Raw genomic sequence first — 140346 nt, forward strand, 5'->3', positions numbered from 1 at the left:
TAATCTGGTCATAGGAGGGGGTGATTGTTGGGGGGTAGGTGCTGGTGGTGTCACTGACCCTCTCACTACTCCTCCTTCCTCCATCCTGGAAGGTGGAGTTGTATGGGCCTGTCAATAATCTGCTCTCTAGGCACTGTTGAAGCTGCCTCTTGAGAGCCAGAATCACCACAGCCTTGAAACTCATTTAAGTCCCCATGCCCTCAGGCAATATGGTCATTAGACTGTTCTTTGTCTTCCTCTTTTTCCTCACACTTCCTCATCTGGCCATTCTTAAAACTTTTTCATTTTCTATAACTTGCAAGATTCTTTAAGGCCAATTGTATTATGTTGTATATATAGAATGCTTCTGTGGAAATTGAAAGAGGACCTCTATCGTTATAGTATTCACAGAGTTGTTCTCCCACAAGTTTCCAACTATCTGGACTTATTTCTTCTTCCTCTAAGAACCAAGGGGACGTGCGTCCTAATGTACCCAAGAATCTAGCAATCTGTTCCCAGGTTATAATTAAACCTTGCCCCTCAATTAACTTAAGCCTGCTTTCTATAGTGCCCCTTCGGGGTGGGGATGGGGGAGAATCTTTTCCTAACGTCTGCCCCATTTCAGCTACAAAAGGTTATTAGTTTAGCCCTTAACAAAGTAAGTTCCCTGTTTGTCTATTAAAATACTCACCTAATTTCCTGGTCACCGAGTGACTTCTTCAGTGAAAGTAGGGTACTTGGCCCACACCTTGGGTGCCAAAATGTAATGACCATGTTAGTACCCTGGATACCTTAGAATCAGTCGGAGTCAGGATCAGCAAAAGTCTTTATTCTTGGTCTTTTGGGGTCTCAGGGGATTAGATCTAGGAATCTACACACCTCCTTCCTCTCTCTCCACAGCCAAAGAATGATCCCACCTGTCCTACTCCATCCTTGGAGGTCTCCCTTCCTTCACTGTTTGCACCCACAGATGGGATGGTGGGCCGGGTCATTCTCCAAGCATATGCTTTAGCGTATTGTCCAATTAGCCTCAAGTGCTTGGACTCAGGGCCTTTACAACTTGGGTCTGAAATAGGACTAAGGTGAATTTCTCCTTACTTTCCCTCATATTAAAACTGATTCCCCTGAGAGATTTCAGACCTGCTGCTCTGGAATTCTCCTTCCACACCTTTCTCTTTTCAATTTAGATCATACAAAGCCCTTTAATCTATAAGTGAACTGAACAATCCTTTGAAGTTCTTGCTGCAGTGGGGAAGAGATTAAGGGCCTATGGCCATGGGGGGGGCACCCCTAGAATGATGGTGAAAGATGGCCGCTGGAAAGATGCAGGGTCAGGCAGGGCTCTTTCATCCATGGACATGCCCGGTGCCTAAAAAGAATCCAGACTAGTGGAGCAGGGGACAGCTGGGCCTGAAGCTTGCTCAGTTCCGGTGGGCGGATTTCCACTGATAATTGCAGCCCACTCATGCACAATTACTCTGGCTCTTAGTTCAGGGCTTCAGGTGCCACCTGGTGGCTGATTCAGACATAAGGCCTGCCTTGGTGCAAGTGTAGAACAGCTAGTTGTTCCACTATACATGGCCTTTACCTATCAAAAGAACCTGTACATGGGATGGCTCTCTGGGAAGAACGAAGGGGATATACACCTGGGGAATTTTGGGTGGTATAAGAAAAAATGTCCCAAAAAGAGGGAAAGGCAGCGGGGGAAGCTTTACACAGACAGGGGGGAGAAAGGAAGGTGGAAATGCACCTCCAGGGGACAGCGAATGGGCTAGAAATAGAATGAAAAAGAGCATGGGAATTAAATGTGAAAAGGAAGATTGGAGACAGTTGGCAAATAGCAGGCAAATAGATATTTGGATGGATGGATAGATGTTTATTTTTTTAAAGCTTTTTTATTTTTAAAACATCTGCACTGACCTTTGCATAAGCCTTGTGTTCCAAATTTTCTTTTCCTTTCCCCCACTCCCTCCCTTAGATGGCAAACAATCCAATATATGTTATTCATGTTAAAGTATATGTGAAATCCAATATGTGTAAACATACTTATATAATTCTATTGTACAAGAAAAATCAGATCAAAAAGGAAAGAAAATGAGTAAGAAAACAAAATGCAAGGGAACAACAACAAAAAGAGTGAAAAAACTATGTTGTGATCTACACTAAGTTCCCATAGTCCCCTCTTTGGGTGCAGATGGCTCTCTGTATTACAAGTCCATTGGAACTGGCCTGAATCATCTTATTGTTAGAAAGAGCCACGTCCATCAGAATTGCTCATCGTATAATCTTGTTGTTGAAGTGTATAATGATCCCCTGGTTCTGCTCATTTCACTCAGCATCAGTTCATGCCAGTCTCTCCAAGCCTTTCTGAAATCTTCCTGCTGGTCATTTCTTACAGAACAATAATATTCCACAACATTCATATACCACAATTTACCCAGCCCTTCCCCAACTGATGGGCATCCACTCAGTCTCCAGTTTCTTGTCACCACAAAAGGGGCTGCCACACTTTTGCATATGTTGATCCCTTTCCCTCCTTTAAGATCTCTTTGGGATATAGGCCCAATAGAAACACTGCTGGGTCAAAGGGTATGCACAGTTTGATAGCCCTTTAGGCATAGTTCCAAATTGCTCTCCAGAATGATTGTATCTGTTCACAGCTCCACCAACAATGTATCAGTGTCCCAGTTTTCCCACATCTCCTCCAACATTTGTCATTATGTTTTCCCATCTTAGCCAATCTGAAAGCTGTGTAGTGGTACCTCAGAATTGTCTTAATTTGCATCTCTGATCAGTAATGATTTAGAGCACCTTTTCATATGATTAGAAATGGTTTTAATTTCTTCATCAGAAAATTGTTTGTTTATATCCTTTGACCATTTTGGATAAGTTTTTAAATGGATAGTTAAGAGTTGGATGGATGAATAGATGTTTGGATGGGTGGAAAGATGTTAAATAGGTAGATAGATAGATAGATAGATATTTGGATGGTTGAATAAAGAGATGGATAGATAGATGGATGAATGTTTGGATGGATGGATGGATGGATGGATGGATAGATAGATAGATAGATAGATAGATAGATAGATAGATAGATAGATGGATGGATGGATGGATAGATGGACAGATAGATGGATGGATGGATGGATGGATGTTTGGATGGATGAATAAATAAATAGATAGTTTGCAAATAGCAGGCTGGGAGAAGAGGCCCAGGGACTGTCATATAACAGAGGGATTGCTATTCTCTTTGGTATGGAGGGAAAAAAGGGGGGAAATGAGCATTTATAGAGCTCCTACTGTGTGCCAAGCATGGTGCTAAAAACTTTACAAATAATATCTCATTTAATCTTTCCCATACTTTCATGAACCATCTGTCTAGCCAAAAACCATGAGTAGATCAATACTATGCACATGTTTACATTATCATCCCCATTTTACAGTTAAGGAAAATGAGGCAGCTGAAGGTTAATAAACTTGCTCAGAATCATACAGTCAGCTAGTAAGTGAGGGTCAATTTGGATTCAGAGCTTCTTGACTGTAGGCCCAGCACTGTGTCCACTGAGCTGCCTCAGCGAGAGGCCCAGAATTATAGATGAAATTGCAAAAAAGACAAAACGAGTTCAGGCTTGTCTTTGGGACAAACTTCCCAAACAATCAGAAAGATCCAAAAGTGAAATAAGTTGCCTTGAGAGGTGGTGGATTCTGCCTCAGCACTGGACAACTAATGGTCAAGTATAATGACTAATGGAAGTTCATAGCAAAATCAGGTGCCCAGGAAGGTCACGAGAGTGTATGTGGGCTCCGTGCCGGCACACTTGCCTCGGTTCTGCATAATGGACGATGCTCCCGCGCTTTTCCAGTCACCAGTGGGTTGAAACAAGGCCGTGTGCTTGCTCCATGCTTTTTAGCACCCTCGGGATGTCTCTAAAGAACTTTGAGATCAGTTGTGACACCCAGGAGACCCTGGCACAAGAGACCCCGGCATGGGAGACCTGGCACAGGAGCACCCAGCATGGGGTGCCCGACCAGCAGAGCAGCCATGTTCAAAGGGAGAGCCGCTAGGTGGCATCGCGATGCCTAAAGCACTGGGTCTGCAGTCAGGAAGCCTGAAGTACAACTGAGCAAGTCACTTCATCCTGTTCCATTCTTGGGTAAATGGAACTGGAGAAGGAAACGGCCATCTGCTCCAGAAAAACCCAGAGGAGGTCCCGCAGGGATGGCCAGACGTGTCATGGATTTACCTTTCTGTTAGGGGCTGGATCCAAGGTTTCTGATGTCCCTTCCAGCTCTAATTCCTCCAATTCTGAATTTGCTTTTTAACCAAGAGATAGGAATATTCTAATAAGTGTTTAACAACCAGCTCTCTAGGAAAATATATAGCAGAATATACCTCTGAGTTTAATCTGAATTATCGCCATCTTCCTCCATCACCGGCCTACATCTAAACAATCACCGGAACAATAAATCCGCAAAGCCCAGGTTTAAGCCACTTGTGGATGTTGATCCCTTTCCCTCCTTTAAGATCTCTTTGGGATATAGGCCCAATAGAAACACTGCTGGGTCAAAGGGTATGCACAGTTTGATAGCCCTTCAGGCATAGTTCCAAATTGCTCTCCAGAATGATTGTATCTGTTCACAGCTCCACCAACAATGTATCAGTGTCCCAGTTTTCCCACATCTCCTCCAACATTTGTCATTTTGTTTTCCCATCTTAGCCAATCTGAAAGCTGTGTAGTGGTGAATGTTCACCCTGAAAATTTAACACTCAGCTCCTGAGAGTCTGTTCCAGTAGGCTTCTGCAGAGGGACCATAAGGAAGGCCTGAAAGTTCTTAAGGAGTGAAAGAAGAATGAGAAGGGGTAAGATAACCTTGGCGGCCGTACTGACGGATCGGGGAGACTGGTCCATGCAGTGAGAACAGCCTGGTGCAGTAGTCAAAGCAGAGGAGGAGACAAAAAATGGAACACATCAAGGATGACATTGCAAGATTGGGGAGCATTTGGTGGAGGATGAGACGGGATGTCGAGAAGAGGCAGACTTGAGATGGCCACCTGGAGAAAAGGCAAAGGGCAATGTTCCCCGCAATGTAGAGAGGTTCAGATCAGGGCTTCAAGGGAGGGCGATGAGGGAGTCATCGGGAGGGGTGACCATTAAACTCATGGGGGCTGACTAGGTCTCTGAGAGGGAGCACCCCTTTGCTTGAGGGTGATGAGCCTTGTTTGTTTGTATCCTCAGATTCCCATAGTGCTCAGAACACTGAAAAATGGCCCACCTTGTAGAAGGAGAACCAGGGTCACAGAAACCTGGCAAGGAGAGAGTATCTGAGCGTGGAAGGTAATTCACCGAGTCTGAAGCTGCAAAGAGGTCGGAAGGATGAAGGCTGAGAAAAGACCGTCAGACCTGAGGCTCATGGGTAACTTTGGAAAGAGCAGTTTTAGCTGAGTGATGAAGTCGGGAGCCAGATGGAAGAGTTGTGGGGAGGAGGGACTGGAAGCCACAGGAATAGAATGCTTTTTCCAGGAGTTTGACTGCAGAAGGATGATAGCTTGAGAGAACGGTCGGATTTGGTGAAGGTTTCTAAGGCTGGTTGAGACTTTGACATTTGAAAGCAGCAGGGAATGAACCGATGGACGGAGGAGATCCAAGGGGCTGGGAGCCAGTCATATGGAAAAGAATTCCTCATTTTTGCTCTACGTTCTGCCTGGCAGACCCATTTCTGGAATGAGCATGTTGAGGCTGTGCCAGCGTCTCTAGAAAGGCCAGTTCCTTGACCCAGAGATTTGCTCTTTTGAACCTCCAAAGGAAGAACAGAGAGGGCAGAGTCTGCCCAGCCTGAGCTAGTCCAAAGAAAGGGCATCTCCTAAGTCTTGGACATGGGTTTTCCTAAAGATGTAGAGGCTTTTCCCCACTTCCTTTCTCAGCCCTCAGGCCTTCCCATAAACTCCTCTCCGCTCAGTCCTCTGAGACAGATGGGTGCCCCTCAAACTGATGGCTCAAAATCCCAAAGGGAGGTTTCAGGGGCAGGTTTAGAGGCTAGAAAGAGACCTGCCTCCCCCATCAACCACAGAGAGGGCCATAGAACTCAGTCTGAAGGGAACTCAGGGGAAATCAAACCAGAGAATGCACATGTGGAGAGAGTGAGATCTGGGGCAAAGGCCACCTCCTCCATCCAGGCTTCCTGGATTTCACCCCTTCTTCAAATGAACATGGGGACGCCACACCAAGACAGGATGGAGTTCTCCCATCCTCTACCTCTACTTGGCATGGGGGTCATGTCCCCATTTCTTGGAACAGAGTAAGCAAATGCTTAATCAATACATGTAGAAGTGAATCTTTGAATTAATGAAATTCAGTGCTAGCTTGTGGGGTCCTGACATGGGACTTTAGAGAGCACCCTTAGAGAATCTTGTTTTACAGAAGAAACTGAGCCGGAGCAGGGAAGTTGGCCACAGGTAGATAGGCACGAGAACCCCGGGCAGGGCAGCAGCGATCCCCACCAGATGCCGGCCCACAGCCGGTCCTGGGGCGGGTGGGCAAGCCCGCCAAGCTGAAAGAAAAAGGCCCTTAAGTGCCAGCCAATAGAGCCCCTAGCTCCACTGGGCCACCGCCTCCCTACGGAAGCGTGGTCCTGGGAAGCAGCCCCTGTGGAGGGCCTGCAGCCCCAGCTGCCAAGGCCCCAGAAGGGAGTCCTGGGCCCACATTGGCTGTGTTTGTCCATGGAGGCACCTCCTACCCCACGAGGCTGTAAGCCCCTTGAAGGCAGGCCCCTGTCTGTCTGTCCCCTCAGATTCCCACAGTGCTCTGCCCTCTGGTAAGTCTTTCCCTTTATTCCCAAGGCCGGTATTGGCCAGAGGTCCCTCCTGGACCAGGCTTGTTTTGGCCTAGAGAGCTCCAGGGCCTCCAAGTCTGTCCTCTGTCCCTTAAAATCAGCCCTGCCCCCAGGCAGAGCCAGGCACATCTCCAATCTCTCTCTGGGAACAGACACTTCGTTCCTGGAAGGCGTCCGTGTACCCAAGGCCTGCCCCCAGACTCACACAGTGCAGGAGCCTCTCCCCTTGGAGACAGGCTGCCCCCCCCCAGGAAGAGCACCAGGTTTTCACGGCCTGTCTCCCCCTCCCCCCCAGACGGCGGCGGAGTGTTTGGCAGCCGGTGATAACCAGGCCCTGCAGCCAGCAGATCTGGAAGGGATGCCAGTGGTGAGTGGGTGGGCAGAGGGAGCCAGAGAACCCCCTCCTAGTGCAGAAGAAAAGGGCCCTCCCTCGCCTGGAGGGGGAGAATCTCCTTCTGAGTCTTCTCTCCCCCCATCCATCTTCATCTCTTCCCAGTCTCCAGGAAACCTCCACGCCTGCTTTGTGAATGAGAGGCTGGGCTGAGACTTGGCTGGCGGGCCTTTCGGATGCTGTCTGCACATGCCACGGGGTAGAACTGAGGTTGTGGAGCCAGGGAGCTGACCCCCTGCCATAGAGAGCCAATCCTTGCCACAGAGAGCCAATCCCCAGCCACAGAGAGCCAGTCCTTGCCACAGAGAGCCAATCCCTGCCAGAGAGCTGACCCCCCACCACAGAGAGCTGACCCCCCACCACACAGAGCCCACTCCCCGCCACAGAGAGCTGACCCCCACCACACAGAGCCAATCCTTGCCACAGAGAGCCTATCCCCAACCACAGAGAGCCAATCCCTGCCAGAGAGCTGACCCCCTGCCACACAGAGCCGACCCCTGCCACACAGAGCCGACTCCCCACCACAGAGAGCTGACCCCCACCACACAGAACCAGTCCTTGCCACAGAGAGCCTATCCCCAACCACAGAGAGCCAATCCCTGCCAGAGAGCTGACCCTCACCACACAGAGCCCACTCCCCGCCACAAAGAGCTGACCCCCCGCCACAGAGAGCCAATCAATCCCTGCCAGAGAGCTGACCCCCCGCCACACAGAGCCCACTCCCTGCCACAAAGAGCTGACCCCCACCACACAGAGCCAATCCTTGCCACACAGAGCCAACCCCTGCCACACAGAGCCCACTCCCCGCCACAAAGAGCTGACCCCCACCACACAGAGCCGACTCCCCACCACAGAGAGCTGACCCCCGCCACACAGAGCCGACTCCCCACCACAGAGAGCTGACCCCCGCCACACAGAGCCCACTCCCCGCCACAAAGAGCTGACCCCCACCACACAGAGCCCACTCCCCGCCACAGAGAGCTGACCCCCGCCACACAGAGCCGACTCCCCGCCACAGAGAGCTGACCCCCACCACACAGAGCCCACTCCCCGCCACAGAGAGCTGACCCCCACCACACAGAGCCGACTCCCCACCACAGAGAGCTAATGCCCTACCACACAGAGCCGACTCCTCGCCACACAGAGCTGACCCTTGCCACACAGAGCCGACCCCCGCCACAGAGAGCTGACCCCTGCCACAGAGAGCCGACCCCCGCCACACAGAGCCGACCCCCGCCACAGAGAACTGACCCTTGCCACACAGAGCTGACCCTTGCCACACAGAGCTACCCCTGCCAGAGAGCTGCATCCAGCTCCAGCCTTTGACCCACACTAGCTGTGGGAGCTCTTGAGAACACCATGAGCAGGAAGCTTCCACATTGGGAGTCACAGGTTCCAACTCCCCCAAATGCTTAGCGGCGTGTTTCCTGGACAGAGGGTTGCACCCTCTGCTGATCCCGGGGGCAGCCACCTTGGCTGTAAGCTTTCTGTCCTGGCCACTGACCCACCAGCCAGCCATCCCCCACCTCCTCTGCCCAACCAAGCAGCGTCTCACAGACTGTACCAGTGGGCCAGGGGAGCCGTCTAACCCAAGTGGACGCCGGTCACTGTGGGCACGCCTGATGGTGTCCAGGAGCCATCACCATGGCTTCACACGGACCCCACCATTGGGCGCTTTGTGCTCACGGGTGCCCACCTCCCCCACACTGATGGCCGCCCCCCGGGGACCCCTTCCCCCTGCGGGGACCTTTCAGGGGGCTCCCCCACAGCTGCCTTCTAGAGGGTGCTTGTCTAAAGTCCTTGAGTGGCCGTCCATCTGGGAGCAAAGGGCCTGACCTTGGGGCTCCAAGAGGGGCCTCCCCTGTGGGTGACCTTGGATCCTGCATGGAACACCAGAGTAACCCAGATGACCTTGGGCCACCTGGGAGGTCCTCTTCAGCTCCACATACCCCGCCCTGAATGCGGCCTCCATTTAGACTCAGTTTCCACATTTGCAAATTTATTAGGTTGGCTAAGCCCCCTTGGACCCTTAAATGTTCTGAATATGTTCAGTGGACACGGGGACAGGGGGATTTAGGGGAAGTCCCACATCCTCATGGAACTGAGGTCTTAGGGGGCAAAGGGTGATCTAGGGCAGCAGGGGGAGAGCCCGGCTGACCAAGGTCATCTTGACGGCAGAGCAGGGTCCCCTGCATTAGGCAGCCGCTCCCCCCCCAGCCCCTCAAGGCTGGCCGGGCGGGGCGAGGGAGTGGGAGTCACCAGCCGAGGCTAGAGGCCTTCTGGGGAGGGGGCTCAGGCCGGAGGTCCTGGAGAGGGGAGGATTCTGGGGGTCCGGACTCGTTTAGGAGGAGGGGGCTCGTGCTAAGGCCAGGAGGGGCTCGGGGAAGCAGGAGGGGCTGGGGAAGCAGGAGGGACTGGGGTTCAGGGAAGGCGGGAGGCATTCCTGGAGGAAATGGGGAGGGTCTGCAGGGGCGGCGTGTGCGCACATTGTGTGCGGTGGTGAGGGGCGTACCCTAGCGGCAAGAGCCCACTCTCCCCCGCCGCCTTTGAGGTGGGGATCCGCGCGGCCCCCTCCCCTGCCGTCCCCGCGCAACATCTGCCTCCTCCAGGTCCAGGGGAGGGAGCGGGGAGCGGAGGGAGGAGGGGGAGTGCGGTCCTGGGCGCCTGGGGCTCCGGGCGGGGGCGGCGGGAGCAGCTGCGCAGAGCGAGCGCCCAGAGCCCGAGCGGACTAGCCAGCGCAGCTTCGCAGCAGCAGCAGCCTCGGCCAGTCCTTCCCGCCTCGCGCTCGCTAACCCTGGGCACCCTGAACCCTCAGCCTCAGGCGGCTGGGCTGCCCGGTCCCGGAGAGCCCGGGTGAGTGGGGCAGCCCCGGGAGGGCTCCGGGATAGCCCGCAGGGACCGCTCCGGGGCACTTAGCATCCCCGGCCGGGGAGGGGGAGGGGAAGGGGGCAGCTCCCCAAACCCCTTCTCCGAGGGTCTCGGGGAAGCTTCGCAGGCTTCTGCCCCCTGTCCCAAGAGGACAGCCCCAACCCGGGCTTCCTGGGTTGGGGGGAGGGGATCTAGGGATGAATGGGGGGAGGGTATGCCGTATATGACTAAGGTAGGTAGTGGATGGGTGGGCAGCCTTGGCGTTTTCGGGGGCATCAGCCGGAGGTTGGGGGGCGCTGGGGGTGGGGGCAGGGCGGGGCTCGAGAGCTTTCCTATGCTAGAACCCTGGGATTTAACGTGGGGGGGTGATTAGGGAGCGAGTGGCTTAGAGACGAATCTGGGGGGGGGGTGATGGAGGTCTGGACCCTGAGCTTCTGACCTTGACGCATTTCTGAGCCTCAACTTCCCCGCCTGTAAAATGGGGGAGGGGTAGCGGGAGAGAGGTTTTCTCTAGGGTCCTCTTGCGGGTCTGGGTTCGCAGGATCGGACTGCACGATCTATTTCTAACGGACTCCTTGTTTCCCTCCGTGGGGTTCTAGAAAGGCCATGGACAACCCCCAGGACCTGCATCAGCCCTTGCTTGGGCCACCTCCGGATGGGTCCCCTGTGGTGGAGCCCCCCAGCTCCAAGCCCCCCCCCAGCTCCAAGTCCCCCGGCTCCAAGTCCCCCGGTTCTAAGAGCTCCAAGAGCTCCGGTTCTAAGAGCTCCGGTTCTAAGAGCTCAAAGCAAAAGCGCTCTCGCAAAGAGAAGGTCGCCAAGGAGATGCTGCCCCTGCCTGCCATCAGCCTGGGGCTCCTGGAGCCCAAGAACCCCGATGAGGTAGGAGCTTCTGGGCACCGCATCCCGGCGCCAGCAGAAAGGGGCGGGAGCATCCCGGCAGCCTCCGTGGCCCGGACCCTTTTTTGGGGCTCTCGGGGACTGAGCTCCGAGCGGAGCCGGCCGGCCACTTGTTGGGGACGGGCACAGGGCGCTAGGAGGCAGAGGCCGGCCCGGCGGCCCAGCGCCCTGTGCCCGTCTCCTTCGGCAGTCGGCGACTGCGTCAGACCCGGCCCCCCCCCCCCCACGGCTGGCGGCCCGCTCGGGCCCAGACTGCCGCAGTCTCCTTGCTTTGTCCCCCCGCCCGTCGCTGCGGCGGCCCCCAGCTGTTCCGTGACGCGCGCTGGATCCGCAGCCTGCGCACCGTTCCCCGCCCCTCCCCCTTCGGGCGTCTTCCCTCTCCCCGAGAGCCCCCTCCACCTCAGGCCCCCCCAGATCCTGGCCCCTCCCCGTTTTGTGCAGCAGAACAGAGGCTCCTGCGCAATCCCCCCTCCCAGCACACAGTAGGCATTTTCCCGAGGGCCTCGTTCCCGACTCTCTGCAGTGGCGCATCCTGCGTCAGTGCCCCTGCCCAAGCTTGGGGGACGGCCGCGGGAGGGGGGGTTGGCGCAGTCCCCCCCCAAGCCCTGCTCTCTCCTCCCTCCCCAGGATTGGTCCACAGACAGCGAGGACTACGAGGGGATGGGGGTGGGCCAGTTCACCCCCCTGCTCTCCCGGGACTACGTGGGGCTGGCTGTCTTCTCGATCCTCTGCTGCTTCTGGCCCTTGGGCATCGCAGCCTTCTCTCTGGCCCAGAAGGTGGGCTCGCGCTGGGGCTGGGGGCTGGGGGCTGGGGGGTGGGGGCGGGGCGGGGCCGGGGCTCACAGCCTCTTTCTTTTCCTCTCGCCCCCACAGACCAACAAGGCCTGGGCAGCGGGTGACGTCCGCGCAGCCGGGGCCTCCGCCCGCCGGGCCTTCCTGCTGGCGGTCCTGGCCATCGGTCTGGGGGTCTGCATCTACACGGCGGCCCTGGTCACACTGGCCACCTACCTGACCTCTGGGGACTCCCTCTAGAGGCTCAGGGGGCCAGCGGGGTCTCAAGGGATGACCTCGACCCCTCCTCCCCACCCCACGGCCAGCCCCTCCCCACCCTTTGGCCATCCACTCCCCTTGCCTACCCCGATTCCCAACCCTGATCGTTATCAATCCCATTCCCTACCCCTTACCCCTCTACCCCCTCCCCCCTCCCCCCTCCCTACCTGCCCCTCCCCTCCCCCTCCCCCCCCACCCTCAGCCAGGCAGAAACAACTAATTAAACCTGGGATTCATCTGAAGCCGCATTGCTGTTTCTCTGTTGGGGGTGGGTGGGGCCGGGCCCGGGCCCACAAAGCCCTTATAGGGAGATGGCTGGCTCCTCCCCAGGAAGAGCAGAGGGGGCAGGACCAAGGTTGTGAACGCCCCCCAAAGCCCGGCTCATCACTTCCCCACCTCCCAGCCTTTGCCCGGCTGTTCCTCAGCCTTAACTTTCAAGGCTCAACTCAGACACGGTTTCAATTGATGTCAAGCATTTATTGAGTGCCTACTGTATGCCAGGCACTGGGAACACAAGCGAGCAGTCTCTTGAATCTGATTTCTCCCCCCAGAAGTCAGCTCTCTCCACCTCCTCAGGCGACCCAAGCTTGGTTATCCCTCCAGCAAAGTCGAGGTTCAGGGGGTGGGGAGAGAAGGGGCCACTGGGTCATGGTAGGGCCATGCAGAGAGGCAACTCCAGGCGTGTGTTGACAGTGTGACCATGCCTCAGGTTCACCTCCTTCCAGGGCTGCCACAATCCGAGATTCTCAGCACACAGTAGGCACCCCATAAATGCTTGCTTCTGCTCCATTCTTCAGTACACAACACAAAAGGGCTTTTTTCCAAGGGGATCACAGAGTTTGGGGATCCAATGCCCCACCTGCACTGAGGGGGAAACAGGCTTACAGGTGTGCCCCCAGAGGACTCAAAGGAGGGCCCTCACCCAAGCCCCTCCTGACTCCCCCACATTGAGGAGCTGCATCTCCATCTCCCCAGGGAACATGGGGTGGGAGAACAGCAGTGTCCAGAGCTGCACCCCCTCCCTCTCCAGAGGGGCCAGGTTTCCTGGGGGCCCGGCCAGGCTCCCACCTAGCTCTTGGAGTAGCGTCGCTGCAGAGAGTCTCTGTAGAAGCGAAAGATGTGATGGGAAGCGTGCTGGGCCGCGGCAAGACATTGCTGGAACTGGAAGAGGCGAATGGGGAGGGGGTCAGTGTACCCCCCCAGGACAGGAGTTGGGGGCTGCAGAGATACCAAGGGAAAAGCTGTCCCGAGCAGAGGCTCCCTCCCACCTTCCCTCATTTACAGACAGCTCAAGGTCACAGGCCCAGGAAGTGCGGCAGCACAATTTGCAGCAGATTCCCCCAGGCCCCGGGGCTCCAGACCCTCACCCTCCCACCCCAGCTGGCTGCCCCTCTGTGGTCTGCAGGGCCTGTCTCCTGAGGAGCTGGGGCTCGGGCAAAGCCCGAGGCAGGGAAAAGAGACCCCAACCCTAACCTCACTGAGGACCCACACCCAGGTTGAGGACAAGCGAGGGCTCACCTCAGCCACAGAGTACAGGCCTTTGGTGGTGGACATCAGCAGCTTCTGCTCGGTGCTGTCCAGGGCGAAGGTGAGGATGGCCCGGGCCTCCTGGGAGATGGAGGGATGAGGGTCCTGCCCCCCACCCCCCACTGCGCCTCCCTCCACTGGCTGCGTGCGCCTTCACATTTGCACACTTATACGCTCTTACACTCATCTGTACACACACTCTTACATTTACATTCATATACATACACATGCTGTTTTACACTCATTTAACACACTCACTTTGACACACATTTATACTCTTACACATTCAGTCATCCTTATACAAAAGCAATCACTGTCACACATACTCTGTTATACTGTCACCTCATTTTTAGTCACACATACATCTACACATCCATTCACACACATCCATACACACACACATAGAATCTTAGTCACTTTGACACACACACTGACATATCCACTCACATTCATATACATACACACACATACTTTTTTTTACACACAATACACTTTTACATAATTCATAGTAATCCTTATACATAAACACACTCAGTCATTCACACATACACTATCTTACACACTCACATGCTTAGTCATCTCATTTTGTCCCACACATTCTCACAATCACATTCATACACATACAAATATACTTAGTCTTACACTTACACATACTTCATTCTTATGCAAAAGCACACTCAGCCATTCTCACATACACTATCTTACACACTCACAATCACATTCATATATACAATTACTCACATATACATTCACATACGCACATACTTTTATACACACATTCCTACATACTCATACATATATTGTCATTCTTATGCAAACAGTTACACACATACACTTACACACTCCCATTTACAATTACCTCATTTTTACTCACATTCATACTCAAATAAATTCTTACACACTCGATTTTATACACACTTACACACACATCCACATTCATATACATATTTACACACGTTCATACATACTCTTACACATACATTCATATACACTCAGTCATCCTTATACATAAGCACACTTTCATGCACATATGCTATCTTATACACTCACAGTCACCTCATTTTCCTACTCACAATCATTCATATACAAATGTAATCTTACTCTCACTTTCATAATACATTCACACATATACATACACATGCTTTTTTAGTCATATACACACAGTCATTCTTATACATAAGCACACTCAGTCTCACACATACTCTATCTTACACACTCACTCTTGACAGTCACCTCATTTTTACACTCCCATCCCTGTACATACAACACTCACACATACAAGTAAACTTACTCACACTCACTTTTCCACACACATTAATACTTACATTCTCATCTTACTTTTACACTTTCACACTCATACACACAATTACACACATCTACATATTTACACACACATTCTTATATATAAGCACACAGTCCCAGACACACTATCTTACACACTCACTCTTGACAGTCACCTCATTTTTACACTCCCATCCCTATACATGTATCACTCACACATACAAGTAAACTTACACTTTTCCACATACATTAATACTTATATTCTCATCTTTTACACTTTCGCACTCAGACACACAATTACACACACGTACACACCTCTACATATTTACACTCACTTTTCCACACACATTAATACTTACATTCTCATCTTACTTTTACACTCACACAATTACACACACGTACACACATCTACATATTTACACACTCACTTTTCCACACACACATTAATACTTATATTCTCATCTTACTTTTACACTTTTGCACTCAGACATACAATTACACACACGTACACATATTTACACTCACTTTTCCACACACACACATTAATACTTATATTCTCATCTTACTTTTACACACTTTTGCACTCAGACATACAATTACACACACATATTTACACACTCACTTTTCCACACACACATTAATACTTATATTCTCATCTTACTTTTACACACTTTTGCACTCAGACATACAATTACACACACGTACACACATCTACATATTTACACACTCACTTTTCCACACACACATTAATACTTATATTCTCATCTTACTTTTACACACTTTTGCACTCAGACATACAATTACACACACGGACACACATCTACATATTTACACACTCACTTTTCCACACACACATTAATACTTATATTCTCATCTTACTTTTACACACTTTTGCACTCAGACATACAATTACACACACGGACACGCATCTACATATTTACACACTCACTTTTACACACACACACTAATACTTATATTCTCATCTTACTTTTACACTTTTGCACTCAGACATACAATTACACACACATACACACATCTACATATTTACACACTCACTTTTACACACACACACTAATACTTATATTCTCATCTTACTTTTACACTTTTGCACTCAGACATACAATTACACACACGTACACACATCTACATATTTACACACTCACTTTTCCACACACACATTAATACTTATATTCTCATCTTACTTTTACACACTTTTGCACTCAGACATACAATTACACACACGTACACATATTTACACTCACTTTTCCACACACACATTAATACTTATATTCTCATCTTACTTTACACTTTTGCACTCAGACATACAATTACACACACATACACACATCTACATATTTACACACTCACTTTTCCACACACACATTAATACTTATATTCTCATCTTACTTTACACACTTTTGCACTCAGACATACAATTACACACACACATACACACATCTACATATTTACACACTCACTTTTCCACACACACATTAATACTTATATTCTCATCTTACTTTTACACACTTTTGCACTCAGACATACAATTACACACACGGACACATATTTACACTCACTTTTCCACACACACATTAATACTTATATTCTCATCTTACTTTACACTTTTGCACTCAGACATACAATTACACACACATACACACATCTACATATTTACACACTCACTTTTCCACACACACATTAATACTTATATTCTCATCTTACTTTACACACTTTTGCACTCAGACATACAATTACACACACACATACACACATCTACATATTTACACACTCACTTTTCCACACACACATTAATACTTATATTCTCATCTTACTTTTACACACTTTTGCACTCAGACATACAATTACACACACGGACACGCATCTACATATTTACACACTCACTTTTCCACACACACATTAATACTTATATTCTCATATTACTTTTACACTTTTGCACTCAGACATACAATTACACACACACATACACACATCTACATATTTACACTCACTTTTCCACACACACATTAATACTTATATTCTCATCTTACTTTTACACACTTTTGCACTCAGACATACAATTACACACACGTACACATATTTACACTCACTTTTCCACACACACATTAATACTTATATTCTCATCTTACTTTACACACTTTTGCACTCAGACATACAATTACACACATGTACACATATTTACACACTCACTTTTCCACACACATTAATACTTATATTCTCATCTTACTTTTACACACTTTTGCACTCAGACATACAATTACACACATGTACACATATTTACACACTCACTTTTCCACACACATTAATACTTATATTCTCATCTTACTTTTACACACTTTTGCACTCAGACATACAATTACACACATGTACACATATTTACACACTCACTTTTCCACACACATTAATACTTATATTCTCATCTTACTTTTACACTTTCACACTCATACACACAAACATACATCTACATATTTACACACTCGCTTTTCCACACACACATTCTTAAATATAAGCACAGTCCCAGACACTATTTTACACACTCACTCTTGACAGTCACCTCATTTTTACACTCACACATAATATACTTAATCTACACGCATTCATACATTCTCCCCTTACTTTTACACACTTTCACTCACAATCACCCAACTCTCATCCACAGGTCGTGAGAGCAAACCCAAAGCAGGGGCTCTCTTCCCCAGACCAGTGCCCCCCACCCCTTCCCAGTGGTCATGGGTCTTTCAGTCAGGGCGAGGTCACCCTTAGGCAGCCCCTGCAGAGGTTGTCCTTTTGTGTGACCGGATCCGACCGTCACCCCAGAGGCACTGCTCACCTTCTCTTGCTTGGCTGTGGGGTCGAGGATAAGGGCCCCATCTGGGTCGAGGGCACAGGTGACCCCACAGAACAAGGCCCGCATGGGCACACCAGCGTCCACCAGGGCCAGGCAGGCTGCATTCAAACAGCAGGCCAGCAGCTGGGCAAAGTCAGGTCAAGGAGGCAGGGCATGAAGAGCCTGAACCTGAGCTTCGGGGTTGGGAGCAGCCTTAGAGCGACCTAATTCTCTCCAACCCTGGGGGGCCGGGGTCACTCAATGTCAGGCCATGAATCGGGATCATGGGCTTGGAGGTGAAAAGTCAGTTCTGAGTGGGAGGGGGCCCAAGGGGGACACTATACACCACCCAACTGTGGTCCCCCTCCCAACCCTGTGGAGAGGCCCTTCTCAGGCAGCTCCCCCACCGGCCCCGGGCCCATATCCGGGCCCTGGGGCCAAGCTCAGCAGGGCTAACCTGGTCCTTGAGACCCCCGCGACGACGGCTCCCAGCCCCCCCGCCCTTCTCCCAGCTAAGCGTCCCCAGAGTCTGCCTAGCCGCCTTTGCTGCTCCTTCCAGCTTCCCAAACCACGGCACTGAACACAGCCGCTCCAGGCGCACTCTGAGCAGGTCAAAGGGTGGCGGGGCCGCCTCCCCCTTGTTCCTGGAAGCCGTGGTTCCTGGCATGAAATTCAAGACCCTCTCAGCTCTGGAGGCTCCTCCGTCCCACTGCGGACCCCTAAGGGGGGACTCTCACCCCCAAACCACGTGAGAAATCAGCACAATGAAAGCCCAGGTGTCCAGCCCCTGGTCTGGGAGGAGGAGGAGGAGGAAGGCCCGGAGCGGAGGATACAGAGCCGGCGTCGCTGACGATCTGCAGCGCGATGGTGATGGAGGTTCGGGGGTGCAGGGTCCCCAGAACCACAGCCTCGCACGTGTTCCGGATCAGCCGCTCCCTGCTTTTTTCTGCTACTCCTGGAGGGAGTGAGGAAGGACGGGAGCTGGGACCTAGCCTCAGCAAGGCCCCGCCCAGCACCCCGCAGGTGAGACTGGGCCAGTACTCATCAGGCGGCGGCCCCTCCTACTGCCTCAGCAAGTCCCCCAGAAGGCTTGGGGGGGCTGCCCTGGGCAGGGAAGAGCCAGGGCAGCCCGAGGTGGGCGCTGGGAGGGGCCGCGGCCGACCAGACCTCCTGCTGGCTCGGCCCCCGGCTCGGGCTCACAGACCTCCCCCGGGCTGCCGCCCCCTCCTGCCTTTGTCTGTCTCACACACGTGCAGCCCACACGCTCACCCTCATGTGAACACAACATACATACACACACACGGACTCTCTCTGACCCGCCCCTCCCCCTCTGGGAGGTGCTCTCCAAAGACAGCCAGGCCCGGCCCTTCCCGTGGGGTGACCCGGAGCCTCCGTGGGACGGACTCTCCCTCCCGCCCCTCCCCCACCCCCAAATTCCCAGCATCTCGGGGTCAGGCCCAGCTCTTCACGGGCCCTGGACTGTGCTGACGGAGGCTTTTCTCGGCAAATTTTACTGGGTTAACTTGACGTTTTTCTTCAGTGGATAGAGGCAAACAGCGGTTCCGAGGCTCCCCCAGCCAGGAGGTGGCTGAGGCCGGAGCCTCCCGGACTCCAGGCCGGCCCCACACCGCCGCTGTCGGAGAGGGCGCCCCCTGACTGCCTCGGGCCCAGAGCTGGGAAGGGGCACTTCCTGGCTGGGGGAGTCCCCGAAACCTCTCTGCCTCAGTTTCCTCATCTGCAAAATGGGGAGCAGAGCAACCAGCTCCCCGGGTTGTTGAGAGGAACAAATGAGATGAGAACGTGCTGTCGATGCCGTCGCCATCACCACCATTCCTGCAACTTCGCAGAGGGAAACCCCTCCTGAGCCCCAGCCCCCCACGGGCCGACACACACACACCCAGGACGCCTCCACGCATGTGCACAGCGCACGGCTCCCACAGGGGCACTCCCCCCTCCCCCCCTCCTTTCCCGGTGTATCACAGTGGGGAGGCGGTTACAGAGCATGGGGGGGGGGGGGGGGGCTCGGGACCTGTCCTGGCCATGGTTCCCGGCCCAGAATCCTTCCCATTTCCCGGCAGCCCCCGCTCACCAGGCAGGCCTATCTTGGGCTTCAGAATCACCTCCAGGGTGGCCTTGTTGAAGATCTCCTTGCTGACTTTGACCTCGGCTGGCCCGTAGACCCCAACTAGGACAGATGTGTCCCCTGCAGAGGGGCGGGGGAGGAGGAAGCCTGGAGGAAGGGGGCGGCTCCGCCCCATTCTGGCCTAGCTCCTCCCCACCCCTCCTTCTAAATCAGTTCTGTGGGGACAGAGCCCAGCCTAGAGCCTGGAGCTCCCGCCCTCTGACCCTTCCTGGCCATGACTGGCGGAGTCACTGCCCTGTCAGCCTCAGTTTCCCCATCCGCCAAATGAGCTGGAAGAAAATGGCGCCCCTTCAGCGGCGCTGCCCAGAGAGCCGGGAGCGGAGGGAGGCAGGGGATATTCCCGGGCTGCTGGGGGCGCCCTATGGGAAGGCCCTGCTATCCCGCCCCCCCCCCCCACGAAGTCTGGGGCGGGACTAGAACTCAGGCCTCCCAGCTCGCTGGCAGGGGCCCTCGGCCGGGGCGGGGAAAGGCCACAGGGAGCTCGGGACAGAGCAGACATCCCCTCCCCCAACCCCAGCGGGTTTGCCCACCCTAGTGTCACAGAAATTTCTACCCACGTGATTTGTTAGACAAAACTCGGCCCTAAACTGCCCCGCCCTAGAACGCTGGGAGCCGTCTGCTCGGGGTTTAGTTTATAGGGGAGACACTGGCCCGGCCCCGCCCCCGCCGCGAGGAGGGATGCGCTTTTCTAACCCCCCCCCCCCGGCCCATCTGTTAGGGGGCTCGCTCCCCACAAAGGGCAAGGAAGCAGAGAGCTAATGCACTCACCCTGCAGGAAGGAGGCGGAGCCATCGGGCCGGGAGAGCAGATTCTGCTCGCAGGCAAAGTGCCGGAGGCTGCAGCCGGAGCTTCGAGAGCCGGGATCCGCGTCGGGTCCCGCGCTGCCGCCCAGCTCAGTCTCCATCTCCATCCACGTGAAGGCCGGCCAGGACTAAAGCGCTTCCGGAGGTGGCGAGGGCGCATGTCTGAAAGTCTGGAGGAGCATGCGCAAACGTTTTGTTTGTTTGAGCACGTGGTGTCGGCTGACTTCAAAACTTCCCTCCTCTCCTCCCGCGGACAGGAGCCGTCTCGTCCGAGACGCGCGCGCGGGGATCGCGACGCGCTTGCGCGAAGTTTGTTTGTAAAGGCTAGACGCCACGCTTTCACTCAGCCCCGCCCCCGACTTCGTCTGCGTCTGGGTTGCGAGGGGGCCGGTTCAGAATGGCCCCAGGCCCTATCCCAGGCGGAGCGCGGCTAAGGGGCGGGGCGCTCGTGTGGACCCGCGTTCTAGAGGCTGTCTGCGCTTCCGCCTGACGGGGAGGCCTCTTCGGGGCTATCTAGAAGAGTGACGGGGCTGAGGGGGTGTGGCGCACGGAGCCAGTCCCTCGGACGGGTCGCCCTCGGAGGCGTGGGAGGCGGCGCCGGCTCACGTGGGGCCGTGGGCGTGGACAGCTTTTCAGGCGGCCGCCACGCCGGCCCGGAGACAGCCTGGGTGGCAGCCGTGGAGCGGGACGGTTAACGGCTTCTGTCAAAATGGCGGCGGCGGCGGCACGAGCTTGGGCCCTGCGAGGGGGGCTGGCCTTAGCCCGGCGCGGACCTCGCGGATTGGCGGGATCCGTGAGTGCTCCCGCCCCGGACCCTAGGGGAGCGCCGGCTGAGGGAGAGACCCCTCCCCTCAGGAGCCCCCGGGAGGGAGGGGGCGGGGAAGGAACAGAGACCCTAGAGTGATGGCTTCCTCTGCCCCTTTTAGATATTGGGGGAAGGGCTCCCCGGGTGACTTTGGCCAGGCTCCGAGCCCCGGAGTCTTCATCTGGCCTTTGTATGGTCCTAACCAGGGTGTCCTCGCCCTCTCCCTGCCCTAGAGAGGAGCGGGGCGCTGGACCGAGGGGGTCCGGCGGGAGCCGAGGCTCTAAGCGCCGCTTAGGCCAGGAAGCAGAATGGGGGGGGGGGGCGCATAGCAGGGTCCCGAAGCTCCAAGGACAGTCCTGGGAGGGGGCGGACTGCGGGGCTTTTTGGGTGTGGGACCCCTGTGGAGTGGCCCCTCCCCTCCTCCTTTCACGTGGGACCTCCTGGTTGCACTGCTTGTCCTCGGCCAGAAGCTCATTGGTCGAACCGGGGGGCGGGAGGGGGGCGGCCCCGGGCGGAGGGAGGTCACTTGTAGGTGGCTGTGAACCGGACTTTCCAGTTCCCCCGGGGCTGCCCGGCCCCTCCCCCTCTCCAAGGTCATGGGGGGGTCCCCGAGTCCTACACTGTCTGGGATTGTTCCAAGCCCGCAGGGTGGCGGGGTGAGCGCGGCTGTCCGAGGAGGTCCCGGGAGCAGCAGCCGCCCGACGGGGCCCTGTTCATCCCCGGTCCGTCCCAGTCCCCTCCGGCCGCCGAGCACAGCGCACTTTTAACCGTCAGACTGCGCTTTGTAAGCCGGTGACCGGGACAAGGCCCAGGCGGGAGAGGCGGCCGGTGTGGGTGAGGGAGCCCCTCCCTGGCGGTCCCGGTGCTGAGCCGCGGCCCCCGCGGGGACCAGCCTGGCCGGGCAGGGTGCGGGGCTCTGGCCCGGTCCTTTGTCTCTGAACCTCTGCTTCCTCCGCTGTAAAATGGGAATTAAACTCAGCAAATCTCTTCTCCCTTGTAAAGATGAGAGGGGAAATACTGACAGCTTAGAAGGGGGGGCGGGGTCCGGCTGTTTGAGGCGGGTGCCAGGGCCCGGGAGAAGCCCCCTGGTGGCCGGTGGCGAGCCTCGGCTCCCAGGGACTGGAGGGGCTTGCCCTGGACACCCCGAGCACTCGGGCGCCCCACCTTGTGCCCAGCGCCGCGGATACACGCGGACAAAGGAGCTCCGAGTCTGAGGGGAGGGGGGCAGCGCTGTGAGCCAGAAGGAAACTAGCGTTTATTAAGCGCCTACTATATGCTAGCCCTGTGTTCGTCACTCAAAAACATCCCATTTGGCTTGCCTTATATCAGCGCTGGCAGGGAAGCGCCATTATCATCCCCTCTTTACAGTTGAAAAGCAGGGCTAGGGTCCCATAAACTCCCGGGACGGCACCTGTTTTGTTGTATGGACAAGGAAACAGCAAAGGTGGCGCCAGGACTGGTGGCGCAGCGGTTAGTGCCCTGGGCCCGGAGTCGGGAAAGCCTGGGGCAGATTCCCAGCAGAGCCGGGTGTGGTCCTGGGCTGGGCCCTTTGCCCCCGCCTGCCTCAGTCTCCTCACCAGGTCAGTGGGGACATAACAGCCCCTCCCTCCCGGGGGGCGGCTCCTGTCTGCATCTCCTGTGGCCCCCCAGTCCCGGAGGCCTCTAGGACTCGTCTCCACTTGTGCCAGCCTCCCACACGAGCCTCCGAGGCCGGCCTGAGCCCGTGGGCGTTTGGGCAACTGGTTCTGCCAGACACGCAGGGCCCGGCCTGCAGCTCCCGGGGAATGGTGTCCCTGCCACGTCTGGGCAGTAATCCAGTGGGATTCACCCGTCGGGGAGGCAGGCCGTGCAGGGACGAGGGCGCCCGGCCCCCGGGCAGCCTGGGGAGGGACCTCCGAGGGTGGGCAGCGTGCCCTGGCGACCTCCCCTGCCCCCGGGGACGCGCGTGCCCTCCCCTCCCTCTCAGGTGGCCCGGTGGCAGCAGGAAGAGTTCTCGTCCCTGGATGAGAAGCCCCAGTTTCCCGGCGCTTCTGCCGAGTTCGTGGATAAGCTGGACTTCATTAAACCCAATGTCATTTCTGGCATCCCCATCTACCGCGTGATGGACCGCCAGGGCCAGATCATCAACGCCAGCGAGGACCCCCAGGTGAGGCGCCCTTCGCCCCGGCCCCCCAAGCTCCCTGCCCAGCGCGGGGGCTCAGGCCGCCCACTCCGTGCCCTTGCTCTGTCTCCAGCTGCCTCAGGACGTGGTCCTAAAGCTGTACAAAAGCATGACCCTTCTCAACACCATGGATCGAATCCTCTACGAGTCCCAGAGGCAGGTGGGTGGGCCGGGGCCAGTCCTGCGGGCTGGGGGGCCGTGAGGGGCAGGAGAGGAATGTCAGAATAAGGGCTGAGGACATGGGGAGGCTGCAGAGATATCCGGCCCTGCCCTTGGTGGGCAGCCACGGTGGGAGGGTTCCTATGCCCAGCACCCTGGTGAGCTCCCGTGCCCGGGCACAATGCCCGGTGCTGAAAGCATCAGGGAGCGTTGGGTTGGCAGGGCCAGGGGGGAAGGATCCCGAGGATTCTCTGCGGTGTCCGAGTACTTGGGGCCCCCTTTTCTTCCCCGCCTCCACGCAGGGCCGGATCTCCTTCTACATGACCAACTATGGGGAGGAAGGCACCCACGTGGGCAGCGCAGCCGCCCTGGATGACACAGACTTGGTGTTTGGGCAGTACCGGGAGGCAGGTACGTCCTCCACGCCCACGAGCTCCGGCCTCAGGCTCCGGAGCCCCGTACTGGGCCATCCTGGTCCTTCCCTGGCTGAGGGCGCCAGCTGAGCAAGGGCAGCCAGAGGAAGCCCACAGAGGCCCAGCACCAGTCTCAGTCTTAGAGGGAAGCCCAGACTGGGGGGGGTAACGAGGGGCAGCCAGGCAGACCCCCCCCCCGACCACACGGCTCTGCTGCCTCTCTCTGGCCGCCTTCTCCACCTAAGTGTCTGGGGCTTGAGACTCCCTCCCACGGGCTTCTGTTGCTCTGGTTTCCATGGCATGGCGGCTGCCCTGGGGGAGGCGCTTTCCAAACTGCGGCTTGGCTCCTTGGGAAGACAGCTTGAATTGGGGGGGGAGTGGCTTTGACCTCACTGGGCCCCGTCTCTGCCCTGTCACTGGTGGGGGGGGTCCCTGAGACGTCCCCACACATTAAGCACTTCCAGGGAGGCTAAGGACCCCTGAGAGATGGCCCTGATGTCCATGGGGGCCAGAGCTTCTTCCCTCAGTGCGGGCCGGCACCTCGGCCCTCGCCTCCAGCCACAGAACCTTGGGTCGGACCCAGGACTTCCTGCTTCCAAGGCAGCCAGTAATGAGAGGCAAAACGCTGGCGCTGTGGGAGGAGGCATCACTTAAGGGAGCCTCAGAGAGAATTAAGGATTAAGAGTCAAGAGTTCATCTCTGGGGAAGGGAAGGGGCTGCAGAACGCCCGCAGCACCAGTGTGGGAGAGGCGCCATGGACCGGGGAGGACCCGGGAGGGGGCGCCGTTCGTGGGCACAGCCAGCTTGGGGCACAGGACGATGGCAGTGCTCCTGATGTGAGCGGCGGGTATTCTGTGTCTGCCTGTCATGCCCTGCAAGCTGGTCTGCCATGCCAGAGGCTGGGTAGAGCTGGAGGCGATCATGGACCTCTGTCCGAGTGGGCCCTCCTGGAGCATATCGAGCCCCAAGTGTGTGCCCATGGCTGCTGGGGAGAGCCGGCTGGTGCTGCAGACTGGGCAGGGCCGAGGGCAGGACCAGGCGGATCCCTGATGGCGTCCTCGGAGGAAGGGAAGCCAGGAAAGGCCACTTGGGGGCTGCCGGGCCTCACAGCCGGGGCTAGATCACGTCCTCTCTCCCAGGAGTGCTGATGTATCGGGGCTACCCGCTGCAGCTGTTCATGTCCCAGTGCTACGGCAACTCAAACGACCCCAGCAAGGGGCGACAGATGCCCGTCCACTACGGCTGCAAGGACAGGAACTTTGTCACCATCTCCTCCCCCCTGGCCACGCAGATCCCTCAGGGTGAGCAGATCCCTCAGGGAGGAGTGGGCGGGCACAGCCCCCGGTTACACCACATACCAGCTCCTCACTGTCCCCTCCGCTCCCCCGCAGCGGTCGGAGCAGCCTACGCAGCCAAGCGGGCCAACTCCAACCAGGCCGTGATCTGCTACTTTGGGGAAGGGGCAGCCAGCGAGGGCGACGCCCATGCCGGCTTCAACTTTGCTGCCACCTTGGAGTGCCCCATCATCTTCTTCTGCAGGAACAACGGCTATGCCATCTCCACACCCACCTCGGAGCAGTATCGGGGGGATGGCATCGGTAGGCTGGGGCTCTCTCCTTCCTCCCGGCTCCCCCCTGGCCCAAAGCGCCCCTCCCACAGCCGAGGCACCCAAAAGGCCATCCAGCTCGGACTGCAGTCCTTTCCCCTCCCCTGGGGTTCTGAGGGCCTCAGAACCTCTTTCCCTGCTGGGGCCCCCCGCCTCTGTCTGTCCTGCCCCCCCACCCCATTGCACTGACCGGACCCTTGTCCGCAGCGGCCCGAGGTCCCGGCTACGGCATCATGTCCATCCGAGTGGACGGCAATGACGTGTTTGCGGTGTACAACGCCACCAGAGAGGCCCGGCGGCGGGCGGTGGCTGAGAACCAGCCCTTCCTCATCGAGGCCATGACCTACAGGTGCGGCCGGTGCCCCCCCTCCCCCAGCTCGGCCCTTCCTCCCTCCCTGGCCTGACCACCCGGCTCTGCCCCCACAGAATCGGGCATCATAGCACCAGTGATGATAGCTCAGCATACCGCTCGGTGGATGAGGTGAACTACTGGGACAAGCAAGACCACCCCATCTCGCGGCTGCGCCAATACATGCTGAGCCGGGGCTGGTGGGACGAGGAGCAAGAGAAAGCCTGGAGGAAGCAGTCCCGAAAGAAGGTAGGAGCCGGTGGGGCTGGCAGAGCCTTGGGCGGGCCTTCCCAGCTTGGGCCAGCCTGTGCCACGGTCCTCCAGCCCTGCCATGCCCAGGCCGTCCTCCACCATAGTCCTCCAGCCTTCCCAGCCCGGGCTGGCCTCCATCATGCTCCTCCAGCCCTGCCATGCCCAGGCCAACCTCCACCACAGCCCTGTCCAGTTCAAACCTGGCCTTTAGGGCTCCGGGACTAGCCCTAGGGCAGTCATCCTGCCAACCCACACTCCTCGTCCCCTTTGCGCTGTTCTTACCGCCATCACTGGTGTGGGTTCAGCCGGCTTTGCCCAGTCAGACATTAGTTCGGGGTGGAAGGAGGGCTTTCAGAGGTTAGCTATGCCCCTGGGGAACCAAGGCCCAGAGAGGGTGCCGGGCCCAGAGCCTTGGTGCCCAGCTCTGCAGGACAGCGGCTTTGGCTCGAATGTGCAGCAGGGACCGAGGCCCTATCTGGAGAATGACCGGCCCTCCACATGTGCCTATCAAATGAAGGCCTATCTGCCGCCGGCCTCCCCTGGCTCACTCGTCCTCGGCACGTCCCGGGCCCGAGCCTGTGAAGGCCGGGCCGGCTATTTGTAGATCCCGCTTGTGCCGAACCCAGAGGGCGTGTACCTTGGCAGGGGCCAGTCTCTCCCCCCACCACCACGGGGGGACTTGACACATAGCATGCCTTTACCATCTCTCCTCTCTCCTTTTCCCCCAACGCTGAGAAGGTGATGGAGGCCTTTGAGGAGGCTGAACGCAAGCCGAAGCCCTCGCCCTCCCTCATCTTCACGGACGTGTACCATGAGATGCCGACCCGGCTCCAGAAACAGCGGGAAGCCTTGAGCCGCCACCTGCAGACCTATGGCGAGCACTACCCACTGGACCACTTTGAGCAGTGAGGGGAGCGAGCAGGGAGGACCAGGGCTGGGGGCCACATGCAGAGGGTCGGCCCCACTCGGCCCTCTCCTCACCCTTCTGCAGAGAGAACTGACCAGCCCAGAGACTAATGGGGGAGCGGGGCCGGGGGTGGGGGGAGCAGAAGCCATCCCCTGTCCCCCTGAACCCATAGCACAACTCCCCTTCCCCCATGGTCACTGCCCTGGAAGGGGAGGGGAAGGAGGGGGATGGGCCAGTGATCGCCACCAGCACCCCGTCTGTGACTGTGCCTTTTGGGAAAGCTCAGGCTGCTGAACCCCCAGCCACAAGGCCTTCGGGGCTCCTCGGGAGCTGTGATGCGCCTCCAGACCAGAAGCCAGATGCGGTTGCGCTCATGGGCCGGGAGGGATGGGACCTGGTGCTCTTGGGTGGTTGGGACTCAAATAAAGACTTCTTTGCCTTTGGCTCAGGCCAAGCCTGGCTTTTGATCTGGGGGCTGGGGGCAGTGAAAGGGGGGGGGGGAATGAGGGAAGACCCTCTCTCAGGTGAAGAGCTGCCTCCAAACAGGGCCACAGCTCGTGGCCACTCAGGGCCCGGTTCTGGTCTGAGGGGAGTACGCCTAGGCTAATCAACAGCCTGGTAAGGGGCACAGCTGGCACCGGAACCCCCACTTCCTCATGTGTGCTCCAAAGTCCTTTCCAGGAGGCACTGGAGGGTGCAGGCCCATAGTTTTCCTAGGGCCAGGTGCTTTCCCCACAGGGTGCAGTGGGGGATGCTGGTCCTGAGGACAGAGGAGGGTCCGACCCCACGGCCCTGCGCGCCACCCCACCCGGGACAAACAGCAAGGACTCCTGAGCCCAGGTTCAGGGAGGGAGGGTGGTTTAAATAAATAGAAGCCGCTACAGCTTTATGCCCTCAGGTCCCTGCGGGAGGACCTTTCTCCTGGGATGGAGCCAGTCTGGCTCCCGAGCCCTCCCCTAGTCTACCCTTAGTCTGGGCTGTCCACAATCAGGCCCCCCCGGCCTCCCTTGCCTCCCACAGAGGCCGGGAAGAGAAGGCAGGGCCATGCTGCCCAGACCTCAGCAACGGGCCTGGAGGTTTTGCATAAGTTTCCAGAGGCGAATGGTGGTTTGGGGGTCTCGGGGCTGAGCCAGCACCAGGCGCTGGTGGACACAGGGGTCCCCCTGCTTGTCTCTGTCCGGCCAGTTGGTGAGGAAGCCGGGGTGATTCTGGGGGGCCAGGCCCAGCGCCTGGAAGCAGAGGCCGGAGTAGACGTCGTCGATGGGGAAGGGGAGCACCCTCTCGGCAGCCTTGAGCAGCCAGGGCGCCAGCTGCCCCGCGAACACGTAGCCGCCCCCGCTGGCATAGGCCGGGTAGGGGCCGTCGTAGAAGGACTCGGGCACATAGTAGGGCCCCTTGGGGGTCCGCACGGGCACGGCCCGCTCAAAGACGTGGCCCAGGTAGAGACCCCGGGCAGAGGCGGGGGGCAGCCCCCGGAGCAGCCCCAGCAGGGCTCGGACGTTGACGAAGCTGTCGTCCTCCGCCCGGAGGACGAAGGTCACCTGGGGGCAGTGGCGGCCCAGCCAGCGCAGGAACAGCACATCCTTGAGGCTGCTGTTGAAGGGCACATCCAGGAAGTCCCAGAGCAGGAGGTCCCGGTAGCGCCGGCTCTCCCACTCCACTAGGGGCCCCAGGTTGGGGCCCGGCTCCCCCTGGGGGGAGCCCAGGAGGAAGAGCAGGCGGACTCCGCGCTCGGGCCGGCCCCAGGTCTCCCGGATGGCCTGGCGCTCCCCGAATCTGCCCGCAGCCGACTTCACGGCCAGCAGCAGGTAGGGGGCCTCGGAATCCGGGCAGCCCGGGACCCCCGCCCCTGACGCCCACCGGGGGTAATCTCGGCAGGCGGCCGAGAGGAGAAAGCGCCGGTAGGCCTCTGGGTAGGAGGAGAAGTCGGGGATCTCGGCGGCCGCCGCCCTCCCCCAAGCCTGGCAGTCCCCTGCCGCAGAGCCGGCGGGCCCGGGCAGGGCCTGGAAGAGCTGCTGTTGCCTGTTCCAGTAAGCGGAGGCTCCCGGCTGGCCCAGGCGCTCGGAGAGGTTGGCAGGCAGGGAAGGCTCGAGGGCGCCAGGCTTGGCCGGGACCTCCTTGTCGGGCCCCTCCTGGTGCCTCCTGGGCCGGAGGGGGTCCGAGCTCCACTCGATGTAAACCTTGAGGGCCAGCAGCGTGAGGACGGCCAAGAGGCACAGCAGGCACTTGGAGCAGCGCATGGCAGGGGCCCCCGGGGCCAGGGGGGGCCCGGGGGCTGCAAGGGAAAGCAGGAATAGCAGCCGCGCCTCCAGCCCGGAGGGGAGGGGCTGCCCCCAGCCCCAGGAGGCCCCCCCCTCACCCCAGCGCCTCCTCTCCCGGGCCCTCCATCCCTCCCTCTCAAGCCCAGGTGCCCTCTTCTTCCCTCCCCTCCATCGGGGATCGGGGACCCAGGCAGCCCGCTCCCCTGGCACTCACTTCTGGGCCGGGGCCTCGGCCGCCAGCCCCGTCAGGTCAGGCTCCTCGGCAGCGGCTCCCGCCCGGACTGAGCCAGTCTGGAGGGGAGGGGAGCGAGAGCCCCCAGGGGCCAGGGAGCGGCAGGGGCGGGGCCGGGGAGGAGACGGAGAGATACCGGCCGAGAGAGGGAGCCCAGGGCGTGTTCGGGCTGGTGCTGGGGCCGGGCCAGAGAGGGGCCGCCGGAGCCCGACCCCGAGAAATGGGGGGGGGCGGGGGGCCGCCAGAGAGACCGGCCGGCGGCCGGGCAGGAGAGCCCGAGGGAGGCTGGAGGGGAGGGAGCGGCCTACTCAGCACATCCAGAAAGGGGGATCTGCTCAGAGGGGAGAGAGGGGAGGTGATGAAGGGGTACGGGGGGATGGGGGCTTTGGGGAACAGTCCAGAAGGGGGGGTCTGAGCAGTGGTGAGTGATAAAGGCAGGTGAAGGGGTACAGGGAGATGGGGCTCCTCAGGACGTTCAGAAGGAGGGGTCAGTGGGGAGAGATAATAAAGGCAGATGAAAGGGGGGCCAAGGAAGCTGGGAGCCAGGGGCGGAGGAGGGCAGCCCCACCCCCACCCCATCCCCCCAGGGGTGGGAGATAGGCCGCAGGATCTGTTCACAAAGCTCTCGATTGAGAAATGGATGGCGGCTCTGGCTCCCCCACCATCAGGTCCCCCAGCCCCCTCCCCACCAGGTAGCCCCATCAGATACCTGGAGACTCTGCTGGTTGGGGGGGGGTCTCGGGCCCCTCTCCACAGCCCACCCCTCTCTTTCTCCCTCCTGCGGTGACTAAGGAACTTCCGGCCCCCTGAGGAACCTGGGTGTTTGCATCAGTCTGCCCACTGGGGCCTCGGGTACCCCAGTTTATCTCTTAACCGTCAACAAACGCTTCCTCACTGCCCACGGGGATCCGGAAGAGGCAGGCATTTCTCTACAGGGGTGCAGGGGTCGGCCCCCCAATTCCAGCTGCCTCCCGGCCCACCCCACGGGCCTTCATTTGTTCTGTTTTATTTATTTAACAGCCAGCGCCTGCGAGGTGGAGCCCTCCCCCTCCCGGGGAGAAGGCGGCAGTCTGATGTCCCCTGAGGTCCCCAGCCCCGGCCTCTGCCCTCCGAGAGCTGCTCCCCCGAGTCATTCGCTTCTGGGGTTCAGCTCCCCGCCCCAGGAACCGCCTGTCCCCGGCCCTGGCTGGGGAAACATGTGGCCAGGCTCCGCTCCGTGAGGCCGGCCGCCCACCTTCCTCTGCCTCATCCTGGGCCTCCCCTGAGAGCTCCCACCCCTCCCTCAGGGAGCCTCCCGACTCCAGACTGGTTTCCAACAATGTTTATTATCCTGGCGTGAAGGAAGGGGGGCCCAGCCCCCTCCCTCCCTCAGACTAATGAAGCCCTTTGGGAGGGGACGGGAATTAATGGACTCGGCTCAGACACCACATCCCAGCAGAGGCTGAGAGGAAGGGGGGCTGCGGGCCGCGCTCATCCCGTGTTCCTTCCGTCCGTCACTCCCGCTGCCAGCCCCCCCCCGGGGGGAATTCTGGGCACAACCGCATGACCTGGGCTGGGGGGGACCCCACTCACTTATTCAGGGGTGCAGCAGACCTGGAGGAAAGCAGGCCAAAGCTTACTTCTGGGGCACCAATAGGTGGGGGGTGAGGGGGACAAGGAAAGGGGATCTGGGAGACATCCCTGATGGTGCCCCTCTATCCCAGGGGGTTTCTGTCCCACCCATGCCCCAGTAGTACAAGGGAGATGGGGATCCTGGGGCTCGCAGAGCATCTAAGGAGGCACCGGAACAGTGGGGGCTCCAGGGATGCCCGCTGCTGTGCCCGCTGCTGCACCTGCTGCCATGTCCACTGCTGTGCCCGCTGTCACGCCCGCTCCACGCCCACTCTTGTGCTTGCTACTTTACCCGCTATGGTGCCCGCTGTTGTGCCCGCTGCCGCCTCCTCTTCTGCTTCCCTCTCGCCCTCAGAGAGCGGCTCCAGCCCCTCGGCATAGTCCGCCCCAACCACCTCACAATCGGGCAGCATCTCCTCCACCAGGATCTGGGTCAAGCCCTTATTGGACACGGCGGGGAGGTTGGAGATGTCCAGTCGCCGGAGGTTCCTAGAGGAAGCGTGGGGAGGGCAGACATTGCCGTGCTTTGGCCCTGGAGGCCGGGGCCCCGGGGGGAAGCCGGAGGAACGGGCCTGAGTGGGAGCTCTTACCCGAGGTGGTGGAGGCAGGCCAGGCCTCGCTCGGTGACCCTGGGACAGCCAGCCAGCGAGAGCTCCTGCAGGCAGCTGCCCAGGGGATACAGGTGGCTCAGACACCAGTCATCCACATAGGGGCAGCCACACAGCCTCAGAGACCGCAGTCCAGACAGCAGCACTGGCCAGAGAGGAGGGGGCGTGAGGCCGGCCTCCGGCCCAAGCCGGCCTCCACCCCAGCCGACCTCCCGCCCCACCCTGGCCAGCCCCCTCACCCAGGTTCTCCAGCCCATAGTAGTTGATGATGCAGCCGCTGGCGTCCACCTCCTCCAGGGACAGCTTCTCTAAGGGAGGACAGTTCCGAAAGAATCTTTTCATGTTTTGGGGCAGGATCCACTCCTGGTCCTGGAACCTGAGGGGTCACAGCAGGCAAGTGTCCCCCTCACCGATCCCACTCCCAGCCCCATCACCACGACCCAAGGGGCTCCTCGATCCTAAGTCAGTGAAGCCGCCCCCAGATCCCACGTCCTGAACCCTACATTAAGTGAGATGTTCTCTGGGAAGCGCTGGCCACACAGTGGGTGCCATGTAAATGCTCAGACCCCCCCCATCAAACTCAAGTCTCCCTGAACCTCTCCTTGAGTCCCCAAACCCAAATCGCCCCAGTTTCCAGAGGACGCCCAGATCCTTACCTGACAGCTCCTCCTTGGCCCAGGACAAAGTTAGCCACCACCACGTCCGCGCTGTAGTATTTCAAGGCGGAGCTGAACACTCTGGCGGAGAACGGGGTGTGCTTCAGAGTGGGGAGGGGGAAGGAGGGAGGGCAGCTAGCTCTACCACAGGCTCTAACACGTGGCCCAACGAGGCACGGAGATCGCTGAATGGGGGCTCCTCTGCCATCCTCTAGTCCCGAGGTGGGGGGAAAGGCGGACCCCGGGGGGAACGCCCGGGATGGGGCCCTGTTGGAGGCAGGACAGATCCCAATCGGGGAGGGGGTTCAGCCGTCTCCGGCTGATGGCCTGTGGCTTGGGTTCCCCGACGTGATCGGGCTGGGCTCCCTGCCCTCACTGAAGAGGCGCTGGACTGGGGCTCCTAACGGCTTTTCTAGCTCCGACCCCCAGAATCAAGCGACTCACTGGCCCTCAAAAACCTGCACCGAGCGCTCACTTGTTTTTCCTATACAGGTTCCAGCTCCAGAAATGGGCAATCCAGTCGCGTAACTGTTCCACGTCGTAGAATCGAGAAGCCATGGAGGCCATCAGCCCCCGCTGGCGGGCACGGCCGGGACTCTGATTCAGGTCGTAGATGGGGTTGGGGCGGTAACCAAAGTTACTCCGGCTGCTCAGGCTCCTGAGGGTCCCTCCTCCCGACCGTGTGGGACAGCCGGCTCTGAGAAGCTAGAAAGAAGGAAACAACAAAGGAAGAGGGGAACGCTGGCTTTCCGGAGGGTCTCCGCACCGGCCTTGCTCTCGGCCGCACAGTCACCACGAGAAGAGTCAGGGATAAAGGCCCAAGTCTCTACTGTCTCCTTCAGTCTCCCAGCCTGCACATCCAAATGTGTGTCCTGCTTCCTAGAGCCCCCACACGGGGCGGATTAAAACACAGCGTCCAGACTGGCGCTCTGGGGGGTCCCGGGACCGCCCCAGTCCGTGGGCTTCCTGGAGAAGTGATGAAGGCAGCAGAGCCAGGAGGCTGCTCTTCTCCCATGGCCGAGTCTGCCCCCAGCTTAGAAACTGTCACAACGAAACGGACTCATCGCGCTGTGAGCCAGTCATCCTATCACCAGGAACCACTGTCTCGTCAATTCCGCTGAGTTCATATCTTGTGGAAGAGTACATCAATCACACTGAACTAGAGGACTGTTAAGCACTAATCAGTGTCCCATCAATTCCGCTGAGTTAGCACCTTGTAAGAACCCTTGCTTCAGATATATTTCCCCAGAGTTCTGGCCCATTACAGAAGGGAGAGAGGGAAGGAGAAAGGAGAGAGGGAAGGAAGGAAAGGAGAGGAGGGAGGGGAAAGAGGGAGGAAAGGAGAGGAAGGGAAAAGCGTTTAGGAGAAGGAGGGAGAGAAAAAAGGGGGGGAGGGAAAGGGGGAGAGGAGGAGAGAGGGAAGGAGGGAGGTGACCCCCGGGCAGGGGAACCCCCACCTCACTAAGGAACGCCAGATTTCCTGCTTTTTCCAGAATCATTAAAATTCCCCAATTCTTTTCAATTCCCAGATTTTTAAGTTTCAAAACTATTCCCAGACCCCATATTTAGGACACCCCAATTTCCCCCACCCAATCCTGCTAGCTCCCCTCTCCTGGGCAGCCCCTCCCCTTTCTCAATCAAGCTCCGCCCCCGGGCGTGTCCCGGTCTGCAGTCGAGGGGCATCTCCAGTTCCCGCCTACAACAGTCGTCTCCACGCAGGCTCCGCCCCTCGGCTTGCCCACCCTGGTTGCTCCTCCCCCGAAGGTTCTGTCTCAGCCTTTGCCCTCCCCTACCTTTCTCTAAGTCCCACCTCTAAGGCGGAGAAACCATCCCACGTGCTCTGGGGGGGGCGTTATCTCTCCGCCTTCCCCGCGGCCTTGTCAATTCGCCCGCCCCAACATCTCCACACTCCACTCTCCATTGGCTCCTCGGTCCTTCCTCCTTATCCTCCCATTGGTCCTCAGCCGGGCTCTTGCCCGTTCTTATTGGCTATCCCATGCGGAACCTCTGGCGAGAGGCCTGCTACGAAGCCCGATTTTCCCGAGTCCCCCAGTGGGCCTGGAGCGCGAGCCCCGGACACGTTTCCGCCCCTCTCCCCCCAGGACCCCCATTAGCTTTCTGAGATCCCGTGCTCCGCCCTGAGGATCGAAGAGGAGATCTCAGGAAGTCTGGTCCCAGAACTCGTCTCCCTTCTGCAGGAACCCTGGGTCAGCTGGGAACCTACCGCCCTGGGCGCCGCCATCTTGGCTCTTTCCTCTCGTCAGAGTCTGCCGGCCTCGCCCTCGCAACTGTTCAACCATTGGCTCTTCTTTCTTGAGATCCCGCCTTCCGATGACATTTATTGGGTCCTCCCTCCCCAAATTCAGCCCTTACAATCTCACCCAGGTTCCCGCCTCTGGGTTATAGACAAGCCACACCCCCCACTTTAGGCCATTCATTGGTTCCTTCCCTTCTTAGACCCCGCCTATTCTTAAAATAGCCAGAGTCCCTCTCTCCGCATCTTTCCGAGGTCCTGGGCTCTCCTGCCGCCGGCCCCCGGCTAGTCCTTCCTGAAGTCTGCCCTCCATCCCTCCTGCTGCTGGGGGCTGCGGCAGCCAGGGCCCAGCGGGTGCCCCGGCAGCAGGAGGGATTGTGGGAAGGCGGCAGGAACCCGAGCCGGGCGGACTTTGGCCCCGGTGTCTGCGTGGCCCCGACAGCTCACGATGGAGGCCTGGGGGCGGCTGGCCAGGGCCGGGCTGGTCCCGCGGGAGCTGGGACCCCCTCCCCGCGCCCTGCGAGACCCCAGCGGGCCCTGGAGCCGTGAAGGGGCCGTAGCCGGGGCGCAGGACCTTGTGGGCTGCGTGTGGGAGCAGCTGGTGAGACAGAGACAGAGAGATGGGGAGAGACAGGGAGGGAGAGACAGAGAGATGGGGAGAGACAGAGACAGAGATGGGGAGAGACAGGGAGGGAGAGACGAGAGATGGGGAGAGACAGAGACAGAGATGGGGAGAGATGGGGAGGGACAGAGACAGAGAGATGGGGAGAGACAGGGAGAGAGAGACAGAGAGATGGGGAGAGACAGGGAGGGAGAGACAGACATGGTGAGAGACAGAGACAGAGATGGGGAGAGACAGGGAGAGAGAGAGAGAGATGGGGAGAGACAGGGAGGGAGAGACAGAGAGACATGGTGAGAGACAGAGACAGAGATGGGGAGAGATGGGGAGGGACAGAGACGGAGAGAGATGGGGAGAGACAGAGAGAGATGGGGAGAGGCAGAGACAGAGAGCATGGGGAGAGACAGGGAGGGAGAGACAGAGAGATGGGGAGAGACGGAGAGAGATGGGGAGAGGCAGAGACAGAGAGCATGGGGAGAGACAGGGAGGGAGAGACAGCGAGATGGGGAGACACAGGGAGGGAGAGACAGACAGAGAGACTTAGGGAGAGACAGGGAAGGAGAGACAGATGGGGAGAGACAGGGAAGGAGAGACAGATGGGGAGAGACAGAGAGAGATGGGGAGAGGCAGAGACAGAGAGCATGGGGAGAGACAGGGAGGGAGAGAGAGACAGAGATGGGGAGAGACGGAGAGAGATGGGGAGAGACAGGGAGGGAGAGACAGACAGAGAGACTTAGGGAGAGACGGAGAGATGGGGAGAGACAGGGAGGGAGAGACAGAGAGAGATGGGGAGAGACAGAAATGGGGGGGGCAGAGACCGATGGAGAAAGGGGCAGCGGGCGGAAGCTAAGGCGGGAGAGAGCGTCCGAGGGACGACCGCGGGGAGCTGAGCCCAGCCACTGACCACGGGCCGCAGGGACCGGGCTCTGGGGCCCTCGAAGCAGCCACAGCTGGAGGGAGGTGGCGGAACGGAGTGGAGATGGACTCGAACCACTGCCCCGCCCCCCATCCTTCTGTCCTACATTGTCTTTGGGGAGGAAGAAGAGAGTAGAGCAGCCGGTGGGGTGGGAAACCCCCAGAGATAGGGGAGAGGGAGGCAGAGGCCGAGCTGGGGGACCCGGGGCCAGCAGGGGGCGGAGGCTGGGGCGGCGGGGGTGGGGCCCTTACCTGCCGGGCTTGCGGGATGGCCCCCCCCCCCACTCCCGGGAATTGTGGCCGCCCCTCACCAGCGTTCTCCCCACAGCGGAGCCTGCGGAGGATGGACGTGCAGCTGTTCAATCGGCTGTGCGCCCTGGGCCTGGAGATCCGGGCCCTGCAGGAGGAGGCCGAGGCGGACGGGGACGAGGAGGGGGACGAGGAGGAAGACGGGCCGCGCGCCTCCCCGCCCGGCCGGCTCGTCCCAGACTTTGAAATCACCATCTGAGAGCCGGCGCGCTCGGTCCCGCCCCGCAGATCCCGGCCGCGGCGGCACCGTCGGCCTGGGGAGGCTGTGGGACTTTGGCCCCGCGGGGACAGGGGCGCTGGCGCTTTTGCGGCTACGATCAATAATAACGACAGACGGAAGTGGAGATTTGGGAGGAAAAGAGATTTGTGGTTCAGATGTCTGCGGGACTTTATTTTATGCAGATATCAATAAATGAGTCCAGGTTTTTAAAGATTCAGCTCGGAGGAATGGAGCTCAAGGAGGCTCTATCTGTGATTCAGTCCGAACCCCGCTCAGGTGACAGGCGGGATCCCGCGGACGGTTGGGAGCGGGAGGGGATGGGGCGCTCTGCCCACTGAGCTATCCTGCTCTCGGCCTAGAAACCCTCCGGGCATCGGATCAATGTTTGCTGGAGCTCCAGGAGAAGCGTGGAGGCGGCCGCTGGCTGGGCAGATTCGTGGCTGAGATGGGGACGTGGCCGCTTTTGTAAATGCGTGTTTGCAGGGGAGTCCCTGGGGGTGAGAGATGAGGGGGAAGGGAGCCGCCCGAGACCTCCTGGGGTCCCCGGCTGGGGAGAAGCTGGAGCCTCCTCTGTGGCGGGCGGGCCTTCTGCCAGGCTCAGGAGCTCCCCCGGCGGGCCTCCGCCTCCCGGAGCCAGGCCCCGAGCTGCTGGGCGATCTTCTGTCAGGGAGGAGAGAGCGCTGGAACCCAGCCCCGCCGCCACCGTTCCTGCCCTCCGGATTTAGAGACAGGAGGGGCTGAGGGGCCCCCCGCTCACCTGGCGCCCCCGGAGGAGGCTGGGCGGATCCGAGGGCCCGGCCGGGGCCATGTCGGCGCAGTGGGACGTGCCCCTCAGGAGCACGGCCGGCTCGGAGGGCCCCGGGGCCCGGAGCACGCCCAGCACGTGCCAGGGATCAATGTCACCTGGCGGCGGAAGGGAGATGCTGAGGGGGGCACTTGGGATGGTCCGGGAGTGAGGCTCTCTGGGAAGCTCACACAGCCCTTACCATTGACAAAGAACACACGGGTAGCCCCGGGGCTCTGGCCCCCATAGTAGGTGTTGGTCCGGGTCACGGCTTCGGCCACGGAGGCCGGCGAGAGCCCGAACACCTGGGCGCACAGCTGAAGCTGGGCAGGGAGCGCACTGCGCCTGGAGAAGGGGCAGCTGGGGTCCTCACAGGTGATATCTAACAGGGCAAAGGGGGGATCTCAGAGCCCCGCGGCAAACGTTCACGGGCTCGGAGGTGGGGGCCCACGGGGGCCTGCACAGGCTGAGACACGGGCAGAGCGGCCCCACGTGGCCCAAGCAGAAGGGATGTTACAGAGGCAGGTCTGGCCTGGAGGTGGGTGACCAGGGCTGGGGGGGCGGCTCGGGTTCTTGTTTGGGCGGGAGGTTCTGCCGTGGGACCCCTTGGCATGCTCCCCGGGGGTGTCCAGGGGCCCAAGCACAGACCCGGCGGCGGGAGCTTCCTGGGCGGGGAGGGGGCCTGTACGGCAGAATGTGCGGCCGAGCCGGAGGTGGACGAGGAGGGATTGGGTCTGGCCTGGGCACCCTGGGCTTCCCCGCAGCAGGGGACGTCACTCACAGTATCCGAACTCTGTGCACGTCTGATAGAACCACTGCCTGTCGCTGCGGCCTGCCCAGGGCTTGGGGTCCCTCAGGGCGGCCACGGCAGCGGCCCTGGAGCTGGGCAGGCAGGGGAGGCCCAGAGTCCGCAGCACGAGCTACGGCGAAGCAGACCCCAGTCTCAGGGAGGAAGCTGGGGTCCCTCCCTCAGGGCCCCGGGGGCAGGACCGGCCCTCACCTGGATGGCATCCCGGAGCCCCGACAGGGCCCCCCCGCTCTGGTTGGCCAGGATGAGGTGGCAGAGGCCTCGCACGTCCAGGGGGGCTCCGGCCTGCTGGTCATACTGCACGGCTGCCCCCACCAGCTCTTCCAGCTGCTCCAGGAGCTCGGCCTGGTCCTCGGGGGCCTCCAGGGCTCCACAGGCCCTCACCGCCGACTGCAAGGCGGCCCGAGCCTCCTCGCCCTCAGACAGGCCGCGGTCCAGCTCGGAGAAGGCCTCGGCCACGGCCCTCCGGCACTACCAGGAGGGAGCTTGGTCGCGCGCCTTCCTCCCTCCTCCCCCCACACAATGCCAGGCCCTGCCCGCCTTTCCCCTCAGCTGCCCGCAGCTATGGACACCTGGGACAGCGGGAACCAGCCGCCCCGGGCCTAGAGCTGGTCTCTCCCCCCTGTCCCCAATGGCACGGAGGCCGGGAAATGCTTCTGCCAGTCACACAGGTCACAAACCGCGAGTCCAGGAAGCTAACCTCCACCTCTGGAGGAGGCGGCAGAGCCCAGAGAAGGGGAGAGCTCAGGATCATGCAGGAAGAGACCAGAACCGGGCCTTCTGGGTCCTTCCTGAATCCGCGGTCCCCTCTCCGTGCGGGGCCCTCCCTGGTCAGTCGTCGCTCCCCAAAGGGAGCAGAAAGGCCAGGATCAGAAGGGCCTCCCTTCAGGCGAGGACTGACTCCCCTCGGGGACCCTCTAGGGGTCCCCAGCAGGCTTTCAGCCCGTTCCTTCCCCCAGGACCACCCTGCCAAATGCTGCTCCAGGATAACCAGCCCCACCCTGAGGCCCCAGCCTCAAATCCCCGTGGCCCCTAGAGAGTACCTTAGGGGATCCACCCACTGTGGGGTCCTCCAGGCTCCTGGACACGCCCTGGGGGGAAGGCAGGACTCCAGATCTGGCCCTCCCCCCCCCCCCAGTCCCGGCTCCCTGCCCGCTCTGCAGCGAGGTCTCCTTACCACATTGTAGCCGGAGAAGTCCAGCTGGGCCTGCACAGGAGCCGAGGACGCCACGGCTGCCCAGATGAGGTGGGGGAACTAGGAAGGGGGAGAGCGGCTCGTGAGCGCTCGGGATGCCCCAAGATGGGTAGTGCCTGCTGAGGAGGCCGGCCTGGCTGATTTCCCCTAGCCTCAGCCCCCGCCTCTCCCTCCCTTAACCGCCCACCCCCCAACATGGGCTAGAGGGGGAGGATCCCGAACCTTCAGCCGGGCCCAGGCAGCCAAGGACCCGGCGTAGGAACCGCCGAAGCTGACCCATGGACTGGAGGCCGAGACATTGAAGATCCAAGAGAGATGGACGCGGGCGGAGGCCACGTCGGCCAGCCTGGGGTGGGGGGGAGACAGGGGGTAAAGAGGGATGGAGAAGTGCCACAGTGCCACGGACAGCAGTCGGACTGATCTGCAGGCCCGAGAAGGACCAAGGTTCTCCACACCCTGGGGGAGTCCTCCACACCCCAGTTCTGAGGCTGGCTAGCTACCTGACCTTCAGTTTCCTCCTCCTCCTCCTCCATAAAATGAAGAGATTGCACTCAATGGTCCCTGAGTTCTCCTGCTCTAACCTATGACCATAATTATCATCCCTTGTCCCTGGGAGAAAGAGATGCAAAGAAACCCAGAGAGGCTGAGAACAAATGCCCCCCCCGGGGGGCCCCCTCTCCCAGCCATTTGGAAGGCCCAGGTGAATTAGGATCCTTGGTACGGAGGAAGAAGGGGCCCAGGTAGATCCTCAGAGGGAGGGAGACAGAGCCCCGGCTCTCCCTCTGCCCCCTCCGACATACTCACGCATGACGGCTGGACAGGAAGCGCAGCTGCGCCAGGCCCAGTCCTCCTGGGGGGACGCTGCGGCCGTAAAACCGGTGCTCCAGAGATACCACCAGGGCCCCCCACTGGGGGGCCAGGGTCCCGGGGTGGCCTGAGGGAGGGAACAGATGGAAGGGGCCACCCCCGGGCCCGATACCTGTCCACAGGCCTCCGGCCCAGCCAGTGTGGGTGACCCTCCTCGGCCTGAGGGACCCCGGGATGGGGAGCTTCCCACCCCACGGCTCGGGGCACCCCTCACCAAGCCTCGCCCCTTCTCGGGGCCCACGGGCTCCCATCCGTAGCCTTCCATACCTTTAAGCACAGAGCTCGGCCCGAGGGGGCCTTCGCCCCCAATGTGCAGGAACACGGGGCCGTCTGGGACCCTCCAGTGCCCGGCGTTCACCCAGTATCTCTGAGCAGGAAATTGGGACGGGGACGACGATGTCACTGATCAACCCTCGTGCCCCCCCCCATCACTCCTGATTCAACTACAGCCTCCAGCCCTAACCTCCCCCACGGGTCCCGGCCTTTGGTGCTCCTGCTCCCCTAGGTGACGAGGGATTGGGGAGCCAGGGAGTCCCCAGCAGGCCAGCTCGTCACCAGGAGGCGGACAGTCCCAGGCCGGCCTGAGAAGGGAAATCCGTCTGGACGGGGAGCGGGTCAGACAAGCATATCTTATCCGAGAACAACTTGGGGATGTCCCTGAGTGGGCTGGGACAGTCCAAGATTTGTGGGGGAGAAAACTTTGGGTCTTGAAGGTTTCTTTAGGCAGAAAATATGGGGTCCAGCAAGAAAAGTTAGGAGAGATTTCAGGGCCTGGGGACCGGGATATGTGTGGGGGAAGGATTTGCACCCCAGCACGTATCTGGGTCCAGGCCCGGGCTGAGGGGTGGGCCTGGTCTGGGAGGGAAGCTAAATTCTGGGCAAGGGTTGTTCTGAGATGAGGAAAGGTCCCTAGGTGGGTCTGGGGGAGAGGCCCAGGAGCTGACCTGGAGGAAGGAGCGCCGGTCGGAGCTGTTAAAAGGATCCAGGGGCTGCCAGAGCCAGCCTTCCCTCGCCGCACTCGGCTCCCCCAGCTCAGCCCGCACTTCTTGGACATGCTCCCTAACCCGGCTCAAGAGGGACCCTGGGAAAGAGCGAGAGGAAAAGCGGAGCTCAGCCTGGGGATCCAGGGCCCTCCGCCGTCCCCCCGGTCCTCGGTGAAGGGGGGGGACACACCTGCAGTGGAGAGCCCCCAGAGGGACCCCAAGAGGAGCGGACCCAGCAGCAGCGCGGCAGCAGGAGCCATGGCTCAGGAAAGGAGGGGATGGTCTGGAAGTTCCCTTGGGGACCCTTATAATACCACCCCACGCCCCCAGCCTGGACAAGCGTCTTTAGGAACAGCCCAAGCTCACCAGGAATGCCCCAAAGCCCAGCGGGAGCCTGCCCAGACATCTGCAGCCCCCCACCATTCCCTTCTCAGGTTACTCCCCCAAACGCAGGCTCTCCTTCCTCTGGTCCCATGTCTCTCAGTACTACGGATGTAGAATCATAGATTTAGAGCAGGAAAAGATTTTAACAGCTATCCCCTTCCCCATTTTACAAAAGAGGGAAACTGAGTCAGGAAAATAACAGGATTTGTTCAATAAACAGACTGAGGTAGAGTCAAGAATCCAAGCCAGGTCAGGTAGAAGGCGGCGTCTGAATGGTCTCTGGAAGGAACCCAAGGTGAGGAAGGGCCCCCCAGACCAGGATGGCTGCACCCTAAAATGCAGGAGCCAGGGGGGACCCCAGAGCTACGGGCAGGGACTCAATGGCGTGACTCGGGATTGGCCTTTGGCAGCTGAGCCACGGGGGATTGGGCTGGAGATTCCCGGGGCATGGAACAAGTGGGGAGAAAGGAGACGGCCCCAAGCCCCTTCTGTCCCCGCCTCTAGAGCTCCCTCGGTCTCTCCCTTGTCCCCCATTCCGTGCCCCCTGCCTCCCCAGGCTCTGGCCCTGGCCCTGTGTTCCAGGGAAAAGCAAGGCCTCCCAGGTGAAGATTATCGCTCCTGGTTGGGGGCCGCGGGCACCTGCCCCGGCTTGCCACCCTAGAACACAGACTGGGGAGAGGGGGGAGAAAGCTGCCTGCCCTGGGACCCCGCCCACGGCTGCCCCATAACCCAGAAGGCCCCTGGGGAGCCCAGCGTTTCCAGAGGGAGTCTGGCTCAGCAGGGGAGGGGGAGGCCCTCAGCTTGGCCCCGTCCCCCCTGCTCCCCCCACTCCATCTGTCCCAGGGATTAGGTGGATTAAGGCCTCAATTAATCTACCCCCCTCCCTCTCAGAGAGGGGGAGGAGCGTCCTCTGTGACCCAAGCCTGGGACTCAGCCTGTGACCACCGCGGCCTGGCGCAGCGGACTCGGTCCACAGAAGCCTTGGTGCACTCTCTGTTCCTCAGTTTCCCCAAATATAAAGCTTCCAAGGCGCCTTCTAGTTCCGGGTCATGTCCCCTCAGACCCAGAGGGAAACTCCCCAGAGCCGTGACCTCTCACTTCAACGAGGGCCTTGGCCCACCCGGGCTTTGGCCACCTCCCAACCTCCCCCGCTTCATTGGGCGCCATGGGGGTGCAGGCGGGAGGAAGACAAGAAAACCCTTAACAGAGCCCCAGAACAGCAAATGGAGGTGAGGGGAGCAGGCGCAGAAAAGTCCTGGCCCGGGCCAAGTCTGTGACCAGCTTGGGAAGTCCAGGCGGCCCAGAGGGAGCCCCGGGGGTCTCTCCGGACCACCCTTTTGGGGCGGTTTTCCTGCAGTCACTGCAGCAGCTCCACACGTTCTTTCAAGAGGAGCGCTGTCCCCATTTCCCACTGGGCTCAGCCGCCCATCCTCCCCCAAATCCCCTCCAACCTGCTGAGCAGGCCCCAGGGACGGGCCAGGCTAAGAGGATTGGAGCTGGTGCTTGCAAAATTAGATCGGGGAGGGAGGGAGGGAGTCTGGGCTGCTCTGTGGCCCGGGCCAACCTGGCTGCACATGGCAGGGGGCCGGGACCGCGGATGCAGAAATGGGAGGCACAGAAACAGGACTGGGGGCGGGGGAGCATGAGGGTAAATGGGGATGGAAAAGCACAGAAACAGGGCAGGGAGACAGCCATGGCCTCAGGGCTCCGGCCACCGCCCCCACCCAAGGCCCTTTTCCTTCAGTCTTCCAAGAAATCAGATGCTCACAGGTCAGGTGCTGTTTTGCTTGTTTTTATTGAAATGGATAAAATTCAGGGGAAGGGTCTTCTCACTATATACTCAATTATCTAGCTGGTAAGAATGGGGGGGGGTTACTTTGTGAGGAAGAGTGGGATTCTGGGAACGAATAGGTGAGAGCATGCTGCCGGGTCTGGACTCCCCAGATCCCCAAGGAAGGGTCCGTGAGAAGGGCTAACTTGGAAAAAGGTGGGACCTTGCCGACTCCTTTCACAAATGGCTCCTAGGGAACCATTTACACTCTTGGGGACATAAGCTGGAAGGAAACTTTGAGGTCTGCCTCAACCCATTCTACAGCTGAGTAAACCGAGCGTCCCAGCTCCTTCCAGTGCTCCCACACCGGTCTCCTGGATGCTCCTTGCTCCCCCACCCAGGCTTCCTCTGGGGCCTAGCTAAAATCTCGCTTTCTACAGGAACCCCTTTTTCCTAGTGACCTCCTTCTGTTTGTGAATCGTGGTTCGCCGCCGTTTCCCCCATCGAGGGAGGGCAGGGCTAGTTTGGGCTTCTTTGTAAGTGTGCCTCCTCCTGGCACATCATTCGACCTGACTCTTTGTGACCCCATTCAGGGTTTTCTCAGCAAAGAGGCTTTGCCATTTCCCTCTCCAGCTCATTTTACAGATGAGGAAACTGAGGCAAACGGGGCTAAGTGACTCGCCCCAGAGTCAGAGGCTAAATTCGTAGCTCTCTGACCACAGGCCCAGCGCTCTCCACTGAGCCACCCAGCCTAACCTGCTTAATCCGGTCAGGGACCACATCTTGGGCAAACCTCCCATGGCACAGAAGCCGGGTCCTTGTTCCGCACACAGCCAATGGGAGAATGAAGATGAGCAGTAAGGTCCGAGACCCCCCCCCCAGCACTCTGGCTACCACAGGTTCCCTTTCCCCAATCCCAAAATGCACTTGCGGACGCCCTCTGAGCAGAAGAATCATGAACTTAGCAGACAATTCTCCAAGCGGGATGGCTAGAGCCCTGGCCCTGGAGCCAGGAGGGCAAGTCCAAATGAGACTGTGGCGCTGGGCAAGTCACTGAAGCCTCCAAGAAACAGACAAAAACCGGCTTTGGCCAAGGGAGGCGCGCTGGGTCTGTGGACCCATCAGTGTGGGGAATGAGGCCCAGCTGGCCTGAGCCCCCCAGTTCTTGGACCCCTACAGGCCGTCGGAGGCGATTCTTCCTGCTAGGGCTGCCCAGCTTTGGGGAGTTTCTAGGCCTTTTGGCAGGTTGGGAAGATTGCCGTGAGGGAGTCCACCTGCCCAGAGTCCGCCAGGCTTGTTTTCCTTCGGCATCCTCATTTCTCGCCCTTCTGCCACGTCAGAGGACAGTGCCCTCGGCCACGTGCCGTCAGGGGGGCAGCCTGGATCCCAAACACAACATGTCTTCCACTGCCCCGCCGGGAAGAAGTTGCCAACGTCCCAGGAAAACCGAGTCCTTTCCTGCTTGGCCGGGGGGGCTTGGAGCTGGTCAGCTCAGTCCTTGGGGGGCAGACCCCCTTACTTTCGAACTTTCGTTCCAAATGTAGAAGAGACCCGAGGCGAGAGTTAAAACCAAGTTCCTCGTCTCCGGCCCGAACCACTCAGACCTTTTGCTTCCATTATAAGCTAGTAGTGACCTTGGAGGTCATCGTCCCCCGAAAAAATTACAGGGAGAGCTAGAAAGAGAACTGTTTAAGGTTACGAAGGTGACAAATGGGCAGGACCCGGAATCCAAATGTGAGAATGTGAGGTTTTCCTTTTTTATTATTTGCTGGTGCAGAAGAGGGAATCGATGTAGTAGGGAGCAGGGATGGACTTGGCGCTCCCTTCCCCCATCTACAACACCTGGAACTTCCATGAACCCTGATCCTTGTAATCCAAGCAATCCGCTGTCGTGCTGAAGTTGAATTTCCAGGTGTTGCCGGGGTCTTTGTAATCCAGGCAGTCCACAGGGCTGAAGCCCAGGCCCCCAGCCCCAAAACTCTGGCCTGACAGGGAGGCTGGAGACTGGCCCAAGTGGGGCCCCATGCCAGGGGCAGGTAGGGGGCTGAGGGAGGAGCCGGGTCCGCCCAGCTGGGACCCCATGGGTGACAGGTAGGGGCTGCAGTCTAGACCCCCAAAAAAGGAGCTAGAGCTCCCATATGGCGAGGAAGAGGCACTGAAAGCCGCTGGGGCTGGTGTGTAAGTCAGTGCATAGGAAGAGGAGGCGGCCACGGAAGCCCCGGGGCCGCGCTGGGCACAGACGGACGAGCCCCCTGCAGCCCCCATGGCCGCCAGGGGGTCTGGCAGGGGAGACAGGGCCGGGCTCCAGATGGAGACGGAGGCTGGCGGAGGAGTGCCGGAGGGGGCCGGGGCCGGGCTGTAGGGGCCAGGAGGGTCGGGGCCGGGCTCTGCTCCACCTCGGGGCGGGGAGATGCCCTTCTTCTTGGCGGGCCGGGCCTTGGACGCCCCCCCACCCGCCGGCTGCTGCTGCTGCTGCTGCTGCTGGCGACACTTGGCGCGGCGGTTCTTAAACCACACCTGTGCGGGGGAGAGGGAGAGATTTAGAAGAGGAAGACCACCAGGAGTTGGGGGCCACTTAGAAGGGCAATGCCAGGAGCCTAGTACTCCCAGTGAGACCATGGACACATGGGGAGAAGGGGAGGGGCCCAAAGCTAGACCTGGACTCGGGATTCTGGGAGGTTGATCTTGCCCGCCACGTCCTCCCTCATGAAGATGTCGGGGTAGCGAGTCTTGGCAAAAAGGCCCTCCAGGATGTCGAGCTGAGCGCGAGTGAAGGTGGTCCGCTCTCGGCGCTGCTTCCGCGGTGTGCCTGGGGAAGGGAGAATGGTCTCGTCAGGATCTGTGGGGAAACCAGGGTTGGGGAGAGCGGGCGGTGGCCCGAGCTCCCCTGCAACTTTCTGGTTTTTCTGTCACCTCTGTTTGCTCTTCTTCCTCCCCTCTCATCCCTTCTCCCCATGCCTTTGGCTCTGAGACCTCCAGGGAGCAGGAACCCACCTCCCTCATCTGCCAAAGGTGGCCGGTTCCCCCGGCATCCAGGCCAGCCGGGAACCTAAGGAAAAGATGCTCCTTCCGATCCTTAAACACTGGAGATCATGGAGAAGTCTTCTCCACACTCACTATGCCCAGTTCCTAAAGATCATTTAGCCCAAATGAGGAAACCGAGGCACGAGAGTCCAAGGTCACGTGAGTATTGTCAACATTTGAACCCATCCTTTGACTTTCCACACTATGAGCACTTCCCTTCTTCTCCTGTCCCTTTTTACCTATCTTTTTCTCTTCAATCTCCCCTCCACCTTTTTCCCTCCCCATAGAAGCCATGGGATTCGGGGGAAAGAGGTTTGGACCTGAGCATCTGAAGACCTGGTTTCTGGTCCCCTTGGTTTGATGTAATCTTGGGCTTTTTTTCCTGCAATGGGCCTCAGTTCCTGCATCTGTAAAATGGGGATAGCACCAGGTTCTCAAAAAAGGAAACAGCAAAAGGGGATGTGTGAAGGTGCTCTGGAATAAGTCTAGGCTTAAGCAGCCAGAAGACCCTTTTCCATGAGAAAGAAGTTCCTGCAAATCTTTGTAAAATGGGGCCACAGAACCTTGAGAGTTAGAAGGGAGGTAAACAGAGGTGTAAGCAGCTAATCAGTCCAACCCTTAACTCAGAGAATTCTTTAATATTGCCGAACCATCAGTGATAGAGAATCCACTGGGTTCTCCATGAGGAGAATTCTCATCGTCAGGCAAACTGCCCGGATGTTTAAGTCCTACATTACCCAGGACTCTCCCTTTCTGCTTTCTGCAAGGTAGTGTAATCCTTCACCTCAAAAACAGTCCGGGTATCCCATCGTCCAGGCTCAACACCCCAATTTGCTCCTATGGCATAATCTAGATCACAATATTGACCTGGAAGTTCTCCAACTCATCAATGTCCTTCTCAAAATGAGCACAAGCGGATAAAAATATTCCAAAAGTGGCCAAATACCAGGAAGAATGTCTCTAATTCAGCACAGTCAGTCAACAAGCATCTCAGTTGTCCCAGTCATTTCTCTGGGTGCTGGGGATATAAACCCCAAAGCTGCCAGTCTCTGCTCTCCATTAGTCAACATACCCCAAAAAGCAGACAGAACTTCCTCCCTGCTAAGATAGACACAAAATAAATGCGAGTGGTTTAGGATGCGATCGGTAGCAGGTAGAGGGAAATCAGGAAGGATGCTAGGGGTCTCAAGAAGGAAAGGAATAAGCATTCACATCACCCCTAGTATGTACTAGGCATTGTACTTCACATTTACAGACATTATTGAATCTGATCCTCATAATGGCACCTCCCCAAGGTTATTTCAATTTTATACTTGAGGAAACTGAGGCAAAGTTTAAAATGACTCTGCCCAGGGCCACACAGCTAGTGTCTGAGGTCGTATTTGAACTCGAGGTCTTCCTGGCTCAATTCTATAACCAGTCCCACTAAATCTATATTAATGTAGCCTATTTTCAGTAATACTTCAAAAAAAAAAAAAAAAAGGTGAAACCAAGCTAGCTTAGTAGGTATTCTCAACAGTCACCAGGCATTTTAATTGTAATCCTTAAATCTAAGTGGGCCCAGAAGTAGTCACCAGAAGACTAGAGTTCGAATCCAGCCTCAGACCCACATCATCTGTGACCTAGGCAAGTCACGATTCCGTTTGCCTCAGTTTCCTCATCTGTCAAATGAGAAAGCAATGGCAAATCACTCCGGTCTCTTTGTCAAGAAAACGCCAGATGGGGCCACAGACACTAGGACAATTCAACAACAAGCAAAAGTTCCTGCTAACCCTCAAATTTTTCTGGGAAAAGGTTGGATTAGGGAAGGTGATTTTGCAAAGCCCTTTACAACAATTACCGGAAGATTTTCTAGAGTGAGATCTTTGGGATTCCAGATTTGATCACCTTTATCTACTACTCTAAGACAAATTAAGGGTCCGATAAGCAGACCCTGGTCTTCCATAACAATTGCTTTTTTCTTAACTCTTAATGACTCAAGTCAGGCTTCCGGATCTAATCATTCAACAAACAACACTCCCGAGTCACTAACATAGGCCAAATCTGCTGGCCTTTTCTCAGTCCTCAACAATCCAGAGCAATTCTGGGAGGATGGAAAGCCTCCCCTCCTGACACTCCAACCCAGTTCTTCCCACCTTCCCTAGTCCTATCTGAGATACCATCTTCCCACTCACTAGGGCTGGCAACTTCAAAACCAAGGAGAGATCCTTTCTTTACTTCTCACCCTCATCCCCCATATCTAATCCAACGCTAAATTCAGATTGTTTTTTTTTTTTTTTTGTTTTTTTTTTAAATATCTCCAGCGTATCCATCCCCTTCTCCCTTAGACATTCAGCTCAGCTATTGCAAGAGCTAACTAGATTGCCACCCTGTCTCTGGTCTGTTAAAAGGAAAATCATTGGCGTTTTTCAAGCTGTAACAAGGCAAAACTCAGGACAAAGAGTTTATTATGTGTCCAGGGAGCACCACCTTTAAAGGCTGAAAGTGACCTTCATTATCTTCCCTGCCTCCTTTTGCCCTCCAGTATCAAATACAACAAAATCCTTTTTATGTCTGGTGTTCAAGGCTCTTCATACATAGGTCTTCTCTCTACCTTGCTGGTCTTCACCTTACTTCCCCAAGTACTCAGGGACAGTGGACAGTCTCTGCTGCCACTTGAACAAGCCATTCGACATTTTCACTGACTGTCCTTCATATCTGAAATTCTTTTCCTTCAAGTGTCAATGAAAATCCCTCCTAATTGCACATATTTAACCTTTCTCTGACTACTTTCTGACAGAGAAAACCATTTGGAAGACAAGGGTTTGCAAAGGTGAACGATGAAAAATAAAATACTATTAAAAAAATAAAATCCCACTTGGACCAGAAGGTTTTGCAAGGGTCAATGCTGAAAAATTACCCGTGCATATATCTTGCAAATAAAAAGCTACAGTAAAAAAATGAAAATTTAAAAAATAAACTAAAATCCCTTCTTCTCCAAGAAGGTTTTTCTAACTTCCCTTAGTGGTAGTGCTTTTCCTGTGTGGATAATTTCGCCATTTACCCGGCTTTTTTCATCATGCAGAGCTGCTTCTCCCTTTTTTAAAATTTCCAAGCACTAAGAAAAAAAAAAGATCTGTCTTTTGTCTTTCTTTGCCTCTCCAGGCTTGTTTAGCATACAGTAGGTGCTTAAAACATACTTGTTAACTAACACTAGACAAGGTAAAAGTACAGATCACTTTAAAACTCCACTGATGACTTTTTCCATTATGGTATCAACTCATCAGGGCTGACTCTTTGGGGCTGTCTGGCTTTTCATTCAGTTCTACAATATTTCTTCCTCTTTTCCACCAAAAAGAGCACATTAGAATCTGTCAAATGTTTTGTTCAAATAGAGACAGATTCTAGGATGGCCTTTTCCTGAGCTTCCAGGTAAAAAGCTGGGACTATCTCTCTCACCAAGGTATGTATGTAGGGTATGCCCTTTCCCACAATCCTTTCTCCCTCCCTTCCTTCAGAGCTGGTCCCAGTCCAGGCTTTGGGACTCCAACTCAAGGCTCCGCTGTTCCCTCAGCACAATGGGGCAGCAAACTTACAGTAATATGAATTGACAAAAGATTGTACCTCTCTAGATCCTTCCCTCCTATCTCCCCTTCCATTGTCCCTTTGTCCTCGAAGGCCCCTTAACAGTCAAAGGGTCTGTCTCCCTCCCTGGGACCTGCCTCTCTCCCTTTCTCACCACGTCCCCTTGTTCCTTCCCCTTCTCTTCTCCCTCAGCCCTTTCCCACAATCCTTTCTCCTTCCCTTCCTTCAGAGCTGGTCCCAGTCCAGGCTTCAGGCCTCCAACGCAAGGCTCCGCTGTTCCCTCAGCACGATGGGGCAACAAAACTAACCGACCCCACCGGCAGCCGGTTCCTTCCCCTTCCAGGGTCCGCCTGCCCCCCCCACTCACCTGAGTAGCCAGCGGTGGGCGTCCCATGCAGAATCTCCAAGGTGGGCGCCGCCAGGGCCAACGCGTTGACTGGGTAATGGGGCGGGGGTGACTTGAGGTAGGAGGACATCATGCTCCCGGGACCGGGGACCCAGGGGTCCAGGCTGAAAGGGTGGTGGGAGTGGCCAGTCAGGGCTGCAGTAAAGCAGCCACCTCCAAGCAATCAAGGAGAGTGTAGCGACAAGGACCGGCAGAGCCCCTCCCTCAGGAAAAAGGTCTGGGGATGGCCAAGTACTTCAGGGCTCTCCCAGAGACGCAGGGAGGCAGAGGAGGGCCGGGGGCTCAGAAAGCTGCGCGCAAAGGGAGAGATTCTGCCAGAGAACCCGGGAGAGTGAGAGACATGCGGTGGCAAGAGCGTGTGGGGGCCCACCTGGAAGAGAGAAGACAAGGTGGGAACTCAGACTGAGGAGGCTGGCAGGGAGCGCTCTCCAGGACTACAACGGAGACTAGTTTGCAGAGGGAGATTTAAATACAATTACTGAGGGATGGGCAGGGCCACGACCTCCGCTGCCCCACCCAGCTTTGGCCCGAGGGCTAGGAGGGAGCGACCCCCGCGGGCGTCCCTTTACGTCCACCTACAAGAGGGCAACACCAAGTAGTCCCTGCCCTCGAGAAGCTTGCGTCCCTGCCAGGGCGCGGGCCCAGGGGCCTCGCCACCATTTCTGTCTTGGTCTCGGCCCCTCTCCCTGCGATCTGACCCCCCCTTCCTGCAGGCTGGGACCCTTCCCCCCCCCCCCCCGGCTTTTTTCTGGTCTATCTCCGCTTTGTCCATCCCTGTATCCCTCCGCCGGCTTCCCCCTCTGCGTCTCCTCAGCCCGTCTCTCCCCCAGCCCAGCCCGGTTGCCGGGCCGTTTAATCTCCGGACTCCCGGTGTCCCCTCCCGGAGCTGGCTGCTCACCTGTTTAGCGGCCAGACTAGTTCAAGGGCCTCTGAGGCAGGGCAAGGGACCAGCTCCGACGGTCACTTGGGAGCTGGAGGGCGGAAAGCTGTGGCCACTCAGGCCCCGGGGATTTTAAGCCCGGTCTCGGAGTGATGTCACCCCAGCCTGGCCTGGATCCTGGGCCCTAATCCCGGGGAAGGCCGCCTCTCCCTGGCACCAGGAGGTGACATTGGGAAGGGGGGAGGGGGTGGAGAAACCAGCCGGTCCCTAATCCCCTCCCTTCCCCCAACATTGACCTGGCAATCGGGGTGAGGGGAAGGGAGAGCCCTGGGGGAGGGGGCGCGGAATCCAGCCCCCTGGCCTCGAGCTGGCTAAGTCTGCCCCAGCGACCCTCCCCGTCTCCAGTCCCAGTGCTCAGCCACACTTCCAGGCACTCTGCTTGAAAGGAACGGAGCACAATAGGTGCTTAATAAATGCTTGTCACCCGGCTTTTGTGCCTTTTGTCTTCAGACTGGCGTAGGTTTCCACGTACTTAGGTTTCTGGGCCTCCCGGCTCCAGTGGCCCGGGACCAGCTGTCAAATTGTTACACCTAAGTCCCAGGTCCTCCTCCCTCCTTCCGGCCCTTCCCCCGGAGCCCCAGCATAAAATTCAAACTCTGGCTTTTCAGGCCGATTAGCAACAAGAACTTAGCAATTACAGAATTTGTCATGTTTGCAAAGCACTTCACACGTCGGATCCCGGTCCGTGGACTGAGAGACGGACGCCATGATTCTCTGCCTTTTACAGATGAGCAACAGAGCAGGATCCCACGGCCACCAAGTCGGGGGCTGGCGCAGGATTCGAACCCCTGATCCTGGGGGGGAGACACCTAACCGTCCAAAGGACAGATAATTCCCCCTCTCGGTGACCTGGGATGCATCTGTGCATCTTCCTTCCTCCCCAGTTCCTCCCCCCAGCGCCGGCCTTACCTCCACCTGTGAGGATTCCTCTGCAGCTTCAGCTGGGCCACTACCTCTTTAATAGTCCCTCCGAGTCCCCTCCCCCTTTTAATGACGCTGCCTGGGCCTGGGTCTTTATTCTGTCCATGCCCCACTCTGCACCAGTCCCTGGGAATGGGGGTTGTCGCTTTTGTCATTAGCCACATCCATGTCTAACCCAGTCCCTGAGTTGGACAGAATATTTAAGAGTGGTCACTGGTCCAAGGCCCAGCAGGTGAGTGACCGACGTGAGATTTGGAACAGGCCTTCTAAACAGCAATCACTCTTAAAAAAAAAAAAAAATTAAAGTATATATGTATACATAGAAGTATGTATGTATGTGTGTGTGTATCAGTCACTCTCCGTGCCTTTCCTAAAGCCACGCGAGATTTGGGGGTCTGCCCAGCCTCCCTCCTGCCTCACTGGCCCCGACCTGGGCTGTGAGCCTGGGGATTAGGGGCAGCCAGCACAAGCTCTGGGGAAACTGGGACCTCATTAGCCGGGGACCAGGGAGGGGGTGGGAATAGGCCAGGACGGAGCATGCTTGGCCAAAGAGGGACCCGTTGCTTCTTAATTGGAAAATCCTTTCTTGGAATAGAAGGGAGATTAGGGCCCAGGATAGAAATAGGAGGAACAAGGAGGCACACTCCCCCTCCCCCCATGACCGTCCCGGGGCCCTTTGAGGGCGTTCTGGCAGGGCCCAGACCCCCTCTCCTAGACCAGGAGGGCTGTGGGATCACTTGGGGAGTCGCCGGGGATGGGCACTGTCTTACTTTTTTAGCCCAGTGCCTGGCACATAGTAGGCACTTAATAAATGTGTCTCAATTGATGCGTCCCCGAGGGGAAGATGAGGTGGCCAAAGTGTGGGAAGAACAAAATCATATGTCTAGAATTGGGAGAGACCCTGGAGCCTTCACTGTCTGGTGGCAGGGTATGTTAACAGGTTTATTATGTATTACTGTACTCCCATATCCAGAGGGACCTTCCATAAACAATTTAATTCAGAAAAATTTGGAGATAACAAAAAAGGAGGCAAAAAATAGTTCCTGCCTTTAAGGAGCTTACAATCTAATGGAAAACACAACAGGCAAACAAAAATATACAAACAGGCTAAATAAAATCAGGAGGGCTCATCTTCCTAAGTTCAAATCTAGCTTCAGACACTTAGTAGCTATGGGATACAAACAGGCTAAATAAAAGTTATCAGAAAAGGGCCTTGGGAATGAAGAATGGGAAAGGCCTCCTGTAGAAGGAGGAATATTCGTTGGCTGTTGTCCTTTCTCATATTGGAGCAAACTGACATCCCTGTTAGAGTCGAATTAACGTGATTTGGCTCCCGTCTATGAGCGGCGCTCCGCCACAGGTCAGGCCCAAACCGGGGCCCGGAACATTTCCGTGGGTCCTCTAACTTGGCACATTTCTTCCGAGCTGATTCATTCAGCTTTGCTCCTAGAGCCCGGCACCTTCTCTGTTGAGGGCCCGCCATGCTGTGCCAGTGGCCCCTATCGTAAATCAATTCCGAAGTTTGTTTTTATGAAGCTTTTTATTTTTATTCTAAATTTCTGTTCTATTTCAATCCCAAAGTTCCTAGGAGTGTCTTAGTATCGCTTTTTCTGACCACTCTGTGAGCGCTTCCCCTGTGGGAGTTCTCCATAAAATGCCCGCTTGCCAACGAGCGGGCATTTGACATTAGAACGATATGGAGGCCCAATGGAGTTGCCCTCTCTGCGGCAGAGTTTGTATCCTTGGCGGTTTGGTCCAAGAAAGGCCCTCAGGGTCTGTTATCCTGCCAGGAGACCTTCAGACTCTTCCTAGGACAATTCAAATGGAAACGATCCAGTCTCCTGCCATGGCGCGGGCACGGTGCCCACTTTCACGGGCATTAGCTCAGCACAGCGGCTCTTAGACATTCAGTTTGGGGGGCAATCTGACACCTTCCTTCGCCCCCGCTTTGCCTCAGAGGGTCCCAAACACTGAACTAGCTCTACCCATGAGTGTGCCAACCTCATTATCGAGTGGACATCCCAGAAGAGTAGACCGCCGAGGAAATGAACTATAAAAGGAAATTTGCTGTAACCCAACGAGTCCCCTTATGCTCGGCGTACTGCTGGCTGATGGAGGACCTGTGTTTCCTTGGACGGTTAGGCCAAAGTGAGCACAAACAACAGAGACTCATTTAGTTGGTTGAATCTCTTCTTCCCAGGCTCATTGAATGCGCCATCACGTGCAAACAAATCAGGCCGCAGCACTCCCTCCCCTTGAGTTCTCATCAGTAAGTAGACTTTTCAAGTGGAAGAGAACTTTTTTTTTTTTTTCTTTCAACTAGAAAAGGCTGTCAGAAAAAACAAAAGGAGGTATTTTAGTGGGGACTTTTGGGAAGTCAAGGGAGAGCCTTCTGGGCTTTAGCGTCCACTTGGACTCTCTCATACAATGAATGGAAGCCCCCAGAGGGCAACCCCTAGGTGTTCCGACCCCTAGCACCAACCTAGAATTGAAATGACCGCCTAGAAATAAACTCAAGATCATTAACTCCCTCCCAGCCCATACCTCCCCGCTTGCCCATGGGCTTTTCTGGGCAGAGACACTGGGCTGCGTTGCCCCTTAGCTTCTCCAACTCATTTTACACATAAGGATAACCATTGTCCGGGGTCACACAGCTTGGGTCTGAGGCTGGATTGGAACTCCTTTAGGCCTCAGTTCACACCTACCCACTTAACAACTGAAGCACAACCATTAAGCAGAAGTCTTTCCCCTGCACTTCTATGCCTTCAGGGTAGGGGTGGGTTAGTGAAAGGGGGGGATATGATTAAATCAGGTGTTTTGGCTTCCAGATTAGCCCACTTTAGTGCTTTGAGGATAATTCTTCTTTGTGTTTTGAGGTCCCTCAGAGTCTCCCAGGAGGAAATCTCGATGTTTAGTGGCTTTCCTCCTAGATCTGAATGGGCAACCTGGGGCAAGGGGGGAAAAGGGAACTGGAGAGGGAACTGGAAAGTGACCTTAGAGACCAGCATGCGGGCAATCCGCTCTTTGTACAAGGAGGGAAACGGGGTCCAGAAACGTGGGAAACTCAACTGGACACAGAAGAAGAGTTGAAAGAGTAATGAAGGAAATAGCAGGAATAGAGATTTTTTTTTCTTGTTCTTTGGGTAAGGAAGGACTTTAGAGTGTTAACTTTGAGGGGGTCATTGGGTCTAGAGAATATCTTTAAAGATAGGGTTTGAAGTCTGTAGGTATAGAACCTGTAGGGGAGGAGAGATTGAAAAGGGAGTGGGAGAGTTGGAAAAAAACTGAAATGGCAGGAGAGGCTGCGGTGAGGAGCACGTCGAAAAGGGGTTCGCCCTAGCAAAGAAAAGGGCCCCCATAGTGCCAAAGACTACGGGAAAGGAAGAGATGATGGGAAATGAAGTCAAAGTGTTGTGAGGAAGATGGGTAAAGGGACCTCAGTTTCCCACTCAAAAATGGAGATGCTAAGCTGAGAAAATAGAGAAAAGGGAAGGTTTGGAAGAGCTTCTGGAGGGAATAACTTTGGAGAGGAAGTTGGCTTCAGCTGGAGCGCCGGCCAGTCAAAATAATGATGGGAGCTCAGAAGGGGACAGCAAAAAGGGAAGGATACTGAGAGGAAAAAGGAGGATCCAAGAAGGGACAGGGATAAATGTTATCTTCCGGTTTCTTGGTTAAGGAACATGACCTTTGCACTGGAAAGGACTGACCAGAGTTAACAGCCCAGATAAATAAGGTGATAACTGGTCCTGATGGAGTTACTTAGGCCAGATAACTATTTCTTACCTTCTTGGGGAAAATAAACACTATGCAGCTGGGATTGGTTGTTGAGCCACTTTCAGGGATAATTTAAAAATCTTGGAAAATGGGATAGGTCCTACCAGATTGAAGACAGGCAAATGTAGTCCCCATTTTCCAAAAATGGGCAGAAAACAGTCAGCAAAAGTTCAGAGAGCTTGACTGTGAATCATTAGGGAAAAAAAAAAAAAAATCCCAGAATGCATTTTAATGGTTTGCTTAGCAAGTAATCACGGCTAAAGATGGAGGCCATGATTACAGAGAACCAGCACAACTTCCTCCAGAACTGGTCAATTTTGGTTCACTTTTTGACAGAATTACTGAACTGGGAGGGAATGTTATCACAGAGTTTATTCAAATTTTATCAAAATTTTTGATAATGCATTTCATAGTATGATTGGAGAAAGGTTGAGAAGGTGACAATTGGACAAGAGTACTACCATGTGGATGGAGAGCGGATTGGATTGAAGAGATTCCAAGAGTAGTCGTTAATGTTCAATTTCAACATGACAGTTGAGTCTGCACTTTTCCCCATCACTTTCTCAGTCTACACAATCAGAAAAACAAAAACCATCAACACCAGATTGGTGGTATATGCCAGTTTCTGAGATATAAATGCTGCAAATTTAACTATCCGCTCCTGGGAGCCAGTTTGGTCTGGCTGGAGCCACGCGTGCCTTTCCCACAGAAAAGTGTTGTTTCCCATTTTTTTAGTCAACCTTGCCGATCTCAGATATTAATAAATAGTTGCTAATTTGACTTTATTTGCCTCATTTCCGTGAGCCAGTTTTCTCCCTTGTATAATGAAGATTTTGAACCAAATTCCTTCTTAGATCCATTCCAGTTCTAAATTTTTAGTCAAAACCTTCCAGAATTCTGGGGTTTAAACATGATTGAGTCATTGAGGAAGGGGAGACACCTAGTTCCACTCTTCTTACCTGTCCCAGCCCTTTTCACCTTTTTCTAGTCCTTCCAAGGGAGAAGACAGTCCCTTCCCCATTTCCCAGGTCCCTCAGGGACTTGTTTCTAGAGTGCATACCAGTTCCTTCTAGTCTCTCAACGTCAGTCCAAGTTCATGGTCATTGTTTCCACGACACCATCTATCCATCTCATCTTCTGACTTCCCCTTTTCCTTTTGCCTTCAAGCTTCCCCAGCATCAGGGGCTTTTCCAAAGGATCTTATCATTATGTGGCCAAAGCATTTCAGCTGCAGCTTCAGTATTGGATCCTCCAGGGAATAGTCTAAATTAGTGTCTTTAAGTTTTCATTAATTTGATCTCCTTGCTGTAGAGGGGACTCTCAAAAATCTTCTCCAAATATGTTTGCACATGTAGAGGCTATATGGAATTGCTTGTGGGGGGACAATGGCAGTGGGCGGGGAGAAGGGATGGAGGAAGAAAATTTGGAACTCAAAATTAAAAAAGAAAAAGGTAAAAACTTTTTACATGTAATTGGGAAAAAATTAATTTCAATTTTTTAAAAAAAGCTCTTTTCCAGCATCCCAATTCGAGTGTTGACTGCAGGATCCCAGCTTTCCTTACAATCCAACTCTCATAGTCCTACATTGCTAATGGAAAAACTAGAGGTTTGATTCTATGGACCTTTATCAGCAAGGTGATTACTCTGCTTTTTAATTGGCTGTCCAAATTCACCACATTTTTTCCTTCCAAGGAGCAAGCATCTGCACTGATTTTTGAGCCCAAGAATAAACAATTTCTTGCTTCCATTTCTTCTCCCATTTGCCAGGAAGTGATAGCACCAGTTGCCACAAACTTAGATTTTTTTTTTTTTTTTTTTTTATGTTAAGTTAAGCTTCAGGTCAGTCTTTACAACTTTCTTCTTCTACTCTTATTAAGAGGCTTCCTAATAACCTCTACTTTCTGCCATCAGGGCAGTATTGTCTGTGTATCTGAAACTGTTGCCATTTTCCTTGGCAACCTTAATTCCAGCTTTTAATTCCTCCAGCTTGGTATTTCCCATGATGTAGCCTATATATAAACAAGTAAATAAATAAGATGACAATAGGCAGCCTTCTTGTCTCCCTTTCCAGCCTTAAATCAATCAGTTGTTCCATATTCAGCTCTAACTGTTGCTTCTTGATCTAGTTACAGGTTCCTCAGGAGACAAATAGGATGATCTGGTATTCCCATCTCTTTGATCAATGAAGCAAAAGTAGATTTTTTTTTTCCCTTGGAACTCCCTTGCTTTCTATCAGATCCAGTAAATGTTGGCAATTTGGTTCTTCTGCCTCTGAAAAATAGCCTGCTCTTCTAGCAATTGTTCATTTATATATTGCTTAAATCTTGCTGACAGAATCTTAAGTGCAAACTTGCAGGTGTGTATCATAAGTAAAATTGTCCACTAGTATATACATAGATAGATAGATAGATAGATAGATAGATAGATAGATAGATAGATAGATGGACAGCAGAAATGGACAGCAGACACACAGATAGCTAGCTAGATGGTTAGATAAATGGAAAGATAGATGGATAGATAGCTAGACGGACAGCGGACACAGATAGATAGATAGATAGATAGATAGATAGATAGATAGATAGATAGATAGATAGATAGATAGACAGATGGATGCAGATAGATTCTTATAAGGGCAGATTATCTCCCCACTAGAGGAAGTTCCTTCAGTGAATAAATGCAAGGTCTCCAGCATCATAACAAGGACTCTAACAACAACTATAAGTTTCTCCTTTTGCAGCCTGCATTCTATAATCTTGAGCCCAATTTCCCTTAGACATACTGATGCAGATGTTTTTTCTTACTCTATAGTACCACCTTGATAAATAGAAATCTTAAAAAAAAAAAAAATTGAGGGGGGTGCAGCTAGGTGGTGCAGTGGATAGAGCACCAGCCCTGAAGTCAGGAGGACCTGCGTTCAAATGTGATCTCAGACACATAACACTTCCTAGCTGTGTGACCCTGGGCAAGTCACTTAACCCCAATTGCCTCAGCAAAAAATAAAAAACAAAAAGAGGGGAAAGAAAGAAATATAAATATTTATAATATTTTATATAAGTAAATATAAATATTTGCCAAGCACTTTTAAAAAGCCAAATAGTATCTCATTTACTCCTCACAACAAGAGGTACATATCATTATTATCATTTTAGTTGAGGAAACTGAGGCAAACAAAGGTTAAGATGATTTATCCCAAGGTCACTCAGCTAAGATGTATTGGGGCTGGATTTGAATTCAAGTTTTCCTGACTTCACTCCAGTATTCTAGGTGCCTTTAGAGGCAGACTCCTTGAAGTCAGGGACTAGATCCATTTTCCTTTTTCCGGTTCATTTTTGTATGCTCAGTATATACAGTTATCCCTTCCACATTGAACTTTACCCATCGTGGATTTGATATATTGTGCGTTGGCATTAGAAATTAAATGAGAGTTTTGGGGAATTGTTGAAGAAGTTGCAGAGAATATGCCATATGAAGGCCAGCAGATAACATAGAAAATTTTTAGAAACTCAGAAATGCACAAAATGTATTACTCTATTACAAAATTTAGTAATTGTATAATATTCACATGTTTTATCTTTTATATCATTATAATCTTTTAATACATAATAATTCAGATTTCTCCCTTACAAAATGAGAATAAAAAAAAAAAAATGTTGCTCCCAGACCATGGGATGCTGTATCCCTAATTCCTGCAACGTGGAAGAGAGAACTCTGCTTGGAACTTAGCAAATATTTCAGTTGGTCAACACCATTTATTACATTTATTACGGGTCTAGAAGCTACAGACACTTGAGCATATAAAGAGCTGAAAATATAAAGAAAAAATTATTATTTGATCTAGAGTTAGGCTGGTGATAATTTCTTGATTTTAGAGACTTTTGTGGCCAAAAAAAAAAAAGGGGGGGGGGGGAATCTGGTACAAAAGAATGGGAGTTAATTAGTATTCTATTCTATCCCTCACCCAGAAAGGATTAAATCATGCTGAAGTTGATAAAGACTGGCACAGCCTGGAGTTGAGAGAAAGGGGAGCTGAGACATTAAAACCATGGGACTGAAGTCCTGAGGGGGTTGGAGTCCTAGGATGGGTATGGGAGGAGAATGAGCTGGCATGGCGGTGTGAGGGATGAAACATCAAATGGAGACCAAGCAAAGAGGCAGCATAAGTAATAGAATAATAACTAATAGAATATATATATATATATATATATATATATATGTAATATAGAGAGTACACAATCAAAAAGATAGTCGTCATGAATCTTTTATTAAGCACCTACTATATGCAAAACAACTGAGATATCCTTCCTCCTTTAATTTAGAAAAGACTTCATAGGGTGCTACCTTAACACCCCAGTGAACTGGCTTTGTGAGACAGAGCTGCACAAAGTTGTCACCCTCACTCTCTCTTAAAGAATCATCAAAGTCCGGCGGCAGGACAAAAGTCTACAAGTATGGCCATGGCCTTGGGTGCAGGGGATGATCTTAGCCTCTGGTGTTTGACCAAAGTACCATGGGAATCAGTTGTTCTTATCTGATCTTTCTGCACGGGGAACCCTTCACCTGCTTTACATAGCTTTAAGTAATCAGTGTCAACAACAAGAACAATGGAAGAAATAACAAAAAGAAGGAAGGAAGGAAGGAAGGAAGGAAGGAAGGAAGGAAGGAAGGAAGGAAGGAAGGAAGGAAGGAAGGAAGGAAGGAAGGAAGGAAGGAAGGAAGGAAGGAAGGAAGGAAGGAAGGAAGGAAGGAAGGAAGGAAGGAAGAAAGAAAGAAAGAAAGAAAGAAAGAAAGAAAGAAAGAAAGAAAGAAAGAAAGAAAGAAAGAAAGAAAGAAAGAAAGAAAGAAAGAAAGAAAGAAAGAAAGAAAGAAAGAAAGAAAGAAAGAAAGAAAGAAAGAAAGAAAGAGGCAAAATCATAACTTTCCTTTAAGGAATTCGGTTTACTAAAAGCAACCACAAGCAAAAGTATCTTAATGATAATCAGAAAGTGCTTAACTATTATTATGCTTATGAACTCTGGATGAAATAGAGCTCTGATGAAAATTATTTTTTTTAATTAATTTTATAATTATAACATTTTTGACAGTACATATGTATAGGTAATTTTTTACAACATTATCCCTTGTACTCCCTTCTGTTCCGAATTTTTCCCCCTCCTTTCCTCCACCCTCTCCCCTAAATGGCAGGCATTCCCATACATGTTAAATATGTTACTGTATATCCTAGGTACAATATATATGTGCAGAACTGAATTTTGTTGTTGTTGTTCCAAAGGAAGAATTGGATTCGGAAAGTAAAAATAACCTGGGGAGAAAAACAAAAATAATGCTAACAGTTTACACTGATTTCCCAGTGTTCCTTCTCTGGGTGTAGCTGATTCTGTCCTCTGATAGAAATTATTACCTGCACTTACCCACTAGCGCTCCATTCTACTCCGCGCTCTAAAAACAATTTACACAAATAATAAAAACCTTAGCACTTCGGGCTGAATATCATGAGATGATCAATCAAGTGATCTATAGGCGTTGATTACTTTATCCTAGGAGGAGGAGACATAAGGACAAAAAAAAAACAAAAAAAAAACAACAGTTCAATATAGAAAATAGACACAAGACTATTTATGGAAGATGCACCTATAGGCTGGAGTGGTTTGAGGGGTCAAGAAAGCTTTCCTGTAGGTATTTTAATTTTAAGAACCTGAGATGGAGTACATTAAAGATGCAAAAGTAGGAAGATGGGAAATAAAGAGAAGACCAGTTTGGCCATATCCAAGAGGTAAGACAGGGTCAAGAAAAGTAAGGATGCTCTTAAGTTTATGAAAGAGAGGAGTATAAAGGATAGAGACTAGCTCTATACTTTTAGGGAGATGAGGAATCCTGGGGGAAGAAACTACTTCCTTCAAACTTATCTGGACTTGGAGAGTAGCCTGGAGCTAATTAAGTCAAATCTACTAGCATTTATTAAGCACCTATTCAGTACCTAGTGTGGTGCTAAAGGGTTACCAAGAAATGCAAAGAGCAATTACCTGCCCACTGGGAGTTCACTACAAATGAGAGAGATAGCCCAAATAACTGAATAAACATGAAGTAAGTAGGGGGTAATCAACAGAAAAAAAGGCTCTAAGATTGAGAAATACTAGGAAATGATTCTTGCAGAAGATGGGACTTTAGAAGAGAGATTATTAGGACTGTAGCAAAGCCAGGAAGTGAAAATGGGGAAGAGAATTTCCGGTTTGGGGAGGATGGTCATTGAAAATGCCTGGTGCAGAGACTCGGAATGCTTTATTGGAGAAACTGCAAAGAGACTAGAGTCTCATCAATTGTAAGGAAAAGCAAATAGGGAGTAGGAATGTGTGAGGTAGAAGAAGACTTAAGGAAGCAAAACACTTTAGAGCTTGTACAGGATGAGAGGTGAGAGAGACAGAAAGAGGGAGGGAGAGAGGGAAGGAGAAAGGGAAAAAAGAAAGGGAGAGAAAGGAGAAAGGAGGAGAGGGAGGAAAGGAGAAAGAGAGAGAGAGAATAAACTAGGGGAGGGGTGGAATAGGATGGAGGAAAATAAAAATTCTTAACTGTGGAAATAATTTTATGGCAAGCTTCTCTGATAAAGAACTCATTTTTCAAATATAAAGATAATTGAGTTCAATTTATAAAAATAAAATCCAGTTTGAGTTAAATTTATAAAAATAAAATCTCAATTGATAAATGGTCAAATGATATGAGCAGACAGTTTTCAAATAAAAAAATTAAAATGCTCTAACTCATTATGGATCAGAGAAATGCAAATTAAAATAAGTCTGAGGTACTTACCACGCCACACCTGTTAGGTTGGATAATATGGGCAGAAAAGAAAATGACAAATGCTGGAGGGGATGTGGGAAAACTGAGACACCAATATACTGTTAGGGGAGTTTAACCATTCTGGAGAACAATTTGGAACTATGTTCAAAAGGCTATAAAACCATGCATACCCTTTTACCTAGTAATACCACAACTAGATCTGCATCCCAAAGAGATCAATAAAAAAAAGGAAAGAATCCATAGGTACGAGCAAAAATATTTATAACAGGGGGCAGCTAGGTGGCACAGTGGATAGAGCACCGGCCTTGAATTCAGGAGGACCCGAGTTCAAATCTGGTCTCAGACATTTAACATTTCCTGGCTGTGTGACCCTGGGCAAGTCACTTAACCCCAGCCTCAGGGAAAAACAAAAACAAAACAAAAATATTAATTGCTTTTTATCTACCAGATATATGCATGGGTAATTTTTCAGCATTGAAAAATGCAAAACCTTTGGTTCCCACTTTTCCCCTCCTTCCCCAGATAGCAGGTAGCCCAATACATCTTAAATATGTTAGAGTATAAGTTAAATACAATATATATACATACACATACAGTTATTTTGCTGTACAAAAAGAATCGGACTTTGAAATTGTTAAGTACCGACTTAACACTTAGTAAGTTACTAACTTAACCACTTAGTAAGAACCTAACATGAAATAGTGTACAATTAGCCTGTGAAGAAAATAAATAATGAAGGCGGACAAAAATAGAGGGATTGGGAATTCTGTATAGTGGTAAAGTCGTCTCCCAGAGTTCTTTCGCTGGGTGTAGCTGGTTCACTTCATTACTGCTCTATTGGAACTGATTTGGTTCATCTCATTGTTGAAGAGGGCCATGTCCATCAGAATTGATCATCATATAGTGTTGTTGTTGAAGTATATAAAGATCTCCTGGTTCTGTTCATTTCACTCAGCATCAGTTGATGTAAGTCTCTCCAAACCTCTCTGTATTCATCCTGTTGGTCATTTCTTACTGAACAATAATATTCCATAATATTCATATACCTCAATTTATTCAGCCATTCTCCAATCTATGGGCATCCACATAGTTTCCAGGTTTTGGCCACCACAAAGAGGTCCCTTCCTCAAGATCTCTTTGGGATATAAACCCAGTAGCAACGCTGCTGGATCAAAAGGTATGCACAGTTTGATAACTTTTTGAGCATAGTTCCAAATCATATTTTAATCACCCTGGCGTGGGGGCTCTAGAAAGCACTGTAAGTTTTGTCACCCCAACTTGGGGAGTCTAGAAAACAGGACACAACACCCCTTCACTTGGAGATGGGTCCAAACCTACGAATTCTTTTTAGATACCTCAAAACACGGATCTGTGACCCCACCCTTTTGGGGTCTCTTTTCAAACCTCAACATTATAAGAAGTGATAAGCAGGAAGCTCTCAGAAAAGCCTGAAAAAGCTTACATGAACTGATATAAAGTGAAAGGGAAAGAACTAGGAAAACACTGTATACAATAACAGCAAAACTGTACAATGATCAACTGTGAATGACTTGGTTATTCTCAATAATACAAAGGTTCAAGACAGTTCCAAAAGATTTATGATGAAAAATGCTCTCCTTCCCCAGAAAGAAAACTAATGGAATCTGAATGCAGATTGAAGCACACTTTTATGAAACTTTACCTGTTTTTCTTGTTTGTTTTTAGTTTGTGTTTTTTTTTCATAACATGATTAATATGGAAATGTGTTTTGCATGACTTGTACATGTGTAACCAATATCAAATTGCTTGTCTTCTCTTCAGGAGGGGAAGAAGTAGAGAATTTGGAACTTAAAAATAAATAAAAACTTTTTAAAAAACCCAAATGTTGGAAATTGTTTTACATGGGACTGGGGAAAAGATTAAATACATATTTTTAAAATTAAAACAACTTCCAAAAAGAAAAGACAATAAAAAGATTGAAAAGTTGAGGGGTAGGATAGATTATGAAAGAGTCAAGAAGAACTGAATCTTTACCTGCCCTCGGACACTGTCTTAGCCTAGGCAAGTTAATTAATTTATCTCAATAAAGACAAGCTTATAAAACTAACAGCCTAATGAGGGAAGACATTATATAGATAAAAATGTCATCTTTGTAATAATAATAATAATATTCATATTCATATATTCATTCGTGTAATGCCTACTAAGTACTAGACACAACACCAAGTGCTCTACCAACTTTATCCCATTTAATGCAAATATAGAGACAAGCTAAATACAGGATAAATAGGAAATGATAACTAGAGGGAAGGTGCTAACATTAGGAAGGATCAGGAGAGTGGCTGTACCCACCACCATGAGGTTGGAGAATGGGGTCTAGAAGAATGACGTGAGATTCCTGTAAAAAGTACGGACTTGAAAGAAGTCAGGAAGCCGAGAAAGGATGAAGAAGAGGGAGAGAATTCCAGGCATGGCGGAATGGTCAGTGAAAATGTACAGAGAGGGTTTGATTTCAAGAATAGGAAGGTCTAAAAAGCATTTCTGAGGCTTGTAGAGTTTCTTATCTTCCAATTAATTTTATCTCAAGAATGTCAGTCTGGGTGGATGAGTCTTGTCATTCCCACCCTCACTCCCCAAGGTGTAACACCCATATCTAAAGTAAAGTTAATGAGAAGTTAATGGTTAGGAGGTCATGGGATCCAGAGCTGGAAGGACCTTAGAGGTCATCCCACTTGTTTTATTGAAAAACCTGGGGTAACAAAATTGGAGGGACCACCCCAGTGCTCATGACATCAGAATGGAGCATCCCAAGTTTATTCCCTAGATTTCACAAGTTTTATTCAGTATCTAAGACATAGAATACAAATAAGTAATGGATTGGACTCAGAAAAAAATGTAAAGTTCTTCATCTGGCCCCAAGCATTTAACAAAAAGGAAGACCTATTTTTTCACTACTCACTTTGCCAATGTTGCCAGATGGCAGTTATACATGGAATATCCCTGTCTCTGAAGAGCTAAAAATGAGTATCGAGCATTTTGTCTTCTAAGACAAAGCCAGCTCAACTATGCAGCCAATGGAAAGAGGAAATAAAGAGAATGGTGGGAGCAGGGCTGCCAACACATTGGCACTCATTATGGAATATCTAAAAAGAACAGGTGTCAAAGGATTTAACACCTGCCTTCTCAAAGTCTTCTATCTGATGAACTATAATTAAATTAACTCTATCATTGTGTCTGGTAGGGCTTGTCAATCTATTCTTCTAAGGCTCCATCAAGATCCCAGTAACTTTTGGGATTTAAGTGTCCCTCCCTAGTCACACTCCCCTTTTTGTGTGTACCCTCTACTGCATTACATTCTAATGAATGTAAGCTTTCTGGAGGCAAGGAGTGCTTCATCCAGTGTTTAGATTTTTTTTTTTTTTCATTAAAAAGGGATTACATTAGGGGAACAAAAGATTTCCCATAAATCAAGAGTCCTCCTTTGTCTCTGGAGGGGAAAAGAGGATTTAGATTAACACTTTAGCTTTCCTTAGGACATAGCATTAGTCCAAGTACAGTTATCTCTTCCACATAGACTTATGAACAGAGCTCAAACTCAAGAGCTCTTCATTCCTAGAAAATCCCTCTAACACTTGGACTCTCATCTGGATCTCCTCTATGATAGCAGTGAATATACTATAAGATATTTAATATGTATGGGAATGCCTGCCATCTAGGGGAGGGGGTGGAGGGAAGGAGGGGAAAAACTCGGAACAGAAGGGAGTTCAAGGGATAATGTTGTAAAAAAAAAAATTTTATTTATGCATATGTACTGTCAACAAAAATGTTATAATTATAAAAATTAATAAAAAACAAAAACAAACAAACAAACAAACAAAATGATAGCAGTGAATGTTTTTGTACATATCTTGTTTATTCACCTGATATTTATTATCAGAAGGTCATTAAACAGGATTATTTCTCTTGTAACATCTTCCAAGGAGTCTTAATATATGGATGGGACACAAATGGCAGTTGGTCAGTATATAAATTGGAATCTTTTATTTCATCTCCTCTGTTTTCAGGTCTTTGCCAATGCAAAAGGAGATGCTAGAAATAATTTTGCAGATATGGGTCTTTTTCCTCTTTTTTTTTTTTTTTTTTTAATCCTTTTGGGTTGTATCTAGTGGTATTATCACTAGTCAAAGGCAAATGTACAATTTAATAGCTTTGAAGGCATTGTCCCGAATAACTTTCTGGAATAGTTAGACCAATTCACAGCTCTATCAATAAATAGTACACTAGCACTGCGCTTGTTGGCTTACAGCTCTTCCAACATTTGTCATTTTCCCCCTTTTGTCAAATTTGTCAGTCTCATGGATGTGAAGTAGAACCTCAAACTTGCATTTTTCTAATTTTTTAATATTTTCCCAATTATTAATCATTTGCAACATTTTTCTTATCATTGTTAATAGCTTGATTTTCTTCTTGGAAAACTAGTCATTCATATCTTTTGACCACTTATCTATTAGCTAACAGCTCAGCTCCTCTTCTAAATTTGACTAATATATCTTAGAAATGACGTAACCATTTCCATTCTAATTTTAATTGCATTAGTTTTGTTTCTGTAAAAATCTTTTAAATTTTACATCATAGAAATTGTTCGTTTTGTCTTTTGTGAACCCCTCTCTCCATTTTTTTGTTCATGAGCTCTTCCCCATCCACAGATCTAATAGGTAATTTCCTCCTTGTTCTCCCATTTCTTTATGATATCACCCTTTACATCTAAATCTTATGCCCATTTGGAGCTTATATTTTCATATGGTGTCAGATATTGGTCTAGGTCAAGATTTTATCCAATTGTTTTGCCAAATAGTGAGTCTATATTCGACCAACTGGTGTCTTTGGGTTTATCAAACATTAGGTTACTTAACCAGGGTGACACAGCTAGTAAGTCTGTGATGCCACATTTGAATTCAGAACCTCCAGATTCAAGGTCTGGTCCTCCATGCACTGTGCCACCCAGCTACCCTTTTGCATGGTATCCACTGCAATAATCCTCTATTTTATCTCCCTACCCCTTTCCAATCTATACCCCACACAGCTGAGAAAGATATTCCTAGGATTTGTTTGCTTTGGGGTATTGCTTACCACTAATTGATCTCTCCATCTTTTAACCAGTACCATATCATTTTTGATGATAACTGTTTTATATTATAATTCGAGATCTGAGATCTACTTTTTTTTCTCCTTCAGATTCTACAATTTTTGTTCAAGATAAATTTTGTTATTATTTATTCTATAAAATAATTCTTTGGAGAAATTTTAATTGCTTATGGGTAGACCAAGCCATTATGTGAGGGATAGAAAATTCTATCCAAAAATGACTACTCAGAGATCACTCATAGAAAAGCAGAATTATTTATTAGAATCACGAGAAGCAGACCCCATCCTGGTCTGTGAGCCAGATTCAGAGCAGGAGAGAGCCACTCCCTTGAAAATGTTCACAACTTTTATACATTTCAGACAAAGAACCTCCAAAATCCCACTCTCCATAGGTTGTGATTGGTCCTACAAGCCTGCAACCCCCTATTTGGTCAATGGAATGCAACCGACAGGGTGATTTACAGCCTCTTCTCTGGACAATGGAATGCAGCCTAGGCCTTCACGTGACTGGGGCCTAATGGCCCTGGTTTACATTAGCTAGCAGTCTTTGATCAATATGTGCTTAATCTGTAAGTTCTTCACCATATCTTACTCCACACAATTATAATAAAAATGATGACCACCTAACTTGATTGACTTATTTGGTACCATGCCAATCAAACTACCAATTATTTAGATATCTTTATTTGTTGTAAAGATTGCTTTGTACTTGGATAGTTTCTGTGCTTGTACCGGCAGGTAGGCTGCCAAGTATTTCATACATTCTGTGGTAGCTTTAAATGGGAAATTTCTCTATCTCTTCCTGCTGGGTTTTATTGGTAATAAATAGAAACACTGGTGATTTATGTGAAATTATTCTACATCTTGCAACTTTCTAAAGTTGTTGTTTTGATTAATTTTTAGTTGATCTTCAAGGATCATCTAATTAAATTATCATATGATCTGCAAAAAAGGAATAATTTGTTTCTACTCTGCCTGTGCTTATTCCTTTCTTTCCATCTTGTCTTCTTTCTATAGCTAGCATTTATAAGGCTCTATTAAATAGCAATGATAGTGAACACCTTTGTTTTACCCCTAATTTTACTGATTTTTCCCCATTACTTATAATATTAATGCTTTGTTTTAGATAAATACTACTTGTTGTATTAAGGAAAAATCCATTTAGTCTTCTGCTTTCTAGGGTTGTTGTGTTTTTAACAAGAATGGATGGGGAGTTCATGAGATACAGTTTTACAGAGACACCTAGGGCAGTTATCCTGTGGGAAAGTCAACTGTGCAAATTATGTGTGGTTGTGGTGGGGTGGGGTACAGAGTTTAGAGGTTGGCTACATACAAATATTTCACAATTTCATACAAGGTAATTTCTGGGAAACATGCAGGAAGGACCAAGTAGGAAGTAGCACTTCAGCCTAGAAGGGAACTAGGAATTCTAAGACGAAGAGTGAGAGCATTCTACAAATTAGGAGACAGCCCCCACAAGGGGACAAAACAAGATTTGGAATGGACAGTTCATAGTACAGCAGGTAGACCCTTTGAGATAGAATTTAGAATTCCTAAGAGGGAATAATATGAGATCAGTCTGGAAAGATAGATTGGAACCAGATCGTGAAGGGTTCTCGATAGCAAACAGAGGAGTTTGTATTGATCTAGAAACATGTCCCTGGAGCTTCTTGATCGGACTAGTGACTTCTTCCAATGTGTATTTTAGGAATATCTTTTTTGCAGCTGTGTGGGATATAGATGGGAAAGGGGAAGGGGGATGAAATAGAGGATTATTGCAATGGATACCACGCAGGAGGTAGCACCTGTGCTGGAGTTAGGAGGACCTGAGTTCAAATCTGACCTTTGAGATTCACTAGATGTGTCACCCTTGGCAAATCACTTTACCCTTTTTTGCTTCAGTTTCTACATCTGTGAAATGAACTGGAGAAAAAAAAGGGTAAACCACTTCAGTATCTGCCGGGAAAACTGCAAATGGGGTCACAAAGAATTGGACGTGGCTGAAAGAGTTCAAGGACCACCATGCAGGAGGAGGTGTAGATCTGAACTCGGGTAGAAGCTCTAGGAGTGGAGAGAAGAGAGCATACATGAAGGATGTGGAGGGGTGATTTGATGTGAAAAGTAGAAAACAGGAAAGAGTAAAAAAAAAAGTGACTGAGGATGTGAGCTTGGATAACTACACAGTTGGCAGCGTTCTCAGACTCGTAACACTAGAAAGAGTTAGATGCAGTTAGGGGGAGAGAGGATGAGCTCTAGTTCTGTTTTAGACATTTTGAGACTAAGATGCCTAGAGAACATCCAGGTAGAAATTTCTAGCAGGTGATCTAGTGATGGGGATCTAGAGATCAGGAGAGAGATGAAGGCTGGATCTATAGATTTGGAAGTCAGCTGTACAGAGGTGTTAGTTGAATCTATGGATGAGACAACTGAAGGAGGGAGGAGGACTAAGGCCTGTGGGACACAAAAGATGGTCCTGCAAAGAAATCTTAGAAAAACCAGTCTGACAGGAAGGAGGAGAACCAGCAAAGAGTGGTGGCCAAAAAAAAAAAGCACAAAGACAAAAGAAAATCAGGAGAGAATGAATAATAAGGTGAATTTCCTCCTTAGGTGATGAATTAAACTATATCCTTGTCATGAGTATTATCATTTTTCCTTGGCGTCATTTTAGTACATATCCTCTCTCCCCGAGATGTTGCCATGGAGATCTGGTAGATTCAGAAAGCTGGCTTTTAGAAGCATGACCCAGAGTCCCCAAAGTTTCTAGGGTTATTGACCTTGGAAGTAGCTTCTATTGAAAAACCAGAATGCTCAGAGAGAGAGGAAGAGAAAATGGGCTGTGAGCAATGCTGTTTCCCCATATTTCTCTTTCTTAGTCAGCAGGAAACAGATGGACACAAAAGTGATAGAAAGCAGGGAAAGCAAATTGAACTGAGGCCTCATATTGTGGGGGAGTACCCCTGGAGATGGGAAAAAAGGAGAACGGATGTCTGCCAGAGGACTAGAGGGATGAGCATGCTTTGTGATTCAGTTCATGACTGAGGTCACGCGGTCTGGGTCATGACTTTCCTCCTCCCTTCTTCAGTAAAAAGAATAGAGAGCCTTCACTGGAGGGAGAAAATGCCTCCCTTCCTTTTCAAATCGATTAGAGTTATTATTTATGTATTACAGCAAATGGAAGGGTTTTGAATGCTGTGGATAAGTTCCCTTACCTTGGCAGTCTTTCCAGGGGTATCCACATTGATAATGAGATTGTCACCCACATTGCCAGCGTTTGGGAGGCTCTGAAGGAAAGTGTGGGAGAGGAGAGAGATGAGAATGACCCCCAGACTGAAGGTCTACAGAGCCATTGTGCTGATCTCTTTGAAATCTGGAGAGCCTACCAGCGCCAACCAAGCCAGGAGATTGAATCTCTTCCATTTGAATTGTCTTAGAAAGATTCTGAAGATCTCTTGGCAGGATAAAGTCCCAGACACTGAGGTCCTTTCTTGGACTAACCTGCCAAGTGTTCCAACTTTACTGCAGAGAGGGCTGGCCACTTTGTTCCAATGCCAAATGTATGTTTGCCAAAAGACTATTATTACATGGAAAACTCACACAGGGCTGGCACTTACAAGGTAACCAGAAAAAGTGATACAAGGACACTCTCAAGATCTCCCATAATAACTTTGGAATTGCTTGTATGACATAGGTACACTGGCACAGGACAGCTCAGCGTGGTGTGCCCTCCTCGGAGAAGGTGCCGTGCTCTGTGAACAAAGCAGAATTGAAATAGTTGAAAAGCATTGTGAGATGTGCAGAATTAGAGAACCCACCCCAAATGTTCACATGGACTCTTTGTTCCTGACGTCTCCTAGAGTGTTCTGAACTCATATTGATCTGATCAGTCACAGTTGGAACACACCGTAACTTAACTCTATCTTAGTCCAAATGAAGGGCAACAATCAGAATTATTATTTATGTATGTTCTTGAATGAACAAGCACCTGCAATAATAAGATTTAATCTTGTTCAATAGTGCTGTACTTTTTGTGACCCCATTTGGGTTTTTTTTGGCAAAGTTGTTAAAGCAGTTTGCCACTTCCTTCTCCACATTATTTGACACATGAGGAAACTGAGGTAAATGAGTGAAGTGACTTGCCTAGGGTCACACAGCTAATCAATGTCTGAGACCAGATTTGAACTCAGGACGACGAGTCTTCCTGATTCATCAGGCCTGGTCTTGCATCTGCTGTGTCACCTTTTCTTTTCTTCTTTTTTCTTTTTCTTCCTTTCTAAAGCCTTTTACTTCCTTGGATTTCTAGTAAAGCAAAAGGAAAGGAGGTTTCTTTACTCCCAAAAAGCAATAAAAATTTACGGTAGAACATAGCAGAGAGAGAAACATGTTGTGCTTAACCAGGCAAGCCTGAAACGGGAATGTCTTGGATGTCTTGCTCTTTTGCCTTCCTGTTCCCTTTTTCTGAGCACCAACCACGTTACCCTGGAAAATGGATATGTCCAGTCATGAAGGTTACTTGTGTCCCTGAGTCTGAAAGTCAGGTACCAGCCATCCAGAAGGAGAAGACATCTCTAACAGAACTTTAATGAGAGAAGAGTTGGGATCTACAGCTGAAATGCTACAAGGAGCCAAGAGATCTGAACCTTGCTACTCTTTCCCATAACTGTGGTTAATAATACATTACTAAATATTAATATTTAAATAATAGAAATAATAATTGCTCAGGCAGTAAATGTAGAGATGAGAAGGCAATCAATGTTTAGCAGTCACACAGAGGAGAATAATGAAGAGGCAAGAGGGTTTATTTTTAGAGCAAAAATAAACCGTGAATGGGATAAGGGAGAAATTAGGAAGTTGAGGACTCACCCTCCATGAAAGGGCTCTTTTCAGTTCTGGACTTCTAAAGATAGAAGTTAGGTTATTTCTCAAAGTCTCTAACTCTTTATATCCTCAATTCAGAGTCTGGGGAATTTTACTCTAAATTTAGGTTTGGCTCTTGTCAAGTTATTGTTATTGTTATTGATGAATCCTTTCTGTTATGTTCAACTCTTCTTGAGAGAAGAATCCCATTTGGGATTTTCTTGGCAAAGATAATAGAGTGGTTTACCATTTCCTCCTCCAGTTCATTTGACAGATAAAGAAACTGAGGAAAATAGGGTGAAATGACTTGCCCAGGATCACACAGCTAATGTGTGTTTGAGGCCAGATTTGAATTCATGAAAAGGAACTCGCCATTTATCTGCCTCATGTTTAGGAGCTAGCCCAAAAGGAATGTCGAAAAATGAATTCAATGTACAATATCAGTCAGGTATATATATATTTCATCTACACAAAAGATACACCTAATTTAATAGTCTCACAAAAGTGCATTGGCAAATACCAAACAAAAACTTGTATTATTATTATGATGTTATATTCTAGGAGGTTGCTAATTCCAATGTCAAGATATGAAACAATTGTGGGAATGCCAAATTGGTGTTTCATACCAATCTCATACCCTTTATTGCCTAAACCAGTGTTTCCCAAACTTTTGATATATGTGTATCCCTTCTATAATTTTCTTAATGCTGAGTACCCCTCGTCAAAAAAAGGATGTATTTTAATAACAATCAAAATATATTTATTTTTTCTTTTTTTGGTACATACACAAAATAATAATAAACGAAAAATAAAATTATTCATAATAAAATATAAATCCATGCCAGAAGGTTTGTCATGTGTGGAAGAAGAGCAATTATTGGAATTGGCTTCGGACGGATTCTTGAAAAATAAACATAAAGAGTGTACCTTAACATCATTCTGGTTACAAATGCAACATGTGTATCCTGTTTTAACAAAAAAAGTTCTGAAATACATCTTGCCTTTTCCCAACTTCATATTTATGTGAAGTTGCTTTTTCAGCATTTGTAGACATTAAGTCGAAAAAAAGGAACAGACTATTGAACATGGAGCCGCATTTCAGATTAAAATTAACAACCAGGGGATCAAATTATGATAATCTGTTATCTCAGCACAATTTCATCCTTCTATATAAAAATAATCAAAATCAGTGGGTCTTACTAAAGCACATACTAAAGCACAGTGGGTCTTACTATAAGAAAAATCGCACAAAAGCTAAAAATACACAGGGGCCTGGAGAAGCCACTAACTATTAACGAAGTAAGATGTCTCTGGAACAAAGCGTGGTATATTCACGCTGTGTCACCCGGGACCATCTCCCGCCTCACAAGATTGTCTTGACTTGACTTGACTCATGAGAATATAGAATTAGGTGCAGCTAAGCAAGGTGCAGTGCATCTCCTCACCAAACTCTTCCCATACCCGTGGGGGTACGCGTACCATACTTTGGGAAACACTGGCCTAAACGATTCCCTCCCATCCATGTCTTTCACCATCCGCTTATTAATCAACATTTATTAAGTGTCTATTTTGTATCAGGAGCTGTGCTGATTGCCAGAGAAATAAAGTACTCCAAAAGAAAACCTCTGCCCTTAAAGATGTTACAAGGTAATGGGGAAAAACAATATCCAAAGGAACATTGTCGGAAAGGTAAATGAGGCAGAGGGCTGGGAGGCGAGGCGGAGGGAGACATTCAGAGTTGTTTTAACTCAATGAGAAATGAAGAGATGATTGATGGGGGCTCCACCCTCCAGCCAGAGGGTGCAGGCAGGAAGGCAGGACATCAGGACACAGGGCAATGAGGAGGTATGAGATCTAGGGCAGAAATGATCTTGAAGGATTAAAGCGGTTCTTGGGGCACAAATCCATAGGAGTGCCAGGGTGTCCTGAGTGAGAAATGCCTCTGGTTTCCTCCAAGAAGATTTGAAGTATTTTCTGAATATTCCGTGTGCCAACCGGTTTATTCTAATCAAAGGACCTAGAAGCTATAGACTCCTTGAATCCATGAGATTTCTTTCCAGGCTCTAATCCGCCATCTCAGGATTTCAGCTCAGTCACTTATATTGAGGAAAAAAGAAAATCAGAAGAGGCCGTCCCAAATCCAAGTTCAGGTTCACATAGAAAGGACATGTGATTTATACTATGTTCATAGTCTCCTTGATGCCAGGGGCTCCAGAGCATGGCTCTGGAGAAAATCCCTATAGACCATTCTTGATTGGGATCCAAGGGAAACAGGCCCTATTATATCTTTATTTCTTCATTTATGTTTGTGAATTCTTTGTAACTTGTAAAATCTCTGTACAAGAGGAAACATATGAAGACTCATATTGGATGCTCATATTTTAGATTAAATAGGAAGGAAATGAACATTTTTCAAGAACCTACTCTGTGCAAGACACTGTGCTGTGTGCTTTATAGACATCTCATTGGAGCCTCTCAACAGACCCTAACAGGTAAATATAATTATAACATTCTTATTACAATTGAGGAAACTGAGGCACATAGGCTAAATGGCTTGCCCAGGATTATGTCGCTAATAAATGTCTGAGGGAGGATTTGAACTTATCTTTTCCTGATTCCAGGACCAGTGTTCTAACCGTTATCACACGAAGCTTGTCTCTGTTATCTTTGTACAGAAATACTGCCACACTGCCTTGCACCATAACCTGTGATAGCAAAAGCTGAACATTTGATCTAAGAGATAGATGGAGGAAAGAAAGCTCCTTCAAGAGTGGTAGTTTGGGCAGACTTGAGGTAAGCTTTAGTTACTGTACATGCGTGCTAGTACCTATATCTCTGTGGCATTTTAATATACCATGCTAAAGGCCTATCATCCGGTTTTGGGGTTTGACGGAAGCCATAAAATTTAGTAAGAGACTCTTTGTAGCTTACAGTGTTGTCTATTCAAATCCTTTTTTAAAAACCTATAGTTATATATCAGATTACTTGCTGTCTTGGGGAAGAAGGAGGTAAGGGAAGGAGGGAGAAAAATGTGGAACACAGTTTTATAAAAATGAATGTTGATATTTAATATGTATGGGAATGCCTGCCATCTAGGAGAGGGGGTGGAGGGAAGGAGGGGAAAATTCAGAACAGAAGGGAGTACAAGGGATAATGTTGTAAAAAGTTACCTTTTCATATGTACTATCAAAAAATGTTATAATTATAAAATTAATTTAAAAAATAAAATAAAATAATAATTTTTAAAAAATGAATGTTGAAAACTATCTTTACCTGTATTTCAAAAAATAAAATACTGTTGAAAATTTTTTTAAAAAGGATTATAGTTTACAAGCAAGGTCAGAATTGGAAAAAGGGAATATTCAAAGGTCTATTTAATATCTAATTAGTGATCAGAATGGTAGTTTCCCGATGAAGAATTAAGGAAAATATGTCAAAAGAAATGTTCTTTCATCCATCTGCTCAATCCTAAATAAATCCTAAAGTCTTACGCCTTTCCTGTGAACTCCAGGTCAAATCATCAAACTGTTCTAGCAAAAGGGGGCCATATTATGCATTAAAAATGTAAGAAGTTGTAAGGTTAATTGAATAAATCATTATATATAGCATTTATTTCTTCCTTTGCCATCTGAACAACTCCCCTGGAACTGTATTTGGCAATGAAGGTGATGGAATATAATAATAACTAGCATTTGCTAAGTAATTACTGTACTTACTACAGTACTACTACTAAGTACTTAAAGTACAATACTGTACTCTAAGAGAGCTTTTCAAATATTTGATTCTTAATTTGATCTTCTAAACAATCCCCGGAGGGAGGTACTATTATTATCCCCATTTTACTGGCAAGGAAGATGAGCCAGACAGAAGTAACTTGCTCAAGATGACTCAGCTAGTAAGCTGCATTTGAACTCTGGTCTTCAGGAGTCCTTGAAAAGCTCTATTTTGTCTTTGTTTTGTAAAAATAAAAGATACCAATATCAATTTTTACAAAAGTTTCATCAGTCTCTTGATTGCTACACATTCCAAGTCTTTTTTGATGACAAAAGTATTTTTGTAGTCCAAGTAAGGGCCAAAAGGAAACCAGTCCCAGCCCCGAAGGTGTTGATATTCTAATGAGTGAGGGGAGTGGTGTCCTGGGAGGAGAGTTTTCAATCTGGAAAATAATGGGAAAGTTGGGCCGAGCTCTGGAATTGACTGAATTGATTGATAGACCTTTCCCCAAAATGCTGTTCTTTTCTTCCAGATTTGGAAATTTGGGAAGGGGCTGGAAGGATGTGTGAGAGGGGGAAGGACTTGGTGATGGCTGGAGATAGGCCCGCTGGCAGGTGGCTTAGGCTAGCTATGGAGAGGGGCGACTAGAGGGGAATAGAATGCAGGGTCGGAACTCAGGAAGCTTTATCCTGAGTTCAAATTCAGCTTCAGATGCTTAGTGGAGTGGACAAGCCACATCACCCTGTTTGCCTCAGTTTCCTCATCTGTCAAACGAGCTGGGAAAGGAAATGGCCAACCCCTCAAAATCTCTGCCAAGAAAACCTCAAATGGGGAAAAAAAGACTCAGATATGATGAAAAGTGACTAAATTGAGATGTCTTAGAACCAATTAATCGATAAACATGTAAACATTACTTATTATGTGCCAATGGCCAACCACTCCAGTATCTTTACCAAGAAAACTCCAAATGGGGTAATGAGGAGTTGGACACAACTGAAAAAACGACTTAACAACAATAATAACAAGAAAGGATGATAACAACTCCATAACAGATATGAAGAGTTCTTGTGAGGGATGGAGAGGAGGGATAGATCAGGAGTGGCCTTCAGGGTCAAGTCATTAAATGGTTATGTGTATATGACTGAAAGGAAAGAGACTGGATTGTAGGCATATTGAGGGGCAGGGACTGTCTCTGGCTTCAGTTTAAAAAAGGATATTTTCAAACAAACAAAAGTATAGTCCTTTCCAAGGAGGATTTCCAAAAAAGTGCTACATGAGAAGGAAGCATAAAGGGGTGAAATTTATAAGGTTATTGATCTGTCCCACCTCCCAAGGTTTATTTAAATCCAAATCTTGCTTCTGATTTCTTTCTTAGAACTCTCTGAGTTTATGCATGTATGTTTGTGAGAGGGGGAAATATATATATATATATATATATATATATATATATATATATATATACATATATATATGTAATAAAAGGACATAAATATGTATATATATGCATATATGCACTGTGTATGTATTTATATACACATATTTATATGTACATACATATGGGAGTACATGAATGTGGATATATATAAATATAGAGGTTTGTTTTAAAAAAAAAGAATTGCAGATGCTTAACATATATTGGATTGCTTGATGTCTAGGGGAGGAGGTAGGAGAAGGGAGGGAGAAAACTTGGAACAAGATTTTGCAAGGGTGAATGTTGGAAATTATCTTTCCATATATTTGGAAAATAAAAAGTAATTATTTTTAAAAAAGATTTTGATTTTAGTTATATAGAAGTTATTTTTATGTATTTGTGTTTGCACTGAACCAGCAATTTCTTCTAGCTAGCTACACAAGTGTTAAAACAAAATCTCTATTAAATATTTCTTCTCATACCAAAAAGTATGTGAATTTACTGAGGAGTAGCTGTCCCCCCAAATATACTTCTGACCAAAGCTTTGGAAAAACCTATCAAAAGATTTAGGGATGTGGTAAAGTTTTTAAAAGTTTTTTAGAACAGGGCTTCACCTATTTTGCATTAACATCCTCCAGTGCCTTACATCACAAGGTAATTCATTTTGTTTTCAAATAGTCCTAATTATTAGAAAATATTTTTCATTGCATCGGGCCAAATTCTGTCTCATGGAACCTTTGATCTATTGGTCTAAGCTCTAACTTAAGGAGCTATTTGAAACAAAAAAATGACACTCCTTCAATTGTTTGAAAACAGGTCTAATTATTATTCAATTTTAATATTATATTAAACTATTTTAAAATTTCAAATTAAATTTATTATTAAATTCTCAGTCTAAATATCCTCTCTTTCTTCTAAAATTCTTCATATAATATGGTTTCTGAACAAATTTCTGATCACTTTTTCTGGATCTATTCAAATTGACATTGATACTCCTAAAAGTGCAATGTCTAGAATTGAAAACACAATTCAGGATCTGTTTTAATCAGCCTAATGGATCTGGAATTATTACCTTATATTAAAGAAAACTGATATTGTGATTTGCAGTCCATTGTAATTCTTATTGAGCTTTTAAGCAATCAGTCCCTCATTGTCTTTTTCATTTACATGCTGTTAAATTCAAGAAACCCATATCTGGGACTTGAGCAGTTTGTGTGTGTGTGTGTGTGTGTGTGTGTGTGTGTGTGTGTGTGTGTGTGTACATTTATGTATTTGTGTGTATATATCTATATCTAGATATAATATATGTGTATATGTATTTTTAAATCTGCATGTTGAACTTTATATTAAGCTTTATTAAATTTCATCTTCTTTAACCCATTAAAAAAAAAAAAAAGGATATTTTCAGCACCCAGCTCAGCTCCTGGCACATAGAAACCACTTAAATGTTTGTTGATCCATAGATTGACCTAACTACCCTTCACATAGGCAAAAGTCTCTCCAAACCAGCCCCCTGGCTCTACCCCAGTCTCCATGGCGTTCTTGGAACAGGCTGTTCCCCCGTTTGGCAGGCTTTCCCAGCGCCCCTTAATTCTGGCCCTCCTTTGGGTTACCCCCAATATAGTCAGGCTAACTGTTGTTTGTGTTGTCCCCCTAGTAGACCATAAGTCTTTTTGAGGCAGAAACTGGTTTTTTTGGGGGTTGTTGGCCTTTCTCTGAATCCCCACCACCACTTTCCACCGGGCCTAGCATGTATGAGATGCTGGAGGGGATCAGAGAGGCTGTTGAATCCAGTTCTCTCTTTTTATAGTTTATAGTTGGGTGTGTTCTTTTTTGGGGGGGAAGGAGAAGCAATTGGGGTTAAGTGACTTGCCCAGGGTCACACAAGTAGGAAGCCACATTTGGACTCAGGTTCTCCTGATTCCAGGGCCCGCGCTCTATCCACCGCGCCATCTCACTGGCCCTTCTCTCCTAGTACAGATGGAGAAAGGGAGGCAGTTAAGCCATTTAGCGGACATCATTCAGGCAATGCCCTTAGGACAGAGATGGTAAACCAAATGTTAGAGTCCAGAGCCGAGGATATTCATTCCTCCTAAACTCCTAAGCTCAGGCTGCCCGAACTTGCTTTTGTCCTGGGCACTCCCGTCCCCCGGGCACCCCACCTGGCAACGTCGCTGTCCAGCTCTCGCCACTCCCCCAGCCAATCAATTGGCAAGTCTTGTTGCTCCTTGCTCTTGGTCAGTCCCCTTCTCCCCTCTGACACTGCAGACCCTGGTCATGGCCACAAGGACTATTGCAGTAGCTTATGGGGGGGGTCAGATCTCCCCCACCCCTGTCCATTCCCCATCCCGCCACCAAATACATTTTCTCAAAGCGCGAGTCTGATCCCGCCATCCTACTCAGTCAACTCCAGGGATTCCCCTGAATCAAATAGAAAACCCTCTGGCTTTTAAAGCCCTGAAAGACCTCATCCCTGCTTAACTTTTCAGGCTTTTTATACCTTGATCCCTTTCATTTACCCCCCCCCTTTTTTTTTCTTTTCATTTTATGCTCAGCTTTTAGCACAATGCCTGGCACACAGTAAGTGCTTAATAAATGTTTATTGCCTGAGCTTTTTAGCATAACGCCAGGCACACTGTAAGTGTTTAATAAATGGTTATTGCCAGAGCTTTTAGCACAATGCGGGGCATACAGTAAATGCTTAATGAATGTTTATTGCCCGAGCTTTTAGCACAACGCCTGGTATACAGTAAGTGCTTAATAAATATTTATTGCCCAAGCTTTTAGCACAATGCCGGGCTCACAGTCAGTGCTTAATAAAAGTTTATTGCCTGACTATTACCCTTATCCTCCAAGAAAGGGTGTTGGCCACCAGCTTTCACCCAAAGAAGCTCTCTGACTTAGTGACCCCAGCCCAGCCAACGCCCCATCCGGGAGACTGGTCACGGTCACATCCGGCACTCTGGTCCCCATCTCTGCTTCCCTTTTCCCCGCTGCAATCCCACCGTGGGCAGGAAGCGTTTCCCAGAGCTCCCCCAAGTTAGTGATTTTCCTCCCAGAGCAAAGGAAGGGCTGCTTTCTGCAACCTGGGGTTGTTTGCATAAAGTCTCCATCAGTGAACCCCCCTCTCCCAACAGAGACCTTCTTCCGGTGTAACCCCAGGCTTTAATTTAGCGCCTAATGTTTGTGCACGGCCCTAGAAAACAAACATTTATAATGAGCCTATTTTGTGCCCAACGCTAGGCTAAACCCTGCCCTCTGGGGCCACTTGCAAACAATGTAAATGAGAGGTAATCCCAAAATTGTTTCCCTTAGAATGGAAGCTCCCGGAGGGCAGGTATTGTTTAATTTATTTCTTCTTATTGGGCTATTGTCCTCAGCCCAGGCTTCGTAACCTACCCGGGGTTCCCTAGGTGCTTGCAGAATTCACGAAAGTTGAATCAATTATAAAATGACTGAAGTTAAAAACCCAGCCAGACATTAAGACCCTGTCCAAGTCACTTACTCCTATTTACCTCAGTTTCCTCATCTGTAAAATGAGAGGAAATGGGTGAAATCATTCCAATATTTTTGCCAAGAAATCCCCAAATGGGATTACTGAAAGTCAGATCTGTCTGGAAAATGACACACAAATAGGGGCTGGATCTGTGTCTTTCCCAGTCCCAGGGTAGGGAGGAAGCTCCTGGACAAGGAAAGTGCTAGCAAGGAAGAACACTTGGGTCAACTGAGAGCCGCTCAATGTCCCCCCCACCAATATGTGCCGCAGGGAAGATTTGAACCCGGGTTTTTCTGGCTCTAAGATGACCCATAAGTGCTCATTAGATGCCCAGCACTGTACTAAGCCAGCCTTCAGAGTACTTATACTTTTAGCTTAGACTCTTTTTTGTTTTATTTTTTAATTTTTTAAGGTGCTTTTATCCTAAGGGGAAAGAGCGCATTAAAAAGAACTGAGAAGGGGATGGAGAATAATGCAGCTGAAGGTAGGAGTGTGTGGGGAGGGGAGAGAAGGTTGAGAAGGGAGACAATGAGATTATTTTTCCAACATTCAACATTGAACATTCTCCCTCCCTCTTTTATCTCCCCTTCCCCCAAGATGGGAGCAATCAGATAGATTGAAGGGAGTTTTTCAGTCCTAGGGCGAAGCCTGGGGTGGAGGTGGGAGAGGGAGGAGGGAGGAGGAGGAGGGAGGGGGAAAGAAGGAAGGAAGGGGCTTCCAAGGTGGGACACATCTCCAGACTGAAATTGAAGGCGTCTGGGGAATGGGATGTGGAAGTGCAGGAGAGCCATGAATAGAGGAGGAGGAGAGAGACATAATTGAGGGTGCACGAATGAGGGGATTTGTTTGGTGGAACTATGGAGTTATATATCAAGGGACTTTTTTTTTTAATTTGCTTAGTGCAGGGGTAGGAGGAGGGATAGATTAATTTTAAAATAATATATATTTTTAAGAACAAGGAACTTCAGAGCTTAGAAAATTCTTAGTACAGAGGTCGGAGTGGGGAGGATGCTTACAACAGGGAATGTCAGTACTGGGATCCTGGAACAGAGAATGTCAGGGCTGGGGGTTACTTAAAACAGGGAATGGCAGAACTGAAGGGATTTTAGGATAGGAAATGTCAGAAGTAGGGGTGCTTAGAACAGGGAATGTCAGAAGTGGGGGTGCTTAGAACAGGGAGTATCAGAAGTGGGGTGCTTAGAACAGGGAATGTCAGAAGTGGGGGTGCTTAGAACAGGGAGTGTCAGAAGTGGGGTGCTTAGAACAGGGAGTGTCAGGACTGGAAGCTTAGAACAAGGAATGTCAGAAGTGGGGGTGCTTAGAACAGGGAGTATCAGGACTGGAAGCTTAGAACAGGGAATGTCAGGGCTGGAACCTTAGAACAGGGAGTGTCAGAAGTGGGGTGCTTAGAACAGGGAATGTCAGGACTGGAAGCTTAGAACAGGGAGTGTCAGAAGTGGGGGTGCTTAGAACAGGGAGTGTCAGGACTGGAAGCTTAGAACAGGGAATGTCAGGGCTGGAACCTTAGAACAGGGAGTGTCAGAAGTGGGCGTGCTTAGAACAGGGAGTGTCAGAAGTGGGCGTGCTTAGAACAGGGAATGTCAGGGCTGGAACCTTAGAACAGGGAGTATCAGAAGTGGGGGTGCTTAGAACAGGGAGTGTCAGGACTGGAAGCTTAGAACAGGGAGTGTCAGAAGTGGGGGTGCTTAGAACAGGGAATGGCAGACCTGAAGGGATTATAGGATAGGAAATGTCAGAAGTGGGGGTGCTTAGAACAGGGAGTGTCAGAAGTGGGGGTGCTTAGAACAGGGAGTGTCAGGACTGGAAGCTTAGAACAGGGAGTGTCAGAAGTGGGCGTGCTTAGAACAGGGAGTGTCAGGACTGGAAGCTTAGAACAGGGAATGTCAGGGCTGGAACCTTAGAACAGGGAGTGTCAGAAGTGGGCGTGCTTAGAACAGGGAATGTCAGGACTGGAAGCTTAGAACAGGGAGTGTCAGAAGTGGGCGTGCTTAGAACAGGGAGTGTCAGGACTGGAAGCTTAGAACAGGGAATGTCAGGGCTGGAACCTTAGAACAGGGAGTGTCAGAAGTGGGGGTGCTTAGAACAGGGAGTGTCAGGACTGGAAGCTTAGAACAGGGAGTGTCAGAAGTGGGCGTGCTTAGAACAGGGAGTGTCAGGACTGGAAGCTTAGAACAGGGAATGTCAGGGCTGGAACCTTAGAACAGGGAGTGTCAGAAGTGGGCGTGCTTAGAACAGGGAGTATCAGAAGTGGGGGTGCTTAGAACAGGGAGTGTCAGAAGTGGGGGTGCTTAGAACAGGGAATGTCAGGGCTGGAACCTTAGAACAGGGAGTGTCAGAAGTGGGGGTGCTTAGAACAGGGAGTGTCAGGACTGGAACCTTAGAACAGGGAGTGTCAGAAGTGGGGGTGCTTAGAACAGGGAGGGTCAGAAGTGGGGTGCTTAGAACAGGGAGGGTCAGAAGTGAGGGTGCTTAGAACAGGGAGTGTCAGAAGTGGGGGTGCTTAGAACAGAGAGTCTCAGGGCTGGAACCTTAGAACAGGGAGTGTCAGAAGTGGGGGTGCTGAGAATAGGGAGGGTCAGGGCTGGGAGGGATCCTTCAGGTGGCCCCTCCTCATCTTCCAGAGGTGAAACAGAAGCTGGTGATTCAGACCCAACCTCCCAGCCTCCAGGCCTCCAGGCCTCCAGGCAGGCAGTATCTCCAGGGCTGGGGAAAGCTCTTCCAGCTCTCCCAGTGTGGCTCCTCCTTCCCCACCCTGTCCTCTTGCTGTCACAGGCCTTGGGGCCTGGCTCCCCGCCAGGCCCCTTCCCCCTCAGCCGGGGCCAGCTGCCAGGTGTCCAGAGGTGTCCAGTCTGATCTGGGAGCAGGTGGGAGTGCTAATCCCTAATCCCTCTGTGTCAGGTGGGCAGGGCTCAGTGGAAGCCGGGCTGGGGAGGGAGAACTAAGACCTGAGAGCCCCCCCCCAAGCTGGACACCTTCTTCTCCCTCCCTCAGGCCTCAGAGCGGAAGTCTGGCCAGGGCTTTAAGGACAAGTAGGGTCTAATTCTGCTTCCCTTTTCTCCACGGGGGGGGGGGGGGGCAATTAGAGGGTCCCTAGGGTCCTTCTGGGGCAGAGGGCACAATATAGCCACAAAGAGCATCGCACAGGGCACCAGGACACTTGCCGCACATTTGCCACTCACTTGGAGGACCGCTAGAGCTTAGATTACTGCCCGGTATGCCACAAGTGCCTAATAAGTGCTTAACTGGCTTGTAAGGCCAGGGATTTATTCCCCAAGGGTCCTTTGGGCTCTGACCCTGAGACCTGAGGACAGCAAGGACTGTCTTCTGAAGAACAGGGGACAGAAATGGCCCTATTTGGGTTCCAGGCTGAGTAGGAGTCCTCCTTTTCCTATCTTGACCCCCAGCCTCTTATTTCATGTAGTGTTCAATGCAAGCACGCCCTCTGGTGGTCAGACCTTTTATTTTTCTCCTGAGCCCCAGTCCAAAGTCTCCTGATAGAGCCTACAGCCATTTGAAACTCAGCAAGAGTATTAATAATAATCATAATAACATAATATATTAATAACAACCAAATTAATCATTAAACAATTAGGAATGCTTTATTAATCATTAACTAAACTAATGCATTAATGCCCTCCAGATTATTTCAACAATAGATCAGGTTAATTAATCATTTTTTAAATTAATTTTATAATTATAACATTTTTTGACAGTACATATGCATAGGTAATTTTTTTTACAACATTATCCCTTGTACTCCCTTCTGTTCCGAATTTTTCCCCTCCTTCCCCCCATCCCCTCCCCTAGATTGCAGGCATTCCCATACATATTAAATATGTTTTAGTATATCCTAGGTACAATATATATGTGCAGAACCGAATTTTGTTATTGTTATTGTTGCAAAGGAAGAATTGGATTCGGAAAGTAAAAATAATCTGGGGAGAAAAACAAAAAATGCTAAGAGTTTACACTCATTTCCCAGTGTTCCTTTTCTGGGTGCAGCTGATTCTGTCCATCATTGATCTCCTGGAACTGGATTAGATCTTCTCTATGTTGAAGATATCCATTTCCATCAGAATACATCCTCGTACAGTATCATTGTTGAAGTATATAATGATCCCCTAGTTCTGCTCGTTTCACTTAGCATCAGCTGATGTCTCTCCAAGCCTCTCTGTATTCATCCTGCTGGTCATTTCTTACAGAACAATAATATTGCATAACATTCATACACCATAATTTACCCAACCATTCTCCAATTGATGGACATCCATTCATCTTCCAGTTTCTAGCCACTATGAAAAGAGCTGCCACAAACATTTTGGCACATACAGGTCCCTTTCCCTTCTTTAGTATTATTTCCTTGGGATATAAGCCCAATAGCAGCACTGCTGGGTCAAAGGGTATGCACAGTTTGATAACTTTTTGGGCATAGTTCCAAATTGCTCTCCAGAATGGCCGGATTCTTTCACAGCTCCACCAACAATGCATCAGTGTCCCAGTTTTCCCCCTCCAACATTCATCGTTATTTGTTCCTGTCATCTTAGCCAATCTGACAGGTATGTAGTGGTATCTCAGAGTTTGATCAGTAGTGATTTGGAACACTCTTTCATATGAGTGGAAATAGTTTTAATTTCATCATCTGAAAATTGTCTGTTCATATCCTTTGACCATTTATCAATTGGAGAACGGCTTGATTTCTTATAAATCAGTTCTCTATATAATTTGGAAATGAGGCCTTTATCAGAATCTTTAACTGTAAAAATGTTTTTCCAATTTGTTACTTCCCTTCTAATCTTGTTTGCAATTGTTTTGTTTGTGCAAAAGCTTTTTAATTTGATGTAATCAAAATGTTCTATTTTGTGATCAATAATGGTCTCTAGTTCTTCTTTGGTCACAAATTCCTTCCTCCTCCACAAGTCTGAGAGGTCAACTATCCTATGTTCCTCTAATTTATTTATGATCTCATTCTTTATGACTAAATCTTGGACCCATTTTGATCTTATCTTAGTATGTGGTGTTAAATGTGGGTCCATGCCTAGTTTGTGCCATACTAATTTCCAGTTTTCCCAGCAGTTTTTGTCAAATAATGAATTCTTATCCCAGAAGTTGGGATCTTTGCGTTTGTCAAACACTAGATTGCTATTTTTATTCACTATCTTGCCCTGTGAACCTAACCTATTCCACTGATCAACTAGTCTATTTCTTAGCCAATACCAGATGGTTTTGGTGACTGTTGCTTTATAATATAGTTCTAGATCAGGTACAGCTAGACCACCTTCATTTGATTTTTTTTTTTCATTAGTTCCCTTCAAATTCTCGACCTTTTGTTCTTCCATATGAATTTTGTTGTTATTTTTTCTAGGTCATTAAAATAGTTTCTTGGGAGACTGATTGGTATAGCACTAAATAAATAGATCAGTTTAGGAAGTATTGTCATCTTAATTATATTCGCTTGGCCTATCCAAGTGCACTTAATGTCTTTCCAATTATTTAAATCTGACTTTATTTTTGTGGCAAGAGTTTTGTAATTTTGCTCATATAATTCCTGATTTTCCTTTGGTAGATATATTCCCAAATATTTTATACAATCGACCGTTATTTTGAATGGAATTTCTCTTTGTATCTCTTGCTGTTGGATTGTGTTGGTAATGTCTAAAAATGCTGAGGATTTATGTGGATTTATTTTGTATCCTGCAACTTTGCTAAAGTTTTGAATTATTTCTAATAGCTTTTTAGCAGAGTCTTTGGGATTCTCTAAGTATACCATCATGTCATCTGCAAAGAGTGATAGTTTGATTTCCTCATTTCCTACTCTAATTCCTTGAATCTCTTTCTCAGCTTTTATTGCTGAGGCTAGCATTTCTAGTACAATGTTGAATAGTAATGGTGATAGTGGGCAACCTTATTTCACTCCTGATCTTACTGGGAAAGGTTCCAGTTTATTGCCATTACATATGATGTTTACTGACAGTTTAAAATATATGTTCCTTATTATTTGAAGGAATAGTCCATTTATTCCTATACTCTCAAGTGTTTTTAGTAGGAATGAATGTTGGATTTTATCAAATGCTTTTTCTGCATCTATTGAGATGATTATATGGTTTTTGTTAATTTGGTTATTGATATAGTCGATTATGCTAATAGTTTTTCTAATATTGAATCAGCCCTGTATTCCTGGTATAAATCCCACTTGGTCATAGTGTATTATCCTGGGGATGATTTTCTGTAGTCGTTTTGCTAATATTTTATTTAAGATTTTAGCATCAATATTCATTAGGGAGATTGGTCTATAATTTTCTTTCTCAGTTTTCAGCCTATTGGTTTAGGTATCAGTACCATGTCTGTGTCGTAAAAGGAATTTGGTAGGACTCCTTCAATCCCTATTTTTTCAAATAGTTTATATAGCATTGGAGTTAGTTGTTCTTTAAATGTTTGGTAGAATTCACATGTAAATCCATCTGGTTCTGGGGATTTTTTCTTAAGAAGTTGGTTAATAACTTGTTCTATTTCTTTTTCTGAAATGGGACTATTTAGACTATTTACTTCTTCCTCTGTTAATCTGGGCAAGCTATATTTTTGAAAGTATTCTTCCATTTCATTTAAGTTATCGAATTTAGTTGGGCAAAGTAACTCCTAACTATTGTTCTAATTTCCTCTTCATTAGTGGTGAGTTCTCCTTTTTGATTTTTAAGACTAACAATTTGCTTTCCCTCTTTCCTTTTTTAAATCAGATTTACTAAGGGTTTGTCTATTTTGTTGTTTTTTTTTTCATAGAACCAACTCTTAGTTTTATTAATTAAATCAATAGTTTTTTACTTTCAATTTTATTAATCTCACCTTTTATTTTTAGAATTTCATGTTTTGTGTTTGTCTGGGAGTTTTAATTTGTTCGTTTTCTAGCAATTTTAGTTGTAAGCCCAATTCGTTGGCCCTCTCTTTCTCTATTTTATGCAAGTAGGCCTCTAGAGATATAAAACTTCCCCTTATTACTGCTTTGGCTGTATCCCACACATTTTGGTATGATGTCTCATTATTGACATTGTTATTATGTCTATGATTTGCTGTTTTACCCAATCATTCTTTAGTATAAGATTATTTAGTTTCCAAATTTTTTTTGGTCTATTTTCCCCTGGCTTTTTATTAAATGTAATTTTAATTGAATTGTGGTCTGAAAAGGATGTATTTACTATTTCTGCCTTACTGCATTTGATTTTAAGGTTTTTATGTCCTAGTATATGATCAATTTTTGTATAGGTTCCATGAGCTGCTGAGAAGAAAGTGTACTCCTTTCTGTCTCCATTTAGCTTTCACCAAAGATCTATCATATCAAACTTTTCTAGTATTCTATTTACCTCTTTGACTTCTTTCTTATTTATTTTGTGGTTTGATTTATCTAATTCTGAGAGTGCAAGGTTGAGATGTCCCACTATTATAGTTTTGCTGTCTATTTCTTTTTGCAGCTCTTAATTTCTCTTTTAAGGATTTAGATGCTGCACCACTTGGTGCATATATATTTAATATTGATACTGCTTCATTATCTATGCTACCCTTTAGCAGGATATAATGCCCTTCCTTATCTAATTAGATCAATTTTTGTTTTTGCTTGATCTCAGATAAGGATGGCTACCCCTGCTTTTTTGGCTTCACCAGTAGATTCTGCTCCACGCTTTTACTTTTATTTTGAATGTATCACCCTGTTTCAGGTGTGTTTCCTGTAAACAACATATATAGGATTCTGGCTTTTAATCCAGTCTGCTAACTGCTTCCTCTTTATGAGGGAGTTAACCCCATTCACATTTATGGCTACAATGACTAATTCTATATTGCTTGCCATCTTGTTAACCCCTGCTTATGCTTTTCTCCTTTCCTTCCCTCTTACTTCCCTACCCAGTATAAAACTTGTGAACACCACTTGCTTTTCACAGCCCTCCCTTTTTAGTATCCCTCCCCCACCTTAAAGTTCCTCTTCCTATTTTACCCCTTTTTCTCACAATTCTGTATTCCCTTCCCCTTAGCTTACTCCTTCCCTCTCACTTTTCAATGAAATGGAAGAAGTTTCACCATAAATCGAATATGTCTAGTTTTTTTTTTCCCCCTCTGAGGCTGGCGTTAAGTGACTTGCCCAGAGTCGCACAGCTAGAAAGTGTTAAGTGTCTGAGACCAGATTTGAACTCAGGTCCTCCTGAATTCAGGGCTGGTGCTCTATCCACTGTGCCACCTAGCTGCCCCCTCGAATATGTCTATTGATACACACTATGTTCATCCCCCCTCCTTTCTTTCTCTCAAATATAATAGGTTACCTTTGCTTCTTCATAAGATGTAGTACCATCACTTTACCCTTTTTTATGATATAATTTCCTTTTCAGTAGATCAGTGGAACAGATTAGATACAAAGGACAAAAAAGGGTACATCTATAGCAATCTAATCTTTGACAAACCCAAAGATTCCAACATTAGGGATAAAAATTCATTATTCGGAAAAAACTGTTGGGAAAACTGGAAATTAGTATGGCAGAAATTAGATATGGATCCACACTTAACACCATATACCAAGATAAGATCAAAATGGATCCATGATTTAGGCATAAAGAGGGAGATAATAAATAGATTAGAGGAACAGAGGATAATCTACCTCTCAGACTTGTGGAGGAGGAAGGAATTTATGACCAGAGGAGAACTAGAGATCATTATTGATCATAAAATAGAAGATTTTGATTACATCAAACTAAAAAGTTTCTGTACAAATAATACTAATGCAAACAAGATTAGAAGGGAAGTAACAAATTGGGAAAATATTTTTTAAAAACAAAGGTTCTGACAAAGGTCTCATTTCCAAAATATATAGAGAACTGACCATAATTTATAAGAAACCAAACCATTCTCCAATTGATAAATGGTCAAAGGATATGAACAGACAATTCTCAGAGGGAGAAATTGAAACTATATCCACTCACATGAAAGAGTGTTCCAAATCACTACTGATAAGAGAAATGCAAATTAAGACAACTCTGAGATACCACTACACACCTGTCAGATTGGCTAAGATGACAGGAACAAATAATGATAAATGTTGGAGGGGATGTGGGGAAATTGGGACACTAATACATTGCTGGTGGAGTTGCGAAAGAATCCAGCCATTCTGGAGAGCAATCTGGAATTATGCCCAAAAAGTTATCAAACTGTGCATACCCTTTGACCCAGCAGCGCTACTACTGGGATTATATCCCAAAGAAATACTAAAGAGCGGAAAGAGTCATATATGTGCCAAAATGTTTGTGGCAGCTCTTTTTGTTGTAGCTAGAAACTGGAAGATGAATGGATGTCCATCAGTTGGAGAATGGTTGGGTAAATTGTGGTATATGAAGGTTATGGAATATTATTGCTCTGTAAGAAATGACCAGCAGGAGGAATACAGAGAGGCCTGGAGAGACTTAAATCAACTGATGCTGAGTGAAATGAGCAGAACCAGAAGATCACTGTACACTTCAACAACAATACTGTATGAGGATGTATTCTGATGGAAGTGGAAATCTTCAACATAAAGAAGATCCAACTCACTTCCAGTTGATCAACGATGGACAGAGGTAGCTACACCCAGAGAAGAAACACTGGGAAGCGAATGTAAATTGTTAGCACTAATATCTGTCTGCCCAGGTTGCATGTACCTTCGGATTCTAATGTTTATTGTGCAACAAGAAAATGATATTCACACACATGTATTGTACCTAGACTATATTGTAACACATGTAAAATGTATGGGATTGCCTGTCATCGGGGGGAGGGAATAGAGGGAGGGGGGGTAATTTGGAAAAATGAATACAAAAATTAAAAAAAAAAAAAAATTCCTTTTCAACTCTAGTTTCTAGGACAAATTATATATGTGTTCTTTACATATCTTTATGGCAGAAATATAGTTCTCAAGATTTCTTTTTATCTTTTTAGAAATCTCTTGAGTTCTGTATTGGAAGATCAAATATTTTGTGTAGATCTGTTTTTTTTTTTTCATCAAGAATAGATGGAATTCATTTATTTCATTAAATGTCCATCTTCTTCTCTGGAGAATGATGCTCATTTTTGCTGGGTAAGTTATTCTTGGCTGCATACCAAGTTCCTTAGCCTTTCAGAATATCATATTCCAGGCCCTTCGTTCTTTTAATGTGGATGCTGCTAGATCCTGGGTTATCCTTATTGTGGCTCCTCAATATCTGAATTGCTTTTTTCTAGCAGCTTCCAATATTTTTTCCTTCGTCTGATGGTTCTTGAACTTGGCCTCTATATTTCTTGGCGTTTTGATTTTAGGATCCCTTTCAGTGGTGATGGATGAATTTTTTCAATGTCTATTTTATCCTCTGTTTCCAAAATATCGGGGCAGTTCTCTTTTATAATTTCCTGGAAAATAGTGTCCAGGCTCTTTTTTTCCTCACATTTTTCAGGGAGTCTGATTACTGTCAAATTGTCTCTCCTGGATCTGTTTTCCAAGTCTGTTGTCTTTCCAATAAGGTACTGGACATTCTTTTAAATTGTTTCGTTTTTCTGGTTTTTTTATTATTTCCTTGGGATATAAGCCAATAGCAGCAATGCTGGATCAAAGGGTATGCACATTTTGATAACTTTTTGGGCATAATTCCAGATTGCTCTACAGAATGGTTGGATTCTTTCACAACTCCACCAACAATGCATCAGTGTCCCAGTTTTCCCACAGCCCCTCCAACATTCATCATTATTTGTTCCTGTCATCTTAGCCAATCTGACAGGTGTGTAATGATACCTCAGAGTTGTCTTAATTTGCATTTCTCTGATCAATAGTGATTTGGAACACTCTTTCATATGAGTGGAAATAGTTTTAATTTCATCATCTGAAAATTGTCTGTTCATATCCTTTGACCAGTTATCAATTGGAGAATGGCTTGATTTCTTATAAATTAAAGTCAATTCTCTGTATATTTTGGAGATGAGGCCTTTATCAGAACCTTTAACTGTAAAAATTTTTTCCCAATTTGTTACTTCCCTTCTAATCTTGTTTGCGTTAGTTTTATTTGTGCAGAAACTTTTTAATTTGGTGTAATCAAAATTTTCTATTTTGTGATCAATAATGGTCTCTAGTTCTCCCTTGGATACAAACTCCTTCCTCCTCCACAAGTCTGAGAGGTAAACCATCCCATGTTCCTCCAATTTATTTATGATTTCGTTCTTTATGCCTAAATCTTGGACCTATTTTGATCTAATCTTAGTATGTGGTGTTAAATGTGGGTCCATGCCTAGTTTCTGCCATACTAATTTCCAGTTTTCCCAGCAGTTTTTGTCAAATAATGAATTCTTATCCCAAAATTTGGGATCTTTGGTTTTGTCAAAGATTAGATTGCTATTTTTATTCACTATCTTGCCCTGTGAACCTAACCTATGCCACTGATCAACTAGTCTATTTCTTAGCCAATACCAAATGGTTTTGGTGACTGTTGCTTTATAATATAGCTTTAAATCAGGTACACTTAGACCACCTTCCTCTGACTTTTTTTTCATTAGTTCCCTTGCAATTCTCGACCTTTTATTCTTCCATATAAATTTTATTGTTATTTTTTTCTAGGTCATTAAAATAGTTTCTTGGGAGTCTGATTGGTATAGCACTAAATAAATAGATTAGTTTGGGGAGTATTGTCATCTTTATTATATTCGCTCGGCCTATCCAAGAACACTGAATGTCTTTCCAATTATTTAATTCTGACTTTATTTTTGTGGCAAGTGTTTTGTAATTTTGCTCATATAATTCCTGACTCTCCTTTGGTAGATATATTCCCAAATATTTTATACTATCGACTGTTATTTTGAATGGAATTTCTCTTTGTATCTCTTGCTGTTGGATTGTGTTGGTAATGTATAAAAATCCTGAGGATTTATGTGGATTTATTTTGTATCCTGCGACTTTGCTAAAATTCTGAATTATTTCTAATAGCTTTTTAGCAGAGTCTTTGGGGTTCTCTAAGTATACCATCATGTCATCTGCGAAAAGTGATAATTTGATTTCTTCATTTCCTACTCTAATTCCTTGAATCTCTTTCTCGGCTCTTATTGCCGAGGCTAGAGTTTCTAGTACTATATTGAATAGTAATGGTGATAGTGGGCAACCTTGTTTCACTCCTGATCTTACAGGGAAAGGTTCTAGTTTATCACCATTACATATGATGTTTACTGAAGGTTTTAAATATATGCTCCTTATTATTTTAAGGAATAGTCCATTTATTCCTATACTCTCAAGCGTTTTTAGTAGGAATGGATGTTGGATTTTATCAAATGCTTTTTCTGCATCTATTGAGATGATCATATGGTTTTTATTAATTTGATTATTAATATGGTCAATTATACTAATAGTTTTCCTAATATTAAACCAGCCCTGCATTCCTGGTATAAATCCCACTTGGTCATAGTGTATTATCCTGGGGATGATTTTCTGAAGTCTATTTGCTAATATCTTATTTAAGATATTAATATTCATCAATATTCATTAAGGAAATTGTTCTATAGTTTTCTTTCTCAGTTTTCGATCTACCTGGTTTAGGTATCAGTACCATGTCTGTGTCATAGAAGGAATTTGGTAGGACTCCTTCAATCCCTATTTTTTCAAATAGTTTACATAGCATTGGAGTTAGTTGTTCTTTAAATGTTTGGTAGAATTCACCTGTAAATCCATCTGGTCCTGGGGACTTTTTCTTAGGAAGTTGGTTAATAGCTTGATCTATTTCTTTTTCTGAGATGGGACTATTTAGACTACTTACTTCTTCCTCTGTTAATCTGGGCAAGCTATATTTTTGAAGGTATTCTTCCATTTCATTTAAGTTATCGAATTTATCGGCATAAAGTTGAGCAAAGTAGCTCCTAACTATTGTTCTAATTTCCTCTTCATTAGTGGTGAGTTCACCCTTTTCATTTTCAAGACTATCAATTTGCTTTTTCTCTTTCCTTTTTTTAATCAGGTTTACTAAGGGTTTGTCTATTTTGTTGGTTTTTTCATAAAACCAACTCTTAGTTTTATTAATTAATTCAATAGTTTTTTTTTACTTTCAATTTTATTAATCTCACCTTTTATTTTTAGAATTTCATGTTTTGTGTTTGTCTGGGGGTTTTTAATTTGTTCCTTTTCTAGCAATTTGAGTTGTAAGCCCAATTCGTTGGCCCTCTCTTTCTCTATTTTATGCAAGTAGGCCTCTAGAGATATAAAACTTCCCCTTATTACTGCTTTGGCTGTATCCCACACATTTTGGTATGATGTCTCATTATTGTCATTTTCTTGGGTGAAGTTATTAATTATGTCTATGAGTTGCTGTTTTACCCAATCATTCTTTAGTATAAGATTATTTAGTTTCCAATTATTTTTTGGTCTATTTTCCCCTGGCTTTTTATTAAATGTTATTTTGATTGCATTATGGTCTGAAAAGGATGCATTTACTATTTCTGCCTTACTGCATTTAATTTTGAGGTTTTTATGCCCTAGTATATGATCAATTTTTGTATAGGTTCCATGAACTGCTGAGAAAAAAGTATATTCCTTTTTGTCTCTTCGCCAAAGATCTATCATATCAAACTTTTCTAGTATTCTATTTACCTCTTTGACTTCTTTCTTATTTATTTTGTGGTTTGATTTATCTAATTCTGAGAGTACAAGGTTGAGATCTCCCACTATTATAGTTTTGCTATCTATTTCCTCTTGCAGCTCTCTTAATTTCTCTTTTAAGAATTTAGATGCTGCACCACTTGGTGCATATATGTTTAATATTGATACTGCTTCATTATTGATGTTGCTCTTTAGCAGGATATAATGCCCTTCCTTATCTCTTTTAATTAGATCAATTTTTGTTTTTGCTTGATCTGAGATGAGGATGGCTACTCCTGCTTTTTTGGTTTTGCCTGAAGCATAATAGATTCTGCTCCACCCTTTTACTTTTAGTTTGAATGTCTCACCCTGTTTCAGGTGTGTTTCCTGTAAACAACATATAGTAGGATTCTGACTTTTAATCCAGTCTGCTAACTGCTTCCTCTTTATGAGGCAGTTTGCCCCATTCACATTTATGGTTAGAAGGACTAATTCTATATTGCTTGCCATCCTATTAACCCCTGCTTATGCTTTTCCCCTTTCCTTCCCTTTTACCCTCCTACCCAGTATTAAACTGGTGAACACCACTTGCTTTGCACAGCCCTCCCTTTTTAGGATCCCTCCCCCACCTTAAAGATCCTCCCCTTATTTTACCCCTTTTCCTCGAAATTTCTGTATTCCCTTCCCCTTAGCTTACTCCTTCCCTTTCACTTTTCAATGAAGTGGAAGAAGTTTCACCATAAATCGAATATGTCTATTGATACACGCTATGTTCATCTCCCCCCTTTCTTTCTCTCAGATATAATAGGTTACCTTTGCCTCTTCATGAGATGTAGTACCACCACTTTACACTTTTTTATGATATAATCTCCTTTCCACCTCTAGTTTCTAAGACAACTTGTACATATGTTCTTTACATATTTTTTTTGACAGAAGTATAGTTCTCAAGATTTCTTTTTACCTTTTTAGAAATCTCTTGAGTTCTGTATTTGAAGATCAAACCTTTTATGTAGGTCTGGTTTTTTCATCAAAAATAGATGGAATTCATTTATTTCGTTAAATGTCCATCTTCTTCCCTGGAAAACGATGCTCATTCTTGCTGGGTAAGTTATTCTTGGCTGCATACCAAGTTCCTTAGCCTTTTGGAATATCATGTTCCAGGCCCTGCATTGTGGACGCTGCTAGATCCTGGGTTATCCTTATTGTGGATCCTCCATATCTGAATTGCTTTTTTCTAGCAGCTTCCAATATCTTTTCCTTTGTCTGATGGTTCTTGAACTTGGCCACTATATTTCTTGGCGTTTTGATTTTAGGGTCCCTTTCAGTAGGTGCCAATTGAGTTTTTAAGTGAGTTTTTTTCTTCTATCGAATTTTTTTCCATTTCATCCATTTTATTTTTTAGAGAGCTGTTTTCTTTTTCCAGCTCACTAATCCTGTTTTCCTTGGAGTTGTTTACCTTTTCTAATTCACTAATTTTGTTTATCAATGATTTGATTTCTTTATCCACTCTGTCTTTGAATGCATGGGATGACTTCTCCATACTTTCCTGCCAAGCTTCCCTTTCCTTTTCCTATTTCTCTTCTAGCTCTCTTGTGAGAGCCTTTTTGATTTCCTCTATGAGAGTCTTATGTATTGAGGAGCAGATCATATCCCCCTTAGGGGATTCCTCTGGAGACAATCTGCTTTTAGTCTCCTCAGTGTTTGAAGTCTGCTCTCTCTCCATACAGAAGATGTAAATGGTTAGAACCCTTTAAAATTTTTTGTTCATTTTGTCAGCGCAGAAATCGAAGAAAACAAATTGACAAGAGAAACAATTGGTCTGTTTTTTTTTGGTGGGGCTGGATGGTGTTACCAAGTTTCATCTACAGACTGCGGGAGACAGTGGTGAGTCACTGACAGGACAGCAATGACTGTGCTGTGTCTGCGCTTAGAGGCTCTAAGAACGAATTGAGTCACTCTGGGTGGGGGTAGGGGTGGCTGGGTCCGGAGAGAGGAGAGACCCTAGCTTTCTGGGGTTTTATTCTTCACCTCCGGTGTTTACACCCTCTCTGCTACTCCTGGCTTGCTGCCAAGATGGAACATCCACACTGGGGTAAAAGTTTTTTTGCAGAAATGGCAGAGATCATACCCCTCCTCCCTCAGGTCTGAGCTGTGTGAGCTGTCTGTCTCTCTCTAGCTGCCTGCCCTCAGTCTACGTCGAGTCTGTTCGACCCTCCTCTGAGCAAACACAGACCTTCTCTGGCAAATTTCAAGGATATCCTCTGTTGGTGATTATTTGTGGGTTTCTTTTCTGGTCAAGCATTAATTTTGAGGCTTGTCATGAAGTAAGTCCTTAGAGAAAATGTGGAGCTCAAGCAACTGTCTGCCTCCATGCCGCCATCTTGGCTGGAAATCCCAAGTTAATTAATCATTAAACAATTAGGAATAATTTATTAATCATTAATTAAACTAATGCATTAATGCTCTTCAAATTATCACAGCCACAGAGTCAGAGGGTCTGGATTCAAATTCTATCTCCAGTGCTTTTCAGCTTGTGTGATGTGAGGTAAACCAGTTTAGCTGTCTGGACCTCAGTTTCCCCATCTGTAGGATAAGGAAATCAAACGAGATGGCCCTTGATGGTGCTTCCAAGGAACAAACCTATCATCATCCTATGATCTCTTCCCTTTCTGGTATTTGGCTCTCCTGGACAATGGGCCAGCCTTCTAACTGCTCTTCCTGAACCCATCCTCTCCCTTCCCAACATTCCCTCCACACCATTCAAGGCCTTTCTCTGTTCCACTAAGTGGAGTCTAGTGTTTCAAATGGAAGATCGCTCACAATTTTCCATAAGTTTATCAAAGGTCCAGGCAGACAAAGCCATGATTTTTGCAGTAGCAAAAACGACTGGGAGAGCCGCATCATAGGAGAAACTGACAGCACAGAATTGATGCTCTGGAGGTACTGAAGAAGCTTTTGAGGATCCCTTGGACAGCAAGGAGAGCAAAGCAACCAGGGTTTAAAGAGCTGGAAGGTCAAAAGCTGAAGCTGAAATATTTTGGCCACATAAGATGGGACTCCTTGGAAAAGACCCTGATATTGGGGAAGACTGAAGGCAAGAGGAAAAGGGGATGGCAGAAGAAGAGATGGATGGCCTCATGGAAACAATGAAATGCTATTTTACAGGTGAGAAAACTGAGGCAGACAGCTGTTAAAGTACTTTCCCAAAATCACACACTAGTGTCTAAGGCAGGATTTGAACTCGGGTTTTCCTGACTCTATGTCCAGCTCGCTACCCACTGCTCCACCAAAGTGCCTCAGGCACCCTTCCCAAGGTGGCAAGTTTGCCATGAACATTATCCCAGAGCCAGGCTGCACAGGACTCTAGGGGAGCAGCCTGAGGGGGTTGAGGGTATCTCTTGGATCTCACCACCTGGGTTTCTCTCCACTATTCAGTGTCAGTGACTGGTGCCTCATCACTGCAATTTCTTATATATCCATTAAATTTAATATCAATTAGATTTTTTTTTTTTTTTGGCTGAGGTGTAGTGTTCTTTTCTCTAAATTATAATCGTTCTCTGTGAGCAGATTTCTCGGGGAGCTTCTGAAGGCTGCCTTCATTTCGGTTCAGTTCAATCACCCCAAATTCAGTCAGGAGTTAAAAGTCCAAATCCTTTATTGTGTCCTTCAAAGTCCTGAATCTTTTCCTGGGCCTGGTTAGCTTTCTTAGAGGCCTATCTCTCTCCTTGGTTGCAAGAGCTCTTCCAAATGTCTCTGAATCCAAAGGCTTGTTTTTCAGCCTCCAGCCAGCTTCAGCCTCTCATCCTCCCAATGTCTCCACCCAGCACAAAGGTGGAAGTTGGAATCAATCTTGACTCTGAATTTCCTGAAGTTCTCCCAAAGTCCTGAGAGCTTCCTGCCCACTGAGTACACACCAATTATTTCATTATTAGGAAACCGTTATTTGTTGTAAGATTAAATCAATGCTAAACTAGATTTAACCATTGTCTCCTCAATTCCACTCAGTACCTTGTTTCAAGTTCTGGCCCATAACAATATCTCCTTGTAGGATCAGATCAATCATACTGAACCATTAGATAATTATATCCATTCAGTGACTTAGCACCTTGTAAGAATCCTAACACTCAGGCAATTGGGGTTAAGTGACTTGCCCAGGGTCACACAGCTAGGAAGTGTTAAGTGTCTGAGGCTGGATTTGATCTCAGGTCCTCCTGACATCAGGGCCATCTTGCTGCCCCCATCAATTAGACTTTACAATGCAATGTTAACTTCAAAGCGTTAACAATAAAACCATAAATATTTCCCCATCATGCTTCAGGAGCATATTCTCTCCTATCTTACCTTGGTGTGGGGGAGACTTGTTGAGCTTCTATATAGCATCAGTCCCACCAAGTTCATGTCCAAAGACAGAGGTGATACAGGATGAGTCTTACCTCAACTCCTTCTGGGCTGGGTCCTGAAGGTCACTGCTGAAAGGCCATTCCTTTCTCCATGGGCGATTGATACTGGATGCAAAGCCTGGATGCTGTGATATTAGGAAGAGATACCAAAACAAGCAAAGAATCCAGACCTTTATTCTCAGGGCCATAAGAACTTTGAGGGGAGAAAGTCCAAGACCTCTCCCCTCACAGTATTGTCTTTCACTAGATTTAATTATGGAAGGAGGACATAGAATGAGAATAAAACAAAGAGAATGATCCGGACCAACTAAGGCCTTTTGGGAGATACCCCAAGTTCTGGCTCAATAGCCAATCATAAAACATTTCTTCTAACAACTGGTGGTTGCGGCCTAGAACCAAGGTACTCTAGTCTCTCTACGGTGTTTCCATCATGCATCATTACTACTTTCTCAGAAACAAAGTCTTTAGCCTCTCCCACATGGGAAATTGGTACCCAGCAAGCTTGCTGATGAGCTCTGAACATGTGCTAGCAGTCCCTGTTACGATGGTTTGGGGGCAAAGTAGAGAAATCGTCTCCTTAGCATCTCCTCCAATTTCTAGGTTTGATGTCCATTAGGGAATAGAGCTCAAGAGCCTCTCCTCCCCTCATCGCCCTGACACAACCTTTCCCCTCCTTCCTCTGGCTAGTCCCAGGCAGGGCTCTTACAGTGTTTGCAATGTCCTTCAAACTATTGTTTCTGACCCTGCCCTTCCCACCACCCAGCAGGAAGAGAGATTTTGTTCCAGCAGAGGGGCAGAGTAACCCTGGCCTTATAAGCTGCAAATCTGCTTTCCACGTGGTCTCTCTCCATCATGTTTACCATAAGTCAGTTGACTGAGTGCTTTAAAAGCAGTCATTTAATGAAAATAAGGCCTGTCGTTCCTATTACTGTCTTATGATACTAGAAATTTGGGAAGTTGCTGTGTCAAGAACCCAAGTTGTTTCAAAATGTGATTTTTATACTTCTCCCTCTCAGTGAAAGATTTTGCAGGCCTTACAAAATTATGGGGGGTATGGCGCAGTGGATAGACTGAATCAGGAGGACCCGAGTTCAAATGTGGTTTCAGACACTTAACACTTCCTAGCTGTGTGACCCTGGGCAAGTCACTTAACCCCAGCCTGGGGGGGGGGGGGGATTATGGGGAGGTGCCTTGGAACAATTATAGAAACACACACAACAAATATAGAAATATACAAGCCTCAAATTGCACTGTGAATAGGGAAAAAAACCAACCTAATAGCACAAGCGATTATGGTCCAGGAGCATTTATATAATATTCACATTAACAGTATTTGAGATAAACTTAGCGAAAAGTAAAACACCCATCACTTTATAGAATGCTCACAGATGGATGGATGCACTCATGTGCAATAGGATGACGAACTCCATTATAGGGAAAATAATTGAGATGAATTATCTTTGTACGCCTTCCATTCCCATGAGTCTATTGTAAAAAGTCAAGCTGCCTGATCTTTCTGTTTGAAAAGGACTGGCTAAGTTTAACTTTCCACCTTGATGGTCCTGATATAGAACACTCCATTATCCGGCTCCAGCTTCTGCTGTGATCTTAACAATAATGCTTTCTAGGGAATGAAATTTGGGTCTTTCCCCTTCCTTCTTGGGGCAAATCACTTCTCTGTCCTTCAGAACCAAAGTTCTTGATAGATAAGCAAGCTAAGGCTTTCATCAGTTATTCATAATAAATAAACAAACAAACAAATAAATAAATAAGTAAACAAACAAATAAATAAGTAAACAAATAAACAAACAAACACATAAATAAATAAACAAACAATTAAGGTCTTCTGGATTTACCATAATGAAGGGAACCTTTAGGAAACAATCAAGGTGGTGCAGTGGGTAGAGAATTAGTCCTGGAGACTTAATCAGGAGAACCTGAGTTCAAATCAGACCTCAGGCACTATCAGACCTCAGGCACTTAACACTTCCTGGCTGTGTGACCCTGGGCAAGTCACTTAATCCCAATTTCCTGGGGGGGGGGGGGGGGAAGGAAACAACCACTACTAAATTCTTTTTTTTTTTTTTTCCTCTCTTTTTTGCTTTTCTAAGTTTTGAGAGTTCTGGGAATAGAATTTGAATGGCAACCAGATTTAGAATAGAAAATGCCTTAATCTGGCAGAAGTCATCATCAATCTCTACTCTCTTATTCCCAATCTCTACTCTTTACCACATGGAATAGTTTAAGAAATGATTCTTCAGGAATTGGCAGCCTTTTAAGAGATTGTTGTTCTGTTTGAAAAACCAAATTGTTAATTTAACGGTTGCCCAAACTTTGGATCTTGCTCAACTTGTAAAAAAAAATTAATTATATACCACTATTGGACATGAATCCTAAAAGCAATTTTAAAAGGGATGGGGATAAAATGTACAAAATATGTGCAAAAATATTTGTAGCAGCTCTCTCCTTAGGACCGAGAACTGGAAATTGAGAGGATACCCATCATTTAGGGGGCTGGCTGAATGTGGTGTGCAAGTGTCTTGGAATATAGTTGTTTCGTGGGAAGTGATGAACAGGGCACTCTGGGAAAAAAAAATCTGGGACGTCCTCCATGAACTCAAACAAAGAGAAATGTTCTGTGTACAAAGTAGCAGCAGTGTTTTAGGGTGGCAAACTGTGAAGGACTTTAACATTCTCAGTGGTACAATGAACCACGATTACTCTGAAGGACTTATGATGAAAATTCCTATCCATACCCACAGAAAAAACTGTGTTGGAATAGAGATTGAATTATTTTCTCTCTTTTAAAAATAAACAAATAAATACATCTTTTTATGTTAAGATTCATTTTTTAAGATGTTGAATTTCTTTTTTTTTTTATTAAAACTTTTTATTTTCAAAAAATATGCATGCATTATTTTTTAACATTGACAGTTGCATAGCCTTGTGTTCCAAATTTTCCCCTCCTCCCCCCACCCTCTCTCCTAGATAGTAAGCAATCCAATATTCAATATATGTAAACATATTTATACATTTATCTTTTTTTTTATAATATTATCCCTTGTATTCATTTTTCCTAATTATCCCTTCCCTCCCTCCACTTCCTCCCCCCCCCCCATGATAAGTAATCCCATACATTTTACATGTGTTACAATATAACCTAGATACAATATATGTGTGTAAATACCATTTTCTTGTTGCACATTAAGTATTAGCTTCCGAAGGAGTAAGTAACCTGGGTAGAGAGACAGTAGTGCTAACAGTTTACATTCACTTCCCAGTGTTCCTTCTCTGGGTGTAGTTATTTCTGTCCATCAATGATCAACTAGAAGTGAGTTGGATCTTCTTTATGTTGAAGATATCCACTTCCAAGATGTTGAGTTTCTAATTCTCTCCTCCAGTTTCTTTCCCACCCTAAATTAAGAAATTAATAAACAAAATTAATAAATTAAGAAAGTAATATTCATTGTACATGGGAAGTTTTTTTTTTGCACTTGATCCTTCTTTTATTTTTTAAAAATCCAATGTAAGTATACAATTTATACAATACTTTCTTGCAGCACAAGAAAAATCTGATCAAAAAGGGAAAAAAGTGAGAAAGAAAAAATGCAAGCGAAGAACAACAAAAAGTGAAAATACTTTCTTGTGATCCACATTCAGTTCCCACAGTCCTCTCTTCATCACAAGTTCATTGAAAGTGGACTGAATTATCTCCTTGTTGGAAAGTCACGTCCACCAGAATTAATCATCACATAATCTTGTTGCTGTGTGTAATGATTTCCTGGTTCTGCTCGCTTCACTCAGTATCATTTACTATAAGTCTCCAGGTCTTTCTGAAATCATCCTGCTGGTCATTTCTTACAGAACAATAATATTCCATAACATTCATAGACCACAAATTATTGAGCCCTTCCCCAATGATGGGCAGCCATTCAGTTTCCAGTTCTTTTCTGCCACAAAAAGGGCTGCCACAAATATTTTTGCACTGCATGTAAAGTCTTACAAAAGTTTTTTCCACATTAGTCTCAACACATTAGATCCTACGTTTCTCCTGAGCTGAAGTTGTGATTATTTGGTTAGTCATTTGGAAGTCTTTGCCACTTCTCCATCCTTGGAAGCTTCAAAACACAAACTATTAAGTAAGGCTGATTTTTACCCTAATCTTAGCAAGTACAGTGTAAATGTAAAGTCCCCCCACTCCCTCTTGGTGCCCTACCATACAATTATTAGTCAACCATTACTTAGGTCAACTCCACTGAGATTGCTTCTTAGGTTTCATGATATCCAGCATGTTCCTAATGGACAATTTATTTAAAAAAATTTTTTTTTCCTAATAGACAATTAAAAAAACACACACACATATGGTGTGACTTTCACACTTGACTTTAGGGCTGGCACTCTATTACTCTATTTACTGCACCACCTAGCTGACTCAATTTCTTTATTTTTAACATTAAAAAAATTTTTGAGTTCCAGAATCTCTTCCTTTCTCTCACATTTACACATTTATTTCCTTTACACATTGAGAAGACAAATAATATAGCAATCATACATGTGATACCATGCAAAACATTTCTGTATTAGCCATATTTCAAAAAAATAATTTTTTAAAATTAAAATAAAATGAGAAAATACTACTTTAATTTGCATTCAGAGTTCATCATTTGTCTCTCTTTAGGTGGATAGGATTTTTTTCATCAGGAGTCCTTTGGAATTGTCTTGAATCACTGTATTGAGCAGAGTAGCCAAATTTTTATTACAGCTGCTCATCATTTAGAACTTTGCTCAATGATCTCTCACACCTCACTTCTCTTTACATCAGGTCATATAGGTCTTGCCATGGTTTTTTTCTGAAACTATCCCCTTTGTGATTTCTTACAGCACAATAGGAATCCATCACAATCATAGGCCACAATTTGTTCAACCATTCCCAACTTCTCTCATTTTGCAATTCTTTGTCACCATGTAAAGAGCTGCTATAAATAACTTTTTTTTTGGTACAGACAAATCTTTGTCTATTTCTTTCGATCTCTTTGAGATACAGACCTACTAGTGGTATTTGCTGAGTCAAATTTTGATGGTCCTTTGGGCCTAGTTCCAGATTGTCTCCTAGAATAGTTGGCTCAGTTCCTAACCCCACCAACAGTTCATTAATGTATTTATTTTCATTCATCCCCTCCAACATTTGTAATTTCTGATAGGTATAAGATGATACCTCAGAGGTGTAATTTGCCCTTCTCTAATCAAGAGTGATTTAGAAGTTTTTTTAAATGACTATAGATATGACTATAAATTTGATTTCTTCTACTGAAAACTGCCTGTTCGTGTCCTTTGACCATTTATTTTTATAAATTTGAGTCAGTTCCTTACACATTTGAGAAAGTAGGCCTTTATCAGGAAAACTTGTCATAATTTAAAAAAAAATCTCACTTAATTATTTATGGTACTTTTATTTTTATTTATTTATTTTTTTTCTGAGGCTGGGATTAAGTGACTTGCCCAGGGTCACACAGCTAGGAAATGTTAAATGTCTGAGACGAGACTTGAACTCAGGTCCTCCTGAATTCAGGGCTGGTGCTCTATCCACTGTGCCACCTAGCTGCCTCCTGGTTTGGTTTTCAATCCATTCTGATAACTGTTTCTCTCCTATGGATTAACTCATCCACATTTCACATTTACAATCGCTAATTGTGTATTCCCTCCTTCCCATTTTCCTCTGTTTATCCTCTCTTTTTCCTTTCCTTCCACAAAAGTCTATTTTATTCTGACCACTGCAACTGTGTGGTAGAGGAGTGCCTTTCTCCCTGCCAAGACCATCTGGTTATTGGAGCGGGCTGGCTTTCTATTCCTCCTAGTGCTTCTCTTTAAGGACCTGTAGACTACACTGAATCCTTCTTTCCTGTAGGGATGCTGGGCATGTCTAGGGTTGTTTCTGCAAGTCTTCCAAGGCTGGGATAAGATGGTGTTGGAGATAAGGGGGTGCAATTAATTTGGCTGCTCCTAGGACCATGGCAGGATCTTATTATATAGCTGGAATAAATCCTGTTGTGTGGGCCCTTTTTAATGGCCAGAGCTCTTGGACACAGTCCCTTGCTTGGGCTTCCCATGGAAGACTCGCCAATCTCGGAGCACCGCCAGACTCACCAGAATTGTTGGATTTTTATTCAGTCCCAGATTCAGAAGCCTACTCACTCAGGAAATGCTAGATACACTATCGGAAGAGAGAATGATTATTATTAATAATGATTAAATACTCTTCCCACTCTCCCCCCCCCCCCAAACCTTCAGCCCTTAGCCAGTGAGCGGCAGAGAATGGCTGACAGGGGTAGAAGTTCTATGTCCCTTCGTGCCTGGATGGAGACTTTGGGGGCCTTTTGGGACACCTGAGTGAGGCTCACCTTGGGAGGCTGGGGAAACTCACAGAAGAGGGAGATCAGATCAAGAGGCCTGGGGGAATGGAGAGTGAGGAAGAGGACCCAGAAACAGGACAAAGCCCAGGTGTCCGTGCACTGAATGCCCCTCACACTCTGTTTCTGGGTTACCAAGGTGAACCTTGAAAGAAGATCTTGGCCAGTAAGGGAGGAGGACTTAAGTGAACATACCCTGTCATCAGAAATCAAAGATATGGGGAGATTCTCTTGAATAATAGATTTCACAGCCCTGAAGTCAGAAGGACCTGAGTTCAAATCTGGTCTCAGACACTTAACACTACCTAGTGGTGTGACCCTGGGCAAGTCACGTAACCCAATTACTTTGAAAAAAGCAAAAAAAAGAACAATGGATTTCAGAAGATACTATAGTAATAATGTGATCAAAGAAACATCAAAGCTAAAAAGGCAGGTGTGAAGGCAAAGGAACTTCCCAATGGTTCCTGGGACATGCTCTCAAACATTTAAGTGGTTCTATGATCTCCTCCCTTGGCAATACCCTGGGCCCTTTGGATCATGCCCTCTGACTTGAAGTTCCCTTAAGGAGGTCCCCTAAATGAGCCATTTCTCCATTTCCCATTTGTGGAGATTTCTGTATCACACCTGGACAGCAGAGGATCCCTTCTTCCCATTCTCCACCTTTTCAGCTTCCTTTATGTCTAGTCATTTTCATTAGAATGAATGTAAGCTCCTGGAAGGCAGAGACTCTGCACATGTAGTTATAGTTGTATTTCCAATGTTTAGTGCAATGCGGGAAACGTAGTAATTACTGAACAAATGTTGACTGACGAACAGCATGTTTCAGCAATGATATACAGAGACTGTTGTTATTCCTTTCCTTTTTAAAAAAAAATATTTTTGTGGGTTTTTCTTTAATTTATTTTTTCTTTCACAATTGGGATAAATATGGAAATACGTTTTACATCATAGTACATGTATAAACCGTCTCAATCTGCCTACCATCTTTGGAATGGGGGGAAGGAAGGCAGGAAAATTTGGAGCTCAAAATCTTGTAAAAATGAATAAAATTTTTCTTGACATGTAACTTGATATTTAAAATGCTATTTAAAAATAAATAAACAAAACAAAACAAAACAAAAAAAGTCTACTAAATTTAGAATCCAGGCATAGAAAGGGATGAAAATGCTCAGAATTGGGAGATGGAACTCTTGTGCTAGGGACAACAAGGAGGCCAGTATCACTAGATACAGTAGAGACTGAATTGGATAAGGAGAAGCTAATGGCATTATAAGACACCAAGAAATAATAAAGCAAAATTAAAACAATGGGGGAAATAAGAGAGAATATGAAATGTCTCATCAACAAAACAACTAATCTGGAGAATTTTTAATAATAGCTTTTTATTTTTCCAAATACATGCAAATATAATTTTTTCAACATTCACTCCTACAAAACCCTGTATTCCAAATTTTTCTCCCTCCTTCCCCCCAGAAAGTAAGCACTCAGATAAACATATGTAATTCTTCTAAATATATTTCCATATTTGTCATGATGCACAAGAAAAACCAGACAAAATCCCCTATGTTTTCTTCCACAACATGACTACTGTGGATATGTTTTGCCATATACATATATATGTATAACCTATATTGAATGGCTTGTATTCTCAGTACGGAGAGGGGGAAGTAGGGAAGTAAAGAATCTGGAACTCAAAGTTTAAAAAACACATTTTGAAAACTGATTTTACATGTAACTCGGGAAAAATAAATTTTTTTTAAAAAGGAAAAAATTAGTTTTACTGCTTCATAGTTCCATCAACAATGCACCAATACACCCACCCTCCACATTTCCTCCAACATTGATTATTCATATCTTTGGTCATTTTTGCCAATTTGGGTATAACATCTTCAGAATTGTTTTAATTTTTATTTCTTTAATTTATAACAATTTGGAGTATTCTTTCACATGGTTGTTAATAATTTGAATTTTTTTTTTAATAATTTGACATTCTTTTGAGAACTGTTGGCTCATATTCTTGACCACATCTGCTAGGGTCTTTACCAGTGAATTCCTCTTAAACCCACAGAGACCCTCTAGAAGGCAAACTTACTTGGCACTGCTAGGTAGGTGTGCCTATCTTTCCATCATTCCTATAACATCCAAATAACTTTAATATCAGAGTAGAAAAATGAGGTCTCTTACTCCCCCATGTTGTTACTTTTATTTAAAATTAAAAAAAAATAATTTTGTTAAAGATTTATATGTAAAAAATTACAAGTTTATTTTTTTTGGAGTTCCTAATTCTCTTCTTCCTTCCCTTTCCCCTCCATGAGAAGGCAAACAATTTGATTATACATGTGAAGTCATACAATATATATTTCCATATTAGCCATGTTGCAAAAGAAAACATTAAAAACATAGCTTTAAAAGTGTATTTCAGGGGCAGCTAGATGGCACAGTGGATAGAGCATCAGTCCTGAAATCAGGAGGACCCCAGTTCAAATGTGGGCCTCAGACACTTAATACTTCCTGGCTGTGTGACCCTGGGCAAGTCACTTAACCCTAACTGCCTCAGGGAAAAAAAAAAAGTGTACTTCAATCTGCATTCAAACTTTATCATTTTTTCCTCTAAAAGTGATTGGCATTCTTCATAATGGGTCCTTGGATCATTGTCTTGATCAGAGTAGCTAAGTCTTTCACAAATGATTGTCATTATAAAGTTGCTGTTACTATGTTCAATGTTCTTCTGTATACTAGGCCAGAACTCTGGAGAAAGATACTTGAGGCAAGGATTCTTACAACAAGGTGTTAACTCTGTGGAATTGATAAGACAATGGTTATCTAGTTTAGCTTGGTGATTAATAGTTATCTAGTTCAGTAAGACTGATTTAATCTTACAACAAATAATTGTTCCCCAGTGATGTAATGATTAGATTATGCTCAGTAATGATAAATGGATTTAATTGTAATAGGGTATGTAAGAGGCCAGAGTCAGACTGGGAGGACTGGAAGAGACTGGAAGACAGAGACCCTCGGGGCGGCTGGCCTGTCTCTTTCACTTCTCCACTAAGATCAAAGCCCATTTGAAGGTTGCCCAGAAAGCTAGTCCGGCCCCAGGCAAAGGAGACAGACTGTGAAGGAGACAATAAAGACTCTGGACTTTATCCCTGACTATTCTCTTGGTGACTATTCTGCTGAAACTAAGGCCTATTCCCGGGACCTCCAGAGAACTACCAGAACATTGCACTTCTGGTTTCCATCAATTCATGTAAGTCTTCCCAGATTTTTTCTGAAGCCATCTTTCTCGTCATTTCTTAAAGTACAATAGTATTTCATCACAATCATTTACCATGGCTTATTCAATCATCCCCCAAATGGTGGCTATTTCCTTGGTTTCCAGTTGTCAAAGAGAGCTGCTATAAATATTTTTGTACAAAGAGGATGATGTTATGGGCCAGACTCTGAAACAAGGATTCTCACAAGGTGTTAAGCCAGTGGAATTGATAATACAAGAGTTATCTAGTTTAGCACAGTGATTAATAGTTCTCTAGTTCAGTACAAATAGTACTTAATACAGCTCCACAAGATTCACACCTATGAGATTCATTCCATCCTGGGTCAAGCTCCTGGTGGCTCTCCTGGGGGACAGAGACAGATTCATTCCATCTTCCACCTTTGTGGTGTATGGAGGCTGAAGCTCAAGCCCTCGGACTCGGAGAGATTCGTTCCATCTTCACCAGCACCGTGGCTGACCTGGCCTCCTTAGCTTCTCCCCTGAAACCAAGACTCCGGAAGAAAGGCCTCCAGAAAACTAGTGGAACCCCAAGTGAAGGAGGTAAGACTTTGAAGGAGACAATATAAGAATATGGACTTTAACCCCTGGCTGTTCTCGCGGTGATTACTGAATTGAAAAGAAGGCTGCCCCAGAGACCTTCAGAAAACCCACCAAGAACACTACATTTTGGCACTAGAACATCACAGAGGTCCTTTTCCCTTTTCTTTGATCTCTTTGGAATAGAGGCCTACCAGTGATCTGGATCAAAGGGTATGGCGCAGCTTTGGGTGTAAGTCCAGATTGTTCTCTAGAATGGTCGGACTAGTTCATAACTTTACCAACAAGGCACAATTCGTCCATATCCTTTCCATTATTTGTTATTTTCCTTTTCTATCATGTTAGCCAACCTGATAGGACTGAGGTGGTGATGCGTTGTTTTAATTTGCATTTTTCTAATCATTAGTAATTTAGAGCATTATTTTTTTTTTTTAAGTTACTCTCCATAGATTTGATTTCTTCTTCTTCTTCTTCTGAAAATTGCCTGTTCATATCCTCGGACCACTTATCAAGCGGGGATATAATGCCATTTTTAAACCCCTATTACTCTTCCTCCAGTCATTAGAAGTCATGTGATCCAACCTCTTCTCCCTCCAAGAGGCCTGAGACTAACCACTGATTCAGGAACCCAGGACCTCTCAGACTGGCCAGGTAGCTGACAAGAATAGGAACGTATGTTTCCAGGATCGCTGTTCGGTGACCAGAGTCAGGGAAAAAATCGGCAAAAGAAGCCCTTAGAGACTTGAGGTTCCATTGTGGGTGGGGCCAACTGGCAAGTACATGTTTTAGTGTGATGTGTTTTTGATGAAGACTACCATTGCTTCTGGGAATGGGGAGCAGTGGGGAGAAAAAGACTTTTTCTGCCTTAGGGGGAGCCCCAGCGAGAGCTGGCAGAATTCCCAAAACTTAGGCTCGAGGAGAAAAGTATGGGTTTATCATTGTTCATGAACACAGTAGTGAAGTGTTGGGGTGACGTTCCCCTTGATTCAGACCCCAATCATTTTACACTCAAACACATCCCATAAGGAACAATCAATAAAGCCTCGCTGCTTCATTTCCAGGTATAGGCCCTTCAGCAAGGAGCCTGAACACATTTCTCAAAGAAAGAGACCCTTCTCCAATGACAGTTCCATGGAAGATGCCCCTGGCCAGTCTCCTTGCACTTTGGTTTTGGTATGATTGCCATTTCCAAGGATATCTGCTTTCCAGAAAGGAAGGAGGAGGAAGAAAAGAAGGAAGAGAAGGAGAAGGAGGAGGGGATGGAGGAGGAGAAGGAGGAGGAGAAGATGGAAGAAAAGAAGGAAGAGAAGGAGAAGTAGGAGGATGAGGGGAAGGAGGAGGAGAAGGAGGAGGAGGGAAGGAGGAGAAAGAAGAGAAGAAAGAAAAGAAAAACAAGGAAAAGGAGAAAAAGAAGGAGGAGGAGGAAGAGGAGAAAGAGGAGGAGGAGGAGAGGAGGAGGAAGAGAAAGAGAAGAAAATGAAGTGTCAGCAAGATTAATCAGCACATGAACTCGGTCTGGACTTGCATGCAGTATTCCATATTCATAATCAAGATGCTTTTCAAACACAAGCCCATTTCTTTTTCAGTCATTCTATATCTCCTGGGTGCCCTGCTGGGAAACCCTGATACTCACTAGTGAGTTCCTTCCTGGTCTCCACCCTCTTGTCCCAGTTCCCATATCACCTTAGACTTTCTTCCCACACCTTTGATTTCTGATATGTTTGCCTCTAACAGGTTCTATTTGTTCACTTCCCTCTGGGTTGAGTTGTTATTTAAAAACTCACCTGGAGATCCAGAGTCAGAGACCGTCAGGATCCAGCGTCTCTTTCAGCACAGGCTCTCTGCCCTCTCTGCCCCTGAGGTTCTTGCGGGCTCCGGGAGTTGTGGGACCGGACATGAGGACAAAGATGAGAAGATAAAGTTCTGGTGAGCTAGCAGTTGGGCTTCCCCTTTGTCAGGGCCTCCCTCCCTCTTCTCCCCACTCTCCAGATCTTTGGCTCTTTAGATCCCAACTGAGGCTGGCCCATCCCTTACTGCAGGAAGGTTTCTTGACCAGCCCTGATCCCTTCTGAGAGCTCCTCCTGCCAGTCAAGGCGAGCCCCGTACTGGAGCTCTGGGATGTCCAAAGGCCCGGAGGGGCATCGTAGGGTTTCCTTGAAAGGAGCCTTTATCTCTCCAGCTCTAGACAAGGAGCCAGACAATCTGCCTGACCAGCCAAGAGCTGGGGACCAAACTATCAAGGGCGCCTGGTGAATATGATTCTTTATCTGTCAGATGGAAATACGCATTTAACTTTCAGGGTTGTTGGGAAGATAAAATGAGATGTTTGTCAAGTTTGCAAACCTTAAAATGTTATATAAATGATAGCTAATGATTCTCCTTTCAGGTGCCATATCCAGCATGAATGGGAAAACTTCAGAATTTGAGATGGAATTGGAACCAATGATTAACAGTGAGTTTGATGGTGGAGGAGGATGTCACAGAACATCTGAACCTTCCAGATGAATCCCAAATAAAGGGTTGTGTCCAGGGGCCACGGCCATTTCAGAAGGGCTCATAGGGTATAGCCCTCTTTTTTTTTTATTAATTTTATAATTATAATTTTTTTTGACAGTACATATGCATGGGTAATTTTTTATTTTTTATTTATTTTTTTACAAGATGATCCCTTGTATTCACTTTTGGGTATATCCCTTTTAATGGCATCTACAATTAACCTTCAGGTCTCCCTCCCCTAGAGTCTTTCAAGACCAAGAATCTCAAATTTATCGGACACTTTTTGCGTCCAACACCATCCCATCCCTGCCTGACCCTGGTTCTGAGAGATTTCTTGTTCCTCCCCACCCCCCATCCCCAAGCCTCCATTTTTGCTTGGGGTCTTAAAGGAAAGGACTGGGCCTTGAGAAACATGCTGTGCAGGTGGGATGAGTAGAAACAAATATAGTTTTGAGGCTGGAGAAGAAATTTAGGGGTGGGACTTAATGGCAGTGATGGGAAAGAAGGATGAGAATTTTTGTGTTTGGTCCCAGAGAACAAGATTAAGAAGTTACAGAGGTGAAGATTTTTTAAAAATTAATTTTATTTTATTTTCATAAAGCTCAGCTTTTTATCCCTTCCCTTTCTTTTTCTTCCCTTTAATGAGAGGAAAAAAAAAATCAAAATCTCTTATTACAGATATGTGTAGTCATTCAAAAGAGATTCAGTGTTGATCAAAAAAATTGTGTCTCAGTCTCTTCTCTTGGAATCTGTCAGCTTTCTATCTGGAGGCGGGTCCAATGTTTCATCTGGAGTCCTTTGGAACTGTGATGGGTCATTGTGTCAAACAGATTCCTAAGTCTTTCAAAGCTGTTTGTTTTTATAAAATTGTTATTTTTGAGGAAGCCAGAGTCCCAACCAGTGAGTTTCCACAAATGTCCCAGGTTTGGGGCAGCTAGGGAGTACAGTGGACAGAGCACCAGCCCTGAAGCAGGAGGACCTGAGTTCAAATCTGGCTTCAGACACATTTCCTAGCTGTGTGACCCTGGGCAAGTCACTTAACCCCAATTGCCTCAGCAAAAAAAAAAAAGTCCCAGATTTGTATAAAATAGCCCCTTTCAATATTTCTTATAGCATGATAATATTCCATCACATTCATATTCAGCTGTTCTCTAATTAATGGGCACTCTTGGTTTCCAATTATTGGCTATCACAAAGAGAGCTGCTGTAAGTCCTTATTGCATTCACGAGTCCCTTTTTTCTTTCTTTGAAGAGACAGATTTAAACTCGGGCTAGAGGAAAGGCTTCCTAAGAGGGAGCCCTGTTCTATAAGGGAGTGATAAGTTTTACCCTCTTGGAAAGTATTCAAGTGAAGTTTGGGTGACCTCTTGCCAGGTTTGCTGAGAGAAGGGGCTCTCAACTGGGTGTTCATGGATTTGTTTTTTAAATTCATTAGCTGTATTTCAATATAATGGGTTTCCCTTGTAATCCAATGCGTTTTATTTTATACATTTTAAGACGTTATTCTGAGAGGGGCTACCTAATTTTCATCAGACTCCCAAGGAGCCCGCGACACAAAAATGGTGATGAAGCCCTGCTGTAGAATACTCCCATTCCAGTCCAGCTTAGAATATGTGCCTTCTGAGCTCCTTCCAGCCCTGAGATTTTGTGAATCTATAAATGTATCTTCTCTGACAGAGGCCATTTATAGGTTCAGGACCAACATTCTCCATTTTAGAAACCATCTTCAAGATCAAGAAGAAAAAGAGTGAGTCTGTTGAGTCTTTTGGTCTCTGTCATTATCTCTAGTCTCAAACAATCCCATTGAAAAGTGGGGGATATCAGGGCCAGCTGGTTGTAACCTAAAGAGAATAGACAACTGCTTCTTCCATCTTGAGTTTCATATCTATGATCCTTGGATCAGAGGAGCTCAATCCTCAAGTGATCTACCTATGTCAGTGCCCTGAAGAAACGCATCCTCTTGGGAGCAGCTAGGTGGCGCAGTGGATAGAGCACCAGCCTTGAATTCAAGAGGACCCGAGTTCAAATCTGGTCTCAGATACTTAATACTTCCTAGCTGTGTGACCCTGGGCAAGTCACTTAACCCAGCCTCAGGGGGGGAAAAAAAAAAAAGAAAGAAAAAAGAAACGCATCCTCTTGGGGCAGCATCAGCCTTGAATTTAGGGGGACCCGAATGTGATCTCAGACACTTAACATTTCCTAGCTGTGTGACCCTGGGCAAGTCACTTAACTCAGCCTCAGGAAAAAAAAAACAACAAAACGCATCCTCTTGGCTACGAGACATTTAAAGGGGGGGGGGGGTGATGGGATGAAAGCGGTCGAATGTGGTAAAGAGAATACTAGGGTACTGCCAGAAAACCTGGCAGGCTCCCTTCTGGTGTTATTATCATATAATCTTGGTGATGAATAAAATTGTAATGAAGACATGCTGAGGCGTAGTTTTCTCCAGTGCAATAACATTAATAGTGATAAGGATGTTTATAAGAAGTTAAAAGTTCCAGGAACTACAACACACAACTGGGCAAGTCACTTAACCCCAATTGCCCCAACAAAAATAAATAAGTAAATATTTTTAAAGAAGAAAGAAATGAATGAAGGAGAGGCAGCTAGGTGGCGCAGTGGATAGAGCATCAGCTCTGAAGTCAGGAGGACCCGAGTTCAAATCCAGTCTCAGACACTTAACACTTCCTAGCTGTGTGACCCTGGGCAAGTCACTTAACCCCAGCCTCAGGGAAAAAAAAAAAAAAAAGTTCCCAATTCAAATGGCGCATGTCCTTCACTAAGTAGCCCTGGGAGCTGGACAGAGTTATTTACCTTCTCCCAGGCTTACTTTCTTCCTCTGGAGTATAGAGATAATGGCAGCACCTACTTCACAGGGTTTTCATGAGGACCAAATAAGATGATATTTCATATATAAATACATATATGCATGCATAACATATTGTGAGATTATATTATATCATAACATTATATAGAATATTATATACATGGGCAAAAATATATACACATCCACAGATACATATATATATATATTCTTATACATATGTCTTTGTCTTTACTTTATAAACCAAAGAGCAGGGATTGTATTTCACTCACGCGATTTAGTCGTAATCTGCTGGTCTTGGGTAGCGAGCTATTTTGGAACCCAACATTTCATTGTCTTGGTAGAAACAAATCCAGCCAAGTCCCAGAGAGGGAGGACCTGGGGAGTGGAGAGCGCCTAATCTCTTCTCGAACCCTCGACCAGAGGATGAATGGAGGGAAATCAGAATTTAGATTTCTGGGGTGTCCCAGCCCACAGTGTCTCTGGAACAGTAGAGGTTTACAGTAATGTTTTGCATTGAAATATGAGGCAAAAAGAGACAAACTAAATAAAAAAAGCTCTACAAAGACCCCACAGAAAGCTTCATCTTGATTAAAGGAAATTGCATGGATCCTCAAAAGGAGGAGAAAATAACTCGCATATACAGTATGCTGTGAATGATTCCTTTTCAATGAATGTTCTTGAAGCTTGGAGCCGATTTTACCCTCCTGGACTTGAGAGTGGAATCGTTTTAAATTAGTTTATCAATTAAATCAGTTTATCCATTTATGAGAGAGGATGCCTTCAGTCTGGAGGCTATTTTGTATCACCTTTTTTATTCTTCTACCTAAGGAAATACTTATTTCTTTTAAAAATGTACTGTACCCTTTTTGTCTCGGTTTCTTCATCTGAAAAAATGAGTTGTAGAAGGAAAGGGCAAACGCCTTCAGTATCTCTGCCAAGAAAACCCAAATGGGGGTGCAGAGAGTGGAAGAGTCTCTGAACAACTTCCCTGGTAGAAACACCTCCTCCCATCTGAAATGATAATTGGGCAATTTTTCGTAGGGGTGGGTGGAGACAATCCCAGTCTCTGACCTTCAGTGTCAGAGCCCTTGATAAAGCATTCAGTATGTGGACCAGCTTGGCAAAACTGGGCTTCTGATGAAGTCATTCTACCCCGGCTGTCTTAGTGGGAGGACTTGTGTGGAGGTGAAAAGGCACCTGCTGTTTGGGCAGGTGAGGACATCTTTTCCAAGGCCTAGATTGGTTATAGTAAATAAATTTATATAATAAATAATATAGTAAATAAATACTAGTTACTCCAAAGGCTGGGGGTAAAATAACTCTTCCCCTATTCTAGCCTCTGGGTCTACACTTAGGGCTGTGCATTTCTCAGCTTCCATATTGGTTGGACTGAAGGCTCCTTGAAAGCTACTTTGGTTTGTTCTCCAAGGTGTCATTTCCTGCTGTTGCTGAGTCTGACTTTCTGTGACCTTGTCTGGGAAATTTTTGGCAAAGATATTAAAATGGTTTTATTGAAGTGGGGGTGGTGAACCCCCAAAATACATCGGCGTCGCAAGGTGTCTCAAAAGAATTTGTAGTTTTAGACTCTCTCCAAATCAAGGGGCAAAGATTTTAATGGCGGGCTAAGTTCCAAGAAGGAGTTTTAACCATTAACAAGGGGAAAGATTTGGGCTGAGTTCCCTAATGGAATTCACCATTAATGAAGGGGAAAACACTGTTAAGACAGGCTAAGCTATGCTCCTAATGAACTAGCCATTGTGATACTCAGGGAGTAGGCTAATTCCTAAAAGGAGTTAGTGAAGAAGTGGGGTAGAAGTAAGTTCTTTTATGGGAGAAAAATAAGCTTGACATCCATAGCTTGGTCTTCTGATTGGACGCAATCACTGTGGGGTCATGATAATTTAGTCAATGCAAAGAACTGACAAGGGCCTTGTTTCAGGAGCCATTGACTAGTGACTGCTGGAGATCTACTGACCGGCAGAACAGATCCCTTCATGTGAGGGGATGATAAGGATACAAGGAGACTGAGAGGACATTGCATTCTCTGACCTCCCTCCTCTTCCTTCTTATTTCATTCCCAATCCACAAATAATATTTCCTTCAAGTGTGTTATGATTCACAGCTGTGGGGGCTTTTGGGCAACAATGGCCCCTTCAGGGTACAGTCCCCTTTTTTTTTTTTTTTTTTTTTTAGGCTGGGGATAAGTGACTTGCCCAGGGTCACACAGCTAGGAAGTGTTAAGTGTCTGAGATTAGATTTGAACTCCGGTCCGCCTGAATTCAAGGCTGGTGCTCTATCCACTTCGCCACCTAGCTGCCTGGGCATGGTCCTTAATAGGGCCTACTGCAACAAAGGCCCACTTAAGAACAAGATAATTCTGTCAATGCTCTTCCCAGCCTGCCTCAGCGAGTAGCTGTGGGTATTCAGCTAGGGCTCACTGCAATAAAGGCTCACTTAAGTTCAATAAAAGCCTTCTCCTGTCAATCTCCACTCCCTACAGCCCATCTAGACACTTCATTTACCCCATCAAGAGAGGAACAAGGAGAACAAGAGAGGGAGAAAAAGAGAAAGAAGGAAGGAAGAATGGAGTGGGGGAAGGAAGGGAGATAGAGAAGAAGAAGGGAAGAAAAGAAGAAAGGAAGGAAGGAAGGAAGGAAGGAAGGAAGGAAGGAAGGAAGGAAGGAAGGAAGAAAGGAAAGAAGGAAGGAAGGAAGGAAGGAAGGAAGGAAGGAAGGAAGGAAGGAAGGAAGGAAGGAAGGAAGGAAGGAAGGAAGGAAGAGGGAGGGAAGGAGGAAGAAAGGGAGGAAGAAAAAAATAAGAGTCAATTCCACCTGTTTCTTCTTCATCCTCTTTCCCCAGCACAATTTCCTGAGGATATATACTGTGAGACTCTGGGGAAGATTCTGCATCATGTGAAGACACCTGTGACCGTGGGCCTCTATGGGCCATGTAGACATCGTTTGAGCTGCTTCATGAAGAGTATTAAAAGTAGGAACATCTTATTTCTAAGTCCGATTTTTCTTGTGCAGCAAAATAACTATGGACATGTATACATATATTGCATTTAACATATACTTTAACATATTTAACATGGATGGGACTACCTGCCATCTGGGGGAGGTGGTGGTGGGAAGGAGGGTTGAAAATAGAAACACTTAAAACAGAAGGTTTTTGCAAGGGTCAATGCTGAGAAATTATCCATGCATATATCTTGTAAATAAAAAGCTATAATAAAAATTTTTTAAAGTAGGTACATGAGCCTTCCTCTCTCTCGGGTAATGGAGCATGTCCTCTGCCTTCCCTGTATAGGCTCTTCTCTTCAACTACTCCAGCTTCTCATCTCTCCCCTATCAGACTTATTTCCAAGTAGTCCCAACTCCTTCTGAGCCATATTTATTCTAGTCTATTTGGTTCCATTCTGAATATTCATAAAGAAGATTCCTCCATGGGATGTAGAAAAATAGGGATGCACTCCTGATACATTGTTGGTGGAATTGTGAACTGGAGCAACCATTTTGGAAACACTTTGGAGCTATGTCCAAAATTGTGCATTGCCCTTTGATCCAGCAATGGCACGATTACATGAATAGTGCAAAGATATCAAAGAGAAGGAAAGAAGAACCTATTTGTACAAAAATATTATAGCAACTCTTTTTTTTTTCTATGGATTGGAAATTGAGGGGGAGTCTATTGATTGGGGAATGGCTGAACAAATTGTGGTATATGATTGTTGTGGAATATTATTGTGGTACAAGAAATGAAGAGAGGGATGCTTTCAGAAGAACCTAGGAAGATTTATATAATATGAGGCAATGTGAAGTGAGCAGAACCAGGAAAATAATTTCTAAAGGGATGGCAATATTGTAATGACAGTCAATTGTGAAAGACTTAGATACTCTGATTAAGATGATGATTGGAGACGATTCAAAGGATGCATGATGCAGTGAATAAAAGGCAATCCTGAAGTTAGGAGAACTTGGGTTTAAATGTGGCCTCAGACACTAGTTGTGTGGACCCTGGGCTTAATTTCTGTTGCCTTGCAAAAACAAAAGCAAAAAAGAAAGAAAGACAATGACAAATTATTCTAGTATCTTTGCTAGGAAAACTCTAAATCAGGCCATGAAGAGTCAGACATGATTGAAAACAACAAACATGATGAAAGTGCAAAGTGCAGATTGAAGTTTTTTTTACTTTATGCTTTTTGCTTTTTAATTGTTTTTGTAACGTGGATAATATGGAAATGTCTTGTATGACTTCACATGTGTAATTGATAGCATATTACTTAACTTCTCAATGGGTGGAAGAGAGACTGGAGGACTGGAGAAAATTTAGAACTCAAAAAAATTTTAAGTGAATGTTACAGATAATTTTTTAAATGAATATTCCCTCCCCCAAAGTTATGGTCAACTCAGGGAGTCCTAGATTCAGGAGAGTTGGAATAATGAAATAAGGATCACAAAAAATTAAATATATACGTACGTTGTATATTTCTGGATCTGTGATTTCATCTGTAGGGGGAACATTCAAGGAAAATCAACCAACATTTATTATGTTACCCACTGCGTTACACACTGGGAATACATACAAAAAGGGGGTAAAAATAGTCATTACCCTCAAGGGGGGACAGAGCATACCAAAAAACTGTGGACATGTACAGAGTAAATAGGAGGTAATCTCAGAGGAAAAGCTCTAGCACTGAGGCAGACTGAAGAACTGATTACATACAGAAGGTGGAATTTTAGATGAGAAACAGGAAGAGAATTTGAGCGCTCCAAGCATCAGGGACAGATTGTGTATGGAATTGAATGGGGCGTCTTATTCATGGAACAGAAAGGAGACCATTGTCATTGGATCATAGAGGGGAGAAAAGCATAAGAATCCTGAAAAGTAGTTTGGAGCCAGGTTGTAAGGAGCTTTAAAAACCAAAGGAAGGCTTTTGTGTAGAATCCCAGAGACAACAAGGAGCCACTAGAGTTTATTGAATAAGAAAAGGAGACAATATGATCAGATATGTGCTTTAGGAAGATCAGCTTAACAGCTGAGTTAGACAGGAATGAGAAGACTCTGGAGACCCACCACCAAGTTATTTCAATAGTCCAGACATAAAGTTTTGGAGGCCCTGCACCAAGATGGTGGTGCTATTGAAAGTAGTAGTTAAGTTCATTATTTATTTATTTATTTATATTGCTGTGACAATTTGGGTTAAGTGACTTGCCCAGGATCACACAGCTAGGCAGGGTTAAGTGTCTGAGGTCAGATTTAAACTCAGATCCTCCTGAGTTCAGGGCAGATGCTCTATCCACTGAGCCACCTAGCTGCCCCAAGTTTATTGTTTTTATAGTACTATTTTCTATAGTAGCAAAAGAAGGGAGGACTTTGGGAGGAAAGGTAATGAGTCAAGTTTTAGACATGTTGAGAAAAACAAAACTCTTATAACAAATCTGTTAATGATAATAGCTAATATTTACATAAGGTTGATTATATGCCAGATACTTCACTAAGTGTTTGACAGTTATTATCTAAATTGATCTTCACATAAGGCAGAAAGTAAGTGCTATTATTATCCCCATTTTACAGATGAGGAAACTGAGGCAAACAGCAGTTAAGTGACTTTCCCAGGATAATACAGCTAGTGTCTGAAGCCACATTTGACCTTCCTGACTTCAGACTCAACAGTCTATCTACTGTGTCATCTAGCTGCACTATAAATATCCATCATCAAGCAAAAGAAATTCCCTCATTGGCTAAGTCATGCTTCCCCCTTTCCTCAATATATGTCTCAATCTACACCTTGGATGCATCCTCTCAGTCAGGAAGTGAGCAGCGTATTTCACTATTAGTCCTCTGAAATTCTGCTTGATCTTTCCATCGATCTGATTTCTTCAGTCTGTCAGAGTTTCTGTTCTTTACAATGTCCTTTACACAACAGAGACTTTTGTCAGATCATAATGATGATTTTTCAAAAATCATCCCCTTCATCATTTCTTACGGCACAATAATATTCCATTGCATCTTTCAAATGTTTTCCTCATGAACTGATCCAACCATTCCGGAGAGCAATTTGGAACCATGCCCAAAGGGCTGTCAGATAGTGCACGTCCTTGGATCCAGCAGTATCTCTACAGGACCTGTATCCCAGAGGATAAGGGAAAGGGACCCACATACGCACAAATATTTGTGGCAGCAAAGGACTGGAAAAAAAAGTGGATGCTCATCATTTGGGGAATGGCTGAATAAGTTATGGGATATGAAAGTTATGGAATATTATTGTTCTGTAAGAAATGACCAGCAGGATCATTTCAGAAAGGCCTGGAGAGACTTACATCAACTGATGCTGAGTGAAACGAGAAGAACCAGGAGATCATTATATACTTCAATAACAATATTATATGATGATCAATTCTGATGGATGTAGCTCCTTTCAACAAAGAGGTGATTCAGACCAATTGTAATAGACTTGTGATGGAGAGAGCCATCTGCACCCACAGAGGTGATTATGGGTACTGAATGTGGATCACAACATAGCATTTTCACCTTTATTGCTGTTATTTTGTTGCTTGCTTGCTTGCTTGTTTTTTTTTTTTTTTTCTTTCTCACTTTTTCCCCTTTTGATCTGATTTGTCTTGTGCAGCATGATAAATGTGGAAAGATGTTTAGAAGAATTGCACATGTTTAACAAATATTATGCCCTTAATTACTGTCTAGAGGAGGGGGAGAAAAGAAAAAAGGAGGGAGAAAAATCTGAAACACAGAGTTTTTCAAGGGTGAATGCTGAAAATTATCCTTGCATGTATTTTGAAAAATGAAAAGCTATTATTATGAAAAAATTCTTTCCTCAGAGGAAATATCCATGCTGTGTGGTTATGAGACTTCTGTGTAGTCATGAGACTCCACATCTTCGGATCCTCTCATTTCTGGTTCATATTTTCCAAATTTTGGTCAACCAGTTCAACTATTCCCATTTTCTCATTGAAGCTGCTTCAATGTGCATTAAATTATATTCTGATTTAACTTGGAGATCTGGATCAAATTCTTTGTAGAGTTTCTCTACCCCTTCATGGTCTGCAATATCTTTTGATACACAAGTGGTTTTCATAGATGTGTTTTTAAAAAATACTTCATCACAGGACTATATTAGTTTTTTTTGCAAGGCATTTGGGGTTAAGTGACTTGCCTAGGGTCATACAACTAGTAAGTGTTGAATATAAGAGGCCAGATTTGAACTCCTCCTGACTCCAGGACCATTGTGCCACCTAGTAGTGCCCCACAGACACTATATCGAGAAATAATCAAAGGTCTCATGGAGTCATTTTTCCTTTTTGTTGCCTTTGAGAGCACATTAAAAAATCCTGTGGATACTCATTTTTTTTTTTTTTCCTTCCTGAGGCTGGGGTTAAGTGACTTGCCCAGGGTCACACAGCTAGGAAGTGTTAAATGTCTGAGATCAGATTTGAACTCAGGTCCTCCTGAATTCAAGGCTGGTGTTGTATCCACTGCGCCCCCTAGCTGCCCCTGATACTCATTTTTTAAAAGAATATTTTGTTTTTTCCAATTACATATAAAAACATTTTTTGCATTAATTTTTTTTTTTAATTTGGAGTTCCAAGTTCTCTCCTTCCTCCGGTTGTCCTCCCCTCTCATTGAGAAGGCAAGCAATTTCATATAGGTTATATGTGTGCGGTCATGCAAAACATCTTCATATTAGCAACATTGTGTAAGAAAACACAGACTAGGGGCATGTAGAGAATGTAAGCTCCTTGAGGGTATTATTGTGGTATTTTCCCTCATCTTTTCCCAGCTTCTACATAGCCCCTGGTACATAGTAGGCATTTCATACCCACTGAGTGACTAAATTCTTCCCCCAACAGATTATATCCGAGTTGAAGTGGAGCCAAATGAAGGGAGTCCCAAGTCCCAGTGTGGTCGTCAGCATTTGATTCCTTTCTACCATCAGATGCTCCTTTTATTGAAAATCGCCATCTGTGTGCCCAGGGTTCTACCAGACAAAACCGTCACCAAGACCCGCTACATCTTTGTCCCCTTCCAGGCCTGGGAGTTCGCTGGCAGCGACTTTCTCTGGGCTGGCCTGGTCACCACTCTCTGTGGCTGCATTGAGAAGAAGTATTGGCTGCCACTGATTTTTTACAAGCTTTTTGGGATCCCTGTCCAGGATCCCACAGAGGCCGGAAGAAAGCAAACAGACCGACTGATGAAGCGTTATCTTATACGAGGGGTTTTCCTTTTTTTGGTGATTATTTTCATTCTCTTGGGCCTGCGTTCCCTTATTTTGGATTCGGATACCTCTGACATCGTGAGGAGACTCTTAATTCCTGGAATTCCAATAAGCATATTGACTATGTGGAATCTTGGGCGTGGGATATATAAATTTTTCCAGAACTCCAAGGAAAGCATCAACAAACTCATGGACAGTACCAAGTGCTCGAACCAGCTCGGCTTCATGCACGCTGTGAAGAAGGAGGTCGAGGTCCTCACCAAGTTCCTAGAGGTCTTGGGAGTATACAACAGACAGCATATCAAGGTGGTGCTTCAGATTAGCCACTTGGATGCCTGCCCCCCTGAGAAGGTGATGGGAGCCCTGGAAGCCCTCCACATCCTCCATTCAGATCCCAAAGCCCCCTTCATCTCCATCCTGGCCGCTGACTCCAAGATTATTGCTGAGAGCGTGGAGAGGTCCAAGAAGATGGACAGCCTGATTGGGAGCGGCTACCAGTACCTGAACCAGTTTATCACACTGCCCTTTTCTGTGCCCCACTTGAACAGGGAAGACAAGGAGAGGCTCCTGAATATCATTAACCATTCAGAAACGAGAGACAGACAGTGCTGTGAGAGGAATTGCCTGCGTCAGTGCCATCCTGGAGACTTGGAAAATGGGAGAAAAAACAATGGGGAACTGGAAGCCAGTTTCACTAAAGAACTGGAAACTATCATTGATCATCTGAAAGAAGAAAAGATCTCCAAATATCTCCCAGATAACCATGCCCACATGGAGCGAGTGGTTTACACGAGCTGGATCACCCTGAAGCTTAGAGAACAGAAATTCGGGGATAAATTAGCAATGGAACATCAGCAGAAACAGTTCATGGAGGAAGAGGAAGGGCTCCTAAAGGGAGGACAGGAGCGGAAGACAAAATGGGAGCCAAAAGATGACCAGGATAAACAAATCCTCAGGGAGGTGATTGCCTGGGTCCTCTTGGCCAACGAGTGGCCATTCAGGGTGAGCTGGCTGCTCCAGTGTGCTGAAGATGACAAGCAGTGGAGGGAGATACATGGGCAAAGCAAGAATGACTCAGAGTCCGGAGGCCCTCAGCAGGAGCCCACAGCGGAGGCCCAGTGGAATCTTAGGAAGGGCAATACCAAAAGCCTCTATAATTTAGAATCACAAGGCTCCATCAGGCTGGAGGATGACCTGGCAAACGCATTTGTCAAGGTGGTTGTTGAGCTAGACAGCATTAAGGAAGAAGTGAGGAAGCTGATGGAACTGGACAAGGACCCTGAGATCTTCTTGCATATGCTCCGTTTCCTAAAAAAGGAGTTCAATTTCACTGTGGAGAAGGCCCTAGACTACTGGGGAATCACCACCAACCTGGACACGTCCCTGAAGCGACACATGGAGCTGATCCGGGGCAGCCGGACCCTGAAACAAACTTCCACGTGTCATCGGCAACTCCCGTTATCCCTGCTGATGATGTCCACGGAAGAAGTGTGCCAGGCGGTGAGGGTGTGGGGGCCCTAGCCTAGAGCTCCTTCTTTCCTGACCCTTCCTTTCCCTTCCCAGCTTTCCTCTCTTCCCTCTTCCCTCTTCCTTCCCTTGCCAAAGAAGGCACTGTTCTGTATCAGCAAAGCAGAGCATGAGATGCCCAAATGTAGAGCCATTCTACTCTAAATATTCACATCTAGTATTTGTGCCCACCTGTGGGAGAGCCTTCTGAGCTCATGTGGGCCGGCCCGCTCAGTCGGAGACACTGTCCGTCGGTCGAGCCTGACATCATAATGTCATTTTGGTCCTCTCTGAGCAAGAGGTTCACCAGCCACCCTGATTTCTCCCCTTTGCAAAACGGGGATTAGGAAGGGTTGGGCTTTTTGTCGGGGCTCACTCTCTAACCTCAGATCATTCTCCTCCCACAGCTGGAGCAGAATGCCAAGCAGCTGGGCATCTCGGAAAACAACATGAAGCAGTATCTAGAGAAGATCCGCGAGGAGAACCTGAGTGGGCAAGCCCTGGTTTACAGCCTCAGTTCTGAGATCAGGCAGACCCTCAATATGACCCTGGGGACTGGGCCAGCTTCAGTATCAGCTTCCTCAATATCCTGCCTGAAGCCAACTCGGCCTTAGCAGCTGCCCTGAGATCAGGGATATGGGAGGAAAGTAGCCAGTGAAACCTGGGGTGCAGGGGATCGGCTGAATGTGCAGGGCCCCTTAGACTGAAGTCCCAAATTAAATCGCTTTTGCACAAATGAGACCAATGCAGCCCTGATAGAAGGAAACCAGAAAGCCAGGGGAAAGTTTTTACAGTAATGGTCACTGATAAAGGCCTCATTTCTCAAATATAGAGAGAACTTTATTAAATTTAGAAGAAACTGAGTCATTCCCCAGTTGATAAGTGGTCAAAGGATACGAACAGGCAATTTTTAGATGAAGAAATTAGAGCTATTTCTAGTCATGTGAAAAAAAAAAAAAGTTCTGATGATGTAATTCACAGGAGCTGTTGGATTACACGGGAGCTACCTGACAGTGGCTGCTGGAGATCCAACCCAGAATGGATCTCCTCTTGGGAGAGGATGATACAAGGAGACTGAGAGGCAGTTGCTGTTCTCTGACCTCTCTGACTGAGAGGCCATTGCGTTATCTGGCCTCCCTCCTCTTCCCTCTGCCTCCAATTTATCTCTTTCCCAGTCCACAACACCTGTCTTTTTTTATTTTTTTTCCCCCTGAGGCCGGGGGTAAGTGACTTGCCCAGGGTCACACATCTAGGAAGTGTTAAGTGTCTGAGACCACATTTGAACTCAGGTCCTCCTGAATTCAAGGCTGGTGCTCTATCCACTGCGCCACCTAGCTGCCCCTCCACAACACCTGTCAGCAAAGACTGCCCTCCGCTTCCTTCAGATGCTATGATCCACAACTATGGAGGCTCTCGTAGAATTGACCTGTCCCTTAACATTTTAAGCCACTACTGATTAGAGGAATGCAAATTAAAAGAACTCTGAGATATCACCTTATATCTATGAGATTAACTAACATGACAGAAAAAGAAAAGGAAAAAATGTTGGAAGGGATATGGAAAAATCAGGACACTAATGCAGTGTTGGTGGAGTTGTGAACTGATCCAATCATTCTGGAAAACAATTTGGAACTATGCCTCAAAGCCTTTACAACTATACATACCCTTTGATTCTGCAATACTACTACTAGGTCTGTATCCTGAAGAAAGTATTAAAAAAAAAAAGGAAAAGGATCTATTTATACAAAAATATTTATAGTAGCTTTTTTGTGGTGGCAAAAATTGGAAATTGAGATGGCGGCAGTTTATTATCGTCATGGAATCAATGTTATAAAAAATGATGAATGGGATGCTTTCGGAAAAATTGGATAGACACATAAGAACCGATGCAAAGTGGGGAGCAGAACCAGGAGAACATTGTATACATTAACAGCAATATTGTACAATGTTATACATTGTATATTTGTACAGTGATCAAATGGGAATGACCTAGCTACTCTCAATGTGATGATACAAAATGATTCCTAAGGATTTATAATGAAAAATGCTATCCACCTCCAGAGAAAGAACTGACAGAGCCTAAATGAAGAATGAACTATACTCTTTTTCTTTCTTTCTTTCTTTCTTTCTTTCTTTCTTTCTTTCTTTCTTTCTTTCTTTCTTTCTTTCTTTCTTTCTTTCTTTCTTTCTTTCTTTCTTTCTTTCTTTCTTTCTTTCTTTCTTTCTTTCTTTCTTTCTTTCTTTCTTTCTTTCTTTCTTTCTTTCTTTCTTTCTTTCTTTCTTTCTTTCTTTCTTTCTTTCTTTCTTTCTTTCTTTCTTTCTTTCTTTCTTTCTTTCTTTCTTTCTTTCTTTCTTTCTTTCTCTTTCTTTCTTTCTCTTTCTTTTTTTTTTTCCTGAGGCAATTGGGGCTAAGTAACTTGTTCAGGGTCACACAGATAGGAAGCATTAAGTGTCTGAGATCAAATTTGAACTCAGGTCCTCCCGGCTTCAGGGCTGGTACTCTATCCATTGCACCACCTAGCTGCCCCAAAGTATATTCTTTTTCATAGTCCTTTTTTGGTGGATTTTTAAGACTGTGTTTTCCTTCACACTATGACTAATATGGAAACATATTTTATATGATTATATCTCTATAATTCATATCAAGTTGTTAACCATCTCAGGAAGAAGGGGGAGGGAATTTGGCACTTGAAATTTTTTTAAATTGCTAATTGATTTTTTGATTGCCCAATAATTGATATTGGGAAAAAATAAAATATTTTAAAAAACAATTGCTATTCAACATTTTGTGGTGATCAACTATGACAGATTTAGCTCTTCTCAGCAATGCAATGATCCAAGACAATTCCATGGCGTACTTGATGGAAAATGTGGAACACATACAGAGAATGAACTGTGGAGTTTGAATGCAAATTGAAGAATACTATTTTTTTACTTTTTTCTGTTGTTGGGCTTTTTTTCTTTCATTCTGAGACTTCTTTCACATCATGACTAATGTAGAAATATGTTTAACATGATTGTTCACATGTAACCTATAACAGATTGCTTACTCCTTGGGGGGGAAGAAGAAAAATTTAGAACTCAAAATCTTACAAATGTTAAAAATTATCTTGACATATATTTGTAAGAAGTAAAATACTATTAATTTAAAAAATAAAACAATTGCTACTACTGTGCAAGTTGTTCTATTTCTGCTCACTTCGCATCAGTTCATACAACTCTTCCCAAGTTTTACTGAAACCAGCCCTCTATCTAGAGCTGCTATAAATATTTTTTAACATGGCATCTTTTACCTTTTCTCTGATTTCTCTGGTTAGTAGTATATTTCTAGGTCAAAGTATATGCACAGTTTTGTAGCTTTTTGGACAAAGTTCCAAATGGTTCTCTTTGTATAGTTGGATTAATTCACAGCTCTACCAATAGAACATTTAGAATATCTATTTCCCCACATCCCTTCCAGCATTTGCTATTTTTCTTTTCTGCTGCCTCAGTCACTCTGATATATGTGAGTTGGTACTTCAGTTGTTTTAAATTTGCTTTTCTCAATTATTAGAGATTTAGAACTTTTTTTTTAAAAATGTGACATTTGATAGTTTTTTAAAAAAATAAATTAAAGCTATCTGTATTCTTTGACCATTTATCATTTAGAAAATGGCTCTTATTCTTATAAATTTCAATTCCATTTTTTGGGGGGGGGGAGAAATGAAACCTCCAAAGAAGGAACTTGGTGTAAATTTCTCTTCCCCTCCCAGTTTCCTGCTATTTTTCTAATTTTGGCTGTATTGGTTTTTTTGTGCAAAAAATTTAAACTTTATGTAATCAAAATTATTGATTTTACCTCCTGTGAATCATTTGGTCATTAACTCTTCCTCTACCCCCAGAAAGGAATAAATGTAATATTCTCTCTAAATATGTAATCTTCTCTGGGAGCAGGTTTCTTGGAGGGCTTCTGGGAGCAGCCTTCATTTCAGTTCAGTAATCACCACAAGTGCAGCCAGGGGTTAAAGTCCAAATCCTTTATTGTCTCTTTCCAAGTTTTGTCTCCTTTCCTGAGGCTTAGTTAGCTTTCTTAGAGGCCTACCTCTCTCCTTGATTCCGAGAGCTTGAGCTCCTGCCTGCCTTCTCTGGCTTCTGAATCTCCCTGACTCTCAAGGGTTTGTGCTTCAGCCTCCAGCCACAACAAAGATGGAAGATGGAATGAATCTGTCTCAGCCTCCGAGAGCTTCTAGGGTGCTTGTCTTTCTGGTCTTGAGAGCTTCTTGCTTATAAGCCCCATACTGAGTATAAACCAATCATTATATCACTAGGAAACCATTATTTGTTGTAGGATTAAATCAATGTTAAACTAGATTTAACCATTTTCTCCTCAATTCCACTTAGTACCTTGTTTTAATTCTGGCTGATAACATCTCCTGGTAGGATTAAATCAATACTGAACCATGCTAAATTAGATAACTATTGTCTCTATCAATTCCACTGACTTAATATCTTGTAAGAATCCTCTGTTTCAAGTTCAGAGTTCTGGCCCATAACAAATAATTCTTTCTATGCTATTCTAATTTTATTATATTACCCTTTATGTCAAAATCATGAATCTATTTTGAACTGTCTTAGTATACCTTGTGAGATGTTGGTCTATATCTAGTTTCTGACAAGATAGTTGTCAAACATTTTGTTACCGTGCTTATTTGTTGTGTTAGATACCTAATCTGTGCTAAATAATAAAATAAATAAAAATAATGCTATTTTTTTTATATCAAATTGGTTTAAGAACTACAGCTTTGTAGTATACTTTGAGATTTAGTGCTTCCATTTTTAAAAATTGATTTACCTGATACTATTCAAATAAATTTTTATTTTTTCTACTTCTATAAAATAATTCTTTGGTAGTTTAGTATGGCACTGAATAAGTAAATTGATTTAGATGGAATTGTCATTTTTATTATTTGGTTCTGCCTATCCATAAACAATGAATATTTCTTCAATGATTAAGATCTGTCTTTATTTGTATGGCAAGTGTTTTGCAATTGTGTTGATATAATTCTTGTGTTTCTTGGAAGATACACTCCCCAGTATTTTATACTGCCCACAGTTACTTTAAATTGAATTACTTTTTGTCTCTTTCTGTTGGGTTTTTGGTTAATATATAGAAATGCTAATGATTTGAATTTTTAAATTCAACTTTGATAAAGTTATTAATTATTTCAATAAAATTTTAAAATAAATTTTTTAATAGACCAAAGAGTGTTTTTCAGTTATACCATCATATCAACTGCAGAAAGTGATGGTTTTATTTCCTCATTGCCTATCCTTCAATTGCTCTAGCTAGTATATCTGGTACAATGCTGAATAATAATGGTTATAATGGACATCCTATTTTCATCCCAGATCTTACTGGAAAAGTTCTAGTTTATCTCCATTATAGATAATGCTTACTCTTTGCATTGGGAAAATACTATTCATTATTTTAAGAAAAATTCTATCTCTTCCTAGTTAATAGGAATGATTTATTTAATGATATTATTTAAATGAATTATTTATTTTGTCAAGAGATTTTTTTTCCTGCATTTTGATATAATAATATGATTTTTGTTGTTCTTATTGACATGGTCAATTATGTTGATAATTTTCCTAATATTTAACCAATCTTCCATTCCTGGGATTTATGCCCATTTATTCCTGGCATAAATCAATCCCACCTGTTCAAAAGTGTATGATCTCTGTGATATATTTTTGCAATCTTCTTGCTAGTGTTATATTTAAAATTTTTGCATCAATGTTCATTTTGGAAATAGATCTATAGTTTTCTCTTTCTGTCTTTCTTCTCCCTGATTTAGGTCTCAAAACCATATTTGTGTAATAAAAATAATTTTGTGAAATTCCTTTTTAATCTTCCCCCCCTCACATACTCCTTGATTTACTTTCTAGGTCAATTGTTTTATTTTTTTCTATGAAATATTTCACAGTTTCTTTTATTTTTTGTCAAGTCCCCTAGACAGTAATTAATCCAGTATTGGTTGAACATATGCAATTCTTCTAAACATATTTCTACATTTATCATGCTGCACAAGATATATCAGATCGAAAGAGGAAAAAATGAGAAAAAAAAAACAAGCAAGCGAGCAACAAAATAATAACAACAAAGGTGAAAATATTATGTTGTGATCCACATTCAGTGTCCATAGCCCTCTCTGTGGATGCAGATGACTTTCTCCATCACAAATCTCCATCACAAAAATTTTGTGATGGCTCACTCCATCACAAAATTGGTCTGAATCACCTCATTGTTGAAAAAAGCCATATCCATCAGAATTGATCAATCACATAATCTTGCTGTTGCTGTGCATAATGATCTCCTGGTTCTGCTCATTTCACTTAGCATCAATTCATGTAAGTCTCTATAGGCCTCTCTGAAATCATCCTCCTGATTGTTTCTTATAGAACAATAATATTCCATAACATCCATAACTTATTTGGCCATTCTCCCATTATTGATGGGCATCCATTCATTTTCCAGTTTCTTGCCACTACAAAGAGGGCTGCCACAAACATTTTTGCACATACAGGTCCCTTTCCCTTCATTTAGTATTTCTTTGGGATATAATCTCAGGAGAAACACTGCTGGATTAAAGGGTATGTGTTATGGGCTAGAACTTGAAACAAGGTGCTAATGCTTATGTACTTAGTTCACACCTTTAAAGGAGTTCACACATTAGTTCACACATTCACACCTTTAGAGAGCATATATAAGCTAAGAGCCTCAACTAGGATGGACTTTGGGAGATTCACAAGTCAGAAGCCCACAAGCCCACTCTTGGGGAGGCGGAGTCAGATTCATTCCAACTTTCACCTTTGTGCTGGATGGGCACTTCAGGAGATTCAGAGCCAGGATTCTATGGAGGAGATTCAAAAGTCAAGGAGATTCACAAGTCGAGGAGATTCACAAGTCAGGCAGAAAGAAGAAAGACAGAGAAGTGGCGGCTAGAGAACACTGAAATCAAGATCCGGAAGGCCCCCAGAAAATTAGCCAAACCCCAAGCGAAGGAAATAAGATTTGGAAAGAGACAGTAAAGGATCTGGACTTTAACTTTGGACTTCATTTGAGGTAATTATTAAACTGAACTGAAAGGAAGGCTGCCTCCAGAAGCTCCCCAAGAAACCTGCTCCCAGAGAAGATTACATCTTTAGAGAAGAACATTACAGGTATGCACAGTTTGATAGCCTCCTGGTCATAGCTCCATATTGCTCTCCAGAATGATTGGATCAGATCACAACTACATCAATTATGTATTAGTATTCCAGTTTTCCCACATCCCCTCCAACATTCATCATTACCTTTTCCTGTTATCTTAGCCAACCTGAGAGATATGTAGTGGTACTTCAGAATAGTCTTAATTTCCTCTGCTCAATAGTGATTTAGAACATTTTTTCATATGACTAGAAATGGTTTTAATTTCTTCATCTGAGAATTGTCTCTTCGTAGACTTTGCATGTCCAATTTTATTTCCATAATCATCATGCTACACAAGAAAAATCAGATCAAAAGGGGAAAAACTGAGAAAAAAGAAACAAGCAAGTAAACAAACAACTACAAGGGTGAAAATTCTATGTTGGGATCCACATTCAGTCCCCATACTCCTCTCTCTGGATGCAGATGGCTTTCTCCATCACAAAATTCTAATGTTCTTAGAAGATATCTTGAGAGTGTTCTCACATTGCTTTTTCTGACCATATTGTGAGCCCTTGCCCTGTGTCAGTCTCTTTAAAATAATTTTTTTGGGCAAGCGTACATTTGGCATTTGAACAACGTGGCCAGCCCCACAGAGTGGTGCTCTCTGCACAATTCAGAGTTGGAATATTGTTGTTTTTATGTTACGCTTCAAACTAGTTATAACTCTCTCCTCTTTTACCCTCATCCAGAAGCTTGTCAATTCTTTACTTTCTGCCATAAGAGTGGAATCATATGCATAGCTGAGATTGTTGATAAATATTCTGACAACTTCCAATTTTGGATTTGTCTGGCCTGACATTTCACATGATGTACTCTGCATATAAGTTAAATAAGTAAGGCAACAATATGAAGCCTTGTCATACATACTTCTTTCCCAGTCTTAAAACAATCAGTTGTTCCATGTTGAGTTTTAATTGTGTCTTCTCAACATGCAAAGATATGCTTCTCAAGAGTCAATCAAGATGATTTTATAAGTTGCGGGATATAAGATAAAGCTACACAAATCATCACTATTTCTATATATTATCAACAAAACTCAGCAGGAAGAAACAAAAAGGGAAATTCCATTTAAAACAGCTACAAATAATATAAAGTACAGGGGGTCTACATCAAGGCTTACATAGGAACTATATGAACACAATTATAAAGTCCTTTATGTAAATAAAGTCAGACCTAAATAGCTGTAGAAATATTAATTGCTCATGAGCTGAGCCAGTATAATAAAATGTAATAAATTGACTTATTAAGTGCAATTCCAAGACAACTATCAAAGGATTACATTCTAGAGCTAGAAAAATAATAACAAAATTCATCAAGAAGAACAAAATCAAGGGAATCAATTAAAAAAAAGTGGGAAAAGCTGGAAGGGGCTAGTAGTACCACATCTTAAACTCTACTATATAGTCATAATCATCAAAACTGTTTGTTACTGCATAAGAAACAGAGAAGCTCATCAGTGGAACAGATTAGGCACATAATATACAGGAGAAGAAAAAGGCAATTACAGTCACTTAGCATTTGACAAACCCCAAAGATCCTAGCTCTTGGGACAAGAGTTTGCTATTTAACAAAATCTTTTGGGAAAACTGAAAAGCACTTTCATAGAGTCTAGCTATACACCAACATCTCACTCTGTATACCTAGATAAGCTCCAATTGGATATGAAAAGTAATGTCATACACAAATTAGAGGAGCATGGAAGAGATTCTCTGTCAGATTTATGGAAAAGGAGAGTTCACAAACAAACAAGAGATAGGAAAGTTCAGAGGATGTACAATAAACAATTTTGATTACATAAAATTTAAAAGGTTTTGCACAAACAAAATCAATGCAATTAAAATTTTAAAAGAAGCAGAAAATGGGGAGGAATCTTTATGGTAAATTCCCCTTAAGACTATACTTTCAGGGATCATTTCTAGAGTATGTAAATTACCCTGATAAACATCTAATTTCTTTTTTTTTTTCCCCTGAGGCTGGGGTTAAGTGACTTGCCCAAGGTCACACAGCTAGGACTTGTTAAGTGTCTGAGATTAGATTTGAACTCAGGTCCTCCTGAATTCAGGGCTGGTGCTCTATCCACTGCACCACTTAGCTGCCCCTAAACATCTAATTTCTATGGTAGATAGGGAACTGATTTAAATTTATAAGAATAAGAGTAACTCTCCAAATAAAAGATAAAGGATAGGAAGAGGAAATTTTCCAAAGAAATCTAAGCCATCAATAACTATATGAAAAAAGATCTAAATCATTAATAGAAAAATGCAGTGTCATAAAATCAAAGTATAGATACTATAGTTATGGATATAGATACTATATCTATACCAAAATAACTCCCATGTACATAAAATTGACAATATTGACAAAAATGGAAAATTATTGCAGGGTTATGTCTTGGAAAAAGATGAAAGAGAGAGAGGGAAAAGAAGAGGGAAGAGAGATTGAGAGATTGAGAGAGAGAGAGAGAGAGAGAGAGAGAGAGAGAGAGAGAGAGAGAAAGAGAGAGAGAGAAGAGGAGAAGAGAGAAGAGGAGAAGAGAGGAGAGGAGAAGAGAGGAGAGGAGAAGAGAGGAGAGAAGAGGAGAGGGAGAGGGAGAGAGAGAGAGGGAAGAGGAAGAGGGAGGAGGAGAGAGAGAGGGAGAGGGAGAGGGGGAGAGAGAGAAAGAGTTAAAAAGTAGAGGTATTCCCTCTTTGCAGATGATATGATGGTATACTTAGAGAACCCCAGAGATTCTAATAAAAAGTTATTAGAAATAATTCAGAACTTTAGCAAAGTTGCTGGATACAAAATAAATCCACATAAATCCTCAGCATTTTTATACATCACCAACAAAATGAAACAGCAAGAGATACAAAGAGAAATTCCATTCAAAACAAATGTGGAGAGTATAAAATATTTGGGAATCCATCTACCAAGGAAAAGTCAGGAATTATATGAGCAAAATTACAAAACACTTGCCACAAAAATAAAGTCAGATTTAAATAATTGGAAAGACATCCAGTGCTCGTGAATAGGCCGAGCGAATATAATAAAGATGACAATACTCCCCAAACTAATCTATTTATTTAGTGCTATACCAATCAGATTCCCAAGAAACTATTTTAATGACCTAGAAAAAATAACAACAAAATTCATATGGAAGAATAAAAGGTCGAAAATGTCAAGGGAATTAATGAAAAAAAAAAATGTCAGATAAAGGTGGTCGAGGTGTACCTGATCTAAAGCTATATTATAAAGCAGCAGTCACCAAAACCATTTGATATTGGCTAAGAAATAGACCAGTCGATCAGTGGAACAGATTAGGTACAAAGGACAAAAAAGGGTGCAATTATACCAATCCAGTGTTTGACAAACCCAAAGATACCAACATTAGGGATAAAAATTCATTATTTGGAAAAAAGTGTTGGGAAAACTGGAACTTAGTATGGCAGAAATTAGATATGGACCCACACTTAACACCATATACCAAGATAAGATCAAAATGGGTCCATGATTAAGGCATAAAGAATGAGATCATAAATAGATTAGAGGAACAGAGGATAGTCTACCTCTCAGACCTGTGGAGGAGGAAGGAATTTATGACCAGAGGAGAACTAGAGATCATTATTGATCACAAAATAGAAGATTTTGATTACATCAAACTAAAATGTTTCTGTACAAACAAAACTAATGCAAACAAGATTAGAAGGGAAGTAACAAATTGGGAAAATATTTTTACAGTTAAAGGTTCTGATAAAGGCCTCATTTCCAAAATATATAGAGAACTGATCCTAATTTATAAGAAATCAAACCATTCTCCAATTGATAAATGGTCAAAGGATATGAACAGACAATTCTCAGATGATGAAATTGAAATTATATCCACTCATATGAAAGAGTGTTCCAAATCACTACTGATCAGAGAAATGCAAATTAAGACAACTCTGAGATACCACTACACACACCTGTCAGATTGGCTAAGATGACAGGAGCAAATAATGATGAATGTTGGAGGGGATGTGGGAAAACTGGGACACTAATACATTGTTGGTGGAGTTGTGAAAGAATCCAACCATTCTGGAGAGCAATCTGGAACTATGCCCAAAAAGTTATCAAACTGCATACCCTTTGATCCAGCATTGCTGCTATTAGGCTTATATCCCAAAGAAATACTGAGGAGGGGAAAGGGACCTGTATGTGCCAAAATGTTTGTGGCAGCTCTTTTCGTAGTGGCTAGAAACTGGAAGATGAATGGATGTCCATCAATTGGAGAATGGTTGGGTAAATTATGGTATATGAAGGTTATGGAATATTATTGCTCTGTAAGAAATGACCAGCAGGATGAATACAGAGAGGTTTGGAGAGACTTACATGAACTTCAGAGCCCAATTCTTAATGTGCAACAAGAAAATTGGATTTACACACATATATTGTATCTAGGTTATACTGTAACAGATTTAATATGTATGGGATTGCCTGTCATATAGGGGAGGGAGTAGAGGGAGGGAGGGGAAAATTTGGAAAAATGAATACAAGGGATAATGTTATAAAAAAAATTACTCATGCATATGTACTGTCAAAAAATTTTATAATTATAAAATTAATAAAAAATAAAGGTATTTGGAAATTGTACTCAAAGTATTTCAGAATTCAGTTGAGTATAAATACTCTCCCTAACTACCACTATAGCTCTTAAGTTCCACCCATGAATTTTTATTTACATTACTAGTTATTCATTTATATGATGAAAGTGAATAGATTGCTGGACCAGGAGTTGGGAAGGCTAATCTTTTTGAGTTCAAATCCAGCTCCAGACACTTCTTAGCTGTGTGACTCTGGATAAGGCACTTAACTCTGCCTCAGTTTCCTCATCTGTAAAATGAGCTGGAGAAGGAAATAAGAAATCCTTCAGTATCTCTGTCAACAAAACCCCAAACAGAGTGTCAGACATAGCTGAAATGACTCAATAATCAATCAAACATGAATAAAACATTACAGTCAACACTTAAATCTGGGTTGTATTCTTCCATCAGTGCACTCAATATCTGGCAGGAAGAGCGGGAACACAAAGAAATCCATGTTTGAGCTGATTCACTGCTCCAGAACTATCAATCACTGTGTCTTCTTTCTGTCTCTGGAGGTGGCCTTATGGATTCCTGAATGAATGTAACTTCTGTATTGATTAGATGCTTCTGCTGCTAGGCTGAGTTGATGCAAGCTATATATATATATATATATTTTTTATGCAAGCTATATTTAATTAACACTTCATTAGACACAACATTTCACCCAAACTAGGTAATCCACATCTTCAGATCTCTGCTTCTGATTTGTTCCTATGCTCAGCTATTATTTGCTTGTTAATAGCACTTCCAGTTTTAAAGACATCTGATATAGTTCTGAAGAAGGGACAGGTAGGTAGTAAAATAAATAGAGCACTTGACTCTGGGCAGATCATTAAACCTCGAATTGCCTCAGTTCTCAGTTTCTTCCTCATCTATAACATGGGAGAAGAAAATGGCAAATTATTCTAGTGACTTTGCCAGGAAAATCCTATTGACAGTCCTCGGGATCACAGTCAGAAATAACTAAATGATTAAACAATGATAATTCTGAAATATACCCTTATCCTTTCATTTTTTCCTCTTCTAGTCACTTCCTTTTCTCCACTATATCCAACTGCCTTTTATCCTGTCCTCTATTCCTTTACATAAATCAATCAACAAGCATTTATTAAGCACTTACTGTGTGCCAGGCATTGTACTAAGTACTGGAGATATAAACCCTACCTTCAAGCTTACATTCTAATGGGAGAGACAACATGCAAAAATATGTGTACAAAGCATACAGAGTAGGAAATAATTAAGAGGGGAAGTCACTGAGGTTAAGATAGGATTTAAATTGGGAATTAAAGAAAGCCAGGGAGGTCAGTAATTGAAAGGGACAAAGAAGAATATTCCAGGCATGAGAGATGCCTAGAGATGGATGGTCACTTTTATTGGACCAAAGAGTACATGTTGGGGAGTACAGTAGAAGAAGACTGGAAAGATAGGAAGGGATGGGAGATGAAGGACTTTGACTGTTAAACATAGCATTTTGTATTTGATCTTGGAGGTCATAGGGAGCCACTGGAGTTTATTGAGTAAGGACAGTGGTGACATGATTAAACCTGAGTTTTAGGAAAATACCTTTAGTAGCTGAATGGAGAATGGATTGGAGTGGGGACAGACTTGAGGCAGGCAAACCCCCAGCATGTTACTGCAATAGTCCAGGTATAAGATGATGAGAGTTTGCATCAGTGTGGTAGGAGTGTCAGAGGAGAGAAGGCGGTGAATTCAAGAGATGCTGCAAGAGTAAATCAACTTGGCTATGGTAGGGGGAGGGGAAGGCAGGAGATAGTGAGAGAGAGCAAATAATCCAGGATGATTCCTAGGTTTTGTGTGGGAGAGACTGGAAAGATGGTATTGCCCGATTTAGTAATAGGGAAGATAGAAAGAGGAAGAGGATTTAAAGAGAAAGATAATGAGTTCCATTTGGAACATATTGAGTTTAAAAATGTCTATTAGACATCCAGATTGGGATGTCTGAGAAGCTATATAAATACTGAGCATGTGTACACCAAATGGAATAGCATTCTAATTATTCAAATAAAAGTGAATGAATTATAGGAGGAAATAGTAAAACTATACTGGTGAGGAACCTCAATTTACATTTCTCAGATCTGAACAAAGATAACCATAAAATAAATTTTAAAAAGATTAAGGAGATGAAGAAAATTTAGAAAAGTTAGCTATGATGGATCTCCTGAGAATATTGAATGGGAATAAAAAGGAGCATACATTTGCCTCAGTTATACTTAGTACCTTCACAAAAATCAACCTCTTCAACAAATGAAGATATTAAATTTACCCTCCTCAGGTCATAATGACATAAAATTACATTCAACAAAAGCCCCTTAAAATATAGGCTAAAAATGAATTGGCAATTAAATAATCTAATCCTAAAGAATGAGTGGAGCAAAGAATAAATCACAGAAGCAATCAATAATTTCATTAAAGAGAATGACAACAATGAGACAGACAATAAACCAAAACCTTTGGGGTGCAACCAAAGCAGTACTTAAGAGGAAATTTTATATCTTTAAATGCTTACATCTATAAAAAGGGAAACAGTAGATAAATAAATTGGACATATAATTTTTTAAAAACTAGAAAAAAATTTAAAATTCCCAATTAAACACCAAAATCCAAATCTTGAAACTCAAAGGAAGACTTAATTAACAACAAAAGTTTAAAAAACCATTGAACTAATAAATGAAAACTAGGAACTGGTTTAATGGGGGGGGGGGGAGGAATCAACAAAATAGATAAACCATTAGCTAATATACTTTTTTTTTTAAAGAAAGAAAACCAAATTTTTTTTTTCATTGTTTTCAATTATGTTTAACTCTTTGTGACCCCATTTAGGCTTTCTTGGCAGAGAAACTGGAGTGGTTTGTCATTTCCTCTTCCAGTTGATTTACAGAGAAGAAATTGAAATAAACAGGATTAAATGACTTGTGCAGAGGCACGCACATACTAGTGAGTGACTGGGAACAGATTTGATCTCAGGAAGATGAATCTTCCTTACACCAAGTCCATGAATAGTTACAAAAATACAATTTTTCCAGATTAAACAGAAGGGGAAATAGACTTCTTAAATATTTAGAATTTTAGAATAAATTGAACAAACCATAAATAATATCCCTAAGGGGGAAAAAAACTCAGAAGATGAATTTACAAGTGAATTCTACCAAATATTTAAAGAACAATTAACTATGCAAAATGTTTGAAAAAAATAGAGTTCTAATATGATAAAAATCTTGATACCTAAATCAGGAAGAACAAAAACAGAAATAAAAATTTAGATCAATTTTTCATTTTAAAATTATAATAGCTTTTTATTGTTTAAAATATATGTGAAGATAAGTTTGCAACATTCATCCTTGCAAAACCTTATGTTTCAAATTTTTCTCTCTTCCCTCCTCTCCTCCCCCTTTTTCCTGGACAACAAGTAATTCAATAAAGATTAAACACGTGCAATTCTT

The 140346-nt window shown here is 46.2% G+C and overlaps 8 protein-coding genes across 17 annotated transcripts; 3 read left to right on the forward strand and 5 right to left on the reverse strand.

Annotated features, from left to right (window-relative positions):
• Positions 1 to 3965: 3965 nt before the first annotated feature.
• On the forward strand, positions 3966 to 12255 carry TMEM91 (transmembrane protein 91). Its single transcript, XM_074302593.1, has 9 exons — positions 3966 to 4093; positions 6603 to 6725; positions 6818 to 6821; positions 7106 to 7177; positions 8796 to 8889; positions 9706 to 10054; positions 10669 to 10948; positions 11594 to 11743; positions 11840 to 12255. The coding sequence occupies exons 1-9, from the start codon at positions 3966 to 3968 to the stop codon at positions 11996 to 11998; spliced, it is 1359 nt and encodes a 452-aa protein (XP_074158694.1). The 3' UTR covers positions 11999 to 12255.
• Positions 12256 to 12472: 217 nt separating this feature from the next.
• Positions 12473 to 21382, reverse strand: EXOSC5 (exosome component 5). 6 transcript variants are annotated; one of them, XM_074306907.1, is made up of 7 exons: positions 20581 to 21276; positions 19759 to 19872; positions 18503 to 18624; positions 17673 to 17813; positions 13535 to 13624; positions 13085 to 13177; positions 12473 to 12875 (listed from the first exon to the last, which is right to left on the reverse strand). In XM_074306907.1, exons 1-6 carry the CDS (start codon positions 20720 to 20722, stop codon positions 13085 to 13087), a joined length of 702 nt encoding a protein of 233 aa, XP_074163008.1. In that variant the 5' UTR covers positions 20723 to 21276; the 3' UTR covers positions 12473 to 12875. The 6 variants fall into 6 exon arrangements, with proteins under 6 accessions (XP_074163008.1, XP_074163005.1, XP_074163004.1 ...); XM_074306904.1 differs by having other exon boundaries at positions 19759 to 19899; positions 20581 to 20946; XM_074306903.1 differs by having other exon boundaries at positions 12473 to 13177; positions 19759 to 19899; positions 20581 to 21382.
• BCKDHA (branched chain keto acid dehydrogenase E1 subunit alpha) lies at positions 20819 to 27710 on the forward strand. The gene is made up of 9 exons (XM_074306901.1): positions 20819 to 21408; positions 23387 to 23566; positions 23655 to 23741; positions 24043 to 24151; positions 25293 to 25454; positions 25545 to 25751; positions 25967 to 26108; positions 26186 to 26357; positions 27099 to 27710. The coding sequence occupies exons 1-9, from the start codon at positions 21325 to 21327 to the stop codon at positions 27267 to 27269; spliced, it is 1314 nt and encodes a 437-aa protein (XP_074163002.1). The 5' UTR covers positions 20819 to 21324; the 3' UTR covers positions 27270 to 27710.
• Positions 27711 to 28108: 398 nt separating this feature from the next.
• B3GNT8 (UDP-GlcNAc:betaGal beta-1,3-N-acetylglucosaminyltransferase 8) lies at positions 28109 to 29857 on the reverse strand. Its single transcript, XM_074306902.1, has 2 exons — positions 29743 to 29857; positions 28109 to 29542 (listed from the first exon to the last, which is right to left on the reverse strand). The coding sequence occupies exon 2, from the start codon at positions 29505 to 29507 to the stop codon at positions 28326 to 28328; it is 1182 nt and encodes a 393-aa protein (XP_074163003.1). The 5' UTR covers positions 29508 to 29542; positions 29743 to 29857; the 3' UTR covers positions 28109 to 28325.
• A 1209-nt stretch (positions 29858 to 31066) lies between these two features.
• On the reverse strand, positions 31067 to 36838 carry DMAC2 (distal membrane arm assembly component 2). 3 transcript variants are annotated; one of them, XM_074306911.1, is made up of 7 exons: positions 34860 to 34966; positions 33111 to 33340; positions 32636 to 32716; positions 32219 to 32355; positions 31962 to 32124; positions 31664 to 31860; positions 31067 to 31353 (listed from the first exon to the last, which is right to left on the reverse strand). In XM_074306911.1, exons 1-7 carry the CDS (start codon positions 34875 to 34877, stop codon positions 31337 to 31339), a joined length of 843 nt encoding a protein of 280 aa, XP_074163012.1. In that variant the 5' UTR covers positions 34878 to 34966; the 3' UTR covers positions 31067 to 31336. The 3 variants fall into 3 exon arrangements, with proteins under 3 accessions (XP_074163012.1, XP_074163013.1, XP_074163011.1); XM_074306912.1 differs by lacking the exon at positions 34860 to 34966 and adding an exon at positions 36735 to 36838 and having other exon boundaries at positions 31067 to 31860; XM_074306910.1 differs by having other exon boundaries at positions 31067 to 31860.
• Positions 35112 to 37169, forward strand: ERICH4 (glutamate rich 4). Its single transcript, XM_074306913.1, has 2 exons — positions 35112 to 35490; positions 36752 to 37169. The coding sequence occupies exons 1-2, from the start codon at positions 35338 to 35340 to the stop codon at positions 36929 to 36931; spliced, it is 333 nt and encodes a 110-aa protein (XP_074163014.1). The 5' UTR covers positions 35112 to 35337; the 3' UTR covers positions 36932 to 37169.
• Positions 37170 to 37224: 55 nt separating this feature from the next.
• On the reverse strand, positions 37225 to 40857 carry LOC141562591 (thymus-specific serine protease-like). The gene is made up of 9 exons (XM_074302594.1): positions 40821 to 40857; positions 40544 to 40673; positions 39962 to 40085; positions 39722 to 39799; positions 38737 to 39015; positions 38518 to 38656; positions 37939 to 38118; positions 37710 to 37855; positions 37225 to 37443 (listed from the first exon to the last, which is right to left on the reverse strand). Exons 1-9 carry the CDS (start codon positions 40855 to 40857, stop codon positions 37225 to 37227), a joined length of 1332 nt encoding a protein of 443 aa, XP_074158695.1.
• Positions 40858 to 44732: 3875 nt separating this feature from the next.
• On the reverse strand, positions 44733 to 71854 carry LOC141564423 (homeobox protein otx5-like). Of its 3 annotated transcripts, XM_074306886.1 has the most exons (5): positions 71670 to 71854; positions 71499 to 71570; positions 50700 to 51108; positions 46402 to 46553; positions 44733 to 46261 (listed from the first exon to the last, which is right to left on the reverse strand). In XM_074306886.1, exons 3-5 carry the CDS (start codon positions 50809 to 50811, stop codon positions 45578 to 45580), a joined length of 948 nt encoding a protein of 315 aa, XP_074162987.1. In that variant the 5' UTR covers positions 50812 to 51108; positions 71499 to 71570; positions 71670 to 71854; the 3' UTR covers positions 44733 to 45577. The 3 variants fall into 3 exon arrangements, with proteins under 3 accessions (XP_074162987.1, XP_074162985.1, XP_074162986.1); XM_074306884.1 differs by having other exon boundaries at positions 71499 to 71854; XM_074306885.1 differs by lacking the exons at positions 71499 to 71570; positions 71670 to 71854 and adding an exon at positions 51637 to 51732.
• Between the last annotated feature and the right edge of the window lie 68492 nt (positions 71855 to 140346).

This window comes from Sminthopsis crassicaudata, chromosome 3 (assembly GCF_048593235.1).
Source record: "Sminthopsis crassicaudata isolate SCR6 chromosome 3, ASM4859323v1, whole genome shotgun sequence".
In the NCBI taxonomy this organism is placed as follows: Eukaryota; Metazoa; Chordata; class Mammalia; order Dasyuromorphia; family Dasyuridae; genus Sminthopsis; species Sminthopsis crassicaudata.

Excerpts from the sequence above, each read along its gene's own strand:
- TMEM91 (XM_074302593.1), top strand. The coding sequence starts at position 3,966 with ATGGGAGACCTGGCACAGGAGCACCCAGCATGGGGTGCCCGACCAGCA. Across the intron at positions 7,178-8,795 it reads ATCTGGAAGGGATGCCAGTG|TGGACGCCGGTCACTGTGGG; the intron begins GTGAGTGGGTGG and ends GTCTAACCCAAG. Across the intron at positions 10,949-11,593 it reads AGCCCAAGAACCCCGATGAG|GATTGGTCCACAGACAGCGA; the intron begins GTAGGAGCTTCT and ends CTCCCTCCCCAG.
- EXOSC5 (XM_074306903.1), bottom strand. The coding sequence starts at position 20,722 with ATGGAGATGGAGACTGAGCTGGGCGGCAGCGCGGGACCCGACGCGGAT. Across the intron at positions 19,900-20,580 it reads CTCCGCCTCCTTCCTGCAGG|GCTTCCTCCTCCCCCGCCCC; the intron begins GTGAGTGCATTA and ends CCCTTCCTCCAG. Across the intron at positions 13,178-13,534 it reads GCCTGTACTCTGTGGCTGAG|TTCCAGCAATGTCTTGCCGC; the intron begins GTGAGCCCTCGC and ends CGCCTCTTCCAG.
- BCKDHA (XM_074306901.1), top strand. The coding sequence starts at position 21,325 with ATGGCGGCGGCGGCGGCACGAGCTTGGGCCCTGCGAGGGGGGCTGGCC. Across the intron at positions 24,152-25,292 it reads TGGGCAGTACCGGGAGGCAG|GAGTGCTGATGTATCGGGGC; the intron begins GTACGTCCTCCA and ends CCTCTCTCCCAG. Across the intron at positions 25,455-25,544 it reads GGCCACGCAGATCCCTCAGG|CGGTCGGAGCAGCCTACGCA; the intron begins GTGAGCAGATCC and ends GCTCCCCCGCAG.
- B3GNT8 (XM_074306902.1), bottom strand. The coding sequence starts at position 29,507 with ATGCGCTGCTCCAAGTGCCTGCTGTGCCTCTTGGCCGTCCTCACGCTG.
- DMAC2 (XM_074306910.1), bottom strand. Across the intron at positions 32,717-33,110 it reads AACCTGTATAGGAAAAACAA|AGTGTTCAGCTCCGCCTTGA; the intron begins GTGAGCGCTCGG and ends GTTCTCCGCCAG. Across the intron at positions 32,356-32,635 it reads GGCCAAGGAGGAGCTGTCAG|GTTCCAGGACCAGGAGTGGA; the intron begins GTAAGGATCTGG and ends GTGACCCCTCAG.
- ERICH4 (XM_074306913.1), top strand. The coding sequence starts at position 35,338 with ATGGAGGCCTGGGGGCGGCTGGCCAGGGCCGGGCTGGTCCCGCGGGAG. Across the intron at positions 35,491-36,751 it reads GCTGCGTGTGGGAGCAGCTG|CGGAGCCTGCGGAGGATGGA; the intron begins GTGAGACAGAGA and ends TTCTCCCCACAG.
- LOC141562591 (XM_074302594.1), bottom strand. The coding sequence starts at position 40,857 with ATGGGAGCCCGTGGGCCCCGAGAAGGGGCGAGGCTTG. Across the intron at positions 39,800-39,961 it reads CTGCCTGGGCCCGGCTGAAG|TTCCCCCACCTCATCTGGGC; the intron begins GTTCGGGATCCT and ends CCCCCTTCCTAG. Across the intron at positions 37,856-37,938 it reads CCGTGTGTTCTTTGTCAATG|GTGACATTGATCCCTGGCAC; the intron begins GTAAGGGCTGTG and ends TTCCGCCGCCAG.
- LOC141564423 (XM_074306886.1), bottom strand. The coding sequence starts at position 50,811 with ATGATGTCCTCCTACCTCAAGTCACCCCCGCCCCATTACCCAGTCAAC. Across the intron at positions 46,554-50,699 it reads GCCCACCGCTGGCTACTCAG|GCACACCGCGGAAGCAGCGC; the intron begins GTGAGTGGGGGG and ends TCCCTTCCCCAG. Across the intron at positions 46,262-46,401 it reads TCCCAGAATCCCGAGTCCAG|GTGTGGTTTAAGAACCGCCG; the intron begins GTCTAGCTTTGG and ends TCCCCCGCACAG.